This window comes from Protopterus annectens, chromosome 10.part0, assembly GCF_019279795.1.
Source record: "Protopterus annectens isolate FY-2018-M chromosome 10.part0, PAN1.0, whole genome shotgun sequence".
NCBI lineage: Eukaryota > Metazoa > Chordata > Ceratodontiformes > Protopteridae > Protopterus > Protopterus annectens.
In genome coordinates, this window is record NC_056744.1 from 755,565,211 (window position 1) to 755,709,389 (window position 144,179).

A 144,179-nucleotide genomic window follows, 5' to 3' on the forward strand; every position below is an offset into this window, starting at 1 on the left:
AGGGACAGGCTAATATGGTTCTGATACACAGGGTGAATGTACTAAGGTTTAGCAATGCAATGTTGTGTAACATGTTTTCAGCTGGGAAGTTTAATGTTTACATGTCAGGATGTGTAGCTATCCAGTCATGATGCAGTATAGCTGTTATTAACACTGACTGATTGTGGTCTCCATAATACATTCAGTTTGTGTTGTAGGTGTCTATGTGTCAGTAGGATGTTGGTCTGCAGTTGTTTCTTACAAGGGGTATGGTACTGTGGTGACAGATTGACTGTGTCATATTGTGGGTACAGCTGAACACAAGTAACAGCTCTGTATAACAGTTCCATGTGCCACATGGCTGATAGGCCTGAGGGGTGTATACAGGTGAGTGCATGGTGGCTGATGTCAGCAGCCCTTCTGCAGTGGACAATGGTAAGTGTACTGGGTGGGACATACACACACACACACACACACACACACACACACACACACACACACACACACACAGAGGCTTTGGTGTTGATGCAATACACAGAGAATACTGTACACATGGATGTACTTAATTTTGCAGTGAACCCATTTTAGTCTACGTAATTCTGCCAAGACAAAATAGGCAAAGCATCACATCAGTAAATAATTAGTCTCCTAATTTAATGTCATTGACAATGGTATTGGCAGGGTATATGTCCTCTTCCCCAATGTAGTGCAATCCTAGATTTGGTAAACATAGGTGTGCTGGTGTGGATGGCACAGCCCAGCACTTTGGAGGGTGTGGGGTGGTGTAGAACCACACATAGTGTGATTGACAACTACTTAACCTGTTAACATAAACTGTACAGAATTATAGCTGACTAAGCAGGGGGATACACACAACAATAACCCCAATGAGGGTGGCTGTGCCCACAACATCCACACCCAGCTATATATGCCAACTCCAGTATCGCTGTACAGCTGTACAGTTAGGAAGAGGGCATTTACACATCCACTACTAGTTTTGATGGAATGAATTTCCACAAGATGATTACTTTGAAATCTTAACATTTGCCAGTCAGTTCTTGGACAGATGACCTCCTGGGACATGTATTTTCTGCAAACTGAAGTAGCTCCCTTCACATACACACACACTTACTTAGAAACACTGAGAGTAGAACCCCTACCTAGGTACTTATTGCTACTAATGTGTTTGGCCTTAATTGTGCACACCACACAGCTTTTAGGATGAGGTGTGTCCTGAGTTTCTTGTTAAGTGAAGAACATTACCAGGCCTTGTACTGTATGGTAATGGGGGTGTACTGGGTGTTAATGAACAATACATAGTATGACATACTGTCATATACCCATTGACAAACACATAACAGTCATAGACACATCTGAGAGACCTGGGTTTATCAGTGCTAACTACCTTGTCAGTGAGTCCATTCTGTTACAGATAATTTGCACACAGCACATGCATCATTGGGCTGGATAGTGTAATCAGTTATCTGTATGATTGATGGTGACAGTGGTCCTCATACAGTGGATCTTGGGATTGTACTGGGAGTACCATGGTGTAAAGACAGTATACCCAGCACCCACACCCCACATTGGATATTTTACTCACTGAAACACATGATAATAGTCTGACATACCCACAATCACACATTGATCAGGACTGCAATACAATCACTTGTCTATCTCATCAGTGTGACTACAGAAATATGCATTTATTGCACATGCCACAGGGATAGTAGGGTGAAGGTTTATCATGGCTTTCCTAATGTCAGCAACATCACTATCCCTTATACTGAATGGCAAGGTGTATTGTATTTGGAAAACGTGGCCTCAGAATGCTGTATCCTACAAATGTACACAATTGCACACATACACACACTTGCCAGGACTCAGAGGGTAACCCATGCCTATCTACCCATTTGTACAGCAGTATTGTGCTGGTACTGCAACCTCCAGGTAACCCCCTAGGATGAAGAGTGTAACAAGGTACATTTAATGTCCAGTACAGCAGCAGCCATTTCTAACTATGGCAATGGGGGGATGTAGTGGGTGAGAAAGCCCTCGGGGTATTATCAACTACAAGTTTACAAACACACAGACACTGTTATTCTCAGTAATGCACACTGACACATTTGTCAGTACTGGAGTCCATAGGTGCAGGTGTTCCTAGGTGTGTACCAGGATATTGTCCATGGAGAAATGAGAAGAATAGGGAATGTGAGTACTGTGGTATCATGCCACCTGACATTTGTCAGCAGGCCATCTATCAACTGATGCCATGTAAGTGATCCTCAGGTTGACAGTTAAATGCAACATCCAATCATCTGGCTGTCTCTTGCAGAGGGCCATTGAGGTGCTCCAATTGACATGTATGCAACATATATTACATAACATGCCCAGTGTCTGGGTTGGAGACCTGTACCCAAGCATGTTCTGTTGACTGTGTTAGTCTAGTAGCGATATCCATGGCATGTGGTGCATACAGGGTGTGGATTCCTAGCTGTGGCATTTATAACACAGCTGGGCATACATGTCAGTGTCATTCAAGCATAGATTGCCTGTAAGCAGCCAAGATGGATACCGGACATCTGCATATCTGTACAGAGGACAGACAGAAATCTGCTAGCCAATAGGTTATGCATTAGGATGAATGTTTTAACAGATAGATGTCTGAGACTGATAGGTATGCCATTACTACATGACAACATGTCCTATACACATAGTAGTCTACAGTTAATATCCACATATCAGATCAATATCCAGTAGCAAATACTTAATAACACACAGCTCACACACCAAGGACACGATAGTCAGTACTCAGTGTCCAGCTTTGCATGCAGGGGTGTATGGTTCCAGTACTACAATCTGCAATTTACTCTTACTTGGGAAAGCACTATTAACAGTAGTAATGCAATGATACAATACGTGCAAGTGTGACTGCATATAACCTGGGATACTACCCATATATGAAACACATACAAAGAGAAAACATTGTTGTACTAGCCATATATACTCAGGTGTCCCATACAGTATACTCACACCCCTTGTTACTGTAATGAGAGGACATAGAAGCATGTTATGTACGTGGAATTAAATACACTTACTAAAAATGTCATTACCCTGCTATTTTCTCAGTCTGGAATGTGATCACTGGTTAACAAGGCTAAGCTATGCTTAGCAGGAGTAAGCATTGCTTAAATGTAAATACTAAGCAGATTTGCACACTGGTAAGCGAAGCCTACACGGTGTAAGTGCCTTTTTGTTTAACAATACATTAGCAACACTTAACGTAGCATAGTTTCGGCATTTTGAATTTCGTGGTTATGTGTTTTCATAATTGTGAGTTGTGCTTAGGTTTTTGGCTATGTAATTTTGAAATACTGAATTTCGGGATTTCAGTATTTCGAGATTACATAGTGGACCTATATATATATATATATATATATATATATATATATATATATATATATATATATATATATATATATATGTGTGTGTGTGTGTGTGTGTGTGTGTGTATATAAAACATATGCCCATAACATGTAGTGGAGTCATACCTCATCACCAATAGTCACAACCTCTTAGTGCAAGGGGATGTAATGTAAGTATTGCAGGTATAAATGCAGAATGTTGCTACAGTAACAGGGGTTGTGTTAACAGACATGTTGTGTGGGAAGTCACTTCTGATACTGACATGTATGCCATCAGTTTCTGAAAGACATCATAAGATCATCAGAGTGAAGTACCACACAAATCACAGTAATGATCCTGTGGAATACAGCAGACATATGATCAATAAACCTGGACAGTCTGACACAATCTGGTCAGTCCAGAGGTATACACAGAACACCTTAGTGCAAGATTTGTGGACCAAGCTTGACAAAGTGGATGTTTACAGCCATGTAAATGGGGATATCACAAAAATACTGAAATAGCTAAACTCACTCAGTTGATGCATTCACACACTCCTGTCTGTCCTAACATATTAAACAGAGGAGCAGAGGTCCAAAGCCCACATACTTCCCACTAGTTAGTAACATACATCTTTATAGCATCCCACTGCTTTGTCAGAAATACACAACAGTTATGGTGGCCAGGCAACAGTACATCTGACAAATATCTGGACATAACATCACACTAGGTAAGTACTCTGAGCTGCTAGGCATGTCGCAAAGCACTGGGAAAACTACAGGCAAACTGCCACAACACTGACCCAAGTTTCCTATGGGGGAATACACATGTACTTGTAAATACAGCAGGCAATGCAGGCATGTAACATCACGGAGTAACAGACACCAGTGTGAAAGTGCAAACCCGCAACCAATCTGAACACAGTCACAGTCACATTATGGTAAGCCTAATTAATATTGCAGTATATGGACTGCGTGAACAAAACCATTCTCATATGTGCCACTCACACACTAACCCTACATATACTGGGCGAATACACAGTATAGTATGATGCCTGATTGTGGTATGGGGCATGTGTCAGTCTGGCCGTATAAACATATATGCTGATAGGGTACCATAAACTGGAGCAGCATGCATCATCATATAAAACAAGACCAAGAACAATGACATCTATCACAGTCTGTACACAGGCCAAGTAACATATTCACAATAGACACTCTGTCAACGATCACCATATGTACACAGACCTCACTACTGTACACACTACAACAGAATGTCCAGATTTTGTCCTCAAATATAAGGCCTACTATACATAACATGTCTAGCAGTCTGATATATCACTGGCTTGTCATCAGGTATGATGTCAGTAAATAATGATGCACCTCTTACTGCATGACATATGGACAAAGGGTGACAGACTTGGGAGATGGAGGCACAAACACAGGGCCAAAATTGACATATTGCTGTGATAAACTGAGGAATTTCTTGGTGAAATAGGGTTTGTTGTGACATATCTCTTCTGAGGGATATGAAGTCAGTAACTCACATGGATGTCACCATGTACTGACTGCAATCATCAGAGTATGCTACTGCATTTCTTAAGATAGGAAATGTGTGAGTAACACAACACATGTAAGACTCCAAACTCTGGCCAGTCTGCAGATAGCCCTACAAGTGAGAGTTTCCTCAACCACATAACACTGTCATGCCAGACTTTAAATGATGTAGAACAGCTGTATCCACACAAACCATATTAAACCAACATTACTTCAAATGTAGAACAGCAATACTTACATTCTGTCCCCATGTCTGGAACATGCCCTTCCTGTTTGTTGGCCTGTCTCTATAGTGTATGTTGTAAGAGGTATTTCCAACTACCATCTGTGATGCTGTTTGTCAAACACCCACATGAAGTCCTGCTCACAGGGAAGGAAAAGGGCCAACGCCCACATGAAGTGCTTAGTTATAGGAGTGTGTTTCCATGCAATTGGCTATAGGAATGATACCACAGCTGTTCCACATGCAATTAACAAGTGGGGAACTGCAATTCGTGCACAGGCCATCAGCTGATCATGAACATTACCTACAAAAAGCTGCTGCCTATGCAAAACAGATGTACTTTTCCACATCCACCAGAGAGGGAGAGAGAGAGAGAGACAGAGACAAAGTAAGAAAGGAAGGGAATAAGAAAATAAGAGCTAAGCATGTTTGTGTATGATCCGTGGGTGGAGAGTGGTACTTGGGTATTATAACAGTTGCCTATTTGTTTACTGATCCATACTGTCACATAGTAATTGCACATGGCTATACACATTTGACAGGACTGGGTATACAATTGCTAGATGAATACTGATTTGTACTATCATGTTACACAGTTATCAGAAGCACCACAGACACTACAGGGCTGAGGTCTATCAAAAGCAAATGTCTACAGTGATTGACATTGGCACATCATGTGATATTGGCCAATTGGGTGGGTGGTGGGTGGGACAGGCCTCATAATGGCAATCTCTTTGTTACTGTCTGCCTCTCTCTTCCCCACATCTCTGTGTGTGTATGTTTGAACTATTATAGTGTGTTGGCCTTGGATATGTGTGAGTATTCCTATCCAATGTGTGTGCAAAGCATGAATGGTGTGCACTGTGGTGTGTGTGCACAGACATCTGCGACTGACATATATGTATAGTCCACTGTTGTTGTCAGACATGGGCTTCATTTCTCTAAGTGTTGGAGCATGCCCAGTATGACTTTCTGTATTGAGTGTGTGAATCCATTCCAGGTAGGTTGTACCCCAGTGCAGGATTTTGTGCTTTACACCTACAGCTAGCAATCTGTTTCTGCAGGATATCTGTAGATAGGTTGACAATATGGAGTCACAATGGGCGAAAGATAGTGTGATACTGTAACTGCTGTGTCTGCGCAGCTTGTGTTATATGGTTGGTGTTAGCAGAGCTATTCAGACGTGTACTGTTTTACACTGTGATGTATTATGTTATCAACTACTGACAGATATACTTATTTGCTCACAGTTATTTCCTGGGAAATATAAGATGAATGAAGCTGGGTCCAGTATTGTGGTCTGCAGCCTACATATTCTTGCACACTCATGCCAATCTGGAAGGGTAGCTGCAGACACTTGCTGCTGGGTCTGTGTAAATGGTCCAGAACCTTGGTGCTGCAGTGGCTGAGGATCCCCTGCTTGTACATCTATCGACATAACAGAATGGCCATATCCTGCTGTGGCCATACCTCTCAGATGTACAGATTCACCCAGGTTACCCAGAGGCAGGAAGCATATATCTGGTCTGTTCCCCTTCACATTGTGGTTTACAAGCAGGTTTGTAGTCACCCATTACTGGGTTTGCAGGCAGGGATAGTATGGGCACACATCAAAGTTTCAGACTTCACACACTCTATGGCATCCATGCTTCTACACCCCCACTCTGTTATTCTATCCTCTTCCTAACATTATGTGAGCGATATGGGGATGGTCCACAGTTCATGCAGCAGGACATGGTGGGCATGCTACTGGGATTTGTCGACATGGCCTTGCATTTGTGTTCTGTGGACTGTGTTATGTTGTTAATTGGGACCCCATGAGATAACATACAGTCACAGGCCTTTAACAGAGGACTGTAGGGCATATGGTAGTGATACAGACCATCTGTACCAGGCCAGTGCATTCTGTCACTCCTACAGTTCCAGGCTGTGAGCCACTGGATTCCTCTGAGGTGACAGGGTAAGTGTGCGAGGTGTTAATGGCAATAGTTCCTGTCCATATTAATCCATTGTTCTGGATGCTGGCAGGGTGCTGCTTACAGCAAGGGACACACCTGCATGGGACACCTCTTCAGCATGTTGCATTCTGTTGGTATTCCCATACAGAAGTGAGGGTAATACTGTACTCATTCCCAACAGTAGGGATATGACCTGTGATAAACCTGTGGTTGATGGTGGGGTGAGCTGATTGCATGTGTGATATGGAAGCTTCTTGCAGCTGACTCATAGATATACCTGGGACATTCCCCTTATGCTGCCTTGTGCATGGACATAGGCAGTCTCTCATTACATCATAACTGTGCCTTTTGTGTTCTGACAGTGATTGGCCAGACTACATCAGTATTCCATACTACACAGACAACTAATGTGCTGCTAACCTGTATGTACAATTCCAAAGGTGTGTGCAGTTGACAGTTAAATTTCATGTACTCTGTCTAGGGTACTTCTACCTGTGTATGTCTAGGCCCAAATTCATGGCATGTCCATCTTTCAGAAGGTGGTAGATATTGACATCTGAACAATGAGTATGGATGACAGCTGGATGACAGCTGAATTGGGTCTTACTGGGATGCATTGTGGTTGGCACTGCAGTTGTCAGAACATGGCCCTGTCATCGACAGTACTGGCCATAGGCCACCAGCACGCAGCCCTCCATGCCTACATGCTGACCACTTCCACACACTATACAACACCCAACAACCTAACACACAGAGCCCTGCATATTGTACACATGCAACAATCTATCCTGTAAATTGGGCCATCTCAGGTAATCTTTGCTCCACTGTTATTAAACCCACGCGTACATGTTACTGCATTTCTACATAGGATTGTGGGGTGCACACTTGACAACTGTAAACATTTGCTATGAGTGTACTGGTATTTCAGGTACTCTGTTGGCTTCCATTTCATTTTGTTGGCTTCCATTTCATTTTGTATTCTGACCTATCATGCAGACTAGAGGCATATCAGTAGAGTACAGATCTTAGTTTTTATTGACCTACATTTCAGTTTCAGTCTTCTTACCCTTCAGAACTAACATACAACTGCCTGACCTGTTGTAGTCTGTATATGTAGGTCTGGAGGGGGGCTGTTCTCCATTGTCATCAACTGGAGGCCTTAGCCCAGCCTTTCTTTATGGTCATCTACACCTGTCCCTACAGTGGGATTAGTCATCTTGTCTAGTACTGCCTACTTTGTTGACACCAGTATTGGTTATGGATTTCATGCTGCCCATATAGGTGTCCACTAACTGCTGCCATTCCATTCAGCCACCCGATTCCCTTGAATGCTCACATCCATACCATAGATACAACTAGCAGAACATACTACTCCATTCAACTTTTGATAGGAAGAGTGAATTACCTTGTGGCTGTGCCAGTATTGAGGATGGTGCTGGAGGGCTGACTATGTTGGATGCACATAGTACACTCCCTATACATGGTAAAGCACAGATAGCGTCATGTTTGGCATCCCTTTTACTGTATGTGCGGGTCAGAGAGAGGTGTCATTCCCTGGGTTCCTACCATGCCAGTGTATGTGCTATGCATTGCCTCTTTACCAAAGCCTGTGCATACTGGGCATGCCTCCTTCTGCCTACATGGGAAGTCTCAGGTTGTTCCTTCTCTGAGTCACTCTGTGCCTGTGCTGGCCTTGGCAATGGTGAGGGGATGTGTGGCCCTGCCCCGTGCTGTTCCTGGTGCAGCTGTTTCTGCAGGATCGTATTGTGTAGCATGGCACATACAATGACAATTTGTGTACATGTAGCTGGAGAGTACTGCAAGGCTCCACTGGATATGTCCAGGCACCAGAACCATGACTTGAGCATCCCAAACACACACTCTATTATGATTCTGGTTTGTGGCATTTGCCTAATTATGGAGTTCTTGTTCAGGTGTGTGTGCATTTCTGATGGGTGTCATCAGCCACGGCTCCAGTGTGTAACCAGAATCCCCCACTAGGTGGCCATATGAGATGTCCCCACAGGCAAATCTCTGGTACAGCTGTGTCATATGCCAGATGTGGGAGTCGTGATAGCTTCCAGGGCTTCCTGCACACACATTCATTATAATGCCCTGGGAATCGCACACAACCTGGCAGTTGATAGAGAAGAAGCCCTTGCAGTTTATATAGACCCTAACCTTCTCGCCGGGTGTGCTTTGATGTCTATGTGTGTGCAGTCTATAGCACCCACTACCTTAGGGTATTCTGCTATTTGGTAGAAGAGATTCATATTGCTGGTCAACACCTCACGGGTGTTGAGGAAATATATATGCTCACCGGCATGTGCTGAAATGGCATCCAGGACCTGGTGGAGTATTCTGGATGCCGGTGCCTGTGACATCCCCATGATATCCCTAGTTGGTCTTTGGAAATTACCTGTGGCTAGTCTTCTTAAGCCTACACATACCTTGGTATCCACTGGGATGGGTTCCCCTCTGTTGGTTCTGTGTGTGAGGTGTGGCTGGCACAGTTCAACAATTTGCTGTAGGATGTCCCCTGTCCACCCTATAGTGCTCCACAATCTCCATCTCATGTAGCCCCGGGTAGGTTACCCTGGGTCTGTACACTCTTCTCCTTCTCCTCACTGTGGGTTGGTCATCAGCATTCTCATCCTCACCACCCTCAGCCTCTTTCACATATTGATGTATGAGGGTGACAGCAGCTCCTATCATTTTGTTAGTTTTCTCAGGTAAAATTTCTCCATCTGTGTACACCAGTGGTGTAGAGTTTGAGGGAAAAAACACAGTGAAAGGTGTTTGCATAGTTTATAGTAGTGTGCTGGACTGGGCTGGGCTGCTACCTATGTAATTGGCTGATTCTGATACATTTCAGCTGCCAGCTATGCTAGTTCTCCTTGACTGCCTTCCTACTGCTGTTTTCCCTTCCCATTGCCTTCCCTCCACACATACCCAGTACCCAGATGTGAATGGAGCTGCTATTTCCTGTTTTTTTTTTTTTTGGTTTTTTTTTGTTTAAAACCTAGTGCATGGCACATACACCCATTTAGGCAATGTAAACACTGCTTGGCAGCCTCAGACACATTCCCCATCCTTAGCTGTGCTTAGCTAAGGGCAAACATGAGCCACAGGGCTCTAATAAGCTTAGAGCATGCATGACACTCCCACTTATGAGGTCATCTACCTCTTATGCTTATACCATGGTGTTGCTGCACCTACATGGTTGGGTGCAAGCTAACACTGAGTGGAAATCTGTGATTCAGTATCAATCCCCTCATTTGCAAAAAACTGACTGCTAATGCATGGTTACAAAACTGACACTCAGGCTTCCCCCTTAGCAACCACTATGTCATGGTATTGTTGTCTTATGCATGCTATTGACTATTATGGCAGAATGCTGATTTTGGTTTAAAAGTTTATTTCCAACTTTTTTTTCTTATTTTCTGACCGATCCCATTTGCGCACCACTGCCCTATGCTTAAACGGCCAAAATCGGCCAAAACAAAATGTTTGTTTGTATCTTTCGGCTTTTCCCGGTTAGGGATCACCACAGTGGAACTCCGGTCCACTAATGATTGGTAGTGGATTTTTACGTACCGGGTTACCAGCCCTGACGCACAACCTTCAACAAAGGCACACCCCATTCACGTATGCCTCCACACAGAAGACGCTCTAGCTGAGAATCGAACGGGACAACGTCTTGCTATGAGGCGACAACACTACCGCAGCACCACCACTGCAGTGGCCAAAACAAAATAAAAGTTGTTTTTTATAATTTTACAACTATTTCTCATGCCAATGGCCATATATTTGGCCATTGGCATGCCTACTACATTGAATACATGCTTTCTTTGGAGCTGTCATGCCTCCGTTTTGTAATTTGCAGAAATGTATTCAGTTAGTAGCCAAATACATTTCTTCAGATTACACTATTCCTGCACAGACACCCGCTTGCTTCCTGGATCTTTAAATCATCTCATTTGCATGGTTTTCACCTGCAAATGGGGTAATTAGCATACAGGAGCTGTGTCCTTGCAGGAATAGTGTAGGAGTGCTCGTGCACATCCCGGAAGCTCGTTCCCGGATCGTGCGTCGGCCATATTGAATGCAGCAGGTCTTGTACTATTCCTGTACGCCGTGCAGAGCTTGCTGAATCCCAGGGAATATATTACATGCAGTTATTGTGCACTAAATGATCCAAAAATTTTATTGCAGAAACATAGCTTTTGATGGCAGAAAAGGAGAGTTTGTTGATGTTAGTCCATTTCTCCAATTTTCAAATTAGATGAGGAATTTTCTTACCAATTTCTTTATTTTTAGTGTTCCACCCCCTATACAAATTGTACCATTTATGTATGGTGCAGTTTTGAAATCAGTTCTTTTCTTCTGACTTGTTATACAATTTCTTCTGGTAGTCTGGCCTGGTCACCTGCTGCCTTTTCTGTGAATGATTTTTTTGTGGTTCTCCATTACTTCTACCTTTTGTGAACACATTGACCTGGATTCAATAAACCCTACATGGCTTGCTAAAACTGTGTGTGTTGTGGTACCAAGCTGATTTGTGTTCAGCAAGCAGCTCTACACAATGTGTAGAGCTGCTCAAACATAGTAAGCTTCATGTCATGCTAATTTCAGCATAAGGAGCTAGATTTGTGTTGATCAACCAACCCAAGATGGCAGAGCTATTCAAGAAGCTATAAGGCGATCATGTAAACTTAGTGTAGGTTTTTGTCTTGTATTCCAAAACCTATTTACAGTCATAGAAACTACACTAGAGGGAAAGAATGTTAGGGGCTGTTGCTGCTCTTCTGCATGTGTATATGTAACAGGCTCAAGTCTGTGCTGCTGCTGCTGATAGACCTCAAGTAAGAAGGGGAAGGGTGTTTAGACCCCATTTAAATTTTCATGGTCTGCATGAGGTAGAAATAGTAGAGCATTACAGGGCGGATAGAGACAGAGTCGAGGAATTCTGCAACCTCTGTCATCCTCGGGTAAGAGCAAGGGCAAACCAAGGGGAACCAATACCTGTGGAGACCAGGGTATGTGGAGCACTTAGAATTTTAGCTACAGGAACCTTTCAGACACCAACAGGGGACATGCTGGAGATGTTACAGGCATCAGCATCTAGGATCCTACATCACTTCCTGAATGCTATGCTACAGCATGCCAGTGACTATATGTATTTTCTCCTGTGCCCCCAAAGACAGAGATACAACTGTGCAGGATTTCTACCCCATAGAACACTTCCCCAAAGTCTTGAGTGTAATAGACTGCACATACATTAAGATCAAAGCAGCACCCAGAGAACAGGGAAGGGTCTACATTAACAGGAAGGGGGTTTCACACCATTAACTGCTAGGTCATGTGTAATGCTAAGGGGATCATCCTAAATTTGTGTCCTGGCAAACCTGACAGTTACCACAACTCCCATATCTGACACAGCTCACAGTTCTACCAGAGGTTTACCAAGGGTGATATCCCATGAGGACATTTACTAGTAGATGTAGGATATACAATTAAATCGTAGATGATGAAGCATATCAGAAATGCACACACCCCCACCCAAAGAAGAATGCTGTAATGAGGCACATGCTCAAACAAGAAATATCATAGAGCTTGTGTTTGGGCTGCTGAAGTCACAGTTTTGTTGCTTAGATACATCAGAGGTACCCTGCAGTATGATTCCAGTACTTGTGCCAAAATTATCACTGTCTGTGCTAACTTACACAATATTATACTGAGAAAACAGCTGCAAAAGAAACACCAATGGGAGAGAGCATACATTCTACCACAACTGGCAAGATCATCACAGCCACAAGCAGGAGAGGAGTCATAAAAGGAACCATCAGCTGCTATGGGTGCATTTAGATATAGGCATGCACAATATACCCTCACCCTGGCCAAGAGGTAACAGATAGCACACATGCTGACCACCTAGAGTGTATAGCTTTCATTATCCCATGCACATACATACAGTAAAACTGATGCCAAGTAATGCTCACAACCTTTACTTACCTATGTAATGACTGTGTGCTGCTAGCATCAGACAGAATTAGCCCTGAATTACAACAGTTGTAACTGCATGACTATAGAGGTAAGCACTGAACCTGAAACAGGAAAATAAATGGGTAAGAACATGAATGCATGGCAGATACTTGCATACTGTTACTTGAAAATGTAACTAAGCAGAATGTGTGTGAGTTTCCCAGCCATGACATCAATATGTGACAGAACTGACTTATGTAGATAGATTTCTGCCATTTATCAGCTAACATGCCTCATGCATTAAAAATACACGCGATAGAAAAAGCAGTCCAAAGTCTAATTATCCCTACATTCTCACAAGTGGAGCAATAAGGCTCACTGACGTATTGATGCTTTCAAGATATTAATTGCAACAGTAAAAAGGCTATAACAATCAGTAAAAGTTTCAAGACAGCATCACCAATACATATACTAAGTACTCAGTTAGCTATGCAACCTGTGCATTAGAATAAATACAGATGTATCCCTGAATCTAAAAGATAGAAACAAGGTGATAGCACAGTTATCATCATTTGTAGAGGATGGGCTTGGCAGGAGGCAGGAGGCCAAGGCTGACACAAAAGTAATAAGTGTGTGTCAGTAAGAAAGACAGGCAGGCAGAAATATAGCTAATTATCAAATGGCCATTGAGATAGAATGACTTTCAAGCCTTATGAATGCCTCATGTACCTGATATATGTAGGTGTCTGTATGGCATTCAGTGTGAAATGTGTGTGTGAGCGTCTGCATGAGCACAGCCAAGTTCTGTGCTAACTCTACATCCTGGCATGTCAGACAGGTGTGAGCCATGCATAAAGGGTAAGAGTTCAACACTGTACCCTGACCACGAAAACTGGCTCTGCCAGGAGTTGCACTGGCATGTCCACGCTGATGGCCAGATGTTCAGGTGCTACCTGAATATGAGTGATGTCTACTGAATAAGGTCTCCTAATAAATATGCCCAGGTCAACTACCCCATGGTCTAACACATCTGGGTGTGAACAGCTCAACCACTGATGGAGCACTGGAAGTAGTGACACTACGGAGTGGGATTGGGTAGGGCCATGTTGGTTAACAACAGATGATGTTGCAGACCTATGGCCATGTGGATGCTGTCCTCCTCCAAACAGATATTCCATAACAGACACTGCCCATTCCATTGTGTCATTCATTGATCAACTGAATCGATCACACAAAGGCAATAAAGCATGTCAGATTGTGCCACACCTAGAACACTAAGCTTGTCCTCCGAGGCCCTATTGGAATGTGCCAGTGCCGCCATGTGGCCCTAAACATATGTCAAGTGATGCATAATGACACACCAGGATCAGGTGGTGGGTGGACAGCAGGCCTCCTCCAAGCACTCTTACCAACCCTTCTGTGTGGCAGCTTGCACACACTTTGGTTACATCCAGAGTCAACTGACACTGAAGCTGCAGTGACAACACTACTCAGATTAACTGTGTTACCCTTAATCTGCCCACTTTCTGAGGGCTCAGTGGAATGGGTATGCATAAACATTCTGACTGTGTCTAAAGGAAATCCAAGGGATGTGTGGATCACAACCTCCGTGTCAGATTCAACCTCTGAACCCCCCTGATTTGACCACCATCATCTTTAAAGCCTACCGATACTCCCACATCAGGATATAGGAGTCCTACATATCGACTGTCAGGATCACCTGTGATAATAAGCAACAGACACAAGAATGAAATTACTGCTCCGCAAAATATTAAACTAACATCAATGATCAGAAAGTAATCCTGGTCACACAATGGCAGATGGTACAATAATACAGACACTCATTGCCCCCTCCTCATACATACAGATAAATACAGATAATTATATATATGAATAATGCTTAGTAATAAGCAAATAAACAGTCCCTTACCATGTGCAGATGTATCCACACTTTGCAGGGAGGATGGTCTTGGAATAAATGAAGCAAGGAAAGAACAGCAATTATGTATCACAATAGGAATAACACAGAGGGACAAATGAATACATAATCAGCTATATGCCCTGTAAGACACAACTGTAACTGAAACCTGGATGAGACATCCACCCACACCCACATGTACTGAACAAATCTTTTATATGACTATTACTTATCAATAGGTACAGATAGAAAAAATATATCACTGGAGGTAGTAGTCAAATTATATATTTTATTCTACAAGCAAATTTAAATGTTGCCATATGTATGCTTACCTGGTAGCTACTCCTGGGACACACTTTTCCTCCCAGCCACATTATCACCGACATCAAGCACATGGTGCACAGTCTCCACTGAGCTGTCTGGATCTCTGACAGTGGACAGGAACTTCTTATTTGCTGTAAGTGGTGGCTCGGTAGAAGAATCACCCCCCTGTAGCTAGCTGTTCTGGGGAAACTGCATCTGCCCTCCTATGGGCTGATGGAATCATATCAGTGGCTTGTTGCCGCACCTGATCATAATTGTGACTGTGACCACCAACTGCATTTACATCGTTGATTCCAAATCTCCCTTCTGGAAGCCATATCCATATGGCCTCTCTCAAGCAGAAAGGCTCCATGCCACCTCAGACCCTGTATTATGACCTCATTTTCAGCATCACTGAAATGTTTTCCTGGATTTGTAGGAGTGAGTTCCATAATCCTACATGACATAAAACATGGAAGGATAAAAACAGATAAATATCATATAAGTAATGAATTTGTTACAAAAAAATAATCAGTCTGTGTACCCTTTGTCAACATTAAGCACTTGAAATACACTTTCATTTAGTACAACTGAATATTTGGTGGTTATCCTACCTCCCCCTTCCACACAAACAAAGGTTAGTACAAACCAAGGAATACTATATAAGTAATGTACATTTGTTTTCCACAGAAATATCAGGATGTCTACACATTTTCAACAGAAAAACACTTGAAACACAGTTCTCTTTTTGGACAACAGAATGGTATGTGCCCAACCCAACAAACAAAGGTTGGTACAAACCAAGGAATACCACATAAGTAATGTAGTTATGTTTTCCATGGCTTACTATTAAAACATCGAACATCAGAATGTAAACCTATAAAAAATACAGTTTACACGTTCGATGTTCGGAATACAATGTAGGGTGAAATATCAACACTAATGCAGGAGAAGTTGAATTCGACTCCTGCAGTTCAATGTCCCCTTTGCAGCAGTACGTACAGACCAGATCCATACTGTTCAGCAATGATTGTCATGTTTTTGCGGGGTCAAGCCCCCCTGCAACCCCCACACCTCCTTGCGCTTCCAACTCTGAGATTGCACTACAGTGCGGAAAAGGGTAAATCTCCCACTCTGCACTGTCCCAGTCTTTGGTCTTCCAGAGTTGACATTATCACAGTCTACCAAACGGTTTTCTGCAATCCCAATACTGCACATGTTAGTTTCACACAAGGCACGTTCAACATATTTGCAGTAAACTGTTTTCCACACTATTATCACGATGTCTGCAATTTTTCAACAGAAAAGTCAATTTATGAATGCCAGTCACTTTTCACTGTGCCCGTTACTCCTGTGGAGGTTGCCCTGGGCTATCTCACTGTCAGGGACATGCCTATTACATTTTTCTTCAATAGCAAAGGATGAAGAAGCAAATGTTAATAACATCGTTGTGCTGAAAGTATAACCTGTCCATGTCTCAAATGTAATGTAAAGAACATTGTTGTGCTGAAAGTATAACCTATGTCTCAAATGTAAATGTCTGTCAAAACTACCTATACCAGTAGTGAACTGTAATAAGTGCATATAGATAAAATGTCCATTTTCTCCTGAATATGTAAATACATTTGTAACATTTTGCAATATGTAAAATGCCCTTGAATAATACAAGCATACTTTGCAAAATTAAGCCTTTTCTGCAGAGAAATTACCTTCAAAAGAATACCAATCTTCTGTTTTGTCCAAATACACAAGTCTCCTCACCTTCAAGTTCCCTAGCTGCACAGATACTTTTTATAGTGTAGATTCAGTCTTTTGAGCTATATGAAGATGCAAATGAGGTGTGAACTCATTAGAATTACTGAATACAAAAGGTTTGACTTTGTGTAGCAGTTATAAACATAGTGTAGGCTCTACACCATTGTAAGGTGCTAATAGCTTGCAAATTTGAATGATTAGTGTGAGAGAAGAAATACACAACAGCAGTTCAGATACCCTTCACTGCAGTGGGTGTCTCAGTGAAGATAAACTTACAAAATGTGGAAAAAACTTCAGCAAGCTTTTAAACAAAAGCAAAACACCACACATTTATAACATTTGGTCCATAATAGCAAAACTCTCCTGACTTTGCTGAAATCTGCTGTTTACTGTTATGTATTTGTATCATACCCTGAAAGACCATTACTAGGAAATGCACTATAGACTGCATGTCTGATATTTCAGTAGAGATAAGGAAAGAATGACCGGAATACAAAAAGAAGACTCACCTGTATTTCTGAAAACATAATCATAAATGGTTGTGTGATCACTCATTACACTAAATATGCTAGCTACATATGTACAACCACATGAGAATGTCCAATTGTATGACTTGTTAATACTGTAGAGGAAATGTGAATTGCTTAACTATATATATTTTTCATTTTGTGGCTTAGCACAAACATGGTGAAATGCATACAAATTGAAAATGTACTGTCAGTTGCCTTAAGAAGTGCAAACACACTTAGCAGCATTACACAGTGGTCAGCAACTTGGATGGTACTGACAGCAAAAATTACCCCTGTGATCCAAATATGTGTATAGCACAAGGTATAAATGCATTGAGTTACACTATAGATAAGCTAGCTAAAGTGTGGTTTGAGTTCAACAGTAATTATTTTAGCATGGAAGGATCATAATGAGTATTAACAGAAGGAGCATATGTTTTCTATTGCCTGTTACATTTGCGTGTTGCTCATCTGTGTGCAGACACGGTTCACTGCTTAAGGAAAAAACTGAATAATTTTATTTGGTTCACCTTCCTTTGCACAAATAGGCTAAGTGGCAATGGTGGCCGTCAGCACTCTGGATAGTACTGAGTATAAAAAATACACCTACTGCCTAGCTTTTCCTGTGGCATCAGGTGCATGTTCATGGCCAAAACCCTGGTCAGCCAGCATTCTTATCCAGTACACTCCACATTTTTTTATTAAGGGTGTCCCACTGTAATTTTTCACAAAACTTAGAATATAAAGATAATTCTATATACAAATACCTATCTATAGCAGGTTGATTGAGCATACACATGGTATCATATTTATTACAGTAGAATTCCACTATAACTGACTTCAAGGGACATGGCAAAGTAGTCCATAATATTCAATGTCCGCTATATCTAGAGGTGATCTTGCCACACACAAGCATATACCTATGGGGCTCATTGCTGGGATGTTGCACCCTAGCATGTATAGTAGGTCAATGGGGGCATCCATTTATGATGTCTTCACAGAGGGGGGAGGAGGTTAGGACCAGTGTGGACATGTGGACAGGGGGAGGAGTCCAGAATTGTCAACAAATGCTATTTCTTTTATATTTTATTTTTACACATACAGTACTGTAATGCATTACTGATAAGCAAAGTAATCACTCAGTCAACAGAAAATCTTGCACTTGTTACTTTATTCCACCTTACACTGAAATTGTGTGTTAGGTGTTATCAAGCTATAATATTTTTACATGTATGTACTGTAATGTATTGCTGATAAGCAAAGTAATCGGTCAGTTTCTTCTGCACTTTATTTCTTTATGCCATTTTAGCCACGTATGCATCTAATTTGCCAATGCAAGTCATCACGGCATCTGACCCAGCAGGGTCACTGGCGTTATGTTCAATGTAATGTTGCAATATTGTCAGCGCCATGTTTGCTTCACATGTTGATGGTGAAGGTGCCACTGGAACCTCATCATCACTGGATTCATCATCCCTTTGTGCACAATCAACATCTGCAGACTTCATCTTAGCTTCTGCTACAATGTCCTGGTCAGTCAGTTCTTCAAGCAACTTACTCTGGTCCAATAAGTGCAGTTGTATTAGTCATTCAAAAATGTTGCCACAGTCAGAGGCAGCTGTAGAGCTGGATGGTTCTAGATGATTATTCGTGGTCTGAACATTCTTGACAAACTCCACCTCCTTAAAACAATTGCTGACTGTAGTAGCTGTTATTTCATTCTCCCAAACTGAATGTGCCCAACACAGACTCTGGAGTGCATCAAGTGTAAAACTGTCCAGATCACTGTTCTCAATGGCCATGATAAGTTTCCCCAAAAGTCTCTTTTTGTATAGAAGTTTAAAGTTCTGGATAATTCTCATGTCACATGGCTGAAGCTAGCTGGTACAGTTGGGTGGCAGAAACTCCAGTTGTATTACTTTAAGCTGTTGAGCAACAGCTGGATCATGTGCATTACAGTTATTTAGTTATTTTATTTATTTATTTTATTTTACATTTGTTTACCGGGAAAGTCCAGCTGGGCATGTGCCCATTTTCAATGGAGGCCCGGGGAGAAAAGTTCCAAGTAATACAATGGCATATACACAAATCAACAATTCAGACAAGTATCCATTGGCATATACATTGGCATATACACAAATCAACAATTCAGACAAGTATTCAATGTGAATCAACAATTCAGACAAGTATTAAATGTGAATTATGTCAACAAGACTTTTTGTTGTGTTACAGCAGTAATAAGCTGCACATACATACTTACATACAGAGAATTTGTTAATTTTTGTTGTCATGGTGGTACAATATTTAATGGTAGTTTAGAGAAAAAAACATATTTAGCTATACAGAGGGTTTTGAAAGTGAGTTAGTGTTTAGGATGAGGTTTATCCTGGGGGAATGCAGGGGCAGAGCCAGGAGTTTGCTAGGTGATTTTTCAGGAATGATTTGAATTATTTTGATGAGGAAATGGAGACTAGAGTAGTCTTAGTTGGTAGGGGGTTTCATAGGTTGGAAGTGTAGTTGGAGAAAAGGCCTTCTCCAGCTGAGTTTTTTGCTCTAGTAACTTGTGGCAAGTGTTTATTGTTGGAGCAGAGGGATCAAGGAGCAGAGTATGGCTTTATTAGATGTCTGAGGTGTGGGGTTTTGTTTGGGTGGTGTAGAATTTGGTGGGCTAGGCTTATCTGGTTAAAGTGCAGAAGTTGTGGGAGTTCAAGCCAGCTGAGCTGTTTGAGGGATTGTCAGTGATATGACCTGTATGGTGATTTAGTGGCAAATTTAGCTATTTTATTATAGCAGGCTTCTAATTTGTTAAGGTCTGACTTATGTAGGTTGATAAGGATAGGGGATGTATATAGAAGTGTAGATAGCAGGTGGGTTCTAGCCATGGTGATTATTGCAGTAGTTGTTAGAAATTGGGCATTTCTGTATAGGAGGTCTAGCTTCTTGTGGACTTTTTTATGGTTTGATCTATATGGAGGTCAAACTTTAGATTGTTGTCAATTACTATCCCAAGTAGTTTGGTATGGGTAGTTGGAGTTATAATGGTGTTATTTTTAGAGTAAATGTTGAAGGTTGGGGGATGCAGTCCTAGTGGGATAGAAGATTAAGAGGTTAGTTTTATTGGGATTTTGTATTAGGTGGGAGTTGGTTAGACAATTTTCCACTGATAGGAAGGTGTCTTGGGTAAGGGTTTGGAGGATTGCAAAGGACGGGGCTGCACAGATCAGGACTGAGTCATCAGCATATTGAATTATGCTGGCATGGGGGTAGCAGAGTAGAGCTGGTTGGTAAAGAATGAGAATAGGAGGGGGCCAAGGATGGAGCCTTGTGGGACCCCTATAGTGACTGGGAGGGTTTGTTGCCAATGAACGGCTTGTTGCCTATCTGCTAGGTAGCTCTGAAATCAGTTAAGAGTTGTGATATTAATGTTGAGGGAGGAAAGGGCATTAATGAGTTTGTTGTGGTTGACCATGTCAAAGGCTTTTGACAGGTCTAGTAATAAGGCTGATACAAATTGGGAGTTGTTTCTATGTTGGTTAACTTTGTTAGTAAAGGTCAGTAGGGCAGTTGTCGTACTATGTGCAGGATGAAAGCCATGCTGGGTAGTAGATAGTAGGTTTTGTGAGGTAAGGTATTTCTTGACCTGTGTGTGTACTATTCTTTCTAGGATCTTGGATAAGGGTGAAAGAATGGCAATGGGGCAGTAGTTAGTATGTTCATATGAGGTCCTACCTTTGTGGAGGGGTAGATTATGTGATATTGTCCAGATAGAGGGTACATGTGCTTCAGCTATTGATCTGTTAATGAGTATGGCTATAGGAAAGGAGATGAATTCAGCTGTGGTTTTAAGATAGTTGGAAGGTTGTCGGCAGCTAATGTTGTAGGTTTTAGTTTTTCTAGATGCTTATTGATGTAACTGGTGGATACTGGGTGTAATTTAAATTGGGCGGAGGTGTCTTGTGAGGGTGAACTATTGATTGATTCTGAGGGGGTATTTGTGTTAGACAGTTTCTTGGCTAGATTTAGAATGGATTCTCTGAAGAAGTTATTGAATTGGGTAGCTATGCCTTCGTTGCTGTTAGCTGGTTTTGGAGTGGGAGTAGCAATATTACCTGGTTGTAATAGGTTTTTAACTGCAGCCCAGAACTTTTGTGGATTTTTTTTGTGCTTGTTTTGGATATTTAGATAGTACTTGGATTCTTCTATTTTCATTTGTTTTTGGCTTTATTTCGAAGTTCATGGAAGTTCTGTTTAGTGGTATTGGATTTATCATTATGGTACAGTGACCAGGCTTTATCTCTGGCTTTAAGTAGGGATCTGGTTTCTTTAGTTGGCTTTGACTCTAACATGTCTTGGTGGCACATGAGTGTTGAGAATATCAAGAATGGTGCTGTTGAAAGAGTGTACCACTTCATTTAGGGGTATATGTTTGATGTGTTCCCAGTGGCAGTTTTTTAGAGCAGAGATAAAGTTGTCAGGATTAAAATATTTTTATTCCTGATTGTACGGTAGGTGGTTTGGTGTGCTGGGTGGATACGATCTCGAAGGAGAAATGTAGGGCTGTGGTCACTCAGGTTATCAGGGAGATGGCCTGAGAGGGATACTAGGTGGGGTGAGTTTACTAGAATCCAGTCTAGTATAGACTTTTGTTTGGAGACCTTGTTGGTTCGAGTGGGAGCTGTGATGGTTTGGGTTAACCCGTAAACATTCATGTGAATAGTTGGACTTTGTGAGGAGCATAGGAGCCAATCAATATTGAAATCTCCCATGATGATGGGGTCTTGGGGGAGGTGAATGGAGCATCACTGTAATAAGGTTTCAACACTAGAACTGTTGTTACCAGGTGGTATGTATCCTTCTATAATGTTAAGGTTTTTGCTGCAGTTAATATTTAATTTAATAACCTCTGCATTATCTATGTCTGGGATAGAGGAGTTGTGGAGTTATAATGAGAGGTGATCTTCGTATAAGATTGCTATGCCACCTCCTTTTTTGTTTGTTCTTTCTTTACATAGGATGCTGTAGCCTGGGTGTGTGATCTCATTACTAACAGTGTGGGGTTTCAACCAGGTTTGTGTTTTTGCTACTATATCTGGGGAGTAGTGGGATAGTAAAGTGTGTATATTGATGTGGTGTGGGTAGAGGATGGAGGGGTGCAGCTATATGGGATGTAGAAGTTAAGAAAAGGAGCTTCAATGGTTAATTGGGAGGTGTGTGTATGTGTGAGTGATATTGGTAGGTGGTAATTGGGTGTGGTTATGGTTAAGTATAAGTTCAGTTGCACTGGGGGTGGGTGAAAATTGGGGGTAGGGTAGGGGAGTGGAGTGAGCAAACGAAGTGAGCAAACAGAGTGGGTCCAGACCATGAGGCTGCAGTTATGCCCCAAAAAACCTATCAATTGGGTAGTATGAGGCAGTTAAGCTTTACTGCTTGACAGATCTGCCTGACTGAGCCTGTTTCATCACTTAATTTACTTTTAGCAGGGCAATCTCACCATGTAGGAGTACAAATGATGGAAATAAATTAGCTCGTCAGGGTAAAGTAGGGACTAGAAGCTGGGTAAATTAGGCAGGTACCTAGCGACCGGAAAGTGTGTATACCAAATAGGGCAAAATTAATGAGTTACATAAAACTCAGCTGTTTTAGTCTATAACAACATACACTGTTGCAGGGGGTTTTCCTGGGAGGTAGCAGGTGGATTTGTTGCTGAGCTGACTGGTGACATGAGACTGGTGAGGACCTTTAGGTTTGTAATTCCCGTGGGTGCTCTTCTTAGCACACAGTGATAGGGAACTGAAAATGGGGAGAAATAAATGGAGTTAGTTAAGCAAGCTTGTAGATAGAGATGTTATAGCTGATAGGGAGGTGTGGAGTTAAGGACGGGGTGTAGGAGAGGTAGCAAGAAGAGATGAAATAGAAGAGAGTTTAACTGCTTAGAATGTAGAATTTCAGAGGTAACTACACATTACACAAATTACTAGGCTATTATTTCAGTCAGAAGAATAGCAACATCAACCCCGTGAACAGAACAGCATTGGTTAATTAACTGTTTAGAATATAGAACAGCAGGGGTAACTACACAGTTCAGCATATGTATTCAGCATTAACATTTGTTCAACACTCATAACTGTGTAACAGCACATGATACATGTGTTGCATCATTCAAAACACAGAAAACAGTACAGAATTATCCTACAGTTGCCCACATGCACAAGGCTGCATTTTACTAATTTATACAGTACTTTAGTCCCCTACTTGTAAGGCTAAGCCTGTGTTCTGCATTAAAATGTAACATCATAGCAAAGCTAAAAAATACAAAGCAATTAATAGTATCCTTGAGTTACACGCATGCATTCTGCTGTTTGTTACAGAAAAAATACAGTACGTAGTCACCTGCTTTTAAGGTTTAGGCTGTGTTCCGCATTAGATATTTAGTAGCGTGGCAGCGTTCTAGTAGGTAAAATATGGCAGAGTTGCACACTGATTAATTAAGCGCCTGGTATACAAAGCCTGTTCCTTTCGGAACTAATGTCCACTATATTACTAATACCTAAGCTATACGCTTTAGCAGTACAGCGCGTCCATTTATATATAACTAATTCCTAAGCTAAATGCTTTAGCAACACAGTGTGCCCATTTGTAATATTTAGCCTGTGCTCAACATTAAACATGTAACAGAGTGGCAGAGTTTCAAGAGGTAATAAGTTGCAGAGTTACACACTGTTTAGTTTAGTGCCTTCAATGCCAAGCCCTTCCTTTTGGAACTAATGTCTCTATATAACTATCTCAGAACTCTATGCTTTAGCAACACAGCATGCCCGTTCTTATGTTACAGCAAGTACAATTACAGTAGAGGTACAGCCAGAGTTAACGTTGTTATACAGACATTTCCTGTTCTAGATTTATAAGTACAATATCATTGCCAAACCTTAGTTTAAGTTATACTGATGGTAACAGTTTATAAAACAGACATTACTTGGTATGCACACTGCACTAGGATACCAGAACACCTTGCTAGTAGCACACTAACATTTTGAAAATGGTGCCAGGGCAGACATCCACACTATGTTATTTTGGCTGTGACATATGCAAGGGGGGGGGGGCTTCAGATTGGTTAGACCACGAGGCTGCAGTTATGCCCCAAAAAACTATCAGTTGGGTAGTATGAGGCAGGTAAGCTTTACTGCTTGATAGATCTGCCTGACCGAGCCTGTTTCATCACTTAATTTACTTTTGTCAGGGCAATCTCACCATGTAGGAGTACAAATGATGGAAATAAATTAGCTAGTCAGGGTAAAGTAGGGACTAGAAGCTCGGTAAATTAAGCAGGTACCTAGCGACCTGCAAGTGTGCATACCAGATAGGGTAAAATTAATGGGTTACACAAAACTCAGCTGTTTTAGTCTATAAAACATACACTATTGCAGGGGGTTTTCCTGGGAGGTAGCAGGCAGATTCATTGCTTAGCCAATACCAGGAGACTGGTGAGGACCTTTAGGTTTGAAATTCTCGTGGGTGCTCCTCTTAGCACACAGTGATAGGGAACTGAAAATGGGGAGAAATAAATGGAGTTAGTTAAGCAAGTTTGTAGATAGAGATTGTATAGTTGGATAGATATGGAGGTATGGAGTTAAGGATGGGGTGTATGAGAGGTAGCAAGAAAAATGAAATGAGAGAGTTTTTCTGTTTAGAATGTAGATTTGCAGAGGTAACTACACATTAAACAAATTACTAGGGTATGATTTCAATTAGAACCATAGCAATATCAACCCTGTGAGCAGCAGAACAGCATTGGTTAATTAACTGTTTAGAATGTAGAATAGCAGAGGTAACTATACAGTTCAGCAAATGTATTCAGCATTAACATTTGTTTAACACTCGTAACTGCGTAACAGCACACGATACATGTGTTGCATCAGTTGCAACACAGAAAACAGTAGAGAATTATCCTACAGTTGCCCACATGCACAAGACTGCATTTTACTAATTTATACATTACTTTAGTCCCCTACTTGTAAGGCTAAGCCTGTGTTCTGCATTAAAATGTAACATCATAGCAAAGCTAAAAATACAAAGCAGGTAATAGTATCTTGGAATTGCATGCATGCGTTCTGCTGTTTGTTGCAGAAAAAATACAGTATGTAGTCACCTGCTTTTAAGGTTTAGGTTGTGTTCCGCATTAGATATTTAGCAGCTTGGCAGCGTTCTAGTAGGTAAAATATGGCAGAGTTGCACACTGATTAATTTAGTGCCTGCTATACAAAGCCCGTTCCTTTCGGAACTAATGTCCACTATATTACTAATACCTAAGCTATATGCTTTAGCAGTACAGCGCCCATTTGTATATAACTAATTCCTAAGCTAAACGCTTTAGCAACACAGCGCACCCATTTGTAACGTTTAGCCTGTACTCAACATTAAACATGCAACAGCGTGGCAGCGTTCCAAGAGGTAATAAGTTGCAGAGTTACACACTGTTTAGTTTAGTGCTTTCAATGCCAAGCCCTTCCTTTCGGAACTCATTTCTCTATATAACTAGCTCAGAAGCTCTACGCTTTAGCAACACAGCACACCCATTCTTATGTTACAGCAAGTGCAATTACAGTAGAGGTACTGCAAGAGTTAACGTTGTTATACCGAAATTTCCTGCTCTAGATTTATAAGTACAATATAATTGCCAAACCTTAGTTTAAGTTATACTGATGGTAACAGTTTATAATACAGACCTTACTTGGTATGCACACTGCACCGGGACACCAGAACACCTTACTAGTAGCACGCTAACATTTTGAAAATGGCACCGGGGCAGACATCCACGCTATGTTACTTCTGCTGCAATGTATGCAAGGGGGGGCTTCAGGATGGTTTGACCATGAGGCTGCAGTTAGCAGGCGGATTCATTGCTTATCCAATACCAGGAGACTGGTGAGGACCTTTAGGTTTGTAATTCCTGTGGGTGCTCCTCTTAGCACACAGTGATAGGGAACTTACTTGGTATGCACACTGCACCGGGACACCAGAACACCTTGCTAGTAGCATGCTAACATTTTGAAAAAGAATCAATGATCATAAATAAATTCCATTTTTCTTTGACAAATTTTCTGTCCAATCCTATCAGCACTCACTCACATGCTTTGTGGTTGCTTCTATACTGCACTGACACTAACCTCACACCCTTTAAACATCGTGGATTGGCAGACCTACCAATGGCTAACAGCGGCAGCTTTTCAGATTCATCCATATTTACAGCAAACAATAAAGTAAAATGTTCTTTACTTCTCTTGCTGTCATGGCAAGTGTCTCCTTTGAATGCCATTGTGCAGTCCAGCAGCAGCTTAAAGAATAAACCTGTTTCATCCACATTGAAGATGTTACATTCATCATATTGGTCTAGCAGCTGTGATAGTTAATTTTGCAGCCAGTCCTTGGCAAATTCATACAGTACAGACCCAGATTCTCTACTCAGAATGTGAAAGATAGCAGCTCAGTGTTTCTTAAACTGATCTAACCAGCCATCACTGCAGTTAAAGTTGCTGTGACCAAGTTCACAGGCAAAACTAGCCACCTTCTCTTGTAATGTTGCACCAGACACAGGCACACAGACTGAATGCACTTAACCTTTAACCAAAGGAAAATTGCATCTTCAATGACATCATATGTAGACTTCCGCATTTTACTGCTACTTTGTATTTCCCAAGGTTAATCCAAATATAACTAGCTGTCACCTTTACAAAGACCATACTTGCGTGCAATGTCAGCCTGTGTTTTATTTTTTTTTCTATTAAAATTCCAATTTCACAAGTTATTGAATGCCTCTTTGAACTGTCTTCTCCACCATTTCACACAAAACAGCACTTGTGTAAATGATGTGCATGCATATTCCACTTTCATCAAATAAGACAAGCCTATCAGCAGTTTGGTATAAGCACAATTTCCTTATAAGTGAGTGCGTTATATCCAATGCCTTTTCTTCACATTTATGTGAGTATGCAGCCAGGACCTGCAGACCTTCTCAATTATAGCTGGGTCTCTGTCGCAACCAAGGCAATTTCAGTGAGATTCTACTGTATATGTGTAACTGTTGTAGTATAGCAATGATAATTATACGATTATGAATGTGTTTTCAGACTGTAAAAAAGAATGTATTGTGTGGTCTGAACCAGAAGTCAGAAATCTACTCTGAAAGTATTACAAGTATATGCATTTCCAATATATTTTCACACATTATTCCTGCATCATGCCTGAGAATGCATAAGCCAGAACTTTACCATGTCACACACATACATGGTTAATTGAAGCAGAGCACTACTTACTCTTTAAAGTGTATATTAGTAATTACCATGTTTAGCAAATACTTCTGAGGCAGTGACGGGAAATCACCTATGTGGAAATATATGTATTCTCTTTTCATGTAGGTTTGAATCCCACATTGTACAAATCACTTTTAATAGTATGTAAGACCCCACAAAATATGTGTCAGGTAATACCATCAATCCCCCCAAATTCAGGTCTTAAAAGACAAATCATTTAATATATTAGTGTGACCATTGGATAAACTATTGTCAGGTATAGAAGCACACATGGCATAAATCAATGACAACTGTCACATTATCCTTCCTATTTCATAAACTGCCTTCCTCTTTGTTTGGCAATGTTTCTCTCTGCTTAGCATTGCACAAAAGCAGTTGGCATGGTTGTGCACTGGCCATAAAGCATGATATTATGAATTGGTGGGAAAACACTTTTACTGTTGTTGGAGGACTTGTGCAGACACGGCAGAAGATGGGAAGGATGGTGCCAAATTCAGGACACAGGTGGAGTGTGGAGATGTCAGAAATATTTGTTGTACTTGTAAAGTGCTACAGCTGTAGATTTCTGCAGGGGGGACTATACTGGGTCGTAGTATAAGACTGAGGCTTGGAACAGTCTAGCCAAGGCTGTCTCCAATGTGACTGGCATAATACACACTGGGGAGCAATGTAGGCAGCATTATATTGTCCTGAAATGGCACAAGTAGGCACAACTCAACCAGTGGCTGGGTGAGTTTAGAACTGCTGACATCCCACAGTTGTGTAAGTATTCAGATAAAGCAACTTTAAATGTCATGGAAAGGCATAGATAGCCAAGATTGGTATGCATAATGCTTTCATGTGTCTTTTTCTGTCCTTCTTTATTTCACAGCTGCTCAGGAAATTTCATCGAACAGGGAGGCACATGCTGAAAGATTGGAAAGACTCAGGCAAGGGGTACGCATGCAGCACAAATGAACATGATTCTATTAAAGTTATTGCTCTTCTGTACATTGCTAGCAGCTTAAGCTTGCATATCTTAACTGTAAAAGCAAGCATACATGCTTTATTTTGTAGCTCTTTCTAATTTTATTAGGCAAGTATAATAGTGAATTCAGATCTGGTGTGTTCAGTTCTCACAAGTAACACATGCATTCAAATTACAAAAATATATTTTTTTAATTTTTAATTCCAGCAAGATTGGCTTTAATGCCATGCTGTTAACTTAATCTGTACTATATTTAAAAGCATACATATAATATCTACATATTGCAAGATTACATGTAACAATTCACAGTCCTCTTTTGGAATGGAAAAGCTTGAAGAGCTAATATAATAATAAAAGTATATTTATTGTAATAAAGCATTTGAATGTGACTTATAGTGGTTCTAATCATCTGTTTTCTCTTTTTTTGTATTACCCCACCCATTATCTCTCTTTTTTTAATAAATGTGAACACACTGTTTGATATCATGCTTTGCTGCCAAAAAAAAACAAAATACTTTTCAGCACAGGGAGGTAGGCCAACCACTGCAGCTTGGCCTGCTAACCGTCCACCAGCTGCTGCACCAACACCAAGCACCTCTGGGATGCAACCTGGCAGTACTGCCCCCACAGCCCCTGCATTACCTGGCCCATCCACATTAGGTAGCATTGCTCTGGCTGCTGGTGCATTGGCACACACCATGAATATTGGTGGAGGCAGTGATTACATCACCTGCCAGGAGCTGCCAGGAATGGTGCATGATGTAATAGAAACTGCCACTGGTGGCCACCTCAGCTGTCTGAAGAGGTTGTTCCTTAGAATGCAAAAAAAACCCCACGTCAAACAATCTCACAGTGAACTGAGGAAGAGGACAGTGATGACAGTTTTGAGGGTGAGCACTAGATTTTCATTGTTCCCATGCTTGACGAGTATGTTGCTCTGATGTTCCCTACCTATACCCAATCATGGTGTTTCCCATCCTTTTGTGCCCATCACCATCCCTGTGTCTGCCTTGTTTGTTCTGTTTGTCTGCACCTGCTTCCTCCCCTACCCTGCTTACATTATACTAGCATTCCAAGTCCCTTCTCCAACATTCCTCTCTTATTGAAATGCAAAAACAAAACAAAAAGTCACATAGATAGCTCTCCACTTCCCATATGTGTCTTTTCAACACACTTTATTTGGTTGAATTTGCTATACAACATGATTGCATTGTTGACATCCATCTAATTTGTGGTGATAGTCCAAATTCATCCAATTTTTTATACATGTTCATATCACAGTGTTAAAAAGTAGATAGCTATGGTTCTTTCCTAATTTCCTCCTTCAAATTCCTTAATTGTTTCCCTTTGCCCTTTCCCCTGCTTGCCCCCCATTTCACCACTTTCCTATCTACTCCATTTTCACACCTTTAACCTGGTCAAAAATCAGAATCACACACCACATACATGGCTAGAAATGACCTCTAATAAAGCCTTTACTTTTTGTCCTCTCTATTTGTGCAGAGTTTTGCATCACAAACCAACGCCAAGGAGTGGTAAATAGCTCTTCATGTACTGTGGCAAAACCTGGTGAGTTTTTGCCATCAGCCACACTAGTCCAGGTATCTCTAAGCAATGCTGCTTAAACTTGCTGTGCTAAAGGAGCACAGAATTAAAGCAGAATAAAGGCAGTACTTTGAAACCTTTACTCTCACAGTTGTTTAGACTGCTGAATGTAACAAAACACAACTTCAAATGTAAAGTGTTGACATAAATCACTTGACTGAATATGTTTTTGACAATATGGGGAATTTAATAAAGCCTACATGATTTTTTTTCCATGTAGGCATCACACCATGCTGGTAACATGGGTGTGAACATTTTTAGATTCAATAAGTGTTGCTGAGCGTTCTTCATGAGTGTGCCAACAGGGAAAATTCCATGGCATGCAAATCACCTCATAAGCAGGTGACTCTTATGCAAATGAGGCAGGTAGAGTGATCCAGCAAGCAGATAAGCAGTTCTACAGACCCTGTGCCAGTCTTCATAGTTCACGTGGAAAAATTCCATGTACAGGAATATACCTTAAACCTCTTGTATTAGAGGCGACATGAGATATATGCAAATCATCCTTTAAGGACATCAAGTGTTTCAGCTAAATGGTAATTCTGAATGTCCATGACTTTTTCTTTTAAGTCTATTTATAGACAATTTCAGGCCAAAAAAGCCAAACCTCACTAGCTGTGGACATGCATGTTTCTGCCTTCTTATGGCATCATTAGCACAGCAAACGTGGAAGGTTAGGCTAACATTTGGAAATACAGGGTTGTCATACCAAACAGATATCCATAAGAATTAGGGTGACTGCAAAATATCTCAACTAACAAACTAAAACAATAAGTAAAAAGGTCACACAGAAAACAATCAGTTAAAAACCAAAAAGAAAAATCTAGCAAAGCTAGATTTTCCACTGTGTGATACCTTAAACTTCTTGCATGTCCACAGTTAGTGGGGTTTGGCTTTTTTGGCCTGAAAGTGTCCATAAATAGACTTAAAAGAAAAAGTCATTGACATACAGAATTGCCATTTAGCTGAAACACCTGATGTCCTTAAAGAGTAATTTGCATATATCCTATGTCGCCTCTAATACAAGAGGTTTAAGGTATCACACAGTGGAAAGTCTAGCTTTGCTAGATTTTTCTTTTTGGTTTTTAACTGATTGTTTTTTCTGTGTGACCTTTTTATTTATTGTTTTAGTATGTACAGGAATAGAGACAGACAAAAGAGGCTGCAAAAATCCAGATAGATGGACAGAAATGGCATACCACGTACAGATATGAGAAAAACTATCCTCTGTGTGTCTGACAAATTAAAGGAAATAAGTTGCATTAAATTTATTTTTTTAATAATCTGGGCATGTTTGTGTGGCATGCTGCAGTGTGCAAACATGCTTTATAAAAAAAAAAAAAATAATATGATGTGACAGAAATTTATTACAGGACCCTGCTTGGAGTATCTGAAATGGTGCATTGGTGCTGTTACTAACATGGTAGGGCTCTGAAGCATGTAGTTCCAAGACTGTGAGAATGGATCCCTATCCAAATGAAGTGGTGTTGCTGAATAGCACATAGGGGTGATCATCTCCAAATATCCCCTTCATGTAGGCAGAGAACCACATTGTTGTTTTTCTGACATCAGGGGAGGGTTTCTCCAATGACTTCTAAACTTATGTCAGCTTGTTTGCATGGTGTGCCTCAGTGCTGAGTGTATCCTTGCAGGGGATTGTGTGCACTAATGTCTAAGCTGTGTTTAGCTAATGGGAGCGTGTTTCCATGTGTTTGCACAGAGTGCTGCTGTGCTGAGCATGGAAGTCTGTGGAGGTGTGTACACTAACTGCAAAGCTTTGTTTACCTATGGGGCACACATTTGCATGCCACAGCCACAGTGCTGATTGTATCTAAAACACAGTGGCATATTAATTACTTTTGACGTCTGTTTAACTTAAACTAGGGACATTAAATGATGTATTAATGTTAATGATATACTAGGCAAGTAGAATGCATCATAGGTAGCCAATCACATAGTCTGCATCTACAGCAGAGCAATATAAAGTATGCATACACCCTACAATCTGATTTTTCCCACATACTCTGCACCATTGGAGTGCAGACTTAGGAATTTTAACTGAGAGAATGCTAGGGGCTGCTGCAGGTCTGCTACATCTGTATCTGCTAGATGCTGAAGTCAATGCTGCTGCTGCTGACAATAGGCCTAAACAGAGAAGGAGAAGAATGTTCAGGCCCAGGGTAACTTTTCAGGGGCTACACAAGCTGGAGATTGTAGAGCACTACAGGATGGACAGTGACATACTATGAGAACTCACTGAGCTCTTCCACCCTCAACTCAGACCCAGAGTCAACAGAGAGGAACCCATTCCTGTGGAAACAAAGGTATGTGTAGCCCTTAGTATACTAGCTACATGGGGTCTATATCAGTTTATCAAAAGCTGATAACATCAAACGCTAGTTGGTTGAACAACCAAAATAGCGAAGACATGGAACAGTGATTTTTTTTTCCCAGGGAAAAAAATTGCTGGGCTGTTGTCAAGAGTTTGCCATTTCCTCCACTTTGGTGCAATCTCAGAGTTGGTATATTTAAGAAGGGGGGTGTATTGGGAGGTGTGTGGGGCAAAGCCCCTTACTTTATGTTGCGTTTTATTTATTTTATTTTTTTTGCGGAACAGCGATTTTTTTTTCCCTGGGAAAAAAAATTGCTGTTCCGTATCTTCGCTATTTTGGTTGTTCGACCTTCTGTGTTTGACCAATTAGCATTCAATGTTATCAGCTTTTGATGAGTTGATATAGACCCAGCTACATGTACTTTCCAAAGACCAACTGAGAACATGATGGGGGTCTCACAGACATCTGCTTCCAGGGTACTCCACCAGTTCCTGGATGCCATGCTACCACATGCCAGTGAGCACATTTATTTTCCCCTCACCCCTGAGGCGAGCGCCAGCAATATGCAACACTTCTACCATGTAGCACACTTCCCTGAGGTACTGGGTGCCATAGACTGCACTCATGTACACATCACGTCACCACCCATGAGGAGGATAGAATCTACGTCAGCCACCAGGTCCATCAACTACCAGGTCATGTGCAATGCCCAGAACATTATTGTGAATGTGTGTGCTGGCAGTCCCTGCAGTTTAACAAGACCCCATATCTGGCATGCATCACAGCTGTACCAGATGTTTGCTAGGGTGGACATCCTACATGGCCATTTACTGGGGGGTGGTGGCTACGCACTGGAACAGTGGATGATGACACCCATCAGAAATGCTCACACACCCAGGGAAGTATGTCATAATGCGGCATACTCACAAGCTAGGAACATCATGGACCCTGTGTTTGGGGTTCTGAAATCATGGTTTTGGTGCCTTGATATATCTGGTAGAGCCCTGCAGTACTCTCCAGTCACATGTGCCCATATGTTCACAGTATGTGCCATGCTACACATTATGATCCTGTGGAAACAGCCGCAGCAGCATCAGCAAAGGGAAGGGACACAAAGCCCCCCACCAGTGCCTACGTTACCACAGCCACACTCACAGGAGGACTCAGAAGAGGAATCCTCTGATGATGTCCCTGTAGGTATATGTAGGCATGTCCAGTGCACCCTGGCTTTGGCTAAGAGGCAATGCATAGCACATTCACTGACAACCTAGTGCTCTAGGGACTGACACCTTACTCCTACTCACATACATATAGTAAAATTGTTGATGCCAGACAACCCACTCAACCTGTACCTAGCCAGGTATTGGCTGTGTACTGCTTGCATCACACAGAGTAAGTCTTGAATCACAGTCCTGTCAACTGCTGATTCGCAAGCTAAGTCTCTAATCTACACATTACTTGTAAGGATTATTATAATGTGGTATCATATGGTATGGATCTGCTGCATTTATGCAAGGAAATATAGTGGGCTATGTGGAGAGGAGTAACATCCACATGGAACTACAGATACCCAGTCCAATAGTATGTGTTACCAAATAATCACTCGGCCTCATGGTTGGAATATGCACTACATTAGGCAAGGGAGATGTTAAACAGTGGGGTCACATGCTATTTTGACTACTGCCTATCCCAGCAGATCATGTGCTGTTGTTCCCCCACCTGCGGCAAAGTGGTGTTCCCATATAACTGCTTTAACAGTAAGTCAGCAATGGTATATAAGCAGACCAAGCAATCTCAGGGCTGTATGTAGAACTTGATCACACTCTGTCTGGCAGCTTGTGTGGCTCAGTGGACTAGGGAAGTTAGCATGGGTGATGGTGTTGATACTTCCAACCTGGAAGTAAGTACATGTTTTGCATGTGAAGTATTATTATGCTGGTGTTTTCACAGACTATTAGTCTGTGTGTGCTGTAACATTATGAGCCTCAGTCACATATTAAGTACAACAGACAGCTGAGGAATGCCATGGACATTTTGAGTGACATGCAGTACTGCAGAAACAGGGACAGATGTCAATGTCTGTAACATACTTCTCAACCTCTTTGTGCAGGAAATCTGTTCAAAGCCTGACACAATGGGGTAGGGCAAAGGCCCACAAAAGGGGAATATGTTAAATACTGCTCTCACAAACATAAACAGTTGCAAAAATAACAGAGGGTTTGCTTCAACAGACAATTTTCTGAAGGATTTGAAGTCAGACACTCAAATGTATGTCACAATTTAGTGACGTCAGTCTTAAGTTCATCCAAGTGATTTGCCAGAAAACCACAAATTTTATGAGAAACAGACCATGAGGCAAAACTCTAGTCATTCTGTGACACTCTGGACAGTTGAGACTGGCGTACAGGCAAGTGTGGCCTGGAGTCACTGTATAAGTACTGACAGTCACACTGGGCATGCCCAAACACTTAAAATGAGCACAATTCTGTTGCCCCATCATCAGACTGACCTGTTATTTATATATATATATATATATATCTATATAAAATCACATTGATACATAGACTCTCCCTATATATCTACATAAGACATATACATATCATATACACACACAGCTACATTTATATGTACATCCCTGTTAATTACAGAAATATGTATGTGGATGTCTGTATTGTCCTACATAACCTAATAATGGTGAGTAAATCTGCACTATCACACATCCATACTGCTGCTCAAAGGATCCAAACTAAGGGTGCAACAGTACATAATCCAATTACCTACAGACACCTGTGCCTGCTTGATGTCACCACAAACAGAGATGCAGGTGAGCGGTGGTGAAATGTATAATGTTGTCAATGCACACATGGACAGGGCACATTGTTCTTGCCCACAGGTTTGCCCATCTAACAGCAAACAGCCACATATGACCATACTGGTAAATGTACGCACATAGCTAGGATAATAACAGTTATTCCACTGCTAGGATACTAGATGCAAATAACAGATTGAAGCAATATCACTCTGAAGACCACAGATGCTGTTCAACACAAGCCTAGTTTGTGTAATGCACAAGTACTGTGCCTGCAATTACATATACAACAGACTCAACTTGTGGCAGCTGCAATAATTCTGTGATCTGTAGTGAATAAGACTAGATAGGCAGGAGTTCTAATATCACTGCAGAATACTATGTGTACATGTGTGTGTATATACCCCTGCAAAACAACTACCAGGCTATACACCTGCAATGGTTAGACACTTTTTGGCCCTGTAGCTTGCTGCTGGCTTCCACACTGCCCTCTTCTACAAAGCATGATGATGTCATCCACCTTACAACTACCAGCTGACAGTGTAGTATCAGGGCTTAAGCCATGGTGCGTGCAATAAATACCGTGATCTCCAGTGTGAAAGACTAGATAGTTATGAATTCTAATCTTACTGCAGGCTGCTTATTTCTGGCCCTGTAACTTGCTGCTGGCTTCCACACTACCTTCTTCTAAAAGGCCTGATAATGTCATCCACCTTAAGACTTCCAGCTAAGAATGTTATATCAGGACTTAAGCTATGGTGCGTATGATAAATACTGTGATGCACAGTGTATAAAACTAGATAGGTAGGGGTTCTAATCTTACTGCAGGCTACTCACACATATGGGTGTTTGCATACCCCTGCAAAGCAACTGCCATGTCCTCATGGGCTCTCCACCTGAAATAGGTAGGCACTTTTTTGCCCTGTAGCTTGCTGCTGGCTTCCACACTGCCCTCTTCTAAAATGCTTGATTATGTCATCCACCTTAAGACTACCAGCTGACTGCACAATGTCAAGCCTTAGGCTGTGGTGCATGTGGTTAATGTGATCTACAATGTGTAAGACATAGATAGGTAGGGGTTCTAATCTCACTGCAGGCTACATGGTGTGCATGTGGGGGTTCTAATCTCACTGCAGGCTACATGGTGTGTGAGTGTGTGTGTGTGTGTGTGTGTGTGTGTGTGTGTGTGTGTGTGTGTGTGTGTGTGTGTGTGTGTGTTTGCATGTGTGTGTGTGTGTTTGCGTGTGTGTGTGTGTGTGTGTGTGTGTGTGTGTGTGTGTGTGTGTGTGTGTGTGTGTGTGTGTGTGTGTGTGTGTGTGTGTGTACTCCTACAAAATAACTGCCATGCTATCATGGGCTATCTACTTGCAATGGTTATGCACTTTTTGGCCCTGTAACTTGCTGCTGGGTTCCACACTTCCCTCTTCTACAAGGCTTCATGACGTCATCCACTTTAACACTACCAGCTGAGAATGTTATATCAGGATTTAAGCTATGGTGCATGTGATAAATATTGTGATCTACAGTGTGTAAAGCTAGATAGGTACAGTTTCTAATCTCACTGCAAGCTATGCTGTGTGATGCATGAGTGTGTCCTGATAGCATCTTGGTAACATAGAAATAGGTATGGTTTTGCAGTACTATATTTGTAGCTTGTGATGTGGCACTCCAATGGACTGACCACAACAAGGCCTGCTGATTTCATCAACCATAGTATGTCCTGAACTGATAGTACTAGGAGACATGAGGTGTGTAGTGTGCATGACGTACTGTGATCTGTGGTGTGTACCATTACATAGGTAAGTGTTCTCATCTACATATAGCCAACTTGCACTATGTGTGTGCCTTGGCATATCCTGTACATAGTGATTGGAAGTGGTGCTAGCCTCAGTGTAGCCTTGGGTGTGTGTGAGCCAGTTAGAGTATTTTACATCATGTTATGGAACCATAGGATGTTTGAACTTCACTGGCATAATGGCCATACAGCCCTCACAATCATAGACACTTTTATACCTGTAGTTACAGGATCAGCACATACTGCCCCAGTCCACGAGGGACACAGGCAGATGACCTGTGTTGAGATAATGGTCGCCCAGCCATTCATACAGATGTCATGTGGTGAGGTGTACTAAGGTGCTCTGTGTGCCATTAGGCAGGGTTCTGTTTCAAGGATGTGTTTAAGTCTGCTAGACACATCTGTCCTGCAGACATGCAGTACCAATGTAAAGTACGAGGTTAATGTCCTTACAGTGGTTATCCACTTACTATGCCTCCTACAGATAGAGAGCATGTGCAATAAAGCAGGATCACACATTGCCCTGTATGCAAGGCAAGATCACCTCTGTGTAGTCTATGTACCACAGGTGACAATGACACTCATTGCAGACTATTCCCATTCAACACATACTGGAGATGTGAAGTGACCTTGTGAGAACAACACTGTTGTGTGCAATTGCCAGTACTGCTTGGAAAGGTACATCACCAAATGGCCATTGCACTCAGATATTGGCATGCTAAGGGAAGAGTAGTTGGAGGTTATCAGCATGTCACTTACAGGTGACTGTGGCCTCAGCTATGCCATATGATTCCTGCCTTAACACTGTACAGACAGGCTGATCTGGGGCACATTAGGGGTAAACCTGTATGGCCAGGTCTGTGTGCCCAGTCCATTCACCCCTGACTATGTACATCACATGCTGTGACTGATGTGGTACTTACCAGGTACATAGGTCTAACTAATGGAACTGATACTAAATATATATTTGCATGGACTTTATGGCCATTACAATATCAACAGGCATGTGTTCACAATACCCTCTTGCAGGATAGTGACATACCCCAGAAACTCTATGAGTGCTCACAATTTGTAGGCATCAGCAAACATTGTTAGCTACAGTAAGTCAGTAGTCACTTGTATTCTGGTTGAATGGATTCCAAGCAGTAGAGGACCCAGGACTGCATCCTATTGAGCACCGCTGCTGACAGATCAGCTATTGGAGGTGGGTATCCCTATGTTGCATATGTGTGTCAGCAATGGCCCACTTAGTGACCCCTACAATGATAGTATCATGGATGCCTAAGTGGGTGCTTTTTTAATGTTACCTGAGTGGGGGATATAGTCAGATGGCTTGGCTGAGTCTAAGTGGTTGTATACCCTGATAGTCACTGCCTCAAAATGTCCACCACATTTAACAGTCATGTTTCCCCTGTCACACATCCACACTGTGAACAGTCAACAGTGTGTAGAACATATATATGTGTGCTTATCGGTTTCATGATGATCATCCCAACAACCATACAGATATGGATAATCAGACAAAGAGGTGTATAGTTATGTCGGTCATTGGCTGCACCACCTATCTGCAAGGTTATAACAGTTGCCATTGTCCACTCAGCTGGTGTGCATCCAGTAGTGTCAGTATGATTGCAAGGGTGTCCCAATGCTGTTAGTAATCCTTGTCAGATCACATGTGGGATGAATCCTGGAATGTTAGCACATGTGATAGATGCTGTGTATCCTCGAATGAGAGGCCAGTTACGAACTGCTCTGTATATATGGAAGTTATGGGACAGGTTGTAGGAATGTCATGTGTTACATGTGGAGGGGACAAGGGAGTATAGTTGACGCAGACAGTGTGGGTGTACAGGTCAGGTATAAGTACAGACCCATCATATGTGGCATCATGACATATGAGGTTACTGACAATCTGGGCCTGTACTTTGAGGTCACACATGTAACTACACTGTACTTTCTAGCTCTGCATTGTGTGGGTGGCTACTTTTGTCACTTCCTGTGTCTACTCAACATTACAACAACACTATGTGCTTCTTTTAGCTGAGCAGATAGTGCCTCCATGTTAGGGGGGCACCCTCATCCCAGCTGTCACACAGCACTGTCCACCTGCTACTGTACGGCCTGCTAATGGCAGTTGTCCACCACCATACATGTGTAGTTTGTCCCCTAAAAGCTTTGGAGAGGATGTGTCTGGTTCCATACAGGGAGGGGTTGGAACCCACTGTGTACCTCCTGCATATCCATGACAGGACTAACACATGTCTCACCTGCTCTACACACCTACAACATCACTGTGGTATACATCGTACATGCTGCAGAGACAGGTATCTAACACAGACAGTACACCCTACATGAAACAGGCCCCCATGCATGTGAAGCACACATCTGCTGTTGCACACATCATGTGCAGGTTACATGCTGGGATGAAGAGCATGGCAACCATAACTGGTGTTGGGAAACTGTCTGTACTGGACAGACGATATTTGTAAATTGGTCATCACCATTACCACAGCTTGTAGATGTTTGAATTCCAAAAACCCTGGTGACACTTATCAAGGGTAGCAGACCTGTTTACAGATTAGGGATGCATGAGTATGCTGAATACTGCCATTGTCCTTGTTAGCCTGTTATGCATATATGAAACTACGGAGCCATGCACTTATAGTGCTGTACCTTGCTGTGTTGACATGCCATCCTGTGCTGCTTCATTGCCACTGTGTATCCATAGATTATCCCAGCAGACCCCTGAAATAGAAACATAAACAGGTCTGTGACACACCTGTCATCATGTAAGTATACAGCCATTACAAATCATACAACATAAGGTACACAAAGGTATGTGGCATATTCATGACAAATGCCAGCATAGGGTATCTGTCATTAACCACTACAAGTGGCATGGCAAAACAACACTGCATCAAACAAGTACGTGTTACCTAATATAGTCAACCTGTGCATCAGACACATAGCTTCATTTCCCTGCATCGATGGTGAGGATGACAGGGATGTGGCACAGGTATCATAACTTCCACAGGGTGTTGTGTAGGTGTGCAAGAGGCCTAGGCTGACCCAAAAGGTTGACAGCATGTGTGTGAGTCATGAAGGGAAGCAGGTAAGATGGACCATGGAAAGGTGAGGTGTATGTCTGTAGGTAACTTGCATTTGACAGTTTTGTGTGAGTGTGTGCATGTTCACAGTCAAGTTTATTGTTAGCCCTACATGTGTGTATGTTGGATAGCTTTTGACTGTACATGGTAGAGTTGACGGTTTACCATCTCTGGCCCCAAACACATGAATTGGCTCTGCCAGGAGTTGCACTGGTACCTCCATGCTCAAAGTCAGAAGCTGTGCTAGTACCTAATGGTGACTGCTATCTGCTGGAACTGTGTCCCCCATGGGAACGCCCAGGACCATGAACCCATGGCCTGCCACTTTGTGGTGAGGACAGCACATTTCCCTCTGTAGCACTGAATGTATGGCCACTATGGGAGCATGATTGTGCATGGAATCTCAGAAGATGGTTTTCTGACCTACGTCCATGAGTCTGACAGTCAACTTCAACCACACGTTCCAGCACAGATAATGTGTGGTCCAAGACAGACACAGTCTCAGCTCACCTTCTGTCCACTGCATCAGTCAACTGATCCAGGGTGTCCCCAGTGTGGTAGAGGCAGACATGGATGTCAGACTGTGCTGCAACCATAACCCTAAGCATACATCTGGTATTCCATTCAGAACAATGCCTGTACCTCCATGATAGCCCAAAACATGTGCCAAGTGACCTGTGATATGACACCGGCAACAGGTGGTGGACGGACAGCAGACCTCCAACAAGGGCCACTGTCAGTCCGCCTGCATGGGACTTCACCAGTTCTCTGGCTATGGCCAGTGTCTACACTCACTGGAGCCATAGTTGCCACACTTTTCTGTTCAATGTCCCCACCCTCTGACTGTCCAATATCTGTGGCCTCCAGGGACTGGGTATGTGTGGGCATAGTAACTGTGTGCTGTGACAATGGAGGCAGAAGAGGGATGTCTACCTCTGTGACAGATTCAGCCCCCAACACCCCCACCTGTGCCTCACTGGGGCCACCATCATCATCAGAGTCCGAGGAGACACTGACATTGGGTTGTGTGGGGGACAAAGACCAAAAAAAAATTGGTACATGGAATACCTACACTACTGTGTATGAAGAATCCACCAATACTCATAATAACAAAGACTCACAACTGTATTAGCAGTCAATTCTTTCCTCTCCCCTTTCATCCAGAATAGGCTTCCTCAGAACAAAATACACATTTAACTCAAGACCTTGATAACACTCACTTCAAGTAAATCAAGTAAAACATGACCAGTGCAATTTACCTTTTAATTAAGCAATATGACATTATACTTGATAAATCAATAAATAAAAACCCAGTGCACCTATCTTAACAAATATATTGAAATATATTTTTCACTGTCTAATTTAACGTGCTTTCAACCTTTTGTGTTTTAAAAAGCATTTTAGAGTAAATGCCTCATTTAAACCAGGAGGCTTATCTTTTCTTAACTGTCACTGCCAAAGTGTTTCTATTTGTTCATCTACAGTCCTGTGATTACCTCCTCTAAGATCCTTATGTACCTGTTCCAGAATGGAAAATAAAAACATTCTATCCTGTTTACACATGACATATTGTTTAAAAGGGCATTATTCTGGCCCTTAACTTTAATAGAATATAAATGTTCCTTAACAAAACAGTGTCATGCTTGCCAGGAGCAGGACCATAGCCTTGACCTCTACCTGATATACCTGTGAAAAGTTGAGGGTGAGGTAATGTCTGTACCAATGCATGTAATATATCCATATATCTCACATTTACAGTAGCTACTGTGTTACTTGTATTGGTCACATTTTGAGTATGAGTGTACAACTGAGGTAAACCCCCCCCAAAGACCTAACACCTGACACACATGTAAAAGTACTGTATGTACAGCCTGACACACTGACTGCTACAGTACTACAATGGTGATCACAGTAAGCCTACCTGCATGCTGCTGTGCTGTGGAAACTCTGGCACCCACCTCCATGATTTATGGTGTGACGGATGCCTAGGAACTGTTGTGTGTGCCTAGGTTTGCCAGGATTTCCTCAGTGGCTGTGAGTGGCTGTTCTGCTGCAGGCCATCCACCGGTGATGGTATGATCCCTGTCTACATCTGCTGCCCTTTATCCTGTAGCATTGATAATGTCTGTTGCACAGTGTCGAGCCTGCTCATATGTCCTACCCTGACTGCCCATGCCATTCACATCATGGACAAGGTCTGCCCACAATGCAGCCCACTGATCACTCTTTTACCTCCTCCTGGACAGTAGGATGTGATGATGTTGCCTTAGTCCTTTAAGTATAATTTCATTTTCTGTATCAGAGAAGGGTGCATGGCATTTATGATACATGTTTTCTGAAAGACAAAAAAAGGGACAACATTACAGGATCACATACGTGGAAGTACCCTATGCAGAGATAAAGCAAGGACAACATGGCTGGCCCTAGCCACTGTTTTCTCACACATGTCATACTCTGCAGTGTACAAACATGCTAAGTCTGTGGATACAACTGAGATAGTAGCAATAGTCAGGTATTCCCATGTGTGCCATGACAAATACCACTGTATGATCATACACCCAACACTCAGGTCTACTGTGGTGTGTCCCCTACGGGCAAACCCCCAATGATACATCATAGTAATAGTGCCACACACTTAGCAGTGTGCCTCTATGACCACTCTAAAGGGACAGTCCAACAAGACCAGTGTGCCACAGTGACAACAGACAATTCACCCTTGATGTATACCTATGTAGGTGTAAGACAGCAGGAGATCAATGACATGTCATTATCACAGGTCTAAGACAGGCATAATGCTGCATTCCCTAGTCCCTATATGTCTATTCACTCATCTGCATCCTGTTGTACACAAAATCAGTTATATACCTGATGGAGGACAGTTCTCTTCTGTTTATATGTGGCAACAGTAAAGTTTTCACAAAGGTGTGCTCTCTGTGAGGAAAGTTTCATACCAACTATTTCCCCATAGCCAGCTGCTTGTCTTTTAAACATGCTTCTTATCAGCAGGTGAGCGCTTCTAAACCAGTCTGTGAGTCTAAAATGGTAATTGCAGCTAGCACAGCTGATTTGCTCTATCATCAGCCAACGATATGCAACCACTGTACAATATGTAAGGCCTTCATGTAGGTTAGGGCCCCTTTCTGATATGTTCTGCTGGACATTACTGGGGTGAAGAGACTACATCATCACAGAGGGTAGGTCTGCAGCAGAAACCTTACCATAGAGATGTGTGTGCAGTTGCTGCTGCTGGCAATAGACATAGGCAGAGAGTGTGAACACTTTGGAGGACAACAGCCTGTAGGAGTAACTGTGGGAGCTGTGTCAGCCTTGTTGTAGAGGCAGAGCCAGAGTGAGGCTACCCTTTCCACTACAAATAAGGCATGTGTTTAAGGTAAGTATGTTAGGCAATGGTATCATTAACAGAATACTAGGCAACATGTTTGGTGTGTCCTTTGGTAAGATGGGATATAAATATAAGAATATGTCCACCATTTGGGCAACTGCCAGGCCATGTGTTACAGTCTGGTAGTAATTTGCAGCATGCATGAGGGCGGGCCTTGTTACAAGTAGGAACTTCCAATGTGTATGTTAAGTGTGCTGTTGTGATAATTTGCACAGAGACTTTGGAAGGATTGTTTGGTGCACTCTGATATTAGTGGCCCTCATTTGCAGTACCTGTGTTGACATTCTGTGCGAATGCATATTAATGCAATGCGTGACACTTTATGCACATATAGGTTTGCTATAGGGATATGTGAAGTGTGTTCCTACCTGCAGGCCTGTGACCTCCATCAGTGAAAAGCAAATATGTCACTTGAAATGCATTGTGTGGACAAAGAGTGCGTGACTCAGTCATTAATTGCTACCTTCACAATACTGTAAATTCACTTCTACACACCACTGAATTTGAACCATGGACTGTGTGTGGCAAAATGTACCATTTGCGGGGCAGTTAGACTGAGCAACTGAGTCACTGCTGCATCATCTGTATTTGCCAGGTTCCTATCATTTAGTCAAATTTTTACAAGTTCTAACCTCATATGGTCGAGACTATAAGTTCGAATTTGTAAAAGTTTGAGCGTTTCAATGGAAATCTCCATAAGCGGAGGTTTCCATTTTGTTCAATGGGGTGTGATCTAGAAGTTGGTATATTTAAGTAGAGGGGGGTGTGGGGGGTGCAAACAGTTTTTTTTTTTATCCATAGTTTTGTAACTTTGAACATAATGGTTCAAACATTACGTGTTGGAAATTATAAGACTTCGACTATGTGATATAGACCCTTTTGCCTCTTACCTCCCAACACTCAGACTTGCGAGAGATGCACTTAAATACCCAAATTGGAAGCCATGCACTCTCCAGCCAAGGCCAGAATAGCTGGTCAAGAGGAGAAGGTCAACACTTGCATCACACCGCATGGAACACACAGCCCTCCAGAACACACACCAGCACTGTCTCCACATAAAAACACAAACCACACACTCACATTCACTGAGGCTCTCAATAAAAATCTACCCAAACGGCAGAGACCTTCAAGGCAGAAACACACCTGACCACCACAACACAACAGTAATCACGAGACACATAACTCTCCTAAACAGTGTGCCACTCAACCAAAACTCCTAAGGTAAAACAGCATGCCCAACATACTAGTCATAGGTGACTCAATAGTGAGGCACACTGATGTCCCACTCACTAGGTTGAATAAGGAGAAAGTAACAGTCAGCTTCCTGTCAGGCACCAGGATCCACAACATAACGCATGCACTCGGGTCGTTCAACAACAGGTACAAATATGACTCTGTCATTGTATATGTGGGTGTGAATGACCTAAGATGTACCTCCCTAGACTACATGAAAAGAGAAATGGAGGAGCTCTCGGATTATGTAGCTCAGGCTGTTATGACCCTAGCCCTAAGCAGCATCCTACCATCACCCAGAATGATACCACAGTACAAGCAGAAAATGATTGATTTCAACAATTGGCTAAGTTTCTGGTGTCATTCTAAGGGGATTCAGTATCTGTCTGCCTAGGATAACATGACTGACAGACCTCGATGCTTTTCCAGAGATGGCCTGCATCTGTCATCCCTGGACTTCCGGATACTGGCCAAGGCTCTTGCCACCTCTATAGTGCCTTCTTAGGTGGTGTCCAAAGACCAAATTACCTCCATAACAGCTACAAACAAATGCAATCTGAGGGTCATGCTGCTCAATGCTAGAAGTTTCAATCTCAAAATGCACTCGATCAAAGCACTCCTTAAAATGGACATTTGTACTGTAACAGAGACCGGGTTCAAGACAGCACTACCAGGCTATAACTCATTCCACATCTTTCGGCCCCAGAACTTGGACCGAAGCTCCAAAGGCAGTGGTGTTTCCATATTCATAAAGAATGCGCACATCTCCAGACTGGTAATTCAACATAATGCATCTGAGATACTTCAGGTGCAGCTAACATTGGGTAAAACTGTGATTTGGGTCATAGCCTGCTATAGGTCCCCAACCATGTCCCAAGACTCACACTCCATGTTCCTAAGCACCCTGGAGAATACTAGGGTCCAACCTAACACTCTCATACTGGGCGACTTCAACTACCCCTCCATTAACTGGGAAAACTACTCTTGTACCAATACACTTGCCCAACGATTTCTAGAATTCATTAACTCAAATGCCCTGGACCGGTTCATTCTTACACCCACTAGAGGTAGCAACATCCTTGATCTGGTCATTACTAACATGGGCGACCATTGCTCTACACCAATAGCCAATTCCTCCCTGGTTAGATCCGACCACAAACTAATCACCTTGGAAATTCACATCCCACCCTCCCCAAACCCCACCCCCACAAAGGTAACCAACATGAAAAACTTCTCCAAAGCTAACTTTAGGCTTCTAAAAACAGAGATGGCTAACTTCACGGCACCCATGCAAATGGAGAATAGTTGCATGATCGCCAAATCATACACCAATGCACTGTATAAAAACATACACAAATGCATGGATCTCACCATACCAATAAAACCAAGACACCCTCCTCAAAAAAAGGAAGCCAATCTGATGGTCCCCAGCCAAAAACAAACTCTACAACTGAAGGAGGAAACTGATGTGGAATAAGGTGAAGTCCCAAGACTGGAAAAACTTCCTTATCAGCCTCAACAAAAGGTTGAGATCCCTCATCAAATCCTCTAAAGCTAGCTATGAAAACAGAATTGCAGCAGATAGTAAAGACAATTACAAGGCCTTCTATAGTTATGTAAAGAATTTACATGGCAATACCCAGATTTGCTCTGAGCTACTGCACAATGGTACCTCCTATACCAAGCTAACATATATTGCTAATATACTGGCCAACAGATTTGGTGCCAACTTTACCCCTCTCCCCCAAAAGGACCAATCACAATACCAGTAGATTGCCAGGCACCCAATATTACTGCTGCACAGGTTAAAACAGCACTGTCCAAGGCCAAGAATACAGCTTCTATGGGACCTGACAATATCCCCGGCTGTGTTCTCCATGAACTACAGAGTGAACTGGCACCTCACCTGTGTGCCCTTTCAATCACAGCCTCACCTCAGGCATTGTCCCTACCAAATGGCGCAATGCTACAGTCATCCCTCTTCACAAGGGAGTACTGACTACAGACCCCAGGAACTATCTTCCCATTAGTCTGATGAGTCTGATATGCAAAGCTATGGAACGCATCATCATAGGCCTAATAAACAATGATATAAGAAATCTCCAAACTCTGGATCCTATACAGTTTGGTTTTGTGAAGGATAGATCATGCCTGCTCAACTTGGTCAACTTCTATGAGTCAGACACCAGAGCTGTGGATGAAGGCAAGGCGGTTCATACAGCCTTTCTTGATCTGGACAAGTCCTTTGCTACCATTCCCCACTCAGGAATTATAGAAAAACTAACTAAGCTAGGCATCAACCTCTATATCATTAGATGGGTTGCAAACTGGCTCACAGAACCCACAGTGTGAAAGTAGCTGACTCCAACACAGATTGTCCACCAGTCATGAGTGGAGTCCCACAGGGTACAATCCTGGGTCCTTTACTGTTTGGTATCTACTTCTCTGAAGTCCAGGCCAACACGAAGGGACTCTGGCTGACAAACTTCACAGACAATTGTAAATTGGGAGCTATTATTAACTCTCCAAGTGATGTTGACATCCTAAAGACACCTATTTTTTTTTTAGAAAATATTGAGTTAAAATGGCAGATTTTTCTAAGGGCGGACATAAATCCAGGCATAACTGATAAGATTTCTGTGAAAAGTCATTTGAATTATGTTAATAATTAAGTACAAATATTTTATATATATATATATATATATATATATATATATATATATATATATATATATATATATATTTACACACACACACACACACACACATATATATATATATATATATATATACATGCACACACACGCATATATATAAATGTACATTTTTGATAGGTATGAATAGGTAATTGTTATTCACACATTCATATTTGTATTTATATGGCTTAGTAAATGTTTGTAAATATATATATTTTTACTTGGTATTTCACTTTATATTAATTGAGTATCAATTAGGGAAGTTATGTCATAATGGATGGTTTTATAAAAGGTAATGGCTGTAACTGATTTTTAGTTCTGAAGAAGTTCTGTAATAAATGAGACAAAAGCACTCAACTTCATTCTGGCTCCAGTGTGGTTTGTTTCATTTGGTTTTCTTCTTTTTGTGTTTTTTTAAGTGCATCCTACAGAAATGCCTCAATGAGACTAACGACTGGTTCTAGAACCATGGCCTTAAGCCCAATGCCAAAAAATGTGCCATCATCCCCCTTGGGAAAAACCCGGTTCCCTTGAATTACCACATCGATGGTAGTCCACTGAACATAGAAGGCGTTATAAGAGATCTAGGAGCATAAGTTGACAGCAACCTCTCTTTTGACCACCACATTGTCACTGTGGTCAGAAAGTCCTTCTATGTGGCACATCTCATTACTAAGAGTTTTGCATCCAGGAAGAAAGAGGTCATTGTCTCCCTCTACTCTTCCCTCATTAGACCAATCATCGAGTACACTACCTCATTTGGCATGTACCTGACTAGACACCGGCAACAACTGGAGAGGCCCCAAAAGTACCTCACAAAGAGGATCCTAGGCCTTAAACACATCCTATATGGACAGACTCAAAAAACTCCAACTATTCTCTGTCTCATATCGCCTACTTAGAGGCGATGTCTGCTTGACTTACAAAGCCATGTCTGACCCAGCTCTGTTAGAAATGCTACACCTAAAGAAATTCCAATCCCTCTGCACCACATGCTCCAGAGACCTCAACCTCATTACCACAATCAACAGAACATGCTGGAGGGACAGGTTCATAACCCAGAGACTGCCCATGCTATGGAATAGACTTCCCATACATGATAAGCAGAGCTCCTCACTGGCCTCCTTTAAGAGAAATCTTGATGAGTGGATAGGAAATAGAAACTTTAACTCAGGGATCACTACAGTGGCTCTACTCGACAGAGGCACTAGGACCTATGGTCGGGTGACACAATGCCAGGGTAATCCTATGGTCTAGGCTTGTAAAGGCTCCAGGGCCATTAGCCTAGTACACACCTATGATTCTATGAACCTATATATATATGCAGACATTGAGGCTGTGCCATACATTTTCTACATCCATCAGTATGTGTGTGGCTTTAGATGGATGTATGAGTGCACCAGGGTCCTAGTTGAACATATATTTTGCCATTCGTACCTTAGCAGGTGTCTTTCTACATGCTGCTGCTGAAGGGCACATTTACCTGCTAACACAGGCCTCACTTACCTCCATTATTCTGTGTTTGGCTTTCTAGTGGTGTACTATTGTACCAGTGGCCAAGGTACACTCACATTTTTAATCTTTTTACTTTAATTACATTTTAATCAAGTTTGCATGGCATGGCGTGGTGTGTAGCTCTGATGAAACACACAATGACTGTAACTGGCAATTACTATGTTTTGTTTAGACCACTTCTTTTAAGTAAGAGTTGTGTGGTGTGGCATTTTAATGCAGTGGTCTGTAGGTACAATGGTCTTGGGTCTGAAAAATGGGACAGGTGTTTATTTTGTAAGTGTGTATTACAAGATTAAAAACACTTATAGTGAATATAGTTCTATTTAGCTGAGCTTAGCAAAGCTGCTTGATGCAGTGCACCATGCAGCAACGTGCTAAAAAATATAAAGAAAAGAAAAATGGGGAGAAAAGAAAGTGGTGAAATGGGGTGCAAGGAGAGGGAAAAACATAGTGAAAGGCAAGTAGGGATGTCCAGGAAGGGTGTAGGAAAGAGCCATAGCTGTCCATTCCTTGTACAGCAACAACTGTGCACTTTGACATAATTTGTACATGACTTTGAGCTCTCAACCCCAGAGAGGGATGAAGACAACATAACTGCATTGTCAAGCCAATTGGAACAGATTATGTGTGCCCAATGGACACGTGTGCAAAATGGAAAGCTATGTATGTTTTTAAGGTTGCTTATGTGTGATACCTTTAAAAGAGCAACCTATTTAATTGCATTTATATTAACTTAATTTATTTTAATTTGCTCTAATTAATCAATTAGATGTAAGTCAGATGACTACTGAATAGTATAAATGGGTTAAGTTTCCTCATGCATACATCTTGATAAAGCCTGGTATCAGCCAGGCGAAAGCGCTTGTTTTAATTTTGCCTGCTAGTTTTTCGCTACTGTTTCGTCTAATAAAGACTCTTTACTGAAGATATTCCGTGGCTGGTGGTCTCTGCTGTGGTCTACACTTCTTCTTGGTTGGTGTTTCACTTTGTTTCCTGTATTGGCTTCGTACCATGGCTGAAGGCACTATCCAGTCTGATTTCGGCAATACACCGAACATCTTGCGTGAGGACCCGGATGACGTCCCAGTAACGACTGGGGAGTTTAGGCAAGCTATGTCTATTCTTACACAACTCAGCCACTTGCTGCTACCTGATGCTACGGAGTTGCTTACTCCGTTACCAGGGAATCAACAGCAATGCGCATTGAGGAAGCTTGGTTCACCGCCAGCATCTAGGGTGAATGGGGCGTTCCAAATGGACGTCCCGGATGATACCTTATTGGTTAACGCCGAATTACGTGAGCAGCCTTTGAAGCAGCAAACTCAAAGACAGAATGCTTCTACGAGGGACTTTAATTTTTCCAACTGGACAAAACGACAATTTTCTTTCAAACAAGGTACTTTTTCTAAGTCTAATACTGACAGTAGCAGTACTGAACAAAAATTTTCCGAATTAAGTGATAAACTTTATGGTTTTAAATCGACACAACTTGAAATTGATTACCTAACTGAATGTGCATTGCAACAGTACCTAAGGGTTAAGCTTTTAAATTCCCCAACAACGCTGTTCCTGGTTCTAATTTACATAAAGATCTGATTGAACTTTTTAATAAAACAGGGTTGGATATGTTGAAATTGATGATAAATGACTACAAAACAAAAGCGGATAATTTGTTAAATGAGCTTAATGCACTTAATGATTCTATTGTTAAAGATCAAAATTTTGGTAGTATCAGAAGGGACTATGACAATGTGTTTCATGAAGTTGACCAGCACTGTTGTAAAATTGTTAACAGGAAAATTAGAAAGTTAGAACGGGACTTAACAGAATACAGGGAAGGTTTGGCTTTCTCTGTGCCAGGTAAAGGCAGATTGTACAATAACCAAAATAGAATGGATGAGTTAGATAATTTTGACAATGTAACTTCTCCAGCACAAGATATTCCGCGAAGAAGTGAGCGTCTAGCACAAAAAACTAACAAGAACGCTCACCAGGTTTTTCATTACCCCCAGGGCAGACCAGGGGGCAAGGGAGTTTCATACCAACAGCAGGGTTGGGGCAATCTTCGCAGATAGAAGTATCTGATGTGTTTACTGACAATGAATATGGAGGTACTTTGTTGGACTCTGCCGCAACTAACTGTTTGGTCATAAAAAAAGATAACTTTTGTATTTATAATTACACAGACACTGCAGTAACTACTGAGCACTTCATTTTGTTTACTAGAGGGTTACAATTTGTTCCACTACGTCAATTAGATTTAACTAACACAATTCTGGACTTAAAATTGTTTGTTAGACGTTTAAATTTAAATGTCTTTTTTAAAGGGCAAGCACACTCGAATGAAAGCCTCACAAGACCCAGCACACTGAATCCTCCCACACACCCAGCCTTAAAAATTTTTGAAGAATTGGTTGAAAATGATTTAAGGAACCAATTTTCTGTAAACATGTCTTCTCAACCTTCAAATTTGAGTACTGAAGTGTTTCAACTAATTAATACTCTAAAGAAGGAAGGTATACGAGTTATGAAACCAGATAAAGGGGGTGGTATTAATGTATAACTGGGACTATGAAGCACAAATGTATAATATGTTGCAAGATACTGAACAATATAGCACTGTTTCAGTAAATGAGATTAATATTGCTTATGCTAAAATTAAATATGTATTATATGACCATTTGATGCAAGGAGCAATTAATGAAAAATTATATAATTACTTGCTTGTAAATAAACCTACTACAGCAGTAATTTTTGGAATACCTAAAGTGCACAAAGGTTTGGACTCCTTACAATTTAGACCGATTGTGGCTGGGGCAGGCAGCATTGTGGAACCACTTGGGAAGTTTATTGATGAAACTGTTAAACATTTAGTCCTTTCGGTGGATTGTATTTGTAAAGACTCTTGGGACTTCCTTAAAGGTATCCAAAGTAATTTTTATGATGCAACTAATTTCATGATTAGTATAGATATTGTTGAATTGTTTCCAAGCATCCCTCATGTGGTTGGTCTAGAATGGTTTAACGAAGTTTTGTGCAAGTCATCTGAATTTAGCCCAAATACTATCAGACTGTTAGTAGAATTTATGGAGATTATACTTGATAACAATTACATATATTTTAATGGTGAGCTGTTTAAACAAAAAAAGGGGGTTGCCATGGGTGCCCCATGTGCTTCATCCTATGCCAACCTCGTACTACATTACTGGGAGGACAAATTTATATTCTCAACCCCTTGGTCGAGGTTTATTACACATTATAAACATTATTTGTAATTTGTAATTTGTAGATTTGTAAAACTACAATCCACTCTGCTACAGGCCCCATGAAGGCTCAGTGTCTCTCCAACCCAACACCGCTCTTAAGTATTCAACTGCGGTACCACCTTTAACATTCCTATAAGAAAAGTGCAGTCCGGGTCTGAACTGTCTGCAAACAGCTACAGTTAACTTTGAACCCAACACCGCTCTTAAGTATTCAACTGCGGTACCACCTTTAACATTCCTATAAGAAAAGTGCAGTCCGGGTCTGAACTGTCTGCAAACAGCTACAGTTAACTTTGAACCCAACACCGCTCTTAAGTATTCAACTGCGGTACCACCTTTAACATTCCTATAAGAAAAGTGCAGTCTGGGTCTGAACTGTCTGCAAACAGCTACAGTTAACTTTGAGTATGTGTCTAACTGTTTGAGCCGATCTTCATTTTCCCCTGGAGAGCACTGTGCTTTGGCTGTAAGCAGCCCCCCCCCCACCACACCACACACATCTTCCACTTTCTCTTATTCCCTTCTGTTAGCAAATAGTATCCATACCTGATCAATACTGTGTGTTTGTTTATTTAAACTATACCACAGTAGCCTACTGATACAAGGTTATCCTGGTTTTCCACCTGAGAAATTAAGACAAGACTTACAGTTTCAGAGCAGTCCTTGGTCAATTGTGATTGTTCTTAACACATACTTGTCTTGCTTTGGCTCATTAGCAGCAGTACAAAGAACTGCCTGCTCACACCCTTGTTCTCCCTCCCTGTTTATTACCTTAAGACAATCCCAGAGTTAATAAATATTACCTGTGGCAGGCACCATTTGTAAAACTACAATCCACTCTGCTACAGGCCCCATGAAGGCTCAGTGTCTCTCCAGTAAGTGTTTTACAACTGTAAATGCCTATTTATGTTGAATTGTATTAGACGTTTTACAACTGTATATGTTGAATTGTGTTAGACATCTAATATGTTTTATGCTTTATTTTTGATGTTACTATGGCATGCACCAAGTTGTTACTAGTATAATAGTATGTATGATCTATTTGCATAGCTGCACCTTGTTCACTAGTGTTATTCATGTAATAGTGTTGTGTGTAGACAGCTCATACTAGTGTCTAAATTATTTCTATAAGTCTGTGCTGTTACTGGTGGATAGAATCACATTAGAGAACCACGACAGATTGCTGCTCACTATATTTTTATCTGTGGCTGCATCTGGTTTTTGTTTTCTAATGTTCTTCCAATTGGCTCAGTATCTGCATATACTAAGTAGTGGTTCAGGACATTGCATGTGGTAGCTATTTGCTCAGTGTGTTTTTTATAATCTTTATAATATATATTTACCATCTCAAAGGTGCTTACTCCTCTCTGTACTCTTCTTTTCTAGACCTAACACCGCTCTTAAGTATTCAACTGCGGTACCACCTTTAACATTCCTATAAGAAAAGTGCAGTCCGGGTCTGAACTGTCTGCAAACAGCTACAGTTAACTTTGAGTATGTGTCTAACTGTTTGAGCCGATCTTCATTTTCCCCTGGAGAGCACTGTGCTTTGGCTGTAAGCAGCCCCCCCCCACCACCACCACCACACACATCTTCCACTTTCTCTTATTCCCTTCTGTTAGCAAATAGTATCCATACCTGATCAATACTGTGTGTTTGTTTATTTAAACTATACCACAGTAGCCTACTGATACAAGGTTATCCTGGTTTTCCACCTGAGAAATTAAGACAAGACTTACAGTTTCAGAGCAGTCCTTGGTCAATTGTGATTGTTCTTAACACATACTTTTCTTGCTTTGTGATTGTTTCCAGCCCCTCATACAAGAACCTAACAGAGTCTCTACCCGCTTCGCTCCCCGCCCTGCCCCCTATTCCCTCCCGCCCCCAGTGGTCCCACCTTTATTGCACTCAAACCCCTCCCATCTTTCCAATAGCCAACCACAGCGCTAACCCAACACTACCTCCTCCACATTCCCTCTACTATCACACCTCCTCAACTGACATGTACAAGCATACCTTTCCTTTGCTCACTGCATGCACTCTCCTTGCATATCTTACATCCTACCAAAGCTCCATCATTCCTCCACTCAACCACTACCACTGTACTACTACTCACACCACCACCCATGTCTCACCCATACTCAGCTCCCCTCTCACCAGCTCAAGAACCATCCCTATGCACCCCCCACATATTCTACCAACTATATTACTCAAACGTAAAGCATCCTACAACTTAACATAGTAACCCTCCCACCATACCTATTACCCACAGAGAACAATCATAAAATTTCCCTTATAAACAAACACATTCAAAAACTGAGAAAACTAATAATCTCATGCATATCAAAACTAGCCCTAAGTGGAGACATCCACCCCAACCCTGGCCCTACCATCTCCAACCCCAGTCCTCATAATCAGACTAGAAATCACAACTTCTCCCATATTACAGCCAATAGAAAGCCAAGTGACTTCCTTCTACTAAGCCTAAATATTAGAAGTATATCCAACAAAGTCCATGAACTCCATGCCACCATAGACTTATACTCCCCAGATATAGTCGTCCTGACAGAAACCTGGCTAAAACCTCACATTACCAGTGAGCAAATACTCCCTACAGGTTACGGCATACTAAGAGTAGACCGTCTAAACAAAAAAGGAGGTGGTGTAGCTATAATATTTAAACAATATCTAAACATCCAGATCTTAAAATCATCAGCTCCACAAATAGGCAATGAAGAAATAATATATACCAACCTCAAAATTAACGAAACAAAACCATCAACATAATTGGATGCTACTTCCCACCTGGCCAAAACATCCCTCCACTAGAAAACCTCCTCAGCTGGTCTACCCACCATCACCCCAAGAAACTATCATCTTAGGTGATTTCAATATTGACTGGCAATCCTGTTCTGGCAACAATCCAACCCATCATGTACACCTTCATGGCTTCACCCAACTAGTCCAGTCACCAACAAGGATAAATAAAAACTCCAGCAAGCACTCTACCCTGGATTGGATACTAGTCAGTAAGAACCCCCAGTCATATATAACAGGCTGCTTATCAGATAGCCTCAGTGATCACTCCCCAACATTCCTACTCAAAAATACCTGTACCAAGCTAAACCTGTCATCTATCGTCAAATACATAAAAAACTAAACTTTAACCCACTCACATTCATCTCATCCCTCAAAGAATGTAACTGGCATGCTCTAAAGTACCTCAGTCTAGATGACGCAGTTGAATCTTTTAATACTACCTTCCTGAACATCCTTAATTACCATGCCCCCATAAGATTTTCCAGAACCAAAGCACAACCCTCCCCATGGCTACAGAAAACCACTAAGTCAGAAATGAAAAACCGGGATAAAGCCTGGGAGCACTGGCGCAAAACCAAAACCCCCACAGCTAGACAGAAATTCCTAGAACTACGCAATACAGTCAAAAAGCTAATAAAACGGGACAAATTCCAATACTACCAGTCTGCCCTAGACTCCGCACAACACAGCCCCAAACAATTCTGGTCCTCCATAAACTCCATCCTCCACCCAGGTAAAGTCAGTACCCCTCCTCCTAACATCCCTCACTCCTCAGAAAATATTGCTACCTCATTCAACACACACTTCACACAAACCATACTATCACTAGCTAAACAACACAACCCCCCTCCCCTCCAACCCATACCTTCAACTAGTAATCTCCCCACTGCCTTCTCTTTTTCTCCTGTACCTATCTCCAACATAAAAAAACTCTTAACTAAACTTAAACCCACCAAATTAGCAGCAGACAACCTCCCAAGTGAATACCTACAAATCGCAGCTGATGCTTTGGCCTACCCAGTATCCATCTTGATTAACCGATCTCTTTCAGAAAGTTACGTTCCCACATTGTGGAAAGTCTCACATATAATTCCCCTCCACAAAGGCGGACCCTCTGCAGAACTAACCAATTACCGCCCCATAGCTATTCTCTCCCCACTCTCCAAAATACTAGAGAGATGCATACACTCTCAGGTCTCACACTACCTCCTTACTAACAACCTCCTTTCCAGTACTCAGCATGGTTTCCGACCAAACCATAGCACCACCACTGCCTTACTCTCCTTTACAAACACTATCCTTCAGCATAAAAACAATGGCTATCTCTCCTCTGCTACTTTCCTAGACATATCTAAAGCATTTGATATGGTCCCACACAAACAACTTATCTCTGTCCTCAATAACCTATCCTTCTCACAATCGGTCACGAACTGGTTTCAGAGTTACCTGTCTGACCGCCAACAATCCGTTGTATGGCAGAATGACATATCTCCCCAACTACCTGTCTCCATAGGGGTTCCCCAAGGATCCATCCTTGGACCCCTACTTTTCTCTGTTTACACCAATAATCTAGCCTCTGCCACCAAACATGGCACACTCATCCAATACGCAGATGACTCTACCATCATCTGCTCAGCCCAGTCCCTACCCAAACTGCAAAAGTCACAAAGGGAGCCTTTTCCTCTGTTGAAACATGGTTATCCAATGCCCAATTAATACTCAACCCAAACAAAACTAAACTACTCATCTTCCAACCCACCAAACATACTCAAAACAACTCTCACTTTAACATCACAGCAAAGACAACACCACTATATACCCAACTGATCACACCAAATTGCTAGGAGTGGAAATAGACAATAAACTAAAATTTGACATTCACATATCCATGACCATAAAAAGTCCACAAAAAACTAGGAGCATTGTACAGAAATAAACAATTTCTCACCAAAGCAGCAAAGATTTCAATAGCAAATTCCCACCTTATCTCCACCCTACTTTATGCCTCTCCAGTATATACCAACCTAAGGCAATGTGATCTAAACAAGCTAGAGACCTGCTACAACAAAATCGCAAAATTAAGCCACAGGGGCATCCTACCGTAGTCACCACTGTCTCTCACTTGCTGAACTGGGCTGGCTTGAACTCCCTCACCTCCTTCAGTGGTATCAACTCTCACTCGCCCACAAACTAGTAAACCATCCACTAAATGTCCCATCCCTCCAGAATCTACTCCAACCCTATCGCACCACCAGACCGCTAAGATCCAGCAACAAAAATCACTTGCAGATCACTAAAGCCAATAACTCTGCTGGTGAAGCACTATTCTCTTCGCCATAGCCAAATTATAGAACTCACTCCCACCCACAATTACCTCCATGCCATCATGCACCAACTTCAAAACTTTATTAAAAGCGCACCTAAAAACATGCTGGCTATGCCCTTGCAACTCCCACTCTAATATCATCCACCCCATCCAACTACTACCTTTCTTTCACTTCCACTAACTACCTTGATGATAGCAAGCTCAGATGCTCATAAGCCTAGTACTTATTATACAGCAGGAACTTCTCATTGTTACATTTGTTAATGCCTGTTATGTACTTCACAGATAAAGATTCTAGTTGTCTACTGATGTACTATGTTCTTCATCTGTAAATATGTTGTAAGTAATTTCTATGTTAAATTGTTAATCACTATGTAATCCAATGTAACTACTGTCTGTTTATTTTACTGTGGAGCTTTTCTCCCCGGGCCTCCGCTGAAAATGGACCCACGTCCAGTCGGACACTCCCGGTCAACAAATTTAAATAAATAAATAAATAAAAAAAAATAAATAAATTTGGATGACATCTGTGTGTTATGGAATGGTAACCTAAATTAATTTACAGACTTCATGTTGTATATTAATTCGTCCACACAATTTTTAAAGTTTACATACAATATTAGTGATGAATTTCTGAATTATCTGGATGTCTCACTTTTTAAGAATCAGCACACTGGCACTTTTCAATCCAAAATTTATAGGAAAAAGACTTTCTCTAATTCCTATTTGCACTTCGAGAGTGGACATCCTTTCCACCAGAAGAAAGGTATCTTGAAAGGCCAATTTATTAGGGCAGCTAGGATGTGTAGCACAGAACAACTATTTACGCAAGAAATGAACTTTTTGAAAGCTTTATTTTTAGAAAGAGGTTATCCTATGCATTTAATTAATAAGTTGGCAGAAGAAGTTATTACTAACAGAACAAGTAAATATTTTCCGCTCTTAGGAACATTGTCAAATGAGGGTAGAAGTGTCCAAAGAAACGCCCAATCTGAGACCCGTAATTTATTTATTCAAACGTTTAGTAAGGATTCATCACAGGTTGAAAAAAATTGTGACTAGGTACTGGCCAGTTTTAACACTGCAAGATGACATTAAAGAGTTAATATTGGACAAGCCCAACTTTGTGAATAAAAGGAACGTTAATCTGAAGGGTTTATTTGAAAGACATTTTCATGATATGGCTACACAACCCACCCTTAGACTAGGAACATATAAATGTGGGGCATGTAAGCAATGTGCATACATAATTAATAACAACAGCTTACATATAACTGCAAGGAATTTTAAGGTTAAATCAGCAGGACACTACAACTGTGCAAGTAAAGGATTAGTCTACCTTGGTTTATGTACCCAATGCTCAAGTTTTTACATAGGGAAGACTGAAAGGTCTCTGAAAAGAAGAATTTATGAGCATCTATATGATGTTGCGAAAGGGAAAGAAGCCAATGCCTTTTATAAGCACTCCTTAAAATGTCCCAATATGAAATTAAAATTTATGGTTCTAGAGCAAGCACCGCAGAACCCAAGAGGGGGAGACTGGGAAACATCATTGGAATACAAGGAATTGATGTGGCAATTAAAGTTAAATGCTACAAAACCCCCCGGGTTAAATGACAATATTAGTATTCACAGTGTATTGAAGATTAGAAGGGCCAGGTTATAATATACGATCCATTATTCATGTTTTTTGTACTTTTTTAACAGTATAGTTTGAAGTACTTACGGTATAAAGAATGCCTTAATATTTATTAACTACATTCATTAATTATGTATTTAATTGTAAACTTTTTATTGGGTTGAGGTGCATTTTTAAGGTTTATATGTACAGCCATTTGTATAGTGGAATTTTAGATGTTTTAGAAGTTTATACACATACATATTTTTTTAGAATATTTTTATTGTATTTATATAGGCTTTATAAAATTATATATGGATATTTAATGTATTAACTGTATCTCTAGGGTTTTAATCAAGTATAGGTATTGTTTTTAAGGTTGCTTATGTGTGATACCTTTAAAAGAGCAACCTATTTAATTGCATTTATATTAACTTAATTTATTTTAATTTGCTCTAATTAATCAATTAGATGTAAGTCAGATGACTACTGAATAGTATAAATGGGTTAAGTTTCCTCATGCATACATCTTGATAAAGCCTGGTATCAGCCAGGCGAAAGCGCTTGTTTTAATTTTGCCTGCTAGTTTTTCGCTACTGTTTCGTCTAATAAAGACTCTTTACTGAAGATATTCCGTGGCTGGTGGTCTCTGCTGTGGTCTACACTTCTTCTTGGTTGGTGTTTCGCTTTGTTTCCTATGAAGACAACATAACTGCATTGTCAAGCCAATTGGAACAGATTATGTGTGCCCAATGGACACGTGTGCAAAATGGAAAGCTATGTATGGCACAATATTTTTAGGGGGACAGGTTCCCATTTTTTTTAAGGTGGGAGTGGAATGTTGGGAAATGGACATAGGTATGTGTGGGGGAGGTAAGTTGGATAGGTGAGGATGCATTTGCAGATAGACAAGACAGCAGACAGGGGTGGTGTGTGACACATGAGAGGAGTGAACACCTTGGATAGGGAGGTTGTTGTGGAATCCAAGTCCCATGTGCCTCCAGATGACAGCAGCATGACTCACATTCCCACCCATGGGAATGTCAGCACTGCTCCTTCACTGTCCCAAGGGTGGCAGTGCTGGAGGCTGGACACTGGGGTGAGACTACCCCACCAGGTTGTCCAGCATGCCCTCAATCCAGCGCAGATGGAAGTCAAACCCACGGTTGACTATCCTATGCACCAAGACCAGCAGCATATCCTGGATGACAACACCCTGTCCATCACTGCTCCCAGTAGGGCAGTACCACCCATTGCCACAGGTAGTGCAGGAGCAGAAGAGGGGCACCACCTGTCTGGGTCCTAGATGTGCTGGGACCCGGTGACACAGCCGGTTGAGGCAAGGTAGGGGGATCAGCCCGAACCAGCCTACCTTGACGTGCTGTGGTGAATGAGGTATAGCAATAAATTAAGGTTAGTAATAACCAAACTATTGTTAATATTAACAGAATGGAACATCACTTTAAGTCCTTCAAATACATGTTAATGTATAGTATGTGTAAAACAACGGTAAATAACATAACAGTCAGTATGGTAACAGCTTGCCAGTGAGAAGTAAACCATAAGGGCAACAAAATAGTTAGTCTAACAAATTATGTTAATAGTACATCATAATAACACATAACAATATTGCATCACATTTTGCAAAAATATTGTTAGTTTACCAAAATACGTTAATATTAAATCATAATAAATAATAATAATGAATAAATTAAGATAAGGAGTGGGGAGAGAGAATGAGAAACAATCCATTACTGACATTGCAGACTATATCCATGAAACCACTGGTACTAAATACTCTACAGGTACGTAGTGTCAGTAGTGAGTACAGTGACTGCAATTCTCCTATAGCTGATGTAGCACGTACATACCTCTCAAGCTATTAGCATGGGTCAGTATGGACCAAGCAATAACAAATGCAGGTAGACAACTACACAAAACACTTTCACATAATGTGGACTTCTATAACTGCCAAGGTGTTCTTTAAGCAGATTTGGTAATACACTCCATTCCAGGTAATCATATTTGTGGTAATCCTGTGACAGATGAATTAGGCAGTGTTAATTACATTACATGGAATCATGACACTTGAGAGGTGTGTTTGTGTGCAGTATATAATATAGACATCCGTTATGCCTTAGTTGGCAGGCATGGGAATAGACCCCAATAGCTGTGACTGCATGGGACATCTGCAGAAAAAAAAATTAACTTTCTTGGTATTGCTGATAACTGTATGTGAAATCTTAGCACAATCATATCTGCTCATAACATGGGCTACCTTAACCATATACTAGATACCATTTGTTCCTGGAGTGGGAGAAAAAGAGAGCATTATATGACTAAAATCATTTTGCATTCTAAAGCTACTACAGTGCTATACCTGACTACAGTGACAGTAGAACACACATGCTTGGCATACAGCCCCACTGCATATATTGAAACAAATCTCTTTAGGAATCAAATATGCTGCTTAACACTTTATTGGTATTGCTGATAAGTGTCTGTGAAATGTAACCACAATCATATCTGTTCATAACATGGGCTACCTCACCCATATACCTTTTGTTCCTGGAGTGGGAAAAAAGATAGCATTATGTGACTGAATTCATTTTGCATTCCAGAACTATTACAGTGGTATACTTGACTTCAGTAAAAGTAGAACACACATGCATGGCATACAGCCATAATGCATTTAATAAATCAGATTTCTGTAGGAATTAACCATGCTGCTTAACACTTTGTTGGTATTGCTGATAAATGTCTGTGAAATCCACACAATATCTGACCATAGACTGGGCTCCCCCAGCCATATAGCTTTATTACCTGAAGTAGAAGGAACAGAGAGCATTATGTGACTGATATTGGCCTGGTGACAGCCATGGACCATACTATGAGTTAAACAATACAGTTTGAAGAGCATTACTTTTGCATTCTACAGCTATTACAGTGTTACAGTTGACTGTAGAAACCTTACCATAGACAAGTAATGCATACAGCTCTACTGTAATGGTTATGACAACACAATCCTGCTCTACACCATTTTGCTTACTGTTATTGGTATTGTTTATTGTTTATTGCAATACAGTTGTTATTGTCCATTTATTGCACTACAGCTCTACTTGCCCATTTATTGCATTACAGTTATTCTGGTGTATAGTTTATTGCAGTAAATGCTATACTCCTTCTTGTTTTACTCTTTCTTGCTTATTGCACTACAGTTAGCATAATAAATCCATACATACCACACATAGCTGCTAAAGCAGGTCAGGCACCCGGCATGGGACTTGACATTGTGAGCCCTCTCAGCAGCAGCTTTTGGAACAGAAGCACAACAGTATGCATACATGTTTTGCAGACATTCATCTTGCATATTGGTAAAACTGAGGAAAAATTACTTACATATTTGTGGGGCATTCCCAGCTCTAGCTTCTTGGACCCAGGTGTCCAGGTTTCCCCTCTTTCTCCTCTTTAGGTCGTCATAATGGTAACAACACTGCTCACCTGTGTGAGGGGGTACCAGTAACACTGGTGAGTTCTCTGGCCAACTAGTCCCAGGCCTCTGCCTTACACTCGGAACCCTTGAAGCCACCCTGCAGCAGCCTGGGTTCGTGATTTTTAACCAGGAGCCAAACAAAGACCCCGGACTTCTGAACACCCCATCTCTGTGCCCGAAAGCTTGCACCTTCACCAGCACCCCCTTCCATGTCCACAGTAGATAAGACTCCAAGGAATGATGCAGGATTCCTGCCTGCTACCCTTAATATAGGCTGTTTTCTCACCTGTACACATCATTGAACAACATTCAAAAAGGTGCTGCATTGCTTAGCAGAGTGCAAAACACCTAAGCAGTATGAAAACTCACAAAAACAGGGGTTTAGCTCAGCTAAGCACCACACAAACAAAAGTAGCAATTAACATGTTCAAGCAATGCTCAGCCCAGTGCAGCAGTGCCATATCTCACAAATGTGTGTCTAAAATTAAATATATATAATAAGTTAATTTATAGACTTCTTATCATTGCTACAGACTCAAACTCAGGATCTACTTTAGCTACTTGGATATTATGAAAACTAGTACCTTCACATATATTACTGGGCTACCTGTTAACATCACTAAGCACCATGGAATGCCATGAAAATGTGCTTAAATAAACCCAGACATAAATAATTAATTACATCCAGTTTCTATTTTTAGATGTCTATCGACTGTCATCTATGTATGGATGAGTGCCGCTTGGCTCTGTGGCACTCCTCACCATGCAAACAGCAATTAAAAAAACAAAACTGAAAAAAAATATTTAAAATTGTAAAAATACATAATTATGATAATTAATGACATCTGGTTTCTATTTTTAGATGTCTGGCAGGTGTCAGCTGTCTATATGTGAGCACAGTTTGGCATTGCTGCGCTCTGCGCTGCACCACTCAAACATGCAACAAATAGAAAAAAAGCATTTAAAATTAAATATTACACATTTGACCCAATTCATGGCATTTCAGCAGTAGCAGGGAGCAGTACAGGCCATCCGCAACCTATGGGTAGCCTCTACACTTATTCCTACACTGATTCAATAACCCTGTTCATATGCTCTCCCTCGGCAGTTTGCCATCATTAATATGCATGGCTCACTGCTGAGGGGGAATCATTGCCATGTACATGGATACAGTCCATGTAGGCTCTACACAGAACTTACAACAATTTTATTAAATCCTGGGGAATAGCTTTAAGGGTTTAATTCTAGATGCATCTGCCATCATTTCTTAGTGTGATGATATATGTTTATGTTATATTTAATCACCCACATATTAAAATTTGCCACAGTTATGACTTTTCATGGAGGTATATTGATCACTGCCAAAAATGAGCATCTCAAGTGACATCCATCCCAACTGCTATCACATATTTATCTTACCATGTTCTGTTTGTCATAAGCCTGTTGTCCCTCTCCTAAGCCTTGTTTACCCTTATTTCAGCCACTCCATGCTACACAGCATGTATGGTTAATAATAACAACAGACTCAAAAAATTACCAGCAATGAGCCATTAAACAAAATACTGTTAGGTGCATGTTAATCTCTTCTGGTATTCATCCCATCACACCAACCCCTATTTATGTGTATCTATTCGGATGATGGATGATGTCTGCAGACTTGACTGGGCTGATGAATAATACTAACGTGTTGGCTTAAGTCAATAGTTTATCAGTGCTCCTGTAGTATGCAATGTTTTAAAATTATCTGTAGGATTCTATTTGTGTCATGTTCAGGTGATGATGGATGAAATCTTTATCTAATGTGACTTGCAAACTGTCCTTACTGCACACACGTTTCAGAATATCTGGCCATACACAAATAGCATATCTGCTGAGTCATAATAATAATTTCAAAAGATGCACCGCCCCTTATCATTTCTAGAAAGCTGTTCACATTATTAAATTATGATTTGCAGTGGGGCCTGCAAAACAGCTAATAGTTGTACAACTGTATTGAGGTAGGCTTTACTAATAAAAGTTGTGGAAGACATACTTTACTGTAGTCATTGATTGTTACATTTGCAGTCCTGATCACATTTACTTAGCTGATGGCATCATTTGCATATAAAAAAAAAGAATAATTTGGATTTGAACCCTGTTCTCAACTGTGCTCTGACCAAGAGCCCACTTCTCGTACCCCAGGGGCTACAGGGGAAGCTAGACAACAGATGTATTTTCTACGCTCAGTACCATCCAGAGTGTTGACAGGCATGCATTGATACTTAGCTTGTTTGTGCGGAATGAGGAGAACCAATATTACTATTTTGTCATTTAATCAAAGAACAGTGATTGCTTGTATCTTAACTCCGAGGAAATGGGGAAGAAAATATCAGCAGTTATTTATGAAATAAAACTTATGACACAACATTTCTAATATAAACTATAGTAGGAACAGCTTAGTATCTGTCAGCCATTTCTCCCATAACATATCTTCCTAACTACTGCACAAGTTCAAGCGCTATGTTAAGATTTGTTTAGTGTATATTACTAGAGAACTCAGTACTTAATGCTAGCACCAGTTATCTTCCATCACATAGAAAGGCAGTCATAAACACAATAGAAGGACTTGGACATGTGCTGTACTGAAGACATACTTACTTAGAGTCATGTGTGTCCTACAGCGATGCACTTACACATGATATATAAGTAACTGGTCCACTGTCAAAGAGACTACAGAAATAAAGACCACAACTGCACTGTTACATTTGGTGTGGTTATATACTGACACTGGGCATTGGTCATCCATGATCATATCACATTGATATTGCCAGGATCTCTTTAAATGTACTTTGGCATATTGTAATCACAAAATCAAATCTAAAGTCCAACCTTTGCACAAAAATCTCTTAACTGCATATGTTACCTGTGACATGTTGCTGATGTCATCCTCTATAAAGATCACCGTGCCAATGATATCAGACTTCTGTGATGGAGCAAATGTTAGGTGCTATGTTCTCATAGGTTCATAGATTCATAGGTTGCTGCTAGGCTATTTGCCCTAGGGTCTATACAATCCTAGTCATGACAATTCCCTGGTTGTTTATACCCACAGTGTTTACTTCCCTGGACCCCTGTCTATTAGGGTGACTGACTTGATTCCCGGGGTGAATTTCCTATCTCCCATCCAGTTGTCAAGGTTTCTTTTGAAGAGGGCCAAAGAGGCGCTCTGCTTGACATGTATGGGCAGTCTATTCCAGATTATGGGGAGTCTCTGGGTCAGGAATCTATCCTTCCAGCATGTCTTGTTCATTGTGACGATGAGGTTTAGTTCCCTGGAGCATGTGGCTCTGAGGGATTGGGATTTCTTTAGGTGGAGCATGTCCAACAGCTTAGGGTTAGACATGGCCTTGTAAGTTAAGCAGAGGTCACCTTTGAGTAGGCGCTATGCGACAGAGTATAGCTGGAGTTATTTTAGACGGTCGGCATAGGGCATCTGCTGTAGGCCTGTGATTCTTTTAGAGAGATATTTCTGAGGCCTTTCCAACTGTTGCAGATGTCTTGTGAGGTACATACCAAATGGGGTGTTGTACTCTATAATGGGTCTAATGAGGGATGAGTACAGTGGGACAATGACCTCCTTCTTTCTGGATGAAAAGCCCTTTGTGATGAGATGTGTCACATAGAAGGATTTCCTCACTGTTGTGGTGATGTGGTTATCAAAGTTGAGACCACTGTTCACCTGTGTTCCTAAGTCTGTCATCACACTTTCAGTGTTTGCTGCCTATGTGGTAGTTCATGGGTACGTGTTTTTTCCAAAGGGGATAACTATACGTTTCTTGGCATTGAGCTTGAGTCCGTGACTCTGGCATCAAGTATCTGTTTCTGTAAGGCCCTTTTGTAGGACATAATTTGGGAAATCGATAATGGCTCCTAGTTTGTAGTCATCTGCAAACTTTGTTTGCCAGAGTCTCTTAGTGTTGGCCTGTACTTCTGAAAAGTAGATGCCAAACAAGAGCAGTCCCAGGACTGAACCCTGAGGTACTCCACTTGTCACTTGTCTGGAGCTGGATCTGTAATTGGATATTTTTACAGTGTGTGTTCTGTCAGTAAGCCAATTGGTAACCCATTGAGTGATGTATGGATTAATGCTCAGCTTGGTAAGTTTATCTATGATTCCAGAGTGGGGGATGGTATCAAAGGCCTTGGCGAGGTCCAGATTAGGCTGTGTGGACCGCCTTACCCTCGTCCATGGGTCTACAGACTGATTCAAAGAAATCAATCAGGTTGAGGAGACAGGATCGGCCCTTCACAAACCCGAATTGGGTGGGGCCCAACGTTTGAAGGTTGCCAATGTCCTTGTTTATAAGTTCCATGATAATGCTTTCCATGGCCTTGCAGACCAGGCTCGTCAGACTAATGGGGCGGTAGTTCCCAGGATCCAGGGTGGATCCTCCCTTGTGAAGTAGGATGACTGTAGCTGTACGCCATTCAGTGGGCACGAAGCCTGAGGTGAGGCTGTGGTTGAACATGATGCTTAGGTGAGGTGTCAGTTCATTTTGTAGTTCATGTAGTACACAGCCCGGGATATCATCTGGTCCCATGGATGCTGTATTTTTAGCTTTGGAGAGTGCGTTTTTTACCTGTGTGAGTGTGATAACCGGAGTTTGGTAATATTCTAGTATTGGGATGGGCCCTTTAGTGGGTGAGGGGGGGGGTGAAATTGGCACTGAATCGATCTGTCAGGATATTGGCAATATCCTTGGGATCAGTATATTTAATGCCATTCTGTTGTAGCTCAGAGCAGATCTGAGCATTGCCACTTAGATTTTTGACATATGTATAGAATGCCTTGTGGTTGTCTTTGGAATCTTTGGCAATTCTATTTTCGTAACTAGCTTTGGAGGATTTTATGAGGGATCTCAGCTTTTTGCTAAGGCTGGTAATGGAGTTTTTTATGTCTTGGGGTTTTCCTCTTTTCTGCAACAGTTTTTTCCTTCTGTTGTATATTTTGTTTATGGCTGGGGACCCCCATATTGGCTTCCTTTTTTGGAGGAGATCATCTTGGTTCTGTTAGGGATGGCATGACTCATGCACGAGTGTATGTGCTTGTACAGTGCCTTAGTGTAGGATTCAGCCGTTGAACATTCAGTTCCCTTCTGCATGGGTATCATGAAGTTTGTCACTTCTGACTTGAGTAGCATGAAGTTGGCTTTGTCAAAGTTTTTAACTCTGGTTTCCTTACTGGAGGGTGGGGGTGGATTGTGGATGTCAAGGGTGATTAGTTTATGGTCAGACCTGACCAATGATGAGGTGACCACTGGTGTGGAAAATCTATTTCCCATGTTGGTAATGAACAGGTCTAGGACATTTGAGCCCCTGGTGGGACTATGAATTAGTTGGTCTAGGGCATTGGAATTAATGAATTTCAAGAAACGATGGGCAAAGGTGTTGGTACCCGAGTTGTTTTCCCAGTTAATTGCAGGGTAGTTGAAATCACCCAGTATTAGGGTGTTTGGTTGTATCTTAATATTTTCCAATATGTTTAGAAAGGTGTGGTGGGACTCTTGGGGCATGGTGGGGGATCTGTAGCAAGCTACAATTTGGATTGCAACCTTACCTAGTGTCAGTTGCACCTGGAGAATTTCAGATGCATTATGTTGGGCGACTAGCCTGGAGGTGTGAATGTCCTTGGTGAATATGGACACTCCTCCACCTTTCGTGTTTCTGTCCTGGTTTGGTAGCTGAAAAGTGTGGTAAGAGTTGTAGCCTAGTATTGCTGGGGTTCTCTCTGGAGCCTTGATCCAGGTCTCGGTTACTGCACAGATATCGATATTCTCCATTTTTAGGAGTGCCTCGAGACAGTGCATTTTGCGGTTTAGACTTCCAGCATTGAGTAGCATTACCCTCAAATTTTGCATGTTTGTGTTTGTCACATTGGTGGTTTTGTCATTTGAACCTTACCTAAAAAAGGCACTATAGGGGTGGCAAGAGCCTTGGCCAGTAATCTGAATCCCAGGGGCAACATGTGCAGACCATCCCTGGCAAAGCATCGTGATTTTTCAATCAATCATCCCAGGATGACAGATACTGGATCCCCTTTGAATGACACCAGAAGCTTAGCTTGACTTGTTGACATCAATCATTTTGTCCTTATACTATGGTATCATTCTGGGCGAAGGCAGGGTGCTACTCAGGGCTAGGGTCATACCTGCCTGGGCCACATGGTCTGAGAGCTCTTCCATGTCTCTTTTCATGTAGTCCAGGGTACGTCTCAAGTCATTCACCCCAACATGAACAATGGCAGAGTCGTATTTGTACTTGTTGTGGAGTGACTTGAGTGCATGCGTTATGTGGCAGATTCTGGCACCCGACAGGCAGCTGACTGTAATTTTCTTCTTGTTCAGCCTGGTAAGTGGGACATCAGTGTGCCTGACTATAGAGTCACCTATGACTAAAGTGTTTGGTACATTGTCTTGCCTTAGGGGCTGTTTTTGGGTGGCACACTGGTGTTGTGAGCTATGTGTCGCTTTGGTTGTGATTGGTGTTTGTTTGCATTTCGACTTCGGAGGTCCTCGTTGCTTGGGTAGGTTAATGTTAAGGGCCTCCGCATATGTAGGTTTCATGTTGCTATGTGTTGGTGTTGATCTTGTGGGATTTGTGGGGCTATGTGTTGCTTGAGGTGTAGTGCAGATGTTTACCCTCTCGTTTTGACTGTCTAACACAGTCTTGGCTGGAGAGAGCTTTGCTTCCAGTTTGGCTATGTGATTGCATCTCTCACAGGTTGTAGTGTTTGGTGGTAGGAGGAGAGGGTTGTCTGTGTACATGAGGCAATTGCTACATTGCCCCAGTATGCCCAGATTCACCAGGTGGATAGGATAAATCACTGGAAACTGACCCTTGGACATGCCTGGTTAGGTGCTATTTAGTAAAGTACAAGAGCTGTTTTCCCTTACCTTGGCAAGGTACTTTGCAAGTTTAGGTTTCTTAGTGCCTATGGTTAATTTCCCTTGTTAACAGGGAGGATTTTAGTTCTTGTGTTAATTTACAACTTCTTAGTGCTTTCTAGTGGTTCTAGCACACGTGCAAGTCACAGGGATGCAGATTTTAGTGCTACTACTAAAAAGACAGCAAGTTCTAAGGGAAAATTTGAAGAGCAGACTTTCTGGCACCGGGAATAGTTAACACTAGCCCCGTGGTGCTGCGCATTGCGCAAAATCATGCAAACACACGTTTTTATGCCAGAAAGAATAAATGGATTGAAATCAGCCCAAAATGGCCAATAAGCTACAATTTCAGTGCTGAAACCACTCCTCTAGTGCTAGATTGGCTGTAAAATGCTTCTCACTCTCACTGGTAAGCAGAAGGTCCTCCCTCTAACACAATAAGGCTTGGAATTGCTCTGGTCAAAAGAAATAAAGTCCTGAAGCCAGCAATACCTGGGAACTGGACGATACTAGTTCAGAAAGGTGGGAAACAAGCAACAAGAGCCTTTTTTTCAGAAAAGCAGGCAAGGACAGGCAATAAACAGTGCATATGTTCTGAAAAGGCAATCACACTTGTGTGTGTTGCCTAAATGAGAAAATACAGTCAAAAACAGTAAATGCAGTTTAAAACTTTTAAAACAGACAGAAAACAAGTGCACAGTAATAAAATGATTTAAATAGCTGAGATGCAATAAAATACAGTAGCTAAAAGTACAGAAACAGCAGAAACGAACAACAGATGGCAAAAACAAGCAATATAAGCCAAAAAGTACTTGCAGTCAACCAAAAAGTCTCTCTTTCTCTATTCTGGTACTGAATTAGTCTGCAGGACACCCAAACAGGTACCGCCGATTTAATACTAGTGCAAATGCTCACAAACACACGTTTTTATGCCAGAAAGATTAAAGGGATTGAAATCAGCCCACAATGGCCAATAAGCTACAATTTCAGTACTGAAACCACTCCTCTAGTGCTAGATTGGCTGTACAATGCTTCCCACTCTCACTGGTAAGCAGAAGGACCTCCATCTAGCACAGTAAGGTCTGGAATAGCTCTGGTCACAAGAAATAAAGTCCTGAAGGAAGCAATATCTGGGAACTGGAATATACTAGTTCAGAAAGGTGGGAAACAAGCAACAAGAGCTTTTTTGTTTTTTTTTTTCAGAAAAGCAGGCAAGGACAGGCAATAAACAGTGGATATGCTCTGAAAAGGCAAGAGCACTTGAGTGTGTTGCCTAAATCAGAAAATACAGTTTAAAACTTTTAAAACAGGCAGAAAACAAGTGCACAGTAATAAAAAATATTTAAATAGCTGAGATACAATAAAATACAGTAGCTAAAAGTACAGAAACAGCAGAAATGAACAGCTGAAATATCTAGTTAGGTTGGGGGTTTGAATGGCATAGCAGTCAAGTTGTGTGAGTGCTTGTATGTCTAATTGTGTGTGTGTGTGTGTGTGTGTGTGTGTGTGTGTGTGTGTGTGTGTGTGTGTGTGTGTGTGTAGTCAGAAGAGCAGGAGTCTGTGTCCTAATGTCTTCACTCAAGTATCATTTAGAACACATTTTTACAGTGGTACATTGACTACACAGCAGTTTCATTCAGCCCTTCCAACATCCTCTTCTCAACATACACAGATGATGTCATCCTGTATAAGATGCACTTTGGCACTATACATTATTCTCTCTCTTGTGTAACTTGGTAGGTAGGGGTTGTAATCTGACAGCAGTCAATGTGTGTGTGTGTGTGTGTGTGTGTGTGTGTGTGTGTGTGTGTGTGTGTGTGTGTGTGTGTGTGTGTGTGTGTGTGTGTATTCAGTCAGGTTACAATTTTAGAGCAGCATGCGAGTACACAGGTATGGGAGACACTCCTACCAACATCTTCTTCTCACCATACACTGATGCAGTCATCCTCTAGGAAGTGTACCACTGTTAAAGTCAAACTTGTGCCATGGAACTAGTGTTAAGTACTGTGTTCTCCAGCTTATGTCACTAGGTAGGTAGTGATTCTAATCTCACAGCAGTCAATGTTGGTATCTGAATGTGTGTATGTTCATTCAACTAACAGTCTGAGGATACTTTTAGAATGCTATGCAAGTCCACAGCTATGTCAGTTAATTCTGCAAACATCTTCTTCTCAACATACAATGATGGTGTGATCTCCTATAAAGTGCACTCTGACAGTATTACACTCAGATGTCTGTGTTGTCATTAACATTAACTACTGTGTTTTCTAGATGGTGTTACTAGATAGGCAGAATTTCTAATCTCACAGTAGACAACTTGCATGTGTTTTCATTCAAATATTAGGGTGGAGGCAATTTTACAGAGAGATGTAACTCCACATCTAGGTCAGACACTCCTCCCAACATCTTCTTCTCAGCATGAAATGATGTTGTCATCCTCTGTAAGATCCACTGTGATACTGTTAAAGTCAGACATCTGTGGTGGTGTTAGTCTTACATTGTATGGAATCCAGCTTGTATACCTACACAAGTCTAATGTTCAAATCTAACCTCAGTCAACTGCTGTGTGTGTGGTTGATGTTATATTACAGTCATTATATGATCTTTTGAATCTCTTCATTTGAATCACACTCAGGAGAACCTTTAACATAGCCCCATGAATCAAACATCCCTTTTTCCATCTGTCCACATAAAATCCTTTCTGCATAACACTGGAGTACATCATCATTTCAAAGATGCATGCACACAACATGGGACAGAGCCATTCCATGACCCTCTGCAAGCCGTCTGCAGACCACGAGATGTACGATTGCTAATTCTTCATGGGGTCTTGCACATGTCACATATTGACAGAGGTAGTGTGATGACCCACCACTGTCAACAAGTAATCAAGCAGCCTCAATCCTCACCAGTGGCAACAGTGGGGGATGTTCACTGAGAGGATAACAAGTACACACAGTATTTCCAGATGCAGCTCTCTGCATTGAGTGCAATTTTGCTTAAAAGCACACAGAGACCACAGTCAGTTAGGGGCTGGTTTCTCACTGTTTCTCCAGATTCCCCAAAAGATTTCACACTGGCACAGCTATAAAGTTGAGATCTCAGCTGAGTGACCAAGCTAAGACCTCCAGCACTTACTCTATCTGACCAGTGCTTTGTGTCCCTGCCCAAGTAGCTGACACACACACACTCTTTGAGGTTTGATTAACACACATACACTTGGGCAAGGCTGGCACAGTTTACTAGCTATGCCCCCTTCTGCCCAGACTATAAGGTAATTACCACTGACACCAATCAACTCCTTATCAGCTACTTTAAGGCCCTTAACAAAGGATGTTCAATCGTGTTGTGTAATATTAATATTGACATAAGTGGTAGTTTGACCAAGAGCAAAGCTATTAGGAGTTGCCCACACCGTGTCACCAAATAAATATGCAAGTGCTCTTAAAACTTAAATATCTCTACACAGATCAGCCACAATTAAAGGTTTAATTTATTTAATAATAAATAATAAAAGAACAAGACAATCCTAAATATATATTCACAGTGACATCAGAGTTCAGAACCACAGAAAATATTTAAAACAACATTGCAGGACAGTCTCAAATAAATAAAGAAAAATTATCTAAACTAAGCTTCACTATATTTTTGACTGAATCTAAGAGAATGATACTATAATATATGAACTTACCAATAGAGAAAGGCAGATGTGGTGAACAGATCTTCTAGATATTGTCAGATCAAAGACAGAATGAAGAATGCTCTCTCTCACTAAGAGATTTCTCAAAATAATATCTAAAATATTACTGCTGGTATAGCTTGCAGAATGACATCACTTCTTGTCATCTGGCCCTAGTTCCCAGGAAAAACAACCAATGGTGAAGCTGGCAGCATTTAGGATCTACCTGTCAAAATATACAGACAATGGCATCTCCTCAGATCTCTGGCAGATGCTAGAAATCATAAAACAATTGCATTCCTTCATGCTTTCAAGACTAGACATTAGTTCACCCTAAAGACAATACAGAAAGCTTCCTAGCACAGAATTTATGTCTCTTGCTGCATTGAAAACTGAAAGATACCATATTTTATGGCCTAGCCTATAAAGTAATTTAATGTCAGATATTTTCTAAAGTTTGCTGGACTGAGGTTAACCTCCTGTATTCCAGTTTCCACTGTTAAAATATATACATTTAAATAGTTACAAAAATGCATGCACATTTCTGTTCTCTTCCAGTAGGGCACACTGTGGATACATTTTAAATAGCACTTACAAATGCCTTTTCAACACAAACATCTGTGCAGAGCAGTTTGATATACACATGACATACAGTTCTAATATATTTGTAACACAAGCATCTTGTATAAATCATTTCGATATTCAACAATGACATATAATTATTTACAAAATTTCAGCTAGCTGTGCTGGTAGCATCTCTGTTTATCACAGGTAATATGTAATACAATCAAACATATACACAAATAGGCACATACCCCTACTATCTTCCACAATATAGATATAGCAGTTTTGGTTTAAATAGTATAATAATAACTGGGATTTTATATGATGTTGGCCATTAGCCTAGTAATATCCTATGACACTATGAACATTGCACATTAATACTGCTGTCACCTATATGTGCTATGTTGAGATGTGGATGTACAGTAGCTCTAAAACAGTGTATTTCAATCTGTGATTTGAGGTAGTGTATTGATGGCCATTTCTGCCATTTGATTATGTTCCTTCCATAACAGATGTAGTAATATGGCTTCTGAGGACTGCTGACATGGGATGATGATATGTATATTGCTGGCTTAGTAAGGCATATGTTCCTATAGTAGACTATATCAACATTCTACACTGTTCTTATTTAACTATCACACTGTCAAGTTCAGTATGGCAGAGGAGTGCAAATGCATACCTACCATCATGAAATGGGGTCTATATCACCGTATCAAAAAGCAAAATGCTGAATGCTCACAATAGCGAAAGTGCCGAAATGTCGAGGGTCTGTTTTTGAGATCACTGTACAGTGAAGATTGGGATATTTGCCCTTTCCTCACTGTAGTGCGATCTCGGAGTTGGAATATATATTTAGCGGAGGGTGTGGGGGGTGCAGCCCCCACAATAACAAGTTTGACTTTTGACATTTTTGCTCTTGTGAGCGTTCCACATTTTGTGTCTTTGATATGGTGATATAGACGCCATGAAATGCTATGTGACATACAGCAATATTACATCATACCAATTACATGGACACATACACCTTGTTTCATCTACATGTTATAATGCTGTTATATACACAGACATCTAACAAGTTTGGATTCAGTTGCAACCTTGTGGAATCCATTGTATGCACAATTGTGTTGTTATTCACAAGGACTATTCAGGTGTTCCCCAGAAGCATTGTGTGACTGTCAACATTTGTGTCACTAACTGTTGTGCATGAACCACATCCACCTCATTTGTAATGTGTCCGTATATGGTTTCAGGGCCATCACACACATCTTTCTAATGATAAAGTAATAGGCATATGTTGTGCAATTGATGTCATGAGGTGAAATAGTTAGAGTTGTACAACTTAAGAGTTCCACTGTGTGGCATATGATGTATACCCAAAGCTGTATTTAGAGGTGTTGTCACAAAATATATTTTAACTAAATACAAAATCTTAAGGGGAATACACAGCTATGTACAGAGATAGTTGAGGATAGCACCACACATACTCAATTGGAGGCAAACGTCAACCTGTTAGATGACAGATTCCGATCAAACTTCACCAACCTGTCCCTACTGGTCATCATTACAAAGTATACATGCAAACATTACTCAGCTTATTTTCTCAAGAGAGCATCTCATCTGTGCACTCTCTAAGGCTAAAAACACAGCATCAACATCCAGGGTTGCCTTTTCCATAACTGAAAACCTGACCTAGCAAACACAGTTGGATCCCTACTTAACCACACCCTCCACACATATCATGTTCTGGCAGAATGGTGGACAGCAACAGAAATCCGTATGAACAAGAATGGACCCTGATATGACACAAGGAATATAGCCACATAAGCCTGACTAGTCTCATCTATGAGGCAATGGAAAAAATCATCATGGACCTTTTCAACAAGAACATAGGTAATCTCCCGACCAAGTACCAAACCCGTTTTTGATTCATTAAGGCTATATCATGTCTGTTAAATCTGATTGTCTTCTTTGAAAAGGTCATCAAGGCCATGTATGAGGGAAAGACTGTACAGGTCACCAAGGCCATGTATGAGGGAAAGACTGTACATCCTGCCTAACTTGACCTGGCCAAGGCATTTTACACAATTGCACACTCAGGTATTACAGAGAAAATGTCTAAACTGGTTATAAACCCCTACGTCACCAAGTGGGTAATTAAATGGCTCACCAACAGGGCACATCCTGTCAAAGTATGTGAATTCACCTCTCATAAGAGGTCAGTGACCAGGGCATTACCACAGGGTTCTGTACTAGGCCCTTTACTGTTTGGTATTTAATTTCCAGAAGTCAAGACAAACTTAGACAGCCTTTGTCTGACCAACTTTGCAGCTGACTACAAATTGTGGACTATCTTTGAGTCCTTTAACGCTATTGATATACTGCACAGAGCAAAACAGCACAAAAATTATTTCTGCTGGAGCCATGGAGATGTGTTAAATGACCAACAAATTATTATTCCCTTTTGGAAAGCAAAAACCTAAGATAATTATAATATAAACAGCACACCCCTATAAGGCTACTAAGTGTTACGTGATCTAGGTACTCAGGTAGATAGTAATCGGAAGGTCGACCACCACATGTCTACAGTGGTGACTAATCCCTTCTATGTGGCACTACTCATAAGTATGGGTATGACATTCAGATCAAAGGATGTTATAATTACATTGTACTCGGCCCTCATCACATCAATAATTGAGTACAATGTACTGTTTTGTATATAACTCACAAAACATCTGCAACAACTGGAGCAGCCCCAGCATTAGTGTAAAAAACAAATCCTACATGGAAATATTGAAAGCCCTATCACTGTATTCTCTCCCCTATAGACTACTAATGGCTTATCTGTGTTTAGCCTACAAGGCAGTTTCCAATCCAACCCTGATGGAAATGTTGCACATTGGTAAAGCAAACTGCATGAGGGTCACTCATTTCATGGATGTTAACTTAGCCTCTGACATAATAAATAATGCTGTAGGGATGAATAACATCTGTCAGACCTTACCCCATTCCCTGGGACAAGCCACCCATTCTTGTAAAGCAAAGGCATTCCCTGACCCTTTTCAAGTGCAACCTAGATCAATAGATGGTCAGTGGTAATTGTACTCCTGATGTCACACCCATGTCCCTCATGGATAGAGGGTGATGGTTTTTGCATAGGCACCTGTGTGAATGTCATTCAACCACATTGAAAATTCATGTTAAATATGGCTAGGCTTTTATAGGATCTTGGAACATTAGCCTAGTACTTTCATATGAACCTATGAACCTATGAAGTCCAATCATATCCTAGGTACATTTATAGTGTGACTGTACAGTGTCACGGACACACCAGTACATCACATCAGTATTATCACTTGAAATTTTGCATGAACATATAGGTATGCATGTTAGAATTTCATGGCAGTATAACCTTTTCACTATCAATGTCAGGGACAGTGACATGTTCTGCGGTTTGACGTGCTTATCAAGTGTGCTCCATTTATTGTTTTGTAAGTGAACAATATCACAGTGACAGCTTCCTCACTCATTGATGCTAGACTCTGCACTGCTCTACTTTCTGTGCAGATGGCAATAGTTAATGCATTGCCATTAGTCTCACATACTGATGTACCATTCCTGATAATGGATCACTTCTTAATTCACACATCAGTTGCAGATGCTTCAGACAGTATCCATTGACATTACATGTGGCAGATGCATGTAATACCAAGCTATGTGTAGGGGAATGCACTCATAATAGTGTGTTGTTTGTAAGTGTTGCTAATCATATGACTGATACCTATGTCAGTCAGGGATGCTTTAGTCAAGTGTATCACATCTGGCACAGTGAGCTCCCACATATCTTGTTGGCCATACAGAACTATTCTTTGGGATGCATACTCATTAGGATTTGGCACTGCATTCTTCCCTTCAAGATGTTCTGTGATATGTCTTTCAACATTGATGGCATGAGTTTGATTATTGCAAGTGGTGTGCAGCTTATGTGTCATGCAAACCTCAACTGGCCAGGATTGCCCCTTATTTCAACCCCAGGTTTAATACTGTCCCTCTTAAACCCTCCAAAAATAGGTCATTTTTGGGGAAGGTGTGGTGGATTCCTCTTAAGGAATACTGATAATCATTACAATTGTACATGTCTTTCCTGTAGAACACTTGTAATAACTTAAACTCACATATTCTGTCAGTGTCACAGATTAATGTTGTTAATATTTTAAAATTGTCCCTGATTGTGCCTGCTAATGTCTACAGTTGTCCAAGAGTCTGTTGCTATGTGTCCATGACTGGTTGAGAAGTATGCTGACACTTCAGTCATATTCAAGCAAGTCATTTTATTTTATTATTTTTATTTGTTTTATTTGACATTTGTTAACCAGGTTGGTTCAACTGAGCAGATGGCACATTTTCAGTGGAGACTCAAGGAGAAAAGCTCCAATCAAAATACAGACATGCAAAAAGGCATACAATAACATAATGGTAAAAAAAAAGTTCAATTAAATAGCATTAAGAGATATGCTTCCAGCTAAATTATGGAAAACTCAATAAACAATGCATGTTTGACTACAATAATATACAAAATATATGAGTTACATTCAATTAGTTGAAAAAAAAGACATAACATTGAAAAAAGCTTTTTCCATTAGATGCAAGAGGGTAAAACCACTGAAATTACATGTGAGAGAGTACATGAAATAGGAGGAGATAATTCTAATAGAAGAAACAGAGGAAATATGCTCAACAGAGGGAAAGTAGAGATAAGAGTGAAATCATGTGGGGGCTTGGCATGGGCAGGACCAGATCATTTGGAGATTTTAATTATCTTTTAAACAGGTGTTTTTGGGAGATATTTTTATATTGAGGGGGAGTGTGTTCCAGACATTGGCTACTTAGTACTTGTACAGGGACTATCAAATGTTCTTTTTGGGCTTGTAGATGTCAAGAAGATTTTGTCAGTTGTGCAGAGGTGCCAGAGGGGCGTAGTAAGATACTAGGTTGGAGAGGGAGGGGCAGGGAGAACACATTATATGATATGAAACTGAGGAAGTAGAAGTTAATGAGAGAATTCTGACCATAGAAACTTCTTCAGGGCAAGACAGTGATGTGAATTGTGAAGAAGATTAGTGGCAAATCTGGCTATTTTATTGTATGTTTGTTCTAGTTTAGATAATAAAGTAGATTGAATGTTAGTAAGGATAGGGGCAGCATAAAGTAAACATGGTAAGAGGCGTGATTGAGCCAGAGAAAGTTTGGAGGTAAGTGTAGGGAATTTCTGATTTCTATAAAGTAGTCTGAGTTTCTAGTGTTTTTTTATACAATGTTGGATGTGTAGGTCGATTTTTAGCTCATCATCTATTACAGTGCCAAGGAGTTTGGTATGAGGTTCAGCTTTAATAATGGTGTTATATTAGGAGGTGATGGTAAAAGAGGATTTGTTTTGTGTCAGTGTTCTAGGAAAGAAGAGAAGAAGTTTTTTTTTTAGGATTAAGTACTCACTGATTATCTGAGATCCATGTTTCAACAGATGAGAATCTATCCTGAGTGAGTGATAAGAGATTAGAAACACTATGGGCAGTGGTGATAAGTGTGGAATCATCAGCATATTGCAATAGGGTCGAGTGTTTACAAGCTGAATGTAGTTTGTTAGTGAAATTATTGAACAAGAGGGGGCCAGGATAGATCCTTGAGGAACTCCTGTGTTGACTGGAAGGAAGGGGGAAAAGACAATTTGCCAGCAGACAGATTGTTCCCTATTTGAGAGATAACTAGAGAACCATTTTACTGAGGAGCTAAAGAGATTGAAGTCTGATAGTTTATTTATAAGTTTAGAATGTGGAACAGTATCAAAAGCCTTAGAGAGATCAAGGAATAAGCAAGAAACCAACATATTGTCATCATGGGCCTCAGCTACTGTTTAAGTGAAAAGTAGTGCAGTGGATGTACTATGGTGTGGCCTAAAATCATGTTGAGTGGAGGCAAGCAGATTATTGTCAAGCAGGTGTTTGAGTAACTGGGTATGTATACATTTCTCAAGGATTTTGGAGATAGGGGACAGGATGACAATGAGTCTGTAATTAGAAGTGTCGGTAGAGTTTCCACCCCTGTGTAGTGGAATAGTAAAGAAGAATTTCCATATGTCAAGGACACAGACTTCTTTAATGTATCTATTTATAAGTATAGAGACAGGGTGGGGAATGGATTCTGCTGCAAGTTTAAGAAAGTAAGAAGGCAATTTGTCAGCAGAAGGGGAGCAAGGTTTGAGTTTGAGCAAGAGAGATTTGATGTAGGAAGTGTGAACTGGTTTAAATGAGAAACCATTGGAAGGTGTTTTGTTGGGGGATGAGGGAGGGGTAGAGGGAGAGTTATTTTAGTTAGTTTTTGGATTATTTCTATGAAATAGCTGTTTAGGAGTGTGGCTGTTTCAGTAGCAGTGTTATATGGGAAGAGGTTGGGTGTGGTGGGGTTGCCAGGATAAAGAAGATTATTAATGGTTGTACAGAATGTTTTTGGAGTTTTCTGTGGGTATGATTGGGTGGAGTTGAAGAAATTCTTCTTATTGGTGTTAACTAACTTTTTAGAGAGGTTTCTGATCTCTTTGTATGATTGAAGTAAGGGGGGTTGTTTTTGACCCAGGCTTTCCAGAAACTATGTTTTTTATACATTATGGAGTGAGTATATTTGGTGAGCCAAGGGCAAAGGTAGATTTTATTCTGATTTTTCTGATAGGTGCTAGTCAATTTAGTATGTCAAGAAAAATCAGATTGAATGATTTAACAGCCTCGTTGAGTGGGAGATGATGAAGGAAAGATCACTTTATGCTAGATATTTAGAGTTAAATGTATCTGGATTGAAGTGTGTGAGTTTATGACATTCTCTATAAAGGTGGTCTTTTTAGTTGTTGCTGGGAGTACCTTTGGATGTAGGTGGGGAGATGGTCACTAAGAGAATTTGGATATGTCCCAGGATTATGATACTGGTTGGGATCTGAGGTGAGGATTCAGTCTAGGGTAGGTCCAGAAATAGAGTTTTTGTTAGTGGGAGTAGGGGAAATGATGAGTTGGTGGAAGCTATGAAGACTGATGCTAAGATTAGCAGATATAGTTGTAAATTTAGTCCAGACTATGTTTACATCACCAAGAATAATAGTTTTGTATGGTATGTACTGAGCGATCCATGAAAGGATGTTCTCAAGGGCAGGAATATTGTTTCCTGGAGGGATATAAATAGAGGCTAGGGCAAATTTTTTGAGAGTTTAGGTGACAGTTTAAACTAAGAAGTTAAGCAGGCTCAAAGCTATGTATAGACATGGATAGTGGGGAGAAATCCAGTTGATCAGAGTAAAGGATGGTAATGTCTCCACCTCTCTTTTTTAATTCTGACAGAGTGAAAGATGTTGTAGCCTAGAGGTAAGAGTGTAAGGTGTTTGAAAAATTGTTAGTCATGACGAGGTGAGAAAAGGAGAAATTATAGAGATTTGTAAAGATTATATGTGAGTGGAGGGTGGTGTGGTTGATGTGAGTGATGGAGAGAGTGGGTGGAGGATTTTGATAAGAGAATGTGATGTGGTAAGAGGTTGATAGTGAAAGGAGAAAGAGAAGAGTAGCTAAGAGATATGCAGGGATCATGATGACAGATAATCAGTGTGCCAGAACAAGGAGTGAGAGTTTGAGGATAGGTAGGTGTAAGTACCAATGAGGATAGTGAGGAAAATAGGGCAGCTGATTAATATGTAATAAGGTAATTGGTGAGTGAGGTAAGGCAAGTAGTTAGAGGGAGAAGATATATATATATATATATATATATATATATATATATATATATATATATATATATATATATATAGTGAAAAATAGAAGGGAGGGAGTTATAGTAGGAGTGGGAGAGGAGAGAGGATTAATTGGTGGACTGGGGGTTAGAGAGTATCGGTAATTGGTGGAGAGAGCTGCTTGGTGTGAGCAAAAAGAAGAGGTGTGGACTAGAGGAATGGTAATTGGTGGAGAGACCTGATTAGTGTGAACAAAGAGAAGAGGTGTGGAGTAGAGAGTATAAATTTGAGGAAAGTGGGGGTGGGAATGGTGGTAGGGTAGGGGGACGGAGTGAGTCTGAGTATAGCAAGGGCAAATGGAATGGGTTGAGCCAATGTCCAACAGGTTCATTACAGAGACAATCCACCAGCTGAAGTAATTAGTGGAGGTCAGTACTGTTAACAGCATTTAACTTTACAGAGCGTAAGTCAGATTGAATTACTATGGGCTTTGAATTTTTGCATAAAGGGGTATTTATGTTTTATTTATTCATTTATTATTTCTTTAATCATATGCTATGTAACGGCGGCCATGGTGGTGCAGCGATTAGAATTGCTGCCTCACAGCAAGAGGTTTTCCGGTTCGATTCTTGGCTGGGGTGCCTTCTGTGTGGAGTCTGCATGTCCTCCCTGTGGTTGTGTGGGCTTCCTCCAGGTGCTCCAGTTTCCTCCCACATCCCAAAGACATGCAGTAGATGGATTGGACACTGTAAACTGGCCCTAGTTGTGAGTGTGTGTGTGCCTTCTGTGGAAGGTTGGGTGCTGGGCTGGCAACTCGACACTGTAAAACTCCACTGCCAATCATGACTGGACAGATGATCTGCTGTGGTGATCCCTAACTGGGAAAACCTGAAAGAAGAAGAAGAATCATATGCTAGGTCAGGCGAGAACACAACTGCAGAGACTAACTATTTTATATTAGAGGAGGAAGACTGAGTTAGTTTGAGTCTGACTGGTGTGCACGCCATTGTAGCTAGTAATAGGGAACAATTCAAATTACAGTAGGACATACACAGCAGTTCTTTATATTTAATTAACAGAGAGGTTCTTTTGATGTCGCAGTAGCTGGAGGCATGTAAGGTGAGACAGTACCGAATGTTGGATTTTGGGAGACATGCTATTCTTCTTGCGGTGTATTAGGGAACTGTAAGTGAAGGAAGAGAGAGGGAGGGAAATGCTTAGAGCAGAAACTAGGTATGTAGCAGTAGATAATATATCAAGAACTAAATTAGGAATTTAGGTATGTAGCAGTAGATAATATATCAAGATGAAAATAGTGGGAGAATTAAGGGGTGCAAAAACAACTAATATAAGATGGAGACACAATTTTGCAGAACTTCACAATATGCACATACCCACTGTTGTATATACCATCCTTACTAAATGTCCTTTCCAGTGAGCATGTCAGTGATGTTTATATCAAAACAATTAATGTCATTAACATATAATCTTGTGTGACTGTCACATAAATATGCTATCCTGTGTGATGATATGAATATAAAAATCACTCAAAACAAGACCAAACTTTCACAAAAAATGCCACAAGCGATGCCTTCCAACTAACACCGCTTATTAACTTTTAAATGCAAAAGTAAAACACGTTTTTCGTTCCGCTAAATTGCAAAACTTCTTCAGAAACAATTCTCTACTCACACAGGCACTTATATTTATAATTTCTTAAGTATTTCATCCTAAAATGGTGCCAAAAACTAATCAATTAAAAATTTAAATATTTAAATTCCTTAAAGTTGTCTTAACCAAATGCTCTAAATTGCACTTACACACAATGCATTATTCCAAACTTCTCAAATCAGTGAAAATGTTTCAAATCAAATCGCAGGCATATAAATTAAAATCTCAACCATCCCAACCACAATATACAATACTTTAAAGTGTATTTACACGCAGTAAATTATTCTAAACTTCTAAAACAGTGAACACGTTCTGAATTAGAATGCAGGCACATAAAACTGAAATTAGAATCTCAGACATTTATCATTTAAAAATATGTATATATATATATATATATTAAGATCATTTATATATATAAAATACATTTTATTTAAAAGTATATATATATGTAAAATATATCATTTGTATGTGTATTTATACACATTAAATATATATATATATATATATATATATATATATATATATATATATATATATAGATATGTGTATATGCACTATGTATGCACACATATATACACACGCACAAACTCCCTTGAATCATAAATTCATGATAATATTATTTACATTAAAATTAAAATTAGAATGGATTTATGAACTAGTCGTTATAAATTACCTTTTTAGACAGTCGGAGGTTTCTGATATTTTATATATAAATTAATTTTACAGCACCCAATTTATCCGAAATATCAAGGATATATAAAAAATATATACATATATATAAACAAATAAATATATATAAAATATATATACAAAAAGTTTTTTTCTTATGTAAAGAATATATATAAAAAATCTATAAAAAATATAAAAAATAGTGATAAATATATATATATATATATATATATATATATATATATATATATATATATCCCAAAAATGTATACATTTGATAACTATTCAGATCAATTTGTAGGTATAATTTAAATTTTATAATTTATAATTACAATATATGAATACATATCTGATAAAATTACTTATTAAATATAAATATGAAATTAAAATTAAAAATAAAAATTAAAATTAAAATGCACAGTCTTTATCTCATTTGACTTTTTAACTTTAACAGACACATTATATTGCATTTATCATTTAAACCCGGGTACATATATGCATTTAGCCTAATCTGCCATAAAAGTTCAATTTCCTTGAGAAAATTGAACTTTTATGGCAGATTAGGCTAAATGCATATATGTACCCGGGTTTAAATGATAAATGCAATATAATGTGTCTGTTAAAGTTAAAAAGTCAAATGAGATAAAGACTGTGCATTTTAATTTTAATTTTAATTTTTATTTTTAATTTTAATTTCATATTTATATTTAATAAGTAATTTTATCAGATATGTATTCATATATTGTAATTATAAATTATAAAATTTAAATTATATCTACGAATTGATCTGAATAGTTATCAAATTTATATATTTTTGGGATATATATATATATATATATATATATATATATATATATATATATATTTATTTATCACTATTTTTTATATTTTTTATAGATTTTTTATATATATTCTTTATATAAGAAAAAAACGTTTTGTATATATATTTTATATATATTTATTTGTTTATATATATGTATATATTTTTTATATATCCTTGATATTTCAGATAAATTGGGTGCTGTAAAATTAATTTATATATAAAATATCAGAAACCTCCGACTGTCTAAAAAGGTAATTTATAACGACTAGTTCATAAATCAATTCTAATTTTAATTTTAATTTTAATGTAAATAATATTATCATGAATTTATGATTCAAGTATATATATACATAGTGCATATATACACACACACACACACACACACACACACACATATATATATATATATATATATATATATATATATATATATATATATATATATATATATTTATTTATTTATTGTGTATAAATACACATACAAATGATGATATATTTTACATATATATATATATATATATATATATATATATATATATATATATACTTTTAAATAAAATGTATTTTATATATATACATGATCTTAATATATATATATATATATATATATATATATATATATATATATATATACATATTTTTAAATGATAAATGTCTGAGATTCTAATTTCAGTTTTATGTGCCTGCATTCTAATTCGGAACGTACGTGTTCACTGTTTTAGAAGTTTAGAATAATTTACTGCGTGTAAATACACTTTAAAGTATTGTATATTGTGGTTGGGATGGCTGAGATTTTAATTTATATGCCTGCGATTTGTTTTGAAACATTTTCACTGATTTGAGAAGTTTGGAATAATGCATTGTGTGTAAGTGCAATTTAGAGCATTTGGTTAAGACAACTTTAAGGAATTTAAATATTTAAATTTTTAATTGATTCGTTTTTGGCGCCATTTTAGGATGAAATACTTAAGAAATTATAAATATAAGCGCCTGTGTGAGTAGAGAATTGTTTCTGAAGAAGTTTTGCAATTTAGTGGAACAAAAAACATGTTTTACTTTTGCGTGTAAAAGTTAATAAACGGTGTTAGTTGGAAGGCATCGCTTGTGGCATTTTTTGTGATGATATGAATATATTCACACAGGAGGTGTAAACAGCTGTATGTACTATGCTATATACATTTGTGTTTAATATTATGGTACTGACTTGTTCGGAAGTGTACATACCTTCACATGTCCTATCTTGGATACATTGTCATGTGTATTGTGCACTTGTTCTCATTCTTCATTCTTCACTTTTGGGTGATCTTGGAGAAAAAAACATATAGTTAGCAGGGGGTGAGGGGGGTTTAGTCCCACACATGGGGGATGCAGGGGGGCTTCCCCTCCATTAAAATGTGTTTAGTATTTTGAATTTTCAGTCTTTTGGTCTGTCAGTCTTCTGAAGTAGACCCTTATCTTTATATGTATATCTAATCTATATATCTAATCTACCTACCTACCATCTATATGTCTGTCTGTCTATCTATTTTTGTGTACATACATAATTCCATAGCAATTGTAATTGAAAATTAACAATATATTTGCTGACTCTGGAACTGATGAGAGGAAAGTATCAGTGATAAACCATCTCCATTTGGAAAGTTGGGTGTGTAGTGTTTAGCTCTGATATTGCAAAAATGTTGTTTTTTTACTTTTCAGATGTGACGAAAGCTGATTTCTCCAACTGTAGTCGATGATTTTTGTCTTCTTCATTTGCCTTGATATTTGAAGAGAAACATTTAGACATGGACATTTAAACCAAAGTAAGTTTGCTAAAAAAATCCAAGAAATCCTAGAAATGAAACAGAAACAATAGACATAACATAAACCTCTGAGGACACTCTAGTAAATCAATAACAGCATCCCCAAAACTAGTTTTGAGGGTGAAACTAACCCTAAGTAATTGCAAGATACCTTCTCTGTGACACAAATTGTTTACATTCATCCCTGACACCATTGCATATTGAAGGAATAAGACCATTTCTGCCTTTCATGCTGCTGCTGCTTGAAGCTACAGTATTCATGTCAAAGTAATCTGGCAGCAAATTCAGAATATGTGACAGCATACAGTGCAAAAAGCTTGGGTTGCAAAGGAATGAAAAACAACTGCTCATACATGTGCAATATGTCTGCAGTTGATGAGCACAGGTTGTCAGAGAACAGAAAACAAATGGTCACAGCCATGCACAGAAAGAAATGTGACAATGAAAATAACAATCACCATATGTGTCACTGAATCATTTCACAATGCAGACAGAGGAGTGCTAGACAGCAGATAGAAATGAATGAGAGGTTAGGAGCAACAATGAATGAAGGATTCACAGCAGTAGCGTCAAGGTCAGCAGAAACATGGAACAGCAGTGCAGCAATTTCAGTCCTGCTATAGCCTGCTCATATGTCTGCAGAAATGCTTCTGTGGTATTTAATGTTCCCATTTCTGCCCAGTGTACATTGTCCATCACTGACCATCAGCCATTAGGATGTGACTGTGAGTTGGCAGTTCCAGGCAGGTCCATCACTGGAGTCTTGTCATGTACCAATTCATGTTGCCATAAAATTGTGTCTATATCACGTTATCGAAAGTTTACTTAATCGAATCAATAAAGGTCGAACTTTATTGATCGATTAAGTAAAACATTGAATAACATAAAAAAAAATTAAAAAAATAAAAAACTAAATGGTGTAGGAAGAAGGGCAAACCCCCCTGCACCCCCACACCCCCCCCTACTTAAATTTACCAGCTCCGAGACTGCACTACATTGAGGTAAACAGAAATCTCCCCTTACGGAGAATTCCATTTACTTGCACAATGTTCATCACTTTCGATATTGTCGTGCCGACAATATCAGACTCTATATTGTCAGCTTACGACAACATGAAGTAGATCCATGAAACCCATTGGATCACATTATCATTATATTCCTGCTACATACTTGGCATTTCCTGAAGGATCTGTACCTTTACATAAATTGTAATGAGAAGATGTTTTTCACTCAGTTGTCCACATTTTATCAGACCTACAAAGAAAGTAGATTTAATAATCAAATCACTTTCTATAGCAATATATGGATTTAAGTGCATTTACTATTTTTGCATGACTTGTTAAAATAAAAGTGCATTGTTATTGCTATTATTATTTTTTTATTTAACATTTGTGTTAATTTGATAAGGGACTGGTCCTTGCACCCTTTTCAGCCCACAATACAGGGTGCATGGGTAAGGTTAAATGCAACATATAAATATATGGAAAATTGTACATAGACAATCAAGCAGCATGTTTTGGGGAGGAAACCCAGTCAGACAAAAGGAGAAATTGAAAACTACGCACAGATAATGATTAGAAGTAAGGACTAAACCCCAAACACAGGAGCTTTGAGACAGAGATCTTTCCACTGAGCAACCACATCACCCTTATCCCTAGCTTTGTTGCTCTCTATTACTATTATTATTTCATGTGGGAAATAAACAAACTATTCAGTCAGGTATGAGGATGTATTTGCAGCTCTTTAGCACTGTAGTATCATAGGTGTTTGCCTCAGAGTTTCAACTTGACAAAGCCCTAGCTCACAGGGCACATCTAGCAGGGATGTCAGCACAATGAAAACATTACATGTAGGTGTTAACTTTACGTTGGGCCAGCCCTTCCTGCACCCCTCATTTGGGCAGCAAGTTCCCCCACTACCCTAGGACTTCTATATATAACCTCCATAGCTGTGCAAACCTGAAAAAAAAAAGAAATCTCCCAAAAGAATGGAATTATTTCCCACACACACTTTGGAACTTTACCAGCAGTGGTTATCTATGAAAGCAATCATCAGGGAGTACAACTTCATTGAGATGAATGCATCAGGATAGCCTCATTCAGTTCAAACTTGATGAGCTGCAATGAAACTGACTGGAAAACAAATTCTTACTGTAGTTACTACCTCTTTTCAGACTATCAAACCATAAGTTAAGATCACAACCACTTTCTTCACTACCACCACTTTCTTGTCATGATTTTAATATGAGTTATATAATGGTGACAGCCTATTTCCCATTAGTTACAGTGATAATTGACCATTTTACTGTTCTAGTATACAGGACTAAATAAAGTTTCATTCTTGTTGTACTGATTGTTTCTCATCAGCAGAGTCTGTTCTCTATAAACTAAATTCTTCTTGGCTGTCCTCCTGGTGTTAGTATATGTATCAGTCTGTATTATCCTCTTGTATTATTTACTACTCATTCTCAGCACAATCTTCAATTGTTGCTTTTTATGTGTTTTCTTAGGCTTGGTATGGTGGCCAAGGTGAATTCAGTTTGTGCAATAGCTTGTAATTCATGGAAATCTATATACTGATAGTTGTTAAGAGTTGGAGGTTCCCTGGTTCAGTTCTCAGCTGGGGTACCTTTTGTGTGCAGTTTGCATGTCTTCCTTATGTTTATGTGGGCATGTGGGTTTCTTCTGGGTGTTACAGCTTCCTCCCACATTCAAAAGACATGCAGTAGGTAGACTGGACACTTTAAATTGGTCATAGGTGAGAGTGTGTGTGAGCGCGAGTGTGTGGTAGGTAAGAATAACGACAGCAAGGCTAGCCACCCATAGGTGTAAACCTTGGCTCTAGATGATTGTCACTGTTGAGGTGACACCCAGACCCCGTGTTGATAATGGGAAAAAAGTGGTTGTGGATGGATGGACAGATGGTTAATAGTTGGAACATTGCCATTTCTCACTGCTTCTGCTTCTGGGATGTAAAAAGTGCAGATGTTTAGAGAGGAGTTGGTACTGCTATATATTTAGAATTAGAGAATATAGGCACAACAACAAGGAATGTAAATTAGTCAAAAGTAAAAACTTTCAAATATTCTGCATTTTGGACGGAATAGTATTAGTCAATGTATTTCTTGTCAATTCATGTTTAATTGATGGCAGTAATGGAAAAATCCAGGACCAAAATATGTGCTGATCCAGAATCATAGCGTCATAGTTATGAAAGTAACAACTAACTCTTTTAATGGTCTGAAATTACTTTTAGATAGATAGTTATTCAGACAAACAGACAGATGTCTCAGTAACTCTATTTTCAGAGGGCTGGAACTTCACTTAACCTTCTTGTACCTAACATTTTTAAAAGGTGGAAAAAATGGAGTTAAAGGGAAATGGAATTAAAAAAAAAATGGACTACTTATAACCAAATTGTACATCAATTTTGTCTGTTTAGATGTCTAAGTACTGCTCCAGCAATCATCTGCATCATTAAAATGGTACTGCAGTTGTCAAACTGTATAACTGCTTTTCATTTTGGCAGGTATGGAAAAACACTACAAGGATTATGTTTTCTATGTTTCTCCTCATCCTTTTTCTTTAGTTAATTCCATTTTCATCCCATTGCATTTTCTTTTGTAATGGTTAGATCACTGAACAGTGAGGTAAGGAAGTTTCAATAAGCACAGGAGCTCATGTAGTCTGGAGGGAGACAAAAAATACTTTTTCTTTTAAATCATCACTTCTTTCGGGTTTTTACTACATTTTTAATTTTCCAAAAAAGTGAGGTCTAATGTACTTTTAGCCTCATTCCTGGCACTTCCCTAAAGTGTCTGGATGTTCGTTTTCTTTGAGAAACTTTTTTGGTGATATTATCTAGCTGTTGAAAGAAGTGGTAATTTAAAAGAAGATGTGTTCTTTGTCTCCCACCACACTACATGAGCTCCCGTCTATACTGAGGTCTCCTTTGAGCTGCATGGACACACACTCAGCTTTGTGTTTCTATAGGTAAGGAAGGTTCACTTTATTCCCACAGCCAAAGAAATTTAAAATTACTGTAAATAGATTTGAAGCACTATGAGAGAAGCAGAGGGTGAGGTTTATAACTTTGAAGAAATTTTTGTTTATATATATCTATCCATCCATCAATCCACAACCCATTTTACCCATTTTTGCACATGGAGTTAGGGTGTTACTTTAACAGTGACAATCATCTACAGCCATGGTTTTACTCTGCTAGGTGGTTACCCTGGCTGCAGTAGTTCTTTCACACCACACACTCACATGCACCCTCACACCTGTGGCCAATTTAGAGTGTCCAGTCCATCTATTGAATCTCTTTGGAATGTGGGAGAATACCAGAGCCCCTGGAGGAAACCCATGCAAACACAGGGAGGTCATGAAAACTTCTGTATCTCTCTCTCTATATATATATATATATATATATATATATATATATATATATATATATATGTTTGTGTCTTTTGGCTTTTTCTGGTTAGGGGTCGCCACAGCGGAACTCTGGTCCGCTAATGATTGGCAGTAGATTGTTACATGCCGAGCTGCCGGCCCTGACGCACAACCTTCAATGAAGGTATGCCAATTCACGCATGTCTCCATGCAGAAGACGCTCTAGCTGAGAATCGAACAGGACATCTTACTGTGAGGCGATAATGCTACCGCAGCACCACCACCGCAGTATTTTAATATATATATATATATATATATATATATATATATATATATATATATATGTATATATATATATATATATATATATATATATATATGTATGTATATATATATATATATATATATATATATATATATAGATATATAGATATATAGATACAGATACACACACATATTTATTTATATATATATATATATATATATATATATATATATATACATATACATACACACATACCCTGGGATTCAATAAACTTCATGCAGGAATAGTGCTATTCCTGCATGGAGTGCTTTGTGTCTGTGTAGCCACAGCAGCGTGCTTTGCATATTCATGAAGGCGCACTGCTGTTTAGGCTAAACGGACATGAATCGGGAACAAGTGCAGGAGGTGTGTTTAAGTAGTGCATAAACATGATCTGGCATAATGTTAGAGAAATTCTCTAATATTATGCCAGTATTTCAGTGTCCGCAGACACTGAAATTAAATAATGTTCATTTCAGTTTCCGCAGACACTGAAATACATACGGCAGCAGGAAAGCAATGCAGGGTGTGTGTGACAGGTTCTGTGACTCACCCTCTTCATTGTAAAAGTGCCGAATGACACCTCGCAACCTGCTAAAGCAGGAAATGTGTACAAAGGCACAAATAATGGGGGGATAAATCCCTAAAATGAGACACATCATAAATACTGCCCTCACAAACTTAGAAAGTTGATAAAAAAACAGGTCATGCATTAGCAGAAATGCCTGAAGGATAGAAGTCTGAAAGTCAAATGTATGCCATTATTCCCTGACAGCAGTCCGTGTAGACAAAGGCACAAATAATGTGGGGACAAAGCACTAAAAATACGGGCAATATTTAAATATAGCTCTCACAATCTTAGAAAGTTGATAGAAACAGGATATGCATTAGCATGACATTCTGGATGATAGAAGCCTATAAGTCAAATGTATGCCATTATGTCCTGGCTACAGTCCTCAATGACTTGTCAGAAAACCTCAATACTCACTATATAACATAATAATAATATAATAAATCTTATTTTACGTGCTAAGGAATATTTGTGTAGCTAAGTGGGTGTGCGTGTTATAGCCCTCTGCTTAGCATTGCTTAAACATCCCATAGGAAATAAATAGAAATATACATCAAAAATTTCTGAACTGTGGTAGTGTAGTGGTTTGGGTCCTTGTTTTATATACAGACATTCATGGTTGGAGTACCAAAGCAGGCAAGTTATTTTTATATGGAAAAGCAGCGTTAAAATTATTTTTATTCAACTTAAAGTTTGTAGTAACTTTTTTTTTGTCAACCAGGGTAGTATAGCTGACGTAAAATGGAAGTGTTGGTGCATGTAACATGTGAAATAAACCATGTATACACAAGTGTCCCATACAGTATTGTCACACCCCTTGCTAATGTAATGAAAGCACATAGAGGGAGGTCATGTAATGTAAATCAAATACACCTACTAAATGAAGCCATTATCCTGATATTTTTTTAAAATGAAAAACGAGCAATGGTCAGCCATGCCCAGCTATGCTTACCAGGTGTAAGCATCACTTACATGTGATTGCTAACAGCAGGTAGCTCAGCTAAATAGATTTGCCAACTGTTATGCAGTGCTCAGCAATTACCCCTTTAAGCACTGTTCAACCCAACTTAGCGAGTCTGCACATTGCTAAGCTGTGCTCAGCATTTTCAAAATGGTCAAATGACAACAAAGGGTGGGAATATGGCCTTATTTAAACCATGCAGGCAGGAATACCAGCCATAACCTGTTTAGTTTGATCTCTGCAGGAACATGCCTGGCATTGGAAAGGGAGCACTCTTTCTGGCACAGTGCTGGAGCATTCAGGACTCCAGGGTCATGGCTGGACTCCTTGTCAAAAACCATGATGAGAGACTGCTGCAGGGCCAGTGCCAGGACTCACAATGCAAAATGGAGGCCTGGAACCATCTCACACATGATTTCACCAGTGCTACTGGCATCCCCCAGACTGGTGAGCAGGTACGGCACCACTATGCTGACCTAAAGTGGAGGAAGGGGGAGCTCTTGGCCTAGTGAATACAAGATGCACATGCATGGAATGCTCCAGTAGTGTGTAAGTATCACTATCAAATAGTTTGTGGCAAATACTAGCCTGAGAATGTGATAGACAGGTATGCATAATGTTTGTTTCTCTCCCCTACACTTGCAGTAGAGAGGGCTACTAACATTGAAGCCCATGGTGATAGACTGCTGAGGCTGCACCAACAGGCTAATCTAAGTTGCAGTATATTGTTAAAATAGCTAAGAAGGAATGCATTGCTTACTGCTAGTAGGTATACTGTTACTGTGTGAACTGAATAAATAAAAATGTTTGACAGACTAATATTGATGTGCAATAAAACTACCTAAAAAACTGTTGTGTTTATTCTGGTATGTTGTTGTAGACATTTAGAATGTATAATGATTCTTCACAGTAAATGTGACTGTGACAGCATACATTAACTGAGCTTTTTCTGTGAACCTGTTGTAAGAAAACTGTAGCTGGTGAAGCTGTAAAACAATATATAACTGAAATGTGAACTATATACTGCACTAAGCTCTGAACCCTGAATATTAATGTATAAAGTTTCAAACTGTGTTCCATCCAGCATTGCCTTGTGTTAACCCTGACTTTCCAGATTGTAGCAATCCAAAGGATTAATGCACAGCACAGTAACTATCTGTCATGCATGCATCACAGGATTACAAGTTCAGACTGCCTAATCAAGAGACCATTAGGCAGAAACCAGTGAAACTAGAAACAGCAGTTGTCCAGTAACTCAGTGTGATGAGAAATAGCTTAGTTGTTCATTTTGCACACACAGGCGTGGTTCAAATCCAGGGAGTGGTACTAAGATGTGTGCATATCTATACACAAGAAATCAGAATTAAATGTAAAAACTGACAGGTAGTGTTAGATATTTTCTCCACAGGTTGTACAGGTAAGGAAATGTTAGTAATAGCTGTATGAAGAGTATACTAATAAACTGTGTACAACTGTTCAACTGTCCCCCCACATGCCTGCAAATGACAGCAGGATAGGGTATATACAACATGCACTCTTCCCGATACATGTCTCTCAATTGTCACACTGTCATGGCTAGTGGTCACTGCTGCCAATAACCCTGGACATAGATAGGAAACCAGTTGAAATATGCCAGTAGCACACTCACATAACAAAAGTTCAGGGTACCCCTCCTGTGCCAGATATGCAACCCTGGCATATACGAGTCCCCTCTAGTCATGTACCCAAAGTTGTCATGGTTTGCCCCATACCATTCCAGGCTGACAGTTTAAGAGGTATGTCTGTGCTACAGAAGCTATGGGCCATAGGCAGATGTAAAGTGAGGGCAGACCCATAGAGTATTGAGCAGTACTGTTGTGGTAAATAGAAGCATAAACAGTTGTTAATGGACTTTTTGTCTCCCCTCCCCCACCCTCATCTGGATCAATACTAAAAATCATATACTATGTGTATGTTTTACTCCAAACCTAATGTTGGGAATTGTGTTCTTTGATTTTTTGCATGTTAACATACCTTGTTCATATACCATTGTTGGTGGCCTGTTGCTATCAGTGTTACTGGCATGCTGTTGTTCCATTTATGCATGTGTTTGTTTTGCTATGCAACTGTTTCAAATCTGTTTTATGGGGTTAACTGGAACACCCATGCATGCTGTTATAACTAATCTGGAAATGTGTTGTTCATGACTAACCAACATATTCTTTAAAACCTCAACACCATAGCACGTTTGGGAAGGCAAATCCTGGTGTATCTGCCTCTCCCACCTCATCTGGCCATGGCACCAAGCCCCAGCATGTTTGGGACCCAACTCAGGCCTTCCTCATCCACTGGTCCTGCACCACCTTCAGGTGGAACCACCTTAGGGGATGGGGACTGTTCCCCATTGGGAGTGGGCATGGACAGGAGCCTGTCACCCACAGTCAGGTCCGGGGATTGGTACACAGTGCTATCTGAACAGAGTTGGGTGGGCAGCTGCTCCAGATTGTAGGCTGCCTGGCACACCTCGAGATGCAGGCTGCCCCTCCTGTCCAGCCCCCAGCAGAGCCACCTTCGGGGCCATGAAGGAGCAGTGGTGATTGCCCATGGGTAGAGACTTCAGTCCCACTGTATCCATTTGGGGGCTCATGGGCTTTGGATTCCAAGCCACCCTCCCCATCAAAGGTGTTTACCCCCCTCATGTGCCATATACCACTCCTGTCTGCTGTCTTGTCTGTCTTTTCTGTCTGCAAATGCAACCTATCCCACCCAACCTACCTTCCCAAACATACCTACAGCCCTTCCCCAACATCTCACTCTCACCTTAAAAAAAGGACATCTGTCCCACAAAAATATTGCCCCATACATAGCTCTACATATTGCCCCTATGTACAGTGAAACTAATCAATCAACCCACTGATTACTCTGCAAATGTCTGTCACCAACATCCCTCCCTGTGGGGTGTGAGACTGTTCCAAATTCTATACATGTAATACACAACAGCTGCTACCGAAGAAATGTAGAGCTATGGTACTTTCCTACATCCATCCTGCACATCCCTATCTGTTTTTCATAATGTTTTACCCTCTGCTTACCCCCATTTCACCACTTTCCTATCACCCTTTTTTCTTTTCTTTAAAGAAAATTAGCATGGATATAAGCGGGTTTAACTGTCTCTTAGCAATGCACAAACCTGCTTACAGGTGAAGTCTAAACAACACCCCCCTGTCCCACCAGCATGTACAGCAACTGACCCTTCCCCTCCCCTCATCATCAGGAAGCAGGTCAGTAATGCCCTTGCAAAGGCAACACACAGAGGTCTCCATAGTCATGATACTATCCCTGGCTGCATCCCACATGAACACAGGTATGGTCTGTCACATCCATTCCACACTGTGGTCAACCACAGCCTGAGCATTGTTGTCATCCCACCTGCACAGAGGACAGCCACTGTCATCCCTCTACACAAAGGTGAAAGATGAATGTTGGATTATGCAATTTACTGGCTCCCATTGGGGGGAACATGACACATAAGGACCAGGAGTGCAATGCAAGCTGATACTGTGCTGATAGATGACAGGGGTATGATGTGGTCGTATGTGGTGGCTAATGATAAAAAATGTTGATTTTTATGTTCTGTAATGAATGTTTACCAATGTATGAGGTCCTGTCATGTGTTTCCCTGTTTATGTCTTCCAGGTGACATGTCACATGTCCATCAGCCACAGTACTCTGCAGCTGAAAATGAGGCTATTATTAACCTTATCATCCAACACCATGGGGTGTTGTTAGGCCATAGGCAACAGGATCAGTGGGAGTGGACTGCCCTGTGGAATGTGCTGGTCCACAGGGTGAACAACATTGGCCACCATGGCTGCACATACAATCAAATCAGGCATCGAGTGACTGAGCTAATACATTGTGCCCAGCAAAGGGCTGCTGCCATGTCCATTGACCATAACTCTACAGGTGGGGTCCTGCCACACAGTTCCCATTTATGGCAACAGAGGATCTCCTTGCCAACCTTGGGGTAGCCCCCACACACCAGCCAACACAAGAAACACAAGTCGTGGATGTGGGTGGCACCCAGGTAACAAGCGAGGAGAGTCCAGGTAAGGCCACAGTGCACATCAACTGAATCATGTAGCAGGCCTACTGGCTTCTGTAGAGTATCTAGATGCATATGTGAGGTCAAAATGCATTTGTGGGTGGGGTTTAGTAACGCACACAAGTGCACATCTATGGTGAAGGACAGCAAATTGTGTACTATCAAAGCTTGTACTGTACATGTGCAGGAAAGTAGCATTCATCTTGTACCAATGCCAAATGTCAGTCTGTTGACAATACCTCTCCCCCACATCTACATAGGTACCTCTGGTCTGGATGTGGGACAGCAGCCTGAAGTCAGTAAGTATGGGATTGTCCTGTTGTGGCTCACCTATACCGCAGGCATGTTAAGGTCATGAATTTTACCTTGCACACAACTGTTACTCTCAACATTATTGTGAAATCTGCATGTTCACTTGTGGTGGGGTTAATTGCATTGCATCACAATGGTCATCACAGGGGCCTATTTGCAGGAGATGTAACATAGCATACCTCACAACCTGTCATTGTAAGAAATCTGGACAAAGACTGACAAATTGGGGGACAAAGGTCCAAAACTAGGGAAATATTTTAGAAATTAGTGTTATACAGTGCATATAATGGTGTGCAGATGCAGATATACCTTATATGGGCCACCTACAGCTGACTGTGGGTCTTCCTGTCTGATGTGTGCATGTGGAGACAGTTAGGTTTACATAGCTGTTTGTACGCAAAAACATTTACACAATACAGGGATATATAGTCCAATGTGGTTTCAGACATGGGCTTCACTTCTCTAAACTTCTCTAAGTGTAGGAGCATGCTCAGTATGACCTTCTATAGTAAGTGTGGGGATCCATTCCAGGGATAGTTGTATGGGTGTTGTGTTCTACAGCCATACCTTGCAACCTGTTTGTGCAAGATATCTGGAGATAGGCTGCCAATATTGGGAAACAATGGGCTAAACAAAGGGGTGTACTGTAACTATTGCTCTTATCATGTATGAGTTGCTTGAGTGACAGGGTTTGTTTTAGCAGACATTTTCTGACATATGTAATGTTTGACACTGTACCGTATTGTGTCATTACCTACTGACAGATATAATCGGATCATCACAGTTATTTACCAGAGACATACAAGATGGATGATGCACAGACCTATATTATGAGGTAAAGGCTAGACATTCTTGCACAATCTGGCCAGTTGGGAGGTCTGGCTACAGCCGATTGACTTATGAAGCCATATAAAAGGTCCATCACCTTGGTGATATGCTAGCTGGGGATCTCCTGGTTGTGCGGTATTCTTCTTACCTGACAGATCATATCCTGGTGTGGCCATAACTGTCAACTGTACAGATTCTCACAGGTTATCCAGATGCATGCCTCATATATCTGGTCAGTTTCCCTTAACAGTGTGGTTTTCTAGTACATTTGTTGCAAATCACTCAGGGTTGCAGTCAGGCAATACTGACAGAGCATTAGAGTTTCAGACTTCACACCCTTCAAGACATCCATGCTACTATACACCCCCTGTGTTATTCTATCAACTGTCTAACATTATGAGAGCAATCTTTCAAATGTGGCCCTATAGTTGGGCTTTTATCCCACCATTATGTATGGCTTTGTCCAGATTTCTTCCTCTATGAGGTTGAGAAGTATGCTACTAGCATTTAGCAGCATGGCCTTTAATTTGCATTTTGTTGACTGTGTTATGTTGGTAGTATGGACCTCATGACATTCCCTACAAAGGTACTATGAGTGAGGCATGGGCCTTTGCCAGAGGCCTGTAGGCCATGTGAGATTGCTGCAGGCCATCTGTAGTGCGTTCTGTCACTCATATATTCCCAGGCTACCAGGCAATGGACCCCCCTGGGGTGACAATCATAGGTGACAGAATGCACTGTGTGCTACTGTGCTCCATACCTCTCTACATATGTGAGCCAGACATCTGGACAAAGCCATGAGTAATTGGGTGACAAAGGCCTAAATATACAGACCACTGTAACTATTGGACTTACAAACCTGGAAGGGTGATACAATAACAGATTTTGCATTCACATGCATTTTTCTATAGGGTATGAAGCCTGAGACACTACAATCCATCAATATTTTCTGACTTTAGACTTTTGTGGTTTGCTAGTGATTTGCCAGACAACCACTATTTCAGAATAAAGACACCACAGATATGATGCAAACTTGTGTACATACTGCAAAAGGTCTGTACAGTTGTGAGGTATGGTAGGCACTGTATAGGTTACTCCAACCAGTGTACTGTTCATATGTTTGGCCCCCTGTACATGACCTGTCCAGCTTCCCAGTAGTAATGGATATTGACATCTGGACAGTGTGTACAACTCCTACCGTATGTGTAGCTGACATGCAAAATAGTTGGCACTGCATTTCGTGGAACATGGCCCTGTCTACCACAGTACTGTACCTAGGCTAGTAGGACACAACAGCCATGAGAAGGTGATTGCCACATCCTGACAAGTATTCCCCACACATATGCATAGCTCATTGACCCCTACATATTGTGGACATGCAACACATATGCATAGCTCATTGACCTTTGCATATTGTGGACATGAAACAAGTTATCATGTTGATTGGGACAACCCTGGCAATGTGTGCTCTGCTGATATTACCCTACAAACTTCCATGTTACCGCATTTCTATGTGAATAAGGACGTGGGTGGGCACACCTGTCAACAGTACACATTTGCACAGACTGTACTGATATTGCTTTACATGTTGGTTCCATTTAGCATAGTATTGTGCCCTGTTTTGGAAAATAGAGGCATATCACTAGAGACTAGGTTAGATTGTAATTCCATACAATTGAGTTTCAGACTTCTTACCCTTCTGAGAGTCTTACTGCAACTGCAAGGTCTGCTGTGATATCACTGTGTAAGTCTGTAGGGGGGTATTCCATAATTTTCATCATTTGTGTAAGCCAGACATTCCTTTATGATTTTCTATGGCTGACTTACTGTGTGAGTCTGGGAGTGAATATTGGATCCCCACAGTGACATCTGTGCATGTGACCTATGACACTGCTTAGTTGCCCCCCCCACATATACTGCAGTGGGATTTGTCACCTTAAATAATTACTGCATAGTGTGGAGAAGCCAGTATTGTGTAGACATTTCCTGGTGTCCCACATAGTTGTCAGTTGCCTGCTGCTATCCTAGTAGGCCACCCCATTCCCTTGCGTGCATGCAGCATTACCATAGATATGCTACCAAAACATACTAATCCATTTATTTATTGTTAAGAAGACTGCCTTACCTTGTGCCTGCGGGCAGTTGTGAGAACGGTGTTTGAGGGCTGTCTATGTTGGATAAACACAGTACACTGCCTATACATGGTAAGTTACAGGTAATGTGATGTGTGTGTCATCCATTTTACTGTGTGTGTGAGTCAGAGAGAGGTGTCAGTCCCTGGGTCCCTACAGTGTCAGTGTGTGTGGTATGCATTGCCTCTTTGCCAAGGCCTGGGCATACTGGGCACACCTCCATCTGCCTACAGGAACAGGCTCAAAGGCCTCCTCCTCTGAGTCCCTCTGTGCCTGTGGGGACCTTGGCAATGGTGGGGGGCTGTGTGGCCCTTCCCCGTGTTGTTCCTGCTGCAGCTGTTTCCACAAAATCATATTGTGTAGCATGGCACATACTATGAACATGTCTGCACATGTGGCTGGAGAGTACTGCAAGGCTCCAGCAGATATGTCAAGGCAGCAGAGCCGTGACTTGAGCATCTCAAACACATGTTCTATTATGATCCTGGTTTGTGCGTGTGCCTCATTATGGCGTTCTTGTGTGGGTGTGTGTGCATTTCTGATAGGTGTCATCATCCATGGCTCCCGTGCATAGCCAGCATCCCCCACCAGATGGCCATATGCGATGCCCCCACTGGTGAATGCCTGGTACAGCTGTGATGAATGCCAGATGTGGGAGTCGTGATAGCTTTCAGGGCTGCCAGCACACACATTAATGATAAAGCCCTGGGCATTGCACATGACCTGGCAGTTGATGGAGGGGAAGATCTTGCAGTTTATGTAGACCCTACCCTGTTCACCAGGTGGCACTTTGATGTGGATGAGTGTGCGTTCTATAGCACCTAGTACCACTGAGTATTCTGCTACACAGTAGAAGAAATGCATATTGCTGGTCCTCTCCTCATGGGTGATGGGGAAGTAAATGTGTTCACCAGCATGTGATAGCATAGCACCCAGGAACTGGTGGAGTACTCTGGATGCAGATGCCTGTGAGACCCCCATCATGTCCCCAGTAGGTCTTTGGAAAGTACCTGTAGGTAGTATTCTTAAGGCTACACATACCTTGGTATCCACTGTGATGGGTTCCCCTCTGTTGGCTCTGGGTCTGAGTTGAGGCCAGCACAGCTCGATGATTTGCTGCAGTATGTCTCTGTCCACCTTGTAGTGCTCTACCATCTCCAGATCATGTAGCCCCTGGTAAGTTACCCTGGGTCTGAACACTCTTCTCCTCCTCCTCAGTCTGTGGCAGTTGTCAGCATTATCCTCCTCACCTCTTTCAGCCTTTAGCACATACCAATGGATCAAATCAATGGCAGCCAATAACATGTTTTAGTTAAAATTGCCCTGTGAAAACCGGTGCCGAAATGTATACAGTCCTGCTATTTCCATTTTTTTGTTTTGTTTTAGACCCAGTGCATGCCTCGCAAACCCATTTAGCTAATAGAAACACTGAGAAATGACCCTCCCTGGACACAAACACACTCTTCATTTCATGGAATAAGTCAGTACAGACTCAAACATACCTCCTTGCTTAGTTGTGCTTAGCTAGGCTTATCTGGGAGCCGTGGAGCTCCAATGTGTTTACACCAAGCATGACACACCCCGTTTTCATGTCTGCTGCTCCTCCCTGCTTACACCACTGCCTTGTAGTGCCAATATGTTTAGGTGCAGTTTGGCACTTAGATTCTTTTTATGATTCAGTAAATTTCTCTCATTAGCATACCCCACTGCCTTAAGCCTGAGTTACTGCACTACACCAGAGCCTTTCCCCCTAGCAACCACTGTTTTCTGGTATTGTTTTGATTCTGCATGCCATAGACTATAATGGCAAAATGTAGATTTCATTTAAAATTCCCTTTTCAACCTTTTTTTATTTTCAGTACGATCCCGTTTGGGCACTGCTGCCCTATGCTTAAACGGCTGAGATCAGACAAAAAATAAACTTTTATTTTTATAATTTTGCAACACTTTTCCATGCCAATGACCATATATTTGGCCATTGGCATGCCTAAAGATTATAATACATGCTTTTATTTGAGCTGTCATGCCTCTGTTTTGATTTTTGTAGAAATGTATTTGACTAGTAGCCAAATACATTTCTGCAGGTAACACTATTCCTACACGGATGCCTGCCTGCTTACTGAATCACTAATTCACCTCATTTGCATGGTTTTCACCAGAAAATAAGATAATTAGTATTATTCAGCGGTGTCCTTACAAGAATAGTGCTGCCAAGCTCGTGCACTTCCCCAGGCTTGTTTATTGGATTGCTCGGCAGCCATATTCCGTGCAGGAATGGCTGCACTATTCTTACGCTCTGTGTAAGCTTTACTGAATCGTAGGCATAGTTGTGTGACATTCTGTTGAATTCACCGTTTGTTGACAGCTTTGATAGTCACAATCTATTAATTTAGGGAAGAATTTAGGCGCTTTTTTTTTCAATCACAAAACAGAGTATGCTTTCATTTTGTAAATGGAATAGTTTCACTGACATTTTCCTTCATTTTTTTGTGTAGTTAATGTGATAGCATCAATGGAATTTTCATTAATATAAGTCGCCTCATAGTAAGATGCTGCCAATTCGATTCTCAGCTAGAGCGTCTTCTGCGTGGAGACGTGTGAATGGGCATGCCTTCGTTGAAGGTTGTGCGTCAGGGCTGGTAACTCAGCACGTAAAAATCAACTACCAATCATTAGCGGACCGGAGTTCCGCTGTGGCGACCCCTAACCGGGAAAAGCCGAAAGACACAACAACAGCATAATGGAATGATGGAATGCTGTCTATTGAGAGCACACATTCACACACACACACACACACACACACACACACACACACACACACACACATACACACACACATATGAGTGCGTGACAGGTGATTGAATTATCAAAACTTTAAATAAATATTCAAAGATTCAAAAAGATATATATATATATATATATATATATATATATATATATATATATATATATATACTTTTTTGAAGGTGGACAAGCCTCCTTGCACCCCACATCCCTTGGTAATTAACTAAAATACAAACTCCAGCATCCCAATGCAGTGGAGAAGGGGTAAATTCCTAAATTCCCCAAGCCCAACAGTACTGCAATCTCACATAGCGGAAAAGTTGGTACATTTAATCAGCTGTTTGTCAATCAGCTGTACTGGCCTTTTTTGCAGTTTGACAAGTCAACTTGTTTATGAGTTTAATGAAATATATATATATATATATATATATATATATATATATATATATATATATATATATTTATATATCATATATATAAAGACCAACTCCGAGATTGTACTACAAAGGGGAACATTCTAGAATACCTACTATACCGTGATCTCAGTATAAACAGTTTGATGTTTCAGAAAGGCAGGCATGTGGTCTCAATCATATGAATTTTAACTTTATGAAACATTGGTAAATTGAAGGAATATATATATATATATATATATATATATATATATATATATATATATATATATATATAATATATATATATATATATATATATATATATATATATATATATATATATATATATATATATATATATATATAGATAGATATGGATAGATAGATACAGATATATATATATATATATATATATATATATATATATATATAGAGAGAGAGAGAGAGAGAGAGAGAGAGACACACACACTCACACACACATGCACACACAAACACACACACACAAACTATATATATATATATATATATATATATATATATCCCTATCAGTTGATAGAGATTTCAGAAACTCGAAATTCCTATCAATGAGATGATATGATCGAATTTCCAAAAACTTGAAGCTTTTGAATGGAGATAGTGGTAAAGTAGTGATCAAGAAACTTACCATTTTCCTCAATGTAGTGCGATCTCGGAGTTGGTATATATAATTTGCAGGGGGTGAGTAGGGTGCCAGGGGGCTTCCTGCCAAAACATAAAAAAAAAATTGTGTTTTTTGTTTTTTATTTTAACGTTTGAGTTTTCAGAAATTCAATTATATTATCTCATTCAACTGACATAGATCCAGATCTAGTTCTGATTGGAACCTTTCTGGTGAAGGGTGGTTGGTCTAGGGTTTAGAGTAAGCATCCTCATTGGTCCTTTTCAACCTTTTTAATTTTTTTTTCAAGTTTATCCTTCTGGTATTTAAGCCCTGCATTTGAGCAGATTTCTGCTTGCTTGTACCGAGCTGAACTGAGGTGGGCTACCAGCCACACTCTGAGCTGAGATACCAATTGACTAAGGCTTCTGAGCTTCACAAAAACATAAGTTGCTTGTTTTTATTTTTATTTTTTTTGCTTGGCTAAACTATTTCCTTCACTTTATATTGCTAGCCACCTACTTTAATACTGTATTTAAATACTCCCCGGGATTCAGGAATGACCGTTTACCGTGCAGGAACAGTGTAGGAGCTCCTGCATAAAAAATGGCTGCCAAGCGATCCAGGAAAGTGTTGTTTTCACGTGCATGAGCAACCCTACACTGCTCCTGCAAGGAAAACTGGCAAATATGCAAATCACCTCATTTGCTGGTAAAAACCATGCAAATGAGGTGATTTTGCAATCCACAAAGCTGGGCGGACTCCGTGCAGGAAAAGTGTCAGAGCAAAAATGTATTCAGTTAGTAACTGAATACATTTCTGCATCTGAGCAAATGGAGGCAGGACAGCTCGTGGAAAGCATGTATTACAGTCAAACACACATGTCAATGGCCAAATATAAGGCCATTGGCATTAATAAATCTTTATTTTTCTTTAATTAAACTTTTTTTTTGGCTGATTACAGCCATTTAAGCTTAGAGCAGTGGCGTGCAAACAGGATTGTGCCAAAAATAAAAAAAAAAAAAAAAATGAGAAAAGTCAGTTTTAAGATAATTCTGCATTTTGCCATTATAGTCAATGGCATGCAGAATGTAAACAATATGAGGGCGTATGAGGGAGCACTGGTTGTCAATGGGAAAGGGTCCATCTAAGTGCAGTACCTAAGGATGTACACATTGGGGTATGCAAATGAGGGGTGTTATACTGAATCACAGATTTCCTCAAAGTGTCAGCTTGCACCTAACCGTGTAGGTGCAGCAATACAACAGTGCAAGTATAAGAGCTGAATGACTTCATAAGGGGGTGTGTCATGCTTGCTGTAAGCTCATTGGAACTCTGTGGCTTGTGTTTGCCCTAAGCTAAGCACAGCTAAGGAAGGGTGTGTGTCTGAGGCTGTAATGTCTTATTCTGTGAAATGCAGAGCATGTTCATGTCCAGGAAAGTGCCATTTCTGCTTAAAAGAACCTACATTAGCTAAACGGGTCTGTGCGGTGTGCAGCGGGCCTAAAAAAAACAAACAGAAGAAACAGCAGAACTGTTTACATTTGAGCACTGGATATGCACAGCGCACTTCAGGGCTTAAAGTGGGAGGAAGTGGGAAGGGGAAACAGCAGTAGGAAGGCAATCAAGGCGAACTAGCATAGCTGGCAGGTGGAATGTATCAGAATCAATTACACATGCAGCAGCCCAGCACACTAATATAAACTATGCAAACACCCAACAGACTGTTTTTTCCCACAAACTCTACACCGCCAATATATACAGATGGGGGATTTTTAACAGGCAAAAATAACTAAATATGTTAGAGGCTGCTGTTGCTTTACACCATCAATATGTGCTAGAGACTGAGGGTGGTGAGGAGGAGAATGCTGACAACCGACCCACAGTGAGGCGGAGGAGAAGATTGTACAGACCCAGGGTAACCTACCATGGCCTATATAAGCTGAAGATAGTAGAGTGCTATAGGGTAGACAGAGACATTCTACAGCAAATCATTGAACTGTGCCGGCCATGCCTTACACACAGAACTAATAGAGGGGAACCCATCCCAGTGTGTACCAAGGTATGTCTAGGATTAAGAATACTAGCCACAGGTATCTTCCAAAGATCAACTGGGGATATCAAGGGGGTCTCACAGTCATCAGCATCAAGGGTACTCCACCAGTTCCTGGATGCCATGACACAACATGTCAATGAGCACATATATTTCCCCACTGCCCGTTAGGTGCTGATCACACGTATGTGTCTCTTCCACCATACAGCAGAATACCCTGAAGAAGTTGGTGCTATAGACTGCATGCACATCCACATCAAAGCACCACCCGGTGAGCAGAGCAGGGTCTACATAAACCGCAAGGGCTTCCCCTCCATCAACTGCCAGGTCGTGTGCGATGCCTGGGGCATTATCATGAATGTGTGTGCTGGCAGTCCTGGAAGCTATCCCAACTCCCACATCTGGCATTGCTCACTGCTGTATCAGGTGTTTGCCAGGGGGACATCCCATATGGCCATCTAGTGGGGGATGCTGGCTATGCACTAATGCTGTGACTGATGACACCCATCAGAAATGCACACACACCTGAACAAGAACACCATAATGAGGCACATGCACAAACCATGATAATTGAAAAGTGTGTATTTGGAATGCTCAAGTCATGGTTCCACTGGCTTGCCATATCCGGTGGAGCCTTGCAGCACTCTCCAGCTACAAGTACACAAATGTTCATAGTATGTGCCATGCTACACAATGTGATCCTGTGGAAACAGCTGCAGCAGGAACAGCACAGGCCAGGACCACACAGCCCCCACCATAGCCAAGGGCAGCACAGGCACAGAGGGATTCTGAGGAGAAACATCCTGAGCCTGCCCCTTTAGGCAGTAGGAGGCATGCACAGTATGCTTAGGCCTTGGCAAAGAGGCAATGCATAGCACACACATTGACACTGTAGGAACCCAGGGACTGATATATCTCTCTGACTTGCACAGACAGTAAAAGGGATGCCAAACATGACACTACCTGAGCTTTACCATGTACAGGGAGTGTACTATGTGCATCCAACATTGTCAGCCCTCCAGCACTGTCCTCAATACTGGCCCAGCAACAAGCTAACTCACTCTTCCTATCAATTACTGAATGGAGTAGTATGTTCTCATACTTGTATGTATGCTATGGATGCAAGCATGCAAGGGAATTGGGTGGCTGAATAGGATAGCAGCAGACAGCTATATGGGACAGCAGAAAATTCATAACAAATACTGGTGTCAACATACTAGGCAGCACTACACAAGGTGACATCCTCCACTGTAGTACATGTGATGGCACAAAGAACTGTGGGTGTCAATAGGACACACACATGGATGTCAGTAAGGGTCACATATCCACCACCAGACTCACCCAGCAGGAAAGGTGTAGATCACCATGAAAAAGGCTGGGCTAAGGTCCCCAAATGATGGCAATGGTGAGCAGCCCCCCACCAGACCTACACAGACATATTACAACAGGTCTAGCAGTTGCATTCCAGTACTGAAGGGTAAGAAGTCTGAATCTGAAATATATGCTATTAAGAACTAACATGTGTACTCTACAGATAGGCCTCCTGTCTGCATGATAGGTCACAATACAATATGAAATGTAAGCCAACAGAGTTACCGAAATACCAGTACAGTCATTTAAAATGTTAAAGCCTGCAGGTGTGCACCCCCCACAATCCCATGCATTAACAGATAGCCTGCAGCACTCTCAAATGGCCTACAGTCCTCTGGCAAAGGCCCATGCCTCACCCAAAGTACCAATGTATGGAATGTCAGGGGGTTCCCAACTAACAATCTAACAGTAAATAGTAAGCAAATGCAAGGCCATGTTGACAAATGCCAGTAGCATGCATCCCCATGTACTACTGCAAGGGCTGTGGATCAGGCCATAAATACTAGTGGGATAAAGGCCCAACTATAAGGATACCTCTGAGATATTGCTTATATAATGTTAGGTGGATGAGAGAATAACGGGGGGGGGGGTGTAGAAGCATGGATCTCATAGAGTGTGTGAAGTCTGAAACTCTAATGTCTGCCCATACTACTTCCGACTGCAAACCCATGAATGAATAGCCACAAAACCACTTGTAAACCACAATGTGAAGGTAAACTGATCAGATATATGAGTCCTGCCTCTGGATAACCTGGGTGCAACTGTACAGCTGAGAGGTATGACCCCAGCAGGATATGACCATTCCTTGAATGTGAGAAAAGCACAAGGAGGGGGAACCCCAGTCAGCATACTAGCAAGGTGCTGCACCATTTACACAGAACCAGCAGTCTATTGTCTGTAGCTACCTGTCCACAATGGCAGGTGTGTGCCAGAATGTGTAGTCTATATGCCTCAGAATATTGGTCTCAGCTGCATTCATCTCATATTTCCCAGTAAATGACTGTGAGCAAAGAATGATAACTGTTAGTAGTCAATGACATGACACACCACAGTGTGAAGCAGTACATATGTCAGAATATCTATGCTACAACCAAACATGTCACATAAGCAGCACAGACAGCAATAGTTACAGTATCCCCTGTATGTTAAGCCCATTGTGTCTCCATATTGGCAACCTATCTACAGATATCCTGCAGAAACAGTTTGCTAGGCATAGCTGTAGCACACAAAATGCTGAACTGGAGTCCAACCCTCCCTTGGAGTGGATGCATGCACTCAATATAGAAGGTCATACTGGGCATGCTCCTACACTTAGAGAAATGAAGCCCATGTCTCACAACACAGTGGACTACAGTTAATGGTTATCCACAGCTGTCTGTGCACACACACCAAATTGTATACCAATGATACTTCACACACACACATTGGATAGGAATACACACACATATCTAAGGCAAACATAATATAATATGTCAAACATACACACACACAGACGTGGGGAAGAGAAAGACAGACAGCGACAAAGAAAATCCCATTATGAGGCCTGTCCCACCCACTACACATTGGCCTATATCACATGTGCTGATGTCATTCACTGTAGAAATACCTTTGGGTAGCCCTCAGCTCTATAGTGTCAGTGATGATTGTGATAACTGTTTAACACTACAGTACAAATAGGTATCCATGTAGCAGTTGTAATCTCAGTCCTGTCAAATATAAAGTTGTGTGTGATTGTGTGTGTGTGTGTGTGTGTGTGTGTGTGTGTGTGTGTGTGTGTGTGTGTGTGTGTGTGTGTGTGTGTGATATGGTTGAGGCCATTCACACTTACTAAATCTCCTGTACCCCTCCTTTGGCACTACTGCTGATGTCACTCACCTTCAAAGATACCTTTGGACAGCTCTCCAACATATAAGCTCCAAGGTGCATGCGATAATTGCGTAATATCATAGTGTAGCAAACTACTTGGGTAGGTTTTCCAATCCTGATCCAGGCAACGGTGTAAGTGTTTGTGTGAGAGAGTGTGTGTGTGTATCCTTACAGAGACCTGATTTTGCGGTCATTCACAAACACTTCCCTTACCCCTCCTTTAGCACTGTTGCTGATGTGACTCACCTTCAAAGATACCTTTGGACAGCTCTACAACATACAAGCTCTATGGCACATGCGATAGCTGTGTAATACTATAGTGTAGCAAACTAGTTAGGTAGGAGTTCCCTCCTGATCCTGGTAAATATGAGTGTTTGTGTGAGAGAGAGTGTGTGTGTATCCTTGTAGAGACCTACTTTTGTGGGCATTCACACACTTCCCTTACCCCTCCTTTAGCACTGCTGCTGATGTCACTCACCTTCAAAGATACCTTGGCACAGCTCTCCAACATGTAAGCTCCGTGGTGTGTGCGATAAATGTGGAACAGTGTAGTAGCAATAACTACATAGGTTTGAATCTCCTCTCTCACAAGTGTTTGTGTGTGTACATATGTCTACATATGTATGTCCGTACCTCAAAGATTTGGCCCCGTTTACACCCAGTAAACATCTCAGTGCCTGATTTTATCAATCCTGCAGATATCATCCACCTTAGAAGTACCTGTTGCCAACCCTAAACCATGTAAGGTCAGTAGTGCATGTGGTAAATACGTAACATAATGGTCCAAAAAGATTGTTAGATAGAGGTTTGAGCCTCACCCCTGGCAAATGTAAATGTGTGTGTAGGATAAAGTATTTTTTTGAATCTCTCACCCACTACATCACCCAATACCAGTATTTACAAAAGCAGGTGATGTTCCTCACTTAGAAGTACCTTGGGACAACATCCATCCTGTAAGCTCTGTGGAGCATGCAATAAATGCAGTACACTGTACTAGCAATACATAGCTAGGTAGGGGTTTGAATTTCAGTACTGGAAAGTGTGTGTGTGTGTGTGTGTGTGTGTGTGTGTGTGTGTGTGTGTGTGTGTGTGTGTGTGTGTGTGTGTGTGTGTCTGTCATCAGTATCCTGTGTTGGTAGGATTGTGTAATAACAGGATCCATTGGGGAGTGGATTTTGCTAAATGATTATATCGAGGAACTAGTATATGTCACAATGCCCACATTACAAGGCCAACAGATGTCAAACGCCAGAAAGGTTGGTGTAGACAATCCACAGCTGTAAATGTGACAATATGGATTAGTGAACAATATAGGCAACCCTTCTATTACTCAGAGACCACTCACTACCCACGTATCATACACAAACACACATGGCTAGGCAACAACCACTATATTGGTAGTTCCCCTGCATATTGCCTCACAGATAGTATCCACAGTGTGATAGCAGTGGACTACAAGCCTGGTGACTACAACAGTGCCACTGACATCAGAAAGTACTTTGATGTGTTACATTTCCTGACTGAGTGTGTGTTATCCAGTAAGTAAAAGAAAATGGCACCCTGTTCCATCCAATCAGTAGCCCAATAAATGTGTACAGTGGCCCTTTTGCCATGTTCCACACTGGATGCCTGCAACAACTGTAGAGTCTGCAAATGTACCCCACCAAGGGAATACCATGCCTTATACACATGCCCTGTATGGCCAGACGCCACAACTCCACTGAATACCCATTTCATACTGTCAATGTAGGTACAATCATGACCTTAGTTATATAGCCAGGTATCACCAAATGAGGTCAGGAATGTTACATCAGAAGATACCAATCTGTTCACAATACATGCCCCAGGGACCTCAAGCACACTTCCACACATCAAAGAACATTCATGTGGGACATGTGCACAACCCAGACACTGTCCATGTTATGGAATATAGATCACATACATGGGAAGCAGTGCACATTACTGGCCACCCACAATAGAAACCTGGATGAGTGGATGGGGAATACAATACCCACCCCTGGGTACCACTCCAGTGACTATACCCCTGAGCCACATTGGGGACTATCATCATGTGGCCTGATGCCAATGTATTCCCTTGGGCTAGCCTTGTAGACCCTTCAGGCCCCATTCACATACTACACACCTATGAAGCAATAAACCTATGGATCTCAGTACTGGCAAGTGTGTGTGTGTGTGTGTGTGTGTGTGTGTGTGTGTGTGTGTGTGTGTGTGTGTGTGTGTGTGTGTGTGTGTGTGTGTGTGTGTGTGTGTGTGTGTGTGTGTGTGTGCATATGTGAATAGTAATCCCAGTGTGTTTGGTTGATGAATATCCCCTGTGGCTGTGGTTATTAACAATCAGAGGTGTGTCCAAACCAGACCATGTACCATTCTCCATTCTACAACAGATGTTGTACATCAACATGTACCTATGTACAACCCTCAGTCCTATAACCTGTGAGGCATATGTAATCACTGTGTTACAGACTGGGAATTACCGTGCACATATTGTACCCTGCCTATGACATGGTGGATGTGTCACCACATTGCCATACCCTGTGGCCTTGATTCAGGGCCACATCCTGGTGACACACAGACTGCTAGAATGGACATGGGATACAGCATGTGAGAACACATTCACTCAGCACTTCACTTATGGGGGGGGGTAAAGCTGCACTGAATGTGTTGCCAAGACTGTGGCCAATATCTGTTGTCTCAGGATAGGTATTAGCTTTGTGCAGTAACCCGCAGCAATTGTGTGGCACTGAATGTGTTGCCAAGACTGTGGCCAACATCTGTTGTCTCAGGATAGGTATTAGCTTTGTGTAGTAACTCGCAGTACCTGTGTTTAATTCTGTGGAGGCTGTTGATGTAACTATCACAGCTGTTGTGACTGTCATTAGTGTCTGCTGCATCTCTGCTGCCATAGATGCCTGTTGGGGACTCCATCAGGGATCCAAAGTTGTGTTTGAGGCTAATAAGGTACTTTAACAGTCATGGGACACCACCTTTCCTTGCAACAGTGCCCTTCTTCTGATGTACACTTCAGTAATGGCAGGGGACCATCACATTGTCTCCCAGTGTTTAGAGGACAGTGTATAGGTTCTGTTGGCTCTGGCTAGTACCATGCATTCATGTACCTGTTTGTACAGTGCCTATGTGTATTATTCCACAGTCATGCAGCTACATCCCATTGCCATGGGTGCAGTAAAGACATCCACCCCTGTTTTTATGGCTGCAAAGTCAGCTTTGGAGAGTTTTTGCCAGGTGGTTATCTTTGTGGGGGGTGTGGCTGACATGTTGAATTCCATACTGATTACAGCCTGTGTGAAGTCCCATATTTAAGTGGTCGACACAGGTCAAGGTTGTTGCATCCTCTACCATGGGTCAGTATGAGCTGGTCTAGGGCAATGGAAATGATGAATCCCAGAAGTGCTGGGCCACTGTACTGGTGAATGGCTACATTCCCCAGGTGATGGAGGGGTAGTTGAAGACTCGTACTATGTCAGTGTTGCATTGGACTGTCAGAGATGGCAGGGTGTTGAGGAATGTGCATTGACAGTCTAGGGACATAGATGTGGACCCATATCAGGCTATGGCCTGGATAGCACCATTACTCCAAGTCAGTTGCACCGGAAGTATCTCCAATGGACTATGATGGGATGCTAGTCTGGAGGTGTTCCTATCCATAATGAATATGGAGACAACACCTGTGGAGGTGTGGTGTGGTCCATGTTTGGGGGCTGACAGCTGTGGAATGCAACATAGCCTGATATTGCAGGTCTGCTGTCTGCTGCTGTGAACCACCTATCCACTACAGCAGACATGTGTCCTCCACTCCAACAACTGCAATGAGTGACTGCATCCTAACAGTTAGGTGTTCACTGTTGAGCAGCATGACCCTCAGATTGCATACATGTGTAGCTGTTATGGTGGTAATAACATTAGGAACACTGCCTAATAAGGCACCATAGGGGTGGCAGGACACGTAACCAGTACCTGGCAACCCAGCGATGACAGATGTAGGACATCTGTGGCAAGTCATTGGGTTTGGGCAATCATGCCATCCTAGGCAGAGAGGACCTGGATCCCCTGAGAATGACACAACACGTAAGCCAATGTTGCAGTCAACCATCTGTTGATAGTACTGCAGCATCATTCTGGGTGACAGCGGTACGCTGCCCAGGGCTACTGTCACATCTGCCTGAACCACATAATTAGAGAGTTAAACCATGTATCCTGTCATGTAGTCCAGGTAGGTGTGTCCCAATTCATTCACAACCACATGGATATGGAGTGATACTCGTAGTTGTGGAGTGACATGACTGGCTGTGTCATGTGTTAGATGCTGGCATGTGATTGATATTTGGCTGTTACCTGCTCCATATTCAACCTAGTGAGTGGGATGTGTGTGCCTCAGTACTGAGTTACCCATGATCACTGTATTGTGCAAGGTGGTTAGCCTTAGAGGCATAGTTTGGGGGCAGACTGTAGGTTAAATATGTGTCCCTTGGCATGTCCCATGTCACGGTGTCTGAGTGGGTGTCTGCCTTGCTGGTCTGTGCTGTTTTGGTAGATGTCCATTGAGTGCCTTTGAGAAGGCGGGTGTGTGGCTTTTCACTGTATGTCATGGCTGTCAAAGTGGGTGTCATGGTGCCCTATGTGTTCCACATGGTGTGGTGCAGGTGCTGATCTTATCCTCTTGACCTGGTTGTCCATTATTTTCTGGAGAGTGCATAGCTCCACATTGGGTGATATATGGGTAACCCTCACAGGTCTGAGTGTTTGGAGTTGAGAGGGGAGGGTTGTTTGTGTACATGCAGAAGTTGCAACAGTGTCCCAGAATGGACATGTGCACCAGGTCAATGAGAGAAATCACAGATAACCACCCTTCAAACATGCCAGGAGGGGTGGACATAACTAGTAAGTACTGGGGAGACATCTGTGATGAACAAGTACTGCTGATGGCACACAGGTGTGCCACACTTCATGATACAATAACCTGGTGAAGTGCCAAGCCATAATGCTAGTTGAAGCGCAACACAGAAAGAACTAGCATAATGTATGTGTGGAACAGAAGGCAGACTGCCTGCCACCTGTAATACTTTACCACAGCTGTGCAGTTATCAGCAGCTTTGGCCATGTGAAAATTTAGTAAACTCTGTAGTGCATGCAGTGACTGTGTAACACTATAGTAGACATACCTAGATAGGCAGGAGTTCTAATCCCAATACTGGCAAATGTGTATGCATGTGTGAATCATGTACTATCTGGCTCATACCATTTTTGACCTGTGTACTTCCCTTCACTCCAGTTTAGTAGACCTGTTGATGTCGTCCACCTCAGAAGTACCTTTGGTTGAGTTACAAGTGTATAAGCTGTGTGGCATGTTTCCTAACTGTATAGCACTAAAGTCGGAATACTTAATCCCAATACTGGCAAGTATGTGTGTGTGAATCATGTACTATCATGCTCATACCATTTTTGACCTGTGAACTACCCCTTACACTTCTCTTCACTCTAATGTAGTAGACCTGTTAATGTCATCCACCTTAGAAGTACGTTTGGAAGAGGTAGAAATGTATAAGCTCTGTCATGCTTCTGACAACTGCATAGCACTACAGTAGGAATGCCAAGATAGGCAGGAGATCATCCTAATGCTGGCAGTGAGATATTAGTAATATTTTTAAAAATAATATCCTTTTTTATCAATGTTTTGTTGACGATTGTTTTTTACTATGGAAAGGAAATGAACAAGAATTAAAGACCTTTGTTCAGTATTTGAATAATACCACAATTTTTCTTAAATTTACTATCAATTATTCTCGAAATAAAATATTTTTCTTGGATGTAGAAATATATAAAGGCACTGACAATAAATTAGAAACGTGTGCATTTAGAAAGAATGTACAAGTGAATAAATATACACATGTTAAAAGCATGCATGCAGCACATGTGTTTAAAGGTATTGTCAAAAGCCAGTTGTTAAGAATTAGTAGGCTGAACACAGATCTTGATAAATGTAAAGAACAAATGGAAATTTTATTTGAGGAATTTCAAAATAGAGGGTATGATAAAGAGAATACTATACAAATAAGTAGAAATATAATGGAGCTTAGGATGAAGCAAGGATCTCCTTATTTTAGTAGCTATGTGGATATTATTGATAAAGATAAGAAAACATGTCCTGTAGTAAGGTATGTCACCACATATAATAATTTGACAAAATATGTAGAGGCAATCATAAAAAGGAATTGGCGTATTCTAATGGTTCAACCGGAACTACAAGTATTGTTAGGTAATAAGCCTTATTTTGCTTATAGAAATACGAGCAATTTGAAGAAAAAATTATGTTTTAAATATTTTAAAGTGAATTTAACTACATCAGTGGTGTATAATACAGGAACAGTTCCCTGTTATAATTGTAGCTGTTGTTTAGATATTTGGGACAAATAAATATTTTGAACACCCAATAAATAAGTTAAAATATGAAATAAAATATGCAGCAACCTATAAAACAACTATGGTTGTTTATTTAGCTACATGCACACAATGACAATGTTTCTGTGTTGGAAAATGTTCTAGATGTTTAAAAGACCGTATTATTGAACATAGGTCAGATATGAAAAGGAATATTCCATCTAATGCATTAGCACAACATAGATTAGATAAAGGTAATTCACATAACTTTAAATTTAAGGTGTTAGAAGTTATATATAAGAACTTACGATTGGGTGATCAGAATAATAAGTTAGAAATGTCAGAATATAAGTGGATAATAAGATTAGCAGTGGATAGAACACCAGGATTAAATAATAGAATAACATTAAAACTGATGTTGGATTTTAGACAGAAACAATATAGGTAGGTAGTAATTTCAAAATGAAGGATATAAGTCTGATATACCTGTAATGAGTAGGCAAAGAATATATTTTGCAGCTATACCTTTGCCGTCACTATTTTTATAATTCAGTTGTTGAGTGTACTATGTTAAAATAGATAGACAGGTATTATTATAAATGAATAATTCTATTAATTTTTAGAGTTGAACATGCTTTTATATGTATTTTATGTTTCTTTATATATATGTATATATGTGACTTATAAGAATGAAAGTTGTACCTTTTAGAACTATTTGTATTTTTAATGAGATGTTAATGAAGTTGGGTTATACATTGGATCGCTGTGTCATGTGGTTGGTTTTTTGAAATTATTATTAATCCTAAGATCTATCACTATTTGAATTTAACACTGAAGAAGGGACATTCCAGAAAGCTTTGTTTGTTTGTTAATAAAGTGAACGTTTTCCATCCATTTGGTTTTTCTTTTTGTTGGTCGAAAATATTAGAATCGGTGGAAGTAAATTGAAATTGAACTTTCTATTTTGTATTCGTAGCTATGAGTTCAATAAGTTTGCTCTGTTTTAATTATTTAACCACAATGACACAGCCATTGCTAACTACTCAAAAAATGGGAAGAAATTTTGATGAAAATCACAAAAAGACACTGCGTGAGCTGCTGACACTGACTGGAAATCCTCTGGTAACACAGTTTCTGGGCATAAATGAGGTAAACGCTATAACTGCTCCTGAAGTCGATGACATTTTTTACAATTTATTAATGCAGCTTGAAAGGAAGGTGCAAACCTTCAAGAGACTTCAGTGGCAGCATATGAGTTTTCTTGCCTATATAGAATTTAACATCGTTCCACGAGGGCTTCGTATTCTTAAGATGCCATCTTATGAAAATACTTATCCTGAACTTCTAAAATCCTGGCAACAATTAAATTTAAAGTTGAGCAGGGACTATATGATTTTAATGAATGAACATTTTTTACCTATAGAAAATGAATTGCTTGAAGAAATAATAAGAGTGGAGAATGATCTAACCACTTCCAATAATTTTATGAAAGTATCGGTCCCCTATCAGCTGATGCTAAATAGAATGGACATATTAGATAAGAAATTACAAGCTACTAAACAACATAAATTGCAAAGGGATATTAATGATTTTAAAATGGGCCATATCTTTTCTTGGCCGAGATCTCAATTAAATAAAAAGAAATCTCGTACGAAAGAGCAGACTAACGGAATGGATGAACTTGATACTTTTACAGAAGTGGAGATAACTTCAAAGAATCGCGAAGAAAGTAATCCTTTGTCACAGCGGTCCAATCAGGAAGAAGAGTCTGCTATTGCAGTTACTGCACATGACGAGACTAGACAGCAGGAAAGTACTATACAAATGGAAGTAATGACGAGCTCCACATCTACATCAAATTTACAAGCAGAAAAGAGTAAAGCAACAGTAACACCAAGAACGAAGCAAGCTGATATTTTTTTAAAGTTACCTCAGCCAATATTAGTGAAACTACCAGAGAAGGTAGAGCTGAACAAACGCTCACAATCGAGAGGGCGTTCTCAGCAGAGAAACAATTCTTTCACGGGAAACTGGAAAAACGAAAGCCCACTTCCAAACACCAAACAGGGACGGAGATAAATGGTAAGCCTAATGACTCTTTTTTGAACTTATCGAGTCTTACTTTAACTACTGCAATGCAGAGTTTATTGAATAAAGGCTTACAGTTTATCCCATGTAGTTCAGACTCAATAGTGGAGGCATTGACTGATCTAAAAACTTTTGTTCGAAATGTATGCTTAAAACTGTTGTTCAAAGATTCATGCAATGATACAAGAGTTAAATTTAAGAAAAAAAGTACATTTATTCCTAATAACTATCCTATTTTGGATGCTTTTTTAATAATATGTGAAGATGATTTAAGAAGCTTGTATCAAGATGTAAATCCAGAAAATTTTAAAGTGAAAAAATATAACGTTTCGTATGATGAGTATTTAGCTTGTAAGCAATTATGTACTAATGAAAATATTATTATCAAGCAAGCAGATAAAGGAGGGGCAATGGTTATATTTTATAAAGAAGAATATAATATTTTAATGAAAGAATTTTTAAATGATAAACATACCTTCAAAGAATTAACATTTGATGAAGTGAGAAAGATAATTTATGAAATAAATATGTATGTATATGAGTTGCAAACACAAGATGATATTACAATAGAGTTATTTAACTTTTTTACAGTGCCAACTCCAGTGATCCCTGTAATATATGGGATACCAAAGCTGCACAAATCAATGACCACCCCACCAATGAGACCCATCGTCTCTGGAAGGGGGTTGTCAACAGAACCTATATCTATTTATATTCAGGAACAGTTATGTAAATATTGGCCTTTATGTCCTAGCTACATTGGAGATACAAATTACTTCCTGAAAAAATTGTATACATGGTATGAAAGTAATAATAATAGAGAATATATAATGGTAACTTTAGATATAAGTTCACTATTCACAGTAATAACAAATGATTATGGAGTTAATGCAATTCGTGAATTTTTATGTGAAGAAGTGAAAATGAAAGGGAAAGAGGTGGAAACACTTTGTAGTATGATAGAAATAGTCTTGGAAAAGAATGTTTTTTTAATTAATAGGAAGCCATATTTACAAATGTCAGGAGTGGCCATGGGTACTGCTATGGCCAACACCTATGCTAATATAGTATTAAATTAATGGGAAAAAATTATATGCAAGATATTAGTAATATTTTTAAAAATAATATCCTTTTTTATCAACGTTTTGTTGACGATTGTTTTTTACTATGGAAAGGAAATGAACAAGAATTAAAGACCTTTGTTCAGTATTTGAATAATACCACAAATTTTCTTAAATTTACTATCAATTATTCTCGAAATAAAATATTTTTCTTGGATGTAGAAATCTATAAAGGCACCAACAATAAATTAGAAACTTGCGCATATAGAAAGAATGTACAAGTGAATAAATATACGCATGCTAAAATCATGCATGCAGCACATGTGTTTAAAGGTATTGTCAAAAGCCAGTTGGTAAGAATTAGTAGGCTGAACACAGATCTTGACAAATGTAATGAACAAATGGAAATTTTAATTGAGGAATTTCAAAATAGAGGGTATGATAAACAGAATACTTTATAAATAAGTAGAAATATAATGGAGCTTAGGATGAAGCAAGCATCTCCTTATTTTAGTAGCTATGTGGATATTATTGATAAAGATAAGAAAACATGTCCTGTAGTAAGGTATGTCACCACATATAATAATTTGACAAAATATGTAGAGGCAATCATAAAAAGGAATTGGTGTATTCTAATGGTTCAACCGGAACTACAAGTATTGTTAGGTAATAAGCCTTATTTTGCTTATAGAAATATGAGCAATTTGAAGAGAAAATTATGTTTTAAAGATTTTAAAGTGAATTTAACTATATCAGTGGTGTATAATACAGGAACAGTTCCCTGTTATAATTGTAGCTGTTGTTCAGATATTTGTGACAAAAAATATTTTGAACACCCAATAAATAAGTTAAAATATGAAATAAAATATGCATCAACCTGTAAAACATCTATGGTTGTTTATTTAGCTACATGCACACAATGTCAATGTTTCTATGTTGGAAAATATTCTAGATGTTTAAAAGACTGTATTATTGCACATAGTTCAGATATGAAGAGGAATATTCCATCTAATGCATTAGCACAACATAGATTAGATAAAGGTAATTCACATAACTTTAAATTTAAGGTGTTAGAAGTTATATATAAGAACTTATGATTGGGTGATCAGAATAATAAGTTAGAAATGTTAGAATATAAGTGGATAATAAGATTAGCAGTGGATAGAACACCAGGATTAAATAATAGAATAACATTAAAACTGATGTTGGATATTAGACAGAAACAATATAGGTAGGTAGTAATTTCAAAATGAAGGATATAAGTCTGATATACCTGTAATGAGTAGGCAAAGAATATATTTTGCAGCTATACCTTTGCCGTCACTATTTTTATAATTCAGTTGTTGAGTGTACTATGTTAAAATAGATAGATAGGTATTATTATTATAAATGGAAAATTCTATTAATTTTTAGAGTTGAACATGCTTTTATATGTATTTTTATGTTTTTTTATATATATGTATATATGTGACTTATAAGAATGAAAGTTGTACCTTTTAGAACTATTTTTATTTTTAATGAGATGTTAATGAAGTTAGGTTATACATTGGATCGCTGTGTCATGTGGTTGGTTTTTTGAAATCACTATTTGAATTTACACTGAAGAAGGGACATTTCCGAAAGCTTTGTTTGTTTGTTAATAAAGTGAGCATTTTCCATCCATTTGGTTTTTCTTTTTGTTGGTCAAAAATAATAGAATCGGTGGAAGTAAACTGAAATTGAACTTTATATTATGTATGGGCTGTTCCCCAGACAAGTGTTGTCCTTGGCAAATCAGTAGCATACTCTGGTGATCGCATTATGTAGATGGTGACATCCATTTCTTGACTTTATATCCCTCAGAAATCAACAAACCCTGTAACACCAGCAACTTTTCTCAGTGTATAACATGAATATTTCATGTATGGCAGTGTATTTGTTCTTCTGTCCGTCAATTATGTCAGGCTTTGTTTAGATGTCATACAAAGTAAGTGGATAGGTATACTGGTCTATCATTATTTAGTGCTGTAATTCCTGCTGAGGGGAATGGCTGGGAAACATGTTGAAGTCTGTACATTCAAGAGGTAGGTGTATAGAGGATGCTCTTGGATGGCCTTGTAGCATATTTTATGTGGGGGACAGTAACACGTTTTAAAACTAGGCTGTTAGAACATGTCAGACATAATACTGATAAGAAATATGTCAGTTCTATAGCTGTACATTTGAATAAATTACACCATGGGGACAGTAGTGGGGCTCAAGTGTTTCTGAAAATGTCTGTTCCTCAGTGTGATGAAACATTCATAAAAGGACAATTGTTATGTACAGAATTCAATGTATTAATATTAACAATGATACTTTATCCCATAGGGGGTTAAATGATGAGTGTACTTGGAGGCTGTGTATTCAATTATGTAATTAGGTGTCAATTGCTTATTGGGATTAAGGCATGTTTTTCTGGTGATGTTTACTACTTGAAGGCTTTGGCCAAGACATCAGAGTATAATAAAAATGTGTGAATTACTGGCTGGCTGTATTTTTCTTTGCTATGTTCAGACATTTTATTTGTTTTTCTAATAGATTGTTGTATGTCTGGCCATTATGCATGGCCTATCATGATTTTGTAGCAGTGTACAGTTCACTTATTTATTTGGATGGGGGGGGCAGATGTGAGTGTCATGGCTGCTTTTGTATCCAACTGTGCCTGCTGCCCCAGTTGTGAGTGGTCTATCAGCAGCATATGTTTGTATGGGGATTTTGGGACATGTATGCATATATATAAATATATATGTATATATTTGTGTGTATATATATATATATATATATATATATATATATATATATATATATATATATATATATATATATATATATATATATATACATACACACACACACACACACACACACACACATATATATATATATATATATTATATATATATATATATATATATATATATATATATATATATATATATATATTATATACATATATACACCTCAGTATTTATTGTTAATTTATCTATATATTGTTGTACACATATATGGATCTCCCTACATATCTCACTCTCTCTCTATGTATGTTTATATTCATATATATATATATATATATATATATATATATATATATATATATATATATAGGTACCAATTCTTCCTAATTGCACACTTGTCTCTTCCCTAGTGTAAACTGGCTGTAAAGAAGGGTATGTTTGAGACAACATCCTCAATCAATGCAGCTGAAGTGGCTTACTGGTAAATTGCGTATGCTATGGTGTGCAAGGTCCTGGGTTCAAGACTTGCAAAGGCTATTTATATTGTTGCTAGGCAAAACAAGGACTGTTGGATACAGAGTGATTAAGGCCATTTTGAGCATCTTTAAGCAGGTTTACCCGATGGTAAGCTGTGCTAACGTACAGTTAAACGAATAGGTACTTACACTATGTAGGCTTTGCTTACCAGTGCGCAAATCTGCTTAGCCAGTTACATTTAAGCAATGGTTACAGCCTTGGTAACCAGTGATCATATTCCATACGGATAAGATAGCAAGGTAATGACATCTTTAATAAGTGTACTTAATTCCCTGTACATAATATGCTCCTATATGCTGTCATTACAGTAGCAGGGGGTGTGAATATACTGTATGAGACACCTGGATATACATGGGTAGTACCACAATCTGTTCTCTTTGGATTTGTTTCATACATGGGCAGTATCCCAAGTCATACTTGCATGTTACACCAGCTACAGTGCACTGGCTGACAGAGATAGTTTAACACATATGGTATCATTATGTTGGTACTTTTAATAGTGCTTTTTCAAGTAAAAGTAGATTGCAGATTGTAGTACTGGAACCATATACCCCTGCATGCAAAGCTGGACTCTGAGTACCGAGTATCTTGTTCTACGTGTTTGAGCTGAATGTTTATATGTATCCCCTATTGGATATTGATCTGATATGTTGATATTAACTGTACACTACTATGTTCTTTGGATACGTCATTGGGGACTGTTGTCATATAGTAATGGCATACCTTTCAGTTTCAGACATGTATCTTTCAATACATTCATCCTAATGCATAACCTGTGGGCTATCTACTTTCTGTCTGTCATCTGTACAGATGTGCAGATGTCAGGTATTGCTATGGCCATACCACTATGTAGTTGCCCACATTGTATTGTGCTTGGACACTGCTGCTAGTTCCAACATATGGGACATTCCTTAATGGGGGCCTTGCCCCATTTCCTTGCCTGTGTGAGGGACATTATAGAGGTGGTGACCTACAGATTCACATACAGTGGGTGACAATATGTCACAGGACAGGACATGTGGAGACAGCCAACCAACATGAGGGACATATCCCCAGATTTGTGAACAGATTGTATGTCATCAGTGCTGTTATACATATGGTGGATTGATAGCTTGACAGGGTTTGTGTGGACATGTATTTAGTATGTGACGTCACGACTCACAGTGATATGTCTCTGACATACCTCTCCACTGGCACACTTCCCACAGACTGGCCACATGTCTGCCTGTCATGTTTTGTGTGTTCACCAGATAGATGGTGTCCTTGGTAAATAAGTTGTGGACTCTGGGGAATGCAGTCAGTAAATACTCACATCTATTGGTATTACCAACATCATATTCCTCTTAAAGGATGTTACAACAAACCCAGTGACATCTGCAACTGTTTCAATGTATGGCAGCAGTATGTCCAATCTACCTCAGTGTTTGCATCTCTGTTCCCACCTAGTGTTATAGGGGTTGATGCCAAGCTTAGTGAGTGGGAATCTTATCAAAGGCTTTGGCAAGATCAATGTAGGCTGTAGGTGTCACCTTGCCTTCATCCACAGCGCAGGTGACTGATGGCAAGAGGTTGACCAGGTTGAATGAGCAGGTATGACCTGCCCTTTACAAAGGTAAACTGTGTGGGATCCTGAGTCTGCAGATTCCCATATCACTGTTTATTAGGTGCATGATGATGTATTCCATAGCTTTGCATAAGAGATTTGTCAGACAGTTGGGGCGGTATTTCCCTGGGTCTGTAGTTACACCTCGTTTGAGGGGAGGGGTGACCATAGCAGTGCACAATTCAGTAGAGACAAAGCCTGAGATGAGGCTGTGCTTTAATAGGGCACACAGGTAATGTGCCAGGTCACTCTGTAGTTCATGTAAAACACAGCCAGGGATATTCTCAGGTCCCATAGATGCCTTGGAGAGTGGTGTTGTAACCTGTGCTGCAGGAATACTGGGTGCCTGGAAGTGTACTGGTATTGGGATTGGTCCTTTGGGGGGAGTGAGGGGTAATGTTTGCACTCAAGATGCCAGGCAGTATATTGGCATTATTTGTTGCCTCAATCTGGGAGGTACCATTGTCTAGTTGCTCAGAACAATTCTTGGTAATGCCATGGAGATTCTTTACATAACTGTCTCAGGCCTTGCAGTTGTCTTTACTATGTGTTCCAAGTCTGTTCTCACAGCTAACTTTATAGTATTTGATGAGGGATCTCAACTATTCATTAAGGCTGATAAGGGTTTATTTCCTGTCTTGGGACTTCACCTAATTCCACATTGGTTCCCTACTTCTGTTGTACAGTTTCTTTATGGGAGGGGACCACCAGATCAGCTTCCTTTTTTTGGAGGTGAGGGTCCTGGCTGTATTGGGTAAGGCAGTATCCATGCATTTGTGTACGTATTCATAGTGCATTGTTGTATGATTCAGCTGTCATGCAACTAGTCTCCATTTGCATGGGTGACGTGAGGTTAGCCACCTCTGCTTTTACAAGGCCATAGTTAGCTTTGGAAAGGCTTTTCATGGTGGTTACCTGTGCAGTGAGGGTAGGATGGCTGTTGATTTCCAAACGTGATTACTTTGTGTTCAGATATAACAAATGAGGTGTTGACTATTGGTGTAGAGCAACAGTCGCCCATGTTAGGAAGGACCAGGTCGATGTGATGGGCATGTGCATCAGTAAATGAGCAGCTTTCGACTTAATGGTGGTGTCATTGAAGTCAACCAGTATGAGAGTGTCAGGCCGGACACTAATATTCTTCAGAGTGTTTATGGACATGGAGTGTGAGTCTTGGGAAATGTATGGGGACCTATCACAGGCTACAACCTCAACCACTGTCTTACTCGATGTAAGCTATGCCTGCAGGATCTGTAAGGCATAATGTTGGTCTACCACTCTGGAGGTGTGTGCATCCTTTATGAATAAGAAAATATCACCTTTGGCGCTTCAGTCCACGTTTTGTAGCCAAATGTTATGGAATTACGTATAGGCTAGTAGTTCAGGGTTGCTTCTTGCTGCCTTTTTCTAGTGAGTGAGTTTCCAGATTTAGAATTCCAGTGTGCAGCAGCATGATCCTCTGATTGCCATGTATTTGTAGCTGTCATATATTTCTCTATATTTATGTACGCATATATATATATATATATATATATATATATATATATATATATATGTATTTATTAAGCTTTTATATATATATATATATATATATATATATATATATATATATATATATATTTACACACACACACACACACACACACACACACACAGGCACATATATATATATATATATATATATATATATATATATATATATATATATATATATATATACACACACACACACACACACACACACACACACACACACACACACACACACACACACACACACACACACACACACACACACACACACACATATATATATATATATATATGTGTGTGTGTGTATGCATATATGTGGATATGAATGTGGATGTATATCTCTCTATGTATACATGTATCATGTATATATTTGTCCACATATATGCATCTCCATACATATATACATGTATATATAGACTACCTGACTGATTCTACAGACTCCTTTCCCTGCTGTTGGATGACTGTACTAACTGATATGTTTGGGATGTTATCACAATGTTGTAAGGCTCAGATGGTATAATGGTACATTGTTTTGACCATAGTTTACAAGGCCCTGGGTCCAGAACTTGGCAGGCATTATTATTTTATTGCAAGGCAGAACAGTTCAGCTATGAAAGACGGGATAAGGGCTATATTTACAAGAGGCCCCTAGTTTGGCCCCCTTCACCCACATTTACATAGCCTTTGGTCAGATTTCTTACAGTAAGAGGTTCAGCGTGTGGATCCAGTGTCTGAAGTCTGAATATACTACATACATACATGCACACAAATATATATATATATATATATATATATATATATATATATATATATATATATATATATGGGTCCACTATGTAATTTTGAAATACTGAAATCTCGAATTCAGTATTTCGAAATTACATAGCCAAAAACTCAAAGTTCCAAAACCGGCAGAAGTGCGAAATTCAAAATCCCGAAACACGGAGATGTTGAATTTCCGCTTCCGCTTGTGCAGTGTGTGGATGTATCAGATGAATTTAGGTACATTTGTTTGTGTAAATGTGTTGGTTAGGGGCTTTAGTGTGTGTGTGTGTGTGTGTGTGTGTGTGTGTGTGTGTGTGTGTGTGTGTGTGTGTGTGTGTGTGTGTGTGTGTGTTGTGACTGTGATGTGTGTGAGAGACTGTAAGATGTGTGTGTGTGAGTTTCGTTTGTATTTCTGTTTGTGCAATCTCAGAGTTAGAATATATGTGTAGGGGGGTGGGGATGCAGGGTAGCTTGCCCCATGCTTATCTATAGTGTAGATGCATTTATTTGATTGTGGGGGGGTTTTGTGTTTGTTTATGTGTGTACTGTATGGGTAGTGTAGTTTCGGCATTTTGAATTTCGTGGTTGTGTGTTTTTGGAATTGTGAGTTGTGCTTGGGTTTTTGGCTATGTAATTTTGAAATACTGAATTTGGGGATTTCAGTATTTCGAGATTACATAGTGGACCCATACATATACATATATATATATATATATATATATATATATATATATATATATATATATATATATATATATATATATATATATACATATATATATATGTTTAGATTATTATGACAGATATGGTTGTGGGAAAGAGAGATGTCAATTAACAACTTGCATATCCTTGCAGTACTCACAACTTTAATGATCATTGCTCTAATCATTACTCTACAGGTATTATTACAGTACCCTATGGCCCTTTGGCCAGTTGTATGTTTCTACACAGTGTATAATTCATCTGTCTTACAGCTACTTTCTACTTTTGTTACCTGGAAGACCTGTGGAGGGAATGTTTATTAACACTACCTAACTCTTTCTACACATAACCCCAAAATCCTAGTTAGAATTATGCATACAGCTTAATAAGTTAATACCACTCCCGGGATTCAAACCACGCCTGTGTCTGCTAAAAATACAACTGCGATCGCTTACTTCAATGTTTTCTTTCTAAGTCTCTCTTGGTTGTACAATCTGACCTTTTAATTGCAGCATTCTTATACAGACATTCTAGACATATTTTTATGTAGCACAGTGTGGGGAACAGTCGATAACACAACATTTCTATTCAGATATCAGATTTTGGTGAATGCAACATGTCAGGCCATACAATACCAGAGCAAACGCAACCAGTCCAGGATTTAGATCTTTATTGCCAGGCAGTTACAGTTACCTGGAAGACCTGTGGGGGGAATGTTTATTAACACTACCTGACTCTTTTTACACATATTCCCAAAATCCTAGTTAGAATTATACATACAGCTTACTACCACTCCCGGGATTCAAACCATGCCTGTGTTTACTAAAAATACAACAATTTGTTTATCATCAGAGTGAGCTATTGAGAAACTGCTATCTCTTCCTTCAATGTTTTCTTTCTAAGTCTCTCTTGGTTGTACAATCTGACCTTGTAATTACAACATTCTTATACAGACATTCTAGAGATATTTTTATGTAGCACAGTGTGGGAAACAATGGTTAACACAACATTACTATTCAGATATCAGATCTTGGTGAATGCAACATGTCAGGCCATACAATACCAAAGAGAACACAACCATCCCAGGATTTAGAAATGTATTGCCAGGCAGTTACACTTTTATTTAAATATGACCTATATGGGACTATTATTGTCATATTGTCTGGTTTATTCAGTACAAACCATACACATTTTTTATACTGACATTTTACTCCTTTATATTTATTTGGTATGACTACTACAAGCAGGATTGTTACTCACCAGCCTCGTGACGCAGCCTTTTCAACCTACTGGCATAGGCTTTCTGGCTTCCTGGTTCACATCCCACTCACCTGAAGTTGTAATGAAAATAGAGAAACATTTATGCATATAATACGAAAACTAAGCAGTTCACACCAAAGCAACACTTCCACTGTGTGAAGAACCAGACCGTTGGGGAAACGTTAGAATGAAACAGACTTTATTGTTCTTGTCTTAAAATAAACATAAAAAAGTTCGCTATTCAGTGTAAAATCTTTCATTAAACCAAAAAAACAATTAGAATCAAGCGCTTTCGCTTGGTCTCAATACCAAGCTTTATCAAGATGAAAAATGTGCTGAATGGAGCTGTTAATATAGGGCTCATTTACCACCATGTGACAACAGTAATAATTAAACTTTAAAGCTATACTGTCATTGACTGACCTAACTACACTTCACTTGCAACATTATACCATTACCATACAATACATTGATGTTCATATAGATAAATAAAATATAGGAAATCATGTTAACTTTATTAAAATATTAAAATACATTGGATCCATATTCTTATATCCTGCAATAGAATGAATTCACTTTATGTTCTTTACCCTGATATTTAATTATATCCTACCCATATCTATTAAAACTAGCATGTATATAAATATATAAAAATATTAAAAATATTGAATGTATATAAAATATGGATACATTTTATGATGTATAAATATATAAATAATTAAATAAACAAAATTAATACAAAATGTTCTTAATAAAACATATGGTGAAAATTTTCTTAAAAATGTTTTAAATATTTTATATATAAATATATAAACTACCCTAAAATACTTTGTAAAAAACCAATGTATTACTAAAAATGATATACATATTATCCCATATTGTATTACATTAATGTAACTAAACGAATGGCATACTGATCAGACAATTGACAATTTCTATAAACAATACATTGAATTACTATGAAATCACAGTCTGGCCATTCTTAATTTAAGGACACTTTTTATATTTATATTGTCATTCAAACCAGGACTAGTGGCAGCATCTAATTTGAGCTGCCACAAAAGTTCCCTATATTCTAGACGTGCTTCCCAATCACCCCCTCTACCATCCATTTGTACTTGTTCTAACACGATAAAGTTTAAACACATTTCTGGGCATGAAGTAGAATGTTTATAAAAAGCATTGGTTTCTTTTTTTCTCGAGACTTCATACAAATGCTCATAAATTCTCTTTCTTAATGATCTCTCTGTTTTACCGACATAGAAACTATAACACTTTGTGCAATAACCCAAATATACTACTCCCTGTGTTGCACAATTCGCATAAATGTTGGCTTTGAAATAAAAATTCCTTGAAGGGATATGTAAAGAGCCTCTATTTGAAATGAATGTGCACTGCTTGCACATTCCACATTTGTAAGTGCCTTTTTTCAAATTCTTACTATTACTAGTTCTCCCTTGGGGTTGAAATTTCTCAAATAATTCTTTTATGTTGGTGCCCCTACGTCTGGTAAATTTAGGATACTTTGAAATGTATTTTTTCGATTCTTCATGTCCTGTTAAAATTGGCCAAAACTTAGTGATTACCTCTTCAATTTGTTTAGAGTTGTTTGAATACGTATGTATCTAGTTATTATAAAAACCAGTATTATTGACTTGACTGAGTTTTGGTTCCTGAGTCAGCCCCAAACCTAATAAAGGGGGATATTTATTCTCTCCATGTTCCAGGACTTCCTTACCCATTTCATCTATCAATCCTTCAGGATAACCTCTTTCTAAAAACATACTTTTTAACGTCATCAATTCTTCCATAAAGTATTCTACAGTACTTGACATTCTTGATGCCCTGATCATTTGCCCTTTTATAATGCCTTTTTTCTGATGATAAGGATGGCCACTTGTGAAATGTAGGTATGTGTTGGAAAAAGTGGGCTTTCTGTACAACTTGGAAGTGAACCTATTATTGACACAATCTTTAGAAACTGTCAGGTCCAAATAATTCATTTTCTCATTACTACTGACATATGTGAAGGACAAAAAAGAAGTTGTGGAGTTGATGTATTCAAAAAATTCTAAAAACTGTTCCTCAGTACCATTCCACAAAATACTTATATAGTCTAGAAACCTGGTATAGTGCTTTATATACTCCTTCCAATGAGTGGAAAAAATGAAGTCCTGCTCCCATCTGTGTAATACTATATTTGCATACATTGAGGCGCATAGTGCACCCATTGCCACTACCTTTTTCTGTTTATATATCTCTCCATTAAAGAACATGAAATTATTTTTCAATATAATTTCCATGAATTCAACAAGTAGATTAATAGTATTAGCCGACATACCTGATTCTTTCACTAATGTTTCATTGAACCAATTTAAACCCTGTTCATGTGAAATACTTGGAAACAAATCCACAACATCAATAGTTATCAATATTAATTCTTCTTGAAAAAAATCTTCTTGTATACCTCTTAAAAAGTCCCAAGAATCCTTACATATGTATTTCAAGGTTGTGGCAAAGCTCTTAAGCCTATAGTCAACAAACTTTCCTATAGGTTCTAGAATCCCTCCTTTACCTGACACTATAGGCCTGAATTTTAATGGTTCAAGACCTTTATGTGTCTTGGGGATTCCAAAAATTATTGATATCTTAGGTTTGCTGACATTTAGGTAGTTGTAGACCTCTTCATTGACAAATCCTTGTAATAAATTGTCCATCAGCGTGTACTTAATTTTAGAATAGGCTAAATTCACTTCATTTTTGGATAACAATTCATATTTTTCAGAGTCTTGTAACATATTGAACAAATACATTTCATAGTCCTGCATGTACATCAAAACAAGCTCTCCTCCTTTGTCTGGCTTCATGGTTCTACATCTTTCTTTCCTTAGGAACTGAATTAATGCCATCTCTTCTCATTTCATATTGGCAGGTACTCTATCTGTTTTTTTAGAAATGATCTTTCTTATTTCCTTACTGTCCATTTCCTCAAACACTTTTAAAGATGGGTGGGTTGGGTGGTTGTAAGTATTAGATCTAGTTAATGTGGTTTTTGTGTGGGGCTGTCCATTAAAATTCAGAGTTAAATTTATCTGCCTTATAAATAACTTCAAATCTATTAAAGCTTCTGCTAAATCAGCAGGGCACATTGGAATGAAATGGAGACCTGTTATAAACAAGTCAAAAAACTCTTTCTTAATTTCTATCTCTGTAAAATTGTATATTGTGAAGTTTTTATCCTTCACCAAGGTGTAGTTTTTATTTTCTTCACCTTCTTGTAGAACTAGTTCATTGGAATCTACCAAATTTAAAAAACTATTATTAGTCACCCCCAAATCTATGACTTTCTCCATTTCTGTTGTAAAGTTCTCCCCCCTCCCCATTAATCTGTCCTGAGGGAAGTGAAAATCCTGATGGGAGTTCTTTCTACTCTTTTCAGCTAATCTTTCACTCCTTCTCAATGGTTCAGTGAGAGGTTGTGTGTGGATATTTCTATATGTATTTACCTGAGCTCCCATCCTATTACGGTCGTCTTTCCATTTATTTCTCACTACCACAGGGTAAGCTAACCATTCTTCATATTCGTTTAAGTCCCTTTCTAGTTTATTGATCTTCCTATTCAAAATTTTTAAACAATACTGGTCTACCTCATTGAATACATTATCATAACTTTTTTTAACAGATAAAAAACTGGTGTCATTAATCAACTTTTCATTCTGGACATTTAAATCCTTAAGGAGAATATCAGCCTTAGCTTCATATTCTTCAACCATTACTTCCAAAACCTGCAGTCCAGCTCCGTTAAAAATTTTACACAGTTTCTCATAATATGCTGTTCCTGGCTGCACGTTGTTGGGAAACTTAAAACAACGTAAGCCCTTGGGCACTCATTCAACATTTACACATTCTTTTAAATAATTGATCTCTAATTGGTTACTTTTATATGAATATAGTCTTTCTTTTAAATTATTAAACCGCTGTTCAATGTCAGTTTTGTCAGCTTGTACAGTACCTTGCTTGAACCAGAACTGCTGGTCTACCTAGAGACTGAAGTTAAATTGTTTATTTGGAGCATCAAATTCAGATGAACGCTGACCAGAAAATATTTCCACAGGATTGTTACCAGCTTGTTTAGATGAGACAGGTCCTTGATTAAAGTCGTTTTGCATTCCTTGTTGTAGAATCTCTGCTTCATGAGTTATACGCATTTTTCTTTGCTCTAACGCCTGTTCTTGGTTACCAGGTATTGGACAGGAAGTCCCGCCTCTGTTGCATCTTAGCGTCTCATTTAATTGGGTTAACAAATCCAAAACTTTATTGAACTCTGCGCATGACATTCTAGAGATATTTTTATGTAGCACAGTGTGGGAAACAATGGTTAACACAACATTACTATTCAGATATCAGATCTTGGTGAATGCAACATGTCAGGCCATACAATACCAGAGAAAACACAACCAGCCCAGGATTTAGAACTTTATTGCCAGGCAGTTACACTTTTATTTAAATATGACCTATATGGGACTATTATTGTCATATTGTCTGGTTTATTCAGTACAAACCATACACATTTTTTATACTGACATTTTACTCCTTTATATTTATTTGGTATGACTACTACAAGCAGGATTGTTACTCACCAGCCTCGTGACACAGCCTTTTCAACCTACTGGCATAGGCTTTCTGGCTTCCTGGTTCACATCCCACTCACCTGAAGATGTAATGAAAATAGAGAAACATTTATGCATACCTATCCATCACATACTTAGGTAAACAGTTATTGCTATGAATACTTACACACTGCTGGGACATCTCCACTCTCTCTTGCTTCTTGGATCCACTGTCAATTTGTTCTGCTTGTTTTGTTTTCCTGTCAAGCAGTGTTAAAATAATTGATTTGTTAGCTGTTTAAAACATTATTTAGAGCCTCCTTGCTGTTTTTTTAAGTATTTTTTTCTTTTTTGTCTCACTGCTATTTTCCTTCTGTGTTTAAAAATTCTGTAGTGTCTCCTGCTGAAACTAGGGTAGCTAGTAGCTGTAGCATAGTCCAGATACAGGTTTGCTACATCTAGGTCTATTTGTAGTGGCTGTTTGTTCTCTGCACATTTTCCAGGTCATTTTTGATTGGAAAGGCTCCTTCTGCACCCTAGTGCAGATAAATGTGCTGATTCAAACTTGTCTGGTGAAGGGTGGTTGGTTTAGGGCTTGGAGTAAGTTTTTAAAGTTTTTTCATGTTTTTAGCTTCTGGCATTTAAGCCCTGAGTTTGATCAGGTTTCTGCTGTGCAACTGTGCGCCATAACCAGACAGATAAAGTCAACACTTTTTTTCCATTAGATACAGCTGTATCATATTAGTGTAGCCCTCATCCTTAATACTTTTCTGGTCAAAGAAATACTGTTAGGGAGCTGTACCCTAATAAACCACCAGCAAAAAAAAAAAAAAAAAAAAAAAAACACTGCAGAAATATCCATTCACTGATCTCCTCCATAATTGGTCCTGAAAAGCCCCTCCCTGTTTGTGATAACAGTTTTTCAACCTAGGATTATGGACAGTTGGACCACCCTTGTTTCTCCTGCCAACCTTGGTGACTTGGGTCTCTAAAGGTAGTGTAGCAATTGCCTCATGTACAGTGACAATCCTCTACTAATAACTCAACTCTAGTACAGAGTGTGAGAGATGTATCTACACCAAGAATCTTGAATCCATGCTCTCGCGCACTCAAAACAGTAACACTGAATTGGTTGTCAACCCAGCCACCACTACTCAGGCACATAGGACCACTACTTCTACACATAGTATGCATCAAATACAAAAATCAACATACACAGAGGTTGTCTAAAAAAATGAAACACCAGATACCTCCAAAAACACAAGGCTGCTACAACTAACACAGATCCTACAGCACCTATGACACATAGTAACACCAGTGTCTCACCTATCAAGCCCATAAGGTGTATCACTCAAAAAACAAATTTTCTTCTCAATGGAGACTCCATAGTGAGATACAAGGATGTCCCACTCATCAGGTTGGACAAGGAGAAAGTCATGGTCAGCTGCCTGTCTAGCTCAGATCATGTATACAGTCAGGACTCTCAGCAACAAGTACCATTATAACCCTGTTATAGTTCATGTTGGAGTGAATGACCTGAGACATGCTTCACTGGACTATATGAAGAGAGACATGATTGAGCTCTCTGGGCATGTGTTCCAGGCAGGTATGTCCCTAGCCTTGAGCAGCATACTACCCTCACCTAGAATTATGCCACAGTATAAACAAAAATGATTGGTTTCAATAATTAGCTTAGTTTTTGGTGTCTTTCAAAGGGAATCCAGTTTCTGTCAGCCTGGGAAGAGATGGTCAACAAACCTTGCTGCATTCCCAGAGACAGTTTGCATCTGGCAACACTAGAGTTTCAGCTGCTGGCAAAGGCTCTTGCCTCTTCCATAGTGCCTTTTTTAGGCAAGGTCTTAAAAAAATTATCAGTGTGAAATTTGACAATCATAATAAAATAAGGATCATGCTGCTAAACACTAGGAGATTAAACCAAAAACTGCACACTGTGGAAGCACTTCTTTCACTGGAAGATGCAGATGTCTGTGCAGTCACAGAAACCTGGTTTAAGGCCTCAGAGAGTACCCTGGCCTTGCAAGGCTACAATGCCTTCACACCAAACAAACATGTGAGAACCAAAGGAGGCAGTGTTTCTATCTATATTAGAGATAAATTCACCTCCCGTCTAGTTAGACTGGACAACTTCATGGAGTTACTCCAAGTTCAGGTTACTGTGGGTAAGGCTCCCATTCAAGTCATAGCCAATTATAGATGCCCTCCATGGGTAATAACGTGCTTGAAGCCTACTTGACAAAACTGGAGTCAATCCAAATATTCCCAAGCACTCTGGTTATGCGGGATTTCAATTATCCCACCATCAACTGGTAAACCTACTCTAGCCCTAACTCAGTGGCCCAACAGTTCCTTGACTTTGTTAACTCAAATGCCCTGGAACAAATTGTCCATACCCTGACAAGAGGAACAAACATACTAGATCTGGACCTCACTAACATGTAAAACAGATACACTGCCACAAGTGTCAGACCCTCATTAGTTAAATCTGATCAAAAATCTGTTACATCAAGTTGGCACTAACACCAGAACTCACAAAGGGTGAAATCAGACTAAAGAATATTTCCAAGGCAAACTATATCCTACTAGGTGAAGGTGCAAATGCATTCCAAGCCCCACTCCTAGCTGGAAGTGGTAACTACACAGAAGCTTACACTAAAGCCCTGTGCAATCACTTGCATAAGTGTTTAGAATCGGCTTTACCAGAAAGAATCAAAACCAGCAGCCATGGTGGACACCCAGCAGCAACAAAATTTACAATAAATGCAAAAAGTTGCTGTCCAAGAAAACAAAGGCAAGGCCCCAATAATGGAAAAGCACCCTCCTTAGTGTCAAGAGACAAATAAGGCACAATGTCAAATCTTGTAAGGGGTTCTTTGAGAAAAAATTAGCAAGCACAGCCAAGGATAACCATAAGGCCTTTTGCAGCTATGTACATAGCCTAAAAGGTAGGACCCAAGGATGTGTAGAACTAGTGGCCAACTGTATCACACACATTGACTGCACAGAGATAGCAAACTTGCTAACCGACAGATGTGGTGAAAATTTCACTTCCTTATCCCCTCCAAACTTATCACAGAGGTTTCTAACAAAGAAGATCAAGGGACTCCAGCATGTGCCTTATACAGACTGACTAAAGTCCCTTTCACTATATTCTGTATCATATAGACTTCTTAGGGGAGACTTATGCCTGGCATATAGAGCAATCTCAGAACCAAACCTAATGAACTTGCTGCATACCTGATCAAATCAAACAGGACTAGAGCTACCTGTTCCAGGGACCTAAATATGGCCTGCAACATAAACAGGACATTCTGGAGGGACAGATTTGTCTCTCACTGACTGCCACATCTTTAGAATAGGCTACCAATTCATGTGAAACAGATCACCTCTATGACACTGTTCAAGAGGAACCTGGACAAGTGGATGGGCCACCATAAATTCTTACTGGGGATCGTGCCCAAAACCCTCCTAGACATGGGATATCAGTACTAAGTGCAATCCTGGGTATTGACTAGCATATCTATGGTATTACACTGGGCTGAAACAGTAGCCTAGTAAATGCCTGTGACCCTATATATCCATATCTACACACACACACACACACACACACACACACATATATATATCTATATCTATATATGTATATATATATATATATATATATATATATATATATATATATACATCTATATATATATATTCATATATATATGCCCTATATATATATTGGGATTTTAGAACAGCAGGTGTATGCCTGAGTAGAGCTGGAGTTTTTCTTTAACCGGGCAGCATATGGCATCTGTTTGAGCCTTTGATCCTCTTGGTGAGGTACTTTTGGGGTCTTCATCCCAAAGGGCATGTACTCAATTATGGGCCTGATGAGGGATGAGTAATGATCTATGTGAATCCCTTCATGATTAGGTGGGCTATATAAATGTTTTTCTAACCACTTTGACTATACACTTTTTTTTTAGCTTGAGGCCATGGCTCTGGCACCAGTTGTCTGTTTCTATGAGGCCCTTTGAGGTCCCAGGGAGCCTTGTGGGACACCACACTTGTAACTGGTTTGAGTGGACACATGGCTCAGCAATTCTAACCATGTGGGTTCTGTCCTTGAGCCAGTTTGCAATCCATCTAGTGACATAGGGTTATATTTAAGCTGGTGAGGACTGTTTCAAAGAAATCAACCAGGTTTAAGAGGCAGGATTGTAGGTCCCCAATATCTTTATTTATGAGGTGGCACATATCCCTGTAGTAAGGCTGAGATTGAACAGTAGTTTTATGTTTGGGTTTAGCTCGTGTGCTTCTCTCAAAGCTGGCGGCCTTAGAATTTTATGTGTGCCCGTAGTTTTTGTTAATACTGATCAGTGATGCCTTCCCTTTTGGGATTTTTTTTATCATTTAGTAGCTATGTGAAATATCAGTGAGATTAGTTTATGGTCTGATCTTACCAGTGTAATTATAGCATTTTTTTAAATTATTTCTATTCAGGGGCTAAGTGTTGGAGTGGAGTAATGCTCCCAGTCTATGTATAGGTGTAGGTAGTTACCAATATAATGGTGTTTGAGTGAGGTGAGACTATTTATTTTCCAGTGTTCTCAGGAGGCAGTGGGGTTCCTGGGTTTGGGAGGGTGGTCTGTAGCAGGCTATAAACTGGAAGGCAGTTTTACCCACTGTTAGTTGCACATATATATATATATATATATATATATATATATATAGGTTCATAGGTAGGTACTAGGCTATTGGCCCTAGGGCCTATATAAGCCTAGCCAAAAGGGTAGCCTGGCCTTCACCACCCAAGAAAATTATTTTCCTGTGCCCCTGTCGAGCAGAGCCACAGAGGTGATTCCCCGAGGTGAATTTCCTATTTCCCATCCAGTCATCAAGATTTTTATTGAAAACTGCTAATGAGGAGCTTCGTTTGATATAGATAGGTAGTTTGTTCCAGAGTATGGAAAGTCTCTGGGACAGGAATCTATCCCTCCAGCATGTTCTGTTTATTGTGGTGACAAGGTTTAGGTCCCTAGAGCGTGTAGCTCAGAGAGATTGGGATTTCTTTAAGTGGAGCATGTCCAACAGCTCTGGTTTTGACATAGCTTTGTATGTGTAGCTCCCACTGTATTTCATGTAGAAGTAATAGACTGCAGTTTTCCATTACACCACAAGGTTGAGCTCCTTTTCAGGACTATAAAAAGACAATTTCGAAAGTAAAAGAGATACTGGAACACTAGCTGAAGGAGGGAAGACTGAAACACGTAGCTGAAGGGAAAAGGGCCTTGCAGCATGTCTGGATTTTCTTTTCTAGTTCTTTGGGACAGGGAAGTGAAGTAGCAGATTGTGTCTGTCTCTGGCTGAAATCCTGGATGATGGTATTTTGTGGAATCAGGAGAGAAGTCTGAAACCAGTAGCACCATGCCTGGTATGATTCAGCAAGAAAAGGAGTTCCCTTGGGCCTATTACCGAGAAGCCATAGATGATTACCAGAGTTCTGGTAGATGACTTTCTACTTTTCTCATCAGAGGAACCACGACACCTGGTCACTAGGATATTCTCGATGGAGTGGTGAGAGGCTCTGGCCATCATTTTTATATTTTTATAAGATTGTGGCTCCCCTCTAAATGCTTTGTGGATTACAAATAACTGGGATCCATATGAGCTCCAACTTCGGCCCCATCATGGCGGCAGCAAGACTGTAAATAGTGACTGGCCAGTGAACAGGGTATAATAGAGTGTTTCATAGTTGGTCTGTTTAGAATTGATCAAGGGGGTAGACGATGTTAGTACTGCTGAAATACATTGCATTTTCTCATATCTGTATTGTTGTATTATGACTCTTTTATTGCTTAATGACATTGCTTTTTTCCCTGTGTTTGTATTGCTGCATTATAATGTTTTACTGCTCATTGATATTGCCTTCTTTGTGCATGTTTGAATGTCAAGACTTTCTTTTGTTGAGTTCTGGTGAAGAGGGTGAATGTATGTTTTTATTGCATGCATATCTCACCTTGCTTTATTGCTAACTGGTGCACTGTTGAAATAATTTTGTTTATGGTTGTGCTATTGCCTTTTTAAATTGATGTGTCACCCAGAATAAAAGCTGTCCCTCTTGCCACCTTGGTGTGTTGGGCCTATAGGAGTGTCACCAGAGTCAGGTAGGAAGGAACCCATATCTCTTCAGCTACACATGCGGGTGCGCTACATTTGGGGGCTCGTCCGGGATTGCCTGTACTGCCTTGGATTCCATCCTATTCCACTGTATGTGTGGAAAGCAAATCCAGCAGAAACATGACCCCAGAAGCTGCAGTTTCACTGCCCATAAATGCTATAGGCCTGAAGTTTTGAAAGGTTTGGGAAGTATTGTAGAAAAATGCTTAAAGCCTACATAGCCATTCACTGGGTTTGGCTACTGCAAATTACGTTTCTTTTTTGGCAAACAACCCACACCTCAGGGAGAGGAAGATTTTGAATCCTGGATGGATCAGGCCTCACAAGCTCTAGAGGAGTGGGATATCCCAGAATCTCAGAAGAAGCGGATAGCTGAAAGTCTAAAGGGATTAGCTGCAGATACCATATGCAGCCTAAGGATGGGTAAGCGAAATTGCATGGCCAAGGATTATTTAGGAGCACTGCAGGATGTGTTTGGAAGGACCGAGAGGGCTGCTGACATACTGTATCAGTTTGAACATACATACCAAGAAGTTGGTGAGAAACTGATTACATTAAATGATTAGATAAAATGCCCCACCAGATCATCCTAAAGAAGGGGGTGGATCCGAAAATAGTTGACCAAGTATAGATCAGGCAAATTTTACAGGGAGCTCAAGCTATGGACCCCATTGTGTGGAAAATGAGGATGAGAAATAGGGAAGAGACTCCAACTTATTCTCAGTTGGTAAAAGAGGTGAGGAAAGAGGAAGCCCTGTTGGAAGCCAAATCTCAGTGTTCAACAGCAACTAAAACAGTGAGTGAACACCAGCAGGAGCCTATAGCCATGCTAACTACTCAAACAGGAGTTGTGGCCCAGAGTGTCCCTAATGTAGAGGTGTCACAGTTGCAGATGCAGGTGTCTTCCCTGACCAATGCCATAGCTCAAGTCACCGAGACAGGTGCAGAATTGCTGAAAGCTGTGGTAACTTTAGCTGAAGGGAGGAATACATCAGCTAGAACCTCCACAAAAGGACTCAGGGAAGAACCAAATCAGCCAATGCTCAGAGTTCCTACTGGATTTTCTTTTTGCTGTGGAGATACAGGCCATATAAAGTGACAGTGTCCTAATACAGAGAACTTGAAAAGAGTGAACGGACTATTATTGGCTAGTGAAATGCAGGGAAACTTGAAAGGGCCTCAGTGAAGGAGCCAGCTGAGTGCCCAGTTACAAAGAGCTCCATAAAATCTAACATCAAGAGACAGCATCCTGGATCTCCTTTCCACACTAACCCTTTTAATAGGGGAGAGAACTACCTACTATGCACACTTCTAGCTCATCTGAGGTGAACAACTGAATTGGAAGGCCATATCAGCCAAAATTTCAGCATCTGAGACAACAAAACATTACTAAGCAAGAGTCTTATCCGTTAAAATGGTGAGTCAACCAGTGGTACCTCAACCACATGCTGACTACCGTACAGCTGAACAACACCAGAAACAGAAACTACCCGAGGGCCTACTTGGACCATCCCCTGTCGTGTCAGTAAAAATAGAAGGAGTGTATAGTAAAGCACTGTTGGTTACTGGTGCACAAATCACCAATCTGTACAGAGACTTCAACCAAAAATACTTAAAGCATTTGCCACTTGAAAAGTTAGAAGATTTGGAGATCTGGGGGCTAAGTGACCCGAAGTTCCTTTATGATGGTCATGTCTCACTCAAGTTAGAATTTTCCACTTCAGTTGATGGGTCAACAGAAGTTTTTGAAACACTTGCTGTTGTGTGCCCCATGCCAAAAGGAAAGGATTCAGCATCTATTTTAGTGGGGAGAAATACTGACCTTGTCAGAAGAATGCTAATGCCTCAATTGACCCAGGAACACCCAACACTACATCCTCTCCAATAGTCAAGAGCCTATGCTTCCTCCTGCTGAAGGAGAGGAGGACAGTGATGATGACTGTGGTTTCAGTGGGTTTTTCTATGAGGATGGTCAAGACCCTGTGGGGTGCAATCTCAATGTAAATGCACCGGAATTTGTTCCCTGTCATTTTAAGCATCCCAGACCTAACAATAGACTATGTAATGTTTCTGTGCCTCTTGCAGAACCCGATACTGATTGAGGCCTTGCTATGCAAACTTCAGAAAATAGTGCTGAGGACAGTCATACCATTATGGAAAATGAAAGTGAAGTTATACAAGAGGAGATCTTAGAAGTAGACAATATGCCTACTGAAGAACTAGACACTGAATGTGATGTGACTGACAAACCTTTTAAGCAAAATTCCTTAGCTGTCTCTTCTGAACCAAACTGCAGAGACTGATTTGGCCCCCACAGAGACTTACCTATAACAGTTTGGGACATGGTACACAGGAACTTGTGACCACAACTCATCGGAGGGTCTCCACTCATAATCCCTATGCCTCCTACTCCAGTGGTAACACCCCATCCCAAGTTAAGCATAAGGCTGATTAAACTTGGTGGAATGTAACTTTTGAATGCAAAAATATTGTTCAGTTGATGGTGCATTAGTGTTTGTAAATATTTTCTGCTAATCTACCTTTGACTTGGGGGGACCCAAGATTTTCAAGTGGGGGGATAGTGTAGCTCCCACTGTATTTCATGTAGAAGTAATAGACTGTAGTTTTCCATTACATCACAAAGTGAATCTCCTTTTCAGGAATATAAAAAGACAAATTTGAAAGTGAAAGAGAGATTGGAACACTAGCTGAAGGAGGGAAGATTGAAACACATAGCTGAAGGGAAAATTGCCTTGCAGAATGACTGGATTTTCTTTTCTTGTGCTTTGGGACAGGGAAGTGAAGTAGCAGATTGTGTCTATTGCTGACTGAAATCCTGAATTATGGTATTTTGTGGAATCAGGAGAGAAGTCTGAAACAAGTAGCTCCACGCCTGCTATGATTCGGCAAGAAAAGGAGTTCCCTTGGGCCTAGTACCAAGAAGCCGTAGATGATTACCAGAGTTCTGGTAGGTGACTTTTTACTCTTCTCATCTGAGGAAACACAGCGCCTAGTCACTAGGATATTCTCAAAGGAGTGGTGATAGACTCTGGCCATCATTTTTATATTTTTATAAGATTGTGGTTCCCCCCAAATGCTTTGTGGATTACAAATAATTGGGATCCATATGAGCTCCAACTTGGGCCCCATCATGCCGGCATCAAGACTGTAAATAGTCACTGGCCAGTGAACAGGGTATAATAAAGTGTTTCATAGTTGGTCTGTTTAGAATTGATCAAGAGGGTAGAGGGTGTTAGTACTGCTGAATGACATTACATTTTCTCATATTTGTATTGTTGCATTATAAATCCTCATTGTTCAATGACATTGCATTTTGCTCGTGTTAGTACTGCTGTCTTCATGAATTTTGCTGCTCAATGACATTGCATTTTCTCATATCTGTATTGTTATATTATGACTCTTTTATTGCTTAATGACATTGCATTTTCACTGTGTTTGTATTACTGCATTATAAAGTTTTACTGCTCATTGATATTGCCTTCTTTGTGCATGTTTGAATGTCAAGACTTACTTCTGTTGAGTTCTGGGGAAGAGGGTGAATGTATGTTTTTATTGCATGCATATCTCACCTTGCTTTATTGCTAACTGGTGCACTGTTGAAATAATTTGTTTATAGTTGTGCTATTGCCTTTTTAAACTAGGTGTGTCACCTAGAATAAAATCTGTCCCTCTTGCCACCTTGGTATGTTGGACCTATAGGGGTGTCACCAGAGTCAGGTAGGAAGGAACTCATATCTCTTCAGCTACACCTGCAGGTGCACTACATATGTTAGGCAGAGATCACCTTTGAGTAGGCAGTATGCGACGGAGTAAAGCTGCAGTTTTTTGAGACAGTCTGCGTAGGGCATCTGTTTGAGGTTGGTAATCCTCTTTGTAAGGTATTTCTGCGGCCTTTCCAGTTGTTGTAGATGTCTTGTGAGGTACATACCAAAAGGGTATATATATATATATATATATATATATATATATATATATATATATATATATAGTTATAAAGGTGATGGATTAAGGTTTTGTCAGACTTTCAATGAGTTATGATTTTTATGAGTTGTCCATTAAGGCATAAGTATAGTTCCCATTATTGGAAATTTTAATAGATTTATGCAAGAAGAGTTTTTGTGCTGTTTGTGTAGCACAGCAGACAAAGTTTTAGTATTTCATGTGCTTCATAGCCATACTTGGAAAATAAATGTACTCATTCACCATAAATCTTGCTTTCACTATGCCTAAGTGGGCATCATGTGCAGCACTGATATTTCTTTTCTTGAATACTCTTGTGTTATAAGCATGGTGTCTTTAAGTAAGCTCACCCTCTTTCCAGAACTGTAATTCCTCTTTTGTATTTCTCAGATTTCTGTAATAGTTTCACTTCTTGCTTCTCCTAGTTTATTTTGTACTAATTGCCATTGTTGCTGTATTGCTTTGCATTTTGTAAAACAGTGTTTGGTCCATCTGCAGTTTCAGTGTCTGCTAATGTTAATGATATTTCAAAAATTGTCAGACCAACCAGTGTTGCACAGTTCTTACCATTTTCTGCCATAGCTGCAGTGTGACAAACCACTGTGACAAAGTGTCTTTTCTTTAATGGGCTGTAAGTTGATATGGCTAATTTCTTAAGAACCATCTATTATTTCTAAAGTGTGGATTTTATTTCTAGTTTACTGAATATAATTACCAATGGTTTGTTATTTGGGATATCAACTCTTTCAAAAATGTTTAATACTTATTGGCTCTGTGCTGCAGAGGGATAAAGTCATGGTTGTGACTAGTGAACTGGGTGCTAGAGTAGCCAATGAGTTAGGGTGAGAATGAACAGCTGATATGAGCTCACCCAACTATTGGGCAGTAGCTATCCAGTCTACTGCTGTGCTGGTAACTACCAAATAAAGAGGTGGATAACATGTAGTGGGTGGTCTTGGAATAATTCACTGCTCTCTCCAGCTATGTTCATGTGGCAGCCTTCATGAGGCATGCTCAGGAATGTGCATACTCATTCAGGAAGCATAATAAGGCCTTATCTATGTGAATGCACATACTATCTGTATACCAGAAGAGGGATTAGATTCAGAAAAAGGAAGCCTCATGGCCATCTTAATGTTAGCCATGCTGCAACTGGCTCTCACTCCAATGATGGGAACTGAATAGAAACAGTCACAGTAGGGGCTACATAGTCA